This window comes from Lytechinus pictus, chromosome 1, assembly GCF_037042905.1.
Source record: "Lytechinus pictus isolate F3 Inbred chromosome 1, Lp3.0, whole genome shotgun sequence".
NCBI lineage: Eukaryota > Metazoa > Echinodermata > Echinoidea > Temnopleuroida > Toxopneustidae > Lytechinus > Lytechinus pictus.
In genome coordinates, this window is record NC_087245.1 from 22,494,823 (window position 1) to 22,597,221 (window position 102,399).

The 102,399-nt window shown below is 36.2% G+C and overlaps 3 protein-coding genes across 6 annotated transcripts; 1 reads left to right on the forward strand and 2 right to left on the reverse strand.

The window, feature by feature from the left end:
- The first annotated feature begins 32,190 nt into the window (after window positions 1-32,190).
- Window positions 32,191-41,184, forward strand: LOC129259442 (zinc finger protein 711-like). The gene has a single exon (XM_054897735.2). The coding sequence runs from the start codon at window positions 32,199-32,201 to the stop codon at window positions 34,965-34,967; it is 2,769 nt and encodes a 922-aa protein (XP_054753710.1). The 5' UTR covers window positions 32,191-32,198; the 3' UTR covers window positions 34,968-41,184.
- Window positions 41,185-47,206: 6,022 nt separating this feature from the next.
- Window positions 47,207-79,141, reverse strand: LOC129259450 (uncharacterized). 4 transcript variants are annotated; one of them, XM_064098232.1, is made up of 15 exons: window positions 78,965-79,141; window positions 69,992-70,335; window positions 61,572-61,804; window positions 60,102-60,224; window positions 59,332-59,451; window positions 58,403-58,525; window positions 57,021-57,143; window positions 54,269-54,477; window positions 53,669-53,714; window positions 52,082-52,215; window positions 51,507-51,632; window positions 50,931-51,045; window positions 50,232-50,366; window positions 49,448-49,573; window positions 47,207-48,997 (listed from the first exon to the last, which is right to left on the reverse strand). In XM_064098232.1, exons 3-15 carry the CDS (start codon window positions 61,720-61,722, stop codon window positions 48,873-48,875), a joined length of 1,656 nt encoding a protein of 551 aa, XP_063954302.1. In that variant the 5' UTR covers window positions 61,723-61,804; window positions 69,992-70,335; window positions 78,965-79,141; the 3' UTR covers window positions 47,207-48,872. The 4 variants fall into 4 exon arrangements, with proteins under 4 accessions (XP_063954302.1, XP_063954325.1, XP_063954312.1 ...); XM_064098255.1 differs by having other exon boundaries at window positions 69,992-70,110; window positions 78,965-79,095; XM_064098242.1 differs by lacking the exon at window positions 78,965-79,141 and adding an exon at window positions 74,779-75,019.
- Window positions 79,142-80,334: 1,193 nt separating this feature from the next.
- On the reverse strand, window positions 80,335-87,225 carry LOC129259461 (sperm microtubule associated protein 2-like). Its single transcript, XM_064098264.1, has 5 exons — window positions 87,078-87,225; window positions 86,882-86,954; window positions 84,006-84,070; window positions 83,511-83,577; window positions 80,335-83,054 (listed from the first exon to the last, which is right to left on the reverse strand). The coding sequence occupies exons 1-5, from the start codon at window positions 87,094-87,096 to the stop codon at window positions 82,502-82,504; spliced, it is 777 nt and encodes a 258-aa protein (XP_063954334.1). The 5' UTR covers window positions 87,097-87,225; the 3' UTR covers window positions 80,335-82,501.
- Window positions 87,226-102,399: the final 15,174 nt, after the last annotated feature.

A 102,399-nucleotide genomic window follows, 5' to 3' on the forward strand; every position in this document is an offset into this window, starting at 1 on the left:
GAACCTTGTTCATACGATACCTTGACTATTGCACTTTAAAAAAATGTTGACTCAGTGTTGGTTAAATAATGAATATGTATGTTAGGAGAAATGATACCAAACAATGTGTAAATATTCCACAAACATTTAATACACAAAGTTGTGAGGAAACATATCAATGTACATACATGTATATATTTACCTAATAGTTATATGGAACAGTGTTTCACCGGCAAAACATACATGTTGCCTTTTTACCCATTAGGTAAAGTTCTATTCAACAGTTGTTTTTTTTCTTTTAGAATATGTTTAAGAACTTGTGTAGGTGAATGAAAGCCCTTTCATTTGAATTATTTTTTAAAAGTGTATACATTATGCTAAAATATTTAATAGCTGAAAAGATATTGACGAGAGACATCAATGGCCAGAAATTGCTCTTCATCAGTTCCCCCTTTCTTAAAATTCTTATTTAATATTTCTATATATGATCATATTTTTATACAAATTATGTGCTTACTTAAATTCAAAATTTCAAAAGAAGTGAAGTTAGTTCAATTCTTTATTTCATTCCCATTCAAATATAATATACAAAGTGATGTAAATCACATACAAATGAACGGATTTACATTATAAAGAAAAGTAGTAAAATATTTTAAAACAAATTCTATATTTGGAAATGATTTATTTATGCATATTGCTAAAAACTAGGATCCATAGCTCCACGTGTGAACGCGTCGTAGGAATCATTATACGACTTCATCTGAAAAAATGGAAGATTTTATTCAGGAATTCAGGAATGAATCCCTCATGCACTAAATCATGAATCAGCGCAATTTTAACCATTCACGTCTATATTATAACATGACAGATTGGCAGCAGAGTGGTTGAGCATTCATTTGGCAACATTATAAATGAATAATATTTCAATGGGTCCATTGAATAAATAAATTGTCAGTGGAGATATTTTATGTCTATCCGCAAGATAGTTGCTGCGCTGATTACTGTGCAGGGAATGCAATTTCACTTTCAATGCGTTTTCAGGATTCTTCCGGGCTCCCTTTTGTTATCATTTATTTATTTATTTTTCTTTTTATTTATTATTATTTTTTTTTTTTTTGGGGGGGGGGGGTTGTTATCATATTGTTAGGTACGCTAGTGCTTCTGGGCAAGGTGGGTGAGGGAGTTGGTGGAATAGCCCTGAGCCCCCTGACAGCGCACCCTGAAGTAGTTAGGAAACAGTGAAAATGGACTCTCAGAATGGCCTATGCCAACAAATAAATGAATAAAGATACACCTTATTCAATATTCTTTTTTCGTTATGTCCTGGGTTAGATTGGTTGAGTCTGTCTATTAAAAAATCCTAATCATTCATTTTTTTTAAATTTAATAAAAGATCGCTTAACATTGAATGTAACCGTGAGACGTTGATGACTGAATACCCTGTTGCGGTCTATTTACACTGTCATGTTTTCTAAATGAAGAATTATAAAGCTATATAGGAAAAGGATGGGAATTGAATGTGATGGGATATTTTTTGTATTGAAGATCTCTGACTGAGATAGATAAGTGGGCGGAGAAATCGATTTTTCTCGTATTCAAAAGGTTTTCTTTACCCTGACCATAATTGAACTGAGCATGATATAATAACGAAGAAAATTTATGTCTACAAATCAATCACTATTTTTAAAGAGATGGAGACCGTTGATATATTTCCAGTCCGTTTAGCTAGCAACAACATGATTTATATACCAGTGCCTGGCTGAATAAATTCATTGAAATGCTTGTGCGCTGTCGAAAAGGCTTGCCAGACTATCTACATGTCCATGTATATCCGAAGTCCCTATGTGCTATACATGTATTATATACAAGAAATGAAAATTCGTTTGTTTATTATTTTGTTGAGACATTTACATATCTTCTTATTTGTTTGGTAAATCATTTATTCAATTATTAAATTAGTTATTCATTTAGATTATTCTAATACCCCTACTCATCCCCTTTCTCTCTACTTCTTTTACGTATGGTAATAAGTTTAAATGTTATTTCTGAATTTTTGGTTAGGTAATTGATTGATTGAATAAAACATTCATTACTCAATTACTGATTTGTTTCATATACATACTTCATTTATTCATTCTCAAATTTTTCATGATTTGACTTTTGTGATCTGTATGATTTTTAATGCTTGAATGAAGCAAACTAAACTGAGTTGATAAGTTTAAATGTAATTCTATCGAGCATGTTGAAGAATAGATATACGCTACATAAATCGTATTTGGCTTGTGTGTTTTTAATGAACAAAATCACATGTTCTCTTTATAGATATAATTTATATTTTGTTACTTATTTCTTATATGATTTGGGGGTATAGTAGCACCCCCAAGAAAATCCCAGGACAATACACCAGCGTGTGTAAGTTGGCATCCCATATACTGTGTATTCTTTATACATGGTCCATATCAATTTATTCGTTGGTCACGTTTTCTTCTCTCATTAAGAGCCCAATTATCATTTAATTAAGGTCGGTTGTCTACCGGATGTATGGCGAGTAATTTCACCATAATAACCACCGATTCTTTCCTCCTTGATACATCCGCTTTATACACGGCGTCCATGCAACTTTATATGCAAAACAACACGTAGTCTTTTTTTTATAATGATATCTCATGATCTCAATTATTGCTTGAATGGTACTTTCGGTGGAAAGAAATAGTAATGTTGGTAATTCATTTCAAGATCGTTTCGCAGCATGCGATGAATAGAACAGAATGAAAGCATAAGTTATGGAAACAGTAACAAAAATTCATATAACAATATACAAATGAAAAAGATGACTATGTACGCGTATTCTTCTATTTATTTTATTCAGGTATCGATAGTCAAATTCTGTTGTACTTGGGGGCCCTGTATAACATAACATAACATAAAACAAAACAAAATACATGCATATGTACAATACAAATCCTAAACATAAACAGATGGAAATTTGAGGTCTAATAACGGAAAATTGTATATGAAATTGAGAACAATAATTTAACCCAGGGCTACAAGTAAAAAAGCGATAGGGGAAAGAAAGATATGTTGGGATGAGATGAGGTGAAAAAGAAAAATAGGGAGCTAGATCAGAAGAAGGCGGCACATGACCATACTTTTACACTATAATATAACATTATATAACAACATATTAGTATATTGACTTCCGACTCAGCTTGGTTATAAAATACTTATATGAACAGACTAAGATAAAGAGTGTGAACGACTGTCGGCGGAAGGGGAGATATTGCAAATAAAATAAAGATTCGAAAAAAATATTGAAAAACACCGAAAACTTTCAACTATACACAATTCAATCAATGTTAGATTATATCCATTGTCGATTTTTTTTTTAATAAATAGATTGAAATATATAAGTTTGAAGATGATGTAGAGGCAGCAATCGAAATCGGGTACATCAACAAGATTCTTATTTTTTGAGTCGGAGTGAATTGGTGAAGGTAATCAACAAATTCCCTCATATCCTCCACAGACACGCCCACACGATAAGGACAATCTTGTACAGGAAAAATCCTTCTCAAGCATCCCAAGGCATGCATGGTAACAGAAAAAAAACACGTTTTTAATGAATGGCATATCTTCAAGCATAAATACAATTCCCTGTTAAAAATGACGTACACTGTAAAAAAACATTGGGTAAAATTTCAACCAGCACGAGGACGTGGAGCATATTGTCCAGTAAGGTTAAAAAACAAGCAGCAATTACAATAGAATGGGCAAAATTTTCATCACATTGGATAAATGAAAGTGCCCCAAAGAAATGCCCAATGTATAGGTTGGACACATAATTACCCTCATGGACCACTTTTACCCAATATTTCTTCGAGTGTGAATAAAGTTTCACAATACTTCTATCAGACAGTGTTTTTTTTTCATTTGTAGGGCATGATTCAAGTATACATTGGTGTTATACCACACAGGTGGAAGTCAAATTTTAGTGGCCTATTTGGGCAGCACAGGAAATTTCCTTTTGACAGTCGTTTTTGAAACTTTCTTTTTAATTGTGTGTATCTTCCGATATCGGGAATTCTCACTTTCTCTCACCTGTATCCAACAGACTAAGAAAAAAAGGTTAACTTACGAACCCTTGGGTAAGGGGGTTAGGTACATTTTGGCACAATGCTATGCAACTTTGGGCCCCTTTGGCATGTTTGGGCACCATTGATTATGAAGTTAGGTACACTGTGAACCTAATAGTGTGCAGAGTTTTACCCTTTATAAGAAAGGTGAAGGTGCATAGTTGCACCTTTTAGGGTGTTGATGAGCATTTCCGAAATTAAACAAGAACAAAAAGTAGAATTTTTGCACCACTTTTAACTTAGGGGGCAAGGTTTTACCCCATACGTGTGGCTATGATGTTGCATGTAGGATGGAAACTTGAGCCGTTATTTTTTTAACGTGAAGGAAGACCAGACACAGCTCCTATGTAGGCGCTTGCATACTGAGACAACTAACCTTTGAAAGTAAATGAATCTTACAATACTTGAGCGTTCCGACACAAATGCTTCTGATTATGCGTAAAAGAACTTTCAATCGATTTCCAGGCATCAAAACTGAACAAAATATATGAACACAAAATATATATGAGAAAGCTTCAAAGATCCTTTGTATCATCACATACATGAAATACAGGATATAATATTCATGATCAGGAAATACTTCAGTCGTTAAAAATGAAATTCATCAACCCCGCTCCCATTCTTTGCACGCATTCAGCCTACGGTACCCCCAACTAATAATAACATATCTATGTCCATAATAACCTATGTATTTGCTGGCGGTCATGCATAATGTTTTTATTCACGATTGTATTGCAATAGCGTTATAATATTAATCCGATATTACGCTTAGTCGCCCCGTGGTGCGATGGTTTTTGACCACAAGGTTAGGATAAATCTGTATCACGTGTTGATCCACTAGGCCTAATATTTTCCTAAAACAACCGCAACCAGTAATTTCTGAAGTAAGAAAAACAGTTGGTTTATGTTATATTATGTGAAATCGCAAATGGGGAAACTGACTGACTGGTAGGCCCTTTAGCTGTTGGCAAAAGAGGTAAAAAGGCCGGGTGATTTTCCACTTCATTAATGTTAAATTAGAATTACACCTTAAGGTAATGTTTGATCATTGATACGGGTTAATGAAGCTGAATATTCACACACAGAATAGTTTAAATAAACTCGGATCAGTGATCATCTAATATATATCCACTGGTGCAGTAAACTTTATGCACCCTCCCCTTTCCAGGTCCCGGTCGCTCGTATAGCGCAAGTTTGGAAGTGGAACATTGCATTCGACACTTTAAAGGGGACTTTTGGCGCTGTTTCATAAGGTTGTTTCCGAAGTTCGTAAATAATAAGAGTCGCCCAAACAGTAATCATCTATTTCCCATGATATATTTACAAACAGTTACTTTATTTCAAATAATTTCATTCATATTTCAAACAAATATATAATATTTACCTGAAAATAGGGGTGTCGCCAGTGGCGTAAAAACGGGGGGGGGGGGGGCATGGGGGCACGTGCCCCCCCCCCCCCCATCGGCTGGCCAAAACAAAACGGAGAAAAGGAGAAAAAGAGGGGAAAAGAAAGAGAAACGTAGTAGGGAAGAAGAAATTACTGTACATTATTATGTTACATATTATATATGTTATGTTATATGACATAAGAAATATTTTTTTCATAACTTTATGAAACATAATTTGCTCAGGGCCTATTTGTTCATCATTCCTGTACTCGCATTGTCTGTTTAACGAGATATATAATCGTGTTGTACTTAAACGTCCTGTTTTCAAGTCAATATATTTCCTCGCAGTTCCTCGCAGAGTTCTTATTTATGTAATGACATAACATGCTTCTTTTTCATGACTACTTAAAGTGATTGCCCCATTTTAAGGTCTGTATATAAAACATTTCCTGTCCGTGCTTACGTTCGAATTAGTGGATTGGTGAGATATGTCTGCTCTTCATGAATTCCTAAAATCAGTCCTTAAAATGTCTCTTTTTCTAATCTAAATATAAAAAAATTTCAGCTCGCGCTTCGCGCTCGCATCATTTGGTTAGTGAAATACGTATGGTCTTCGTAAATTCCTACAAACAAGCCTTAAAATGCTTCTCTTCAGGTCTGAACTTCCTAAATTTACAGCTCGCGCTCGCATCATTTGATCATAGAGATACATTACATATCCGTTTAATGGTACAGTCCTTAAAATGTCTCTATTTAAGGTCAATAGGCCTATACCTGGCAATTGAGCGCGCTTCGCGCGCTCACTGAGTGACTCAAATTTTTGCTGGTGCCCCCCCCATGCCGTGACCCACGGTACGCCACTGGGCGTCGCTAAGAGGGGTGAGGGTGGGGCAAGACGAGCTAAAGATGACGTCATTTTTCCTCAATTAAACGATAGGGGCATAAACACGTAAACATCCCTAAACGCTTGTTTATCGTCTCCTTTTTTTTGTCTTCCTTCCCTTTTCATGCATTTCCTTTCCTTTTCCCTCCATTTTTCCCTCCTATTTTCACTACTTGGATCATCATAGGATGCCCCTCTGCCCTCGTTTATCTCACCCCTGCCTACTAAAAAAAAGTACCTCCACAGTAAAACAAGTTTATCACTCTCTATTGATTTAAATTTACTACTGTGATTGAAAAGCATTGAGACAAACCACAGTTTACTGGCATATTCCAGTACTAACTTTTCCAACTGCTTTCCGACGATACACTTCTATATAGCTACATGAGTTTTCTTCTTCTTCCTTCTCTTTTGTCTTTTCTAAGGCCTCATTCCATACCTCATTAACAATGTATTTACAATATTTAAATATATCATCAGTGTAAGGCATAGTTGCAAATATGTGACGAATTACAATATTAAACTACCATTGCAAATAAGTGGTGAGAGGATGACAAGATACCAAAAAAGGCATAGGAGTTGCTTGCCTTGAGTATTGGGTGAATTTTTGGTGAAATTAAATCTCACAAAAAAGGAATAGGGGAATGGCGTTGTATCGATAAACCCCTAAATGTCAATTCTGTACAGGATTGAAAGTTTATTGTCTAAGCCAGGGGAGTGTTTCATCAACATTTTCATCCGACAAGTTGACAGATCTGACATCTTTCCCTGATGTTGATTGGCTGAGAGGCACTGTTTCTATGGTAACTGTCGGATAAAGGGAACTTGTCTGATAAAACGTCCTTTCACGAAACGCTTCCCTGGACTAAGTTTTCGCCACCCCCTTTTTGCTCAATATGACCACACGTGTTTCGAATAACCCCCCCCCCATTGGTACCCCCATCCTTTTTTAAATTGACCCTAAAATGGGTTCGGATATGGCGGTTTACACGACACATCCCATTGACACCTAGACTCAGTATAGCACCGTCTCCCTCTGTAGCTATCATGTACTTTCCTAACCCTTCCAAATTTGTGCTACCATCGTCCACCCTTGTCTTGTCCTCTCACAGTCTTAACTCGATCATAACCCCCGCCCCGACTGTCGCGGGACCTATAAGCGTGCTAAGCGTGACCTTAATTTAAGTTTACTGCTAAGTCACGCTCACTCTAATTCGCCTCAAATGGATTTGACGTAGGCACAGTTCCCATTGCTGCGTCGTTCCATATCACGAGACGTGAAATCACAGAAAAAGCACGCATGCTGACATTCAGACCGATACATCTAGGGTAGTACGAGCGGTCCCTTTTAGTATAAATGACTCACGTTTGGACTCTTATCTCTAGAATGAATCGTCAATAATTCTCAATCTTATGATGACGAGCTAATGTGAGATTGCAATAAACCTCAAGTGCTCGAATGTCCGCATTTTGACCAGTTTGTAATGGCTGAAAGAGACTTTTGACATCGATGTTTTTCATTGTTTCATTTCCTTTATTTCCTTTATTTCATCTCATACCTTTCTTTTTTTGAGGGGGGGGGTCGGGGAGTATGTTTTAAAAATAGTGTTTTCTTGATGTCGATTTTGCCTGCAAGAAACTTTCAGGTTGTGATCTTTCATGTAGATGAGAGAAATATCGCTTCCAAGTGCATGGGGAGTGGAGAGTGAATATATTGTGTGCGGGCAAACCACATTATACCCACTACTTAGCCATGGATTTTTAACAGTGGAGGACTGGACGAGGAAGCGAAGCAATTTGCCATGCAGGGGAACATGTAGGAGGGGTAGTCAGCAACCTCCCACGGCAAAGGTGTGATTTGACAGACTGGTATAGGAACAATGCATGAAGTTTGTGATGGTTAACCATAGAATGGGGGGGGGGGTACGGTGTCGCCCTTAGGTCGCCTTGTCCCCCATAAGAATATCCCGTCACTCCCCCTGTACCCCATCTCTCTCTGACACCGCCATTATCCAACAGTCGATCCTCTTGTAGTACTTTAAGCCACGCCTCTTCTAAGGCAGCTCACCTGGTGTCCGTATTTACATCGAAAATGAAACATTGGCTATCCATGTATTCTTCCATTGAGAGAGAATTACAGTTTGCCAGGGAAACCACATATGCATGCAGCATTTATGTGCGATCGATCATTCTTACAGCGTATATCGCTATTAATATGAGTACTCTTTACATTTCCGCGTTGCAAAGTACTCCACAATAAAGAGATTAATGAGAAAAATGTCCCGGGGAAAATGTTAACAAGGACCAATTGGCAAACATTAAGAAATGATGTTTTAATAAAGTGCAATGATTGATTGTATGGCAAATATACCAGCAAATTTAATCATTTTAATATTTAAGGACACAAAACTGTATTCATCTGTAAACTATAAGGAATGCTGGGTAGAAATAGTAACATGCTATTGTTTCCGTATTATACGGTAATAGAGCAGATGCCGCGCATGATGGAGCGCGATTTCGGGAAAGAGCTTAGAGTGTTGCCAATTTAGCAGGTCGTTTTGCGAGGACAATGATTGCATTCTCAAAATATACATGTATATCATCAAAGGGTTGTTTTGTGACCATCAGACCATACTGCGTTCGGAGTGGTGTAGGATTCAATTCGATTCCGCATGATCAATAAATAAGAAACAGGACAAAATTTCCGCAAATCTTTGTTATTAGTTGGTTGTTCAACTGCGACTGAGTCCAAAGTGGGACGAATCCATAATCTGATATTCCAACGTAATCCTCTCATCCTGTCACCCCGCTCTCTCCAACAAATTATTGATTATGATGACGATGAGATACGAGTTCGCTTGTCCTCGGCGCGGAAATGATAGCAGTTCTCCTCGATTGAGTTTTATTTCTGTCTCTCTCCCCTTTCTCTCCCCCTCTCATCTGTTCTCTTCCTCACTCCATCAGCATGTTCAGACGTCTGCGTCGATAATCCTATTTCTCTAAGAAATCGGGAACATTCATTAATTTGCAAGAATTGCTTCTTCTCTTCTGGAATAGGTCTCCTTCGTCAGCCTCACTACATAACATTATCCATTGTTTGTGGATTCCGTATTGAATCATGATAATTCACGTCTTCTTCTATTTCTCCGCACCATATAAAGTATAATAATGGAGATTTCATGCTCGATGACATATTTTCTATTCCAGGAGCGAATAATGTTTTGATTCTGTAAATATAGGCTGTCAATGCTAGGCGTTCGGTTGAATAACAAATCGTCTCGCTCTTGATTACACGAGTGCTGGGAAAACATGAATGCTTGTAATAAATGTAGACCTACCAATAGTTTACGTATGCTACGATCATCGTACGATGGACTCTTCCACGATTTTTCGGGCACATCGTAGATTGATGCGGGCTACGTTTTTCTATGTTTACATTCTGTACTGTCATCGGACGATTTAATTTGTCGGGCATCGTATAGAAGGCAAAAGACAAAATCATCGAGGCCGTAACATGCCACTGTGCTGATTGTACGATGATTGTACTTTGCACGATGCTACTGCGCCGATACTACGATGTCCCTACGATGTATTTGATGGCTAATATCTTACGATTTTAAAAAACTTTGTAAATGTCTCCACGCTATGCAAAATCGTAGACCCTACGATGGTCGTAAATCCATACGAAAAATCATACGATCATCGCACCACACACCAGGACCTATTGGACTGAGGGATCAACACAGTTTAACCTGAAGAAAATTATCACGATAAACAGGGATAATAGTGCATGGGCTTACATATGGCATAATCAATACCAAAGCGCACCAACTGAGTTTTGAACCCCGACTGACGAGTTGTGTTCTTACCGCTTTATCAACTGAGCTGTCCAGCAATTCACAATTCACCATGAGTGTCATTGATCCCAAGGACCACTTTTCATGAGCCGAAATCGGGATCGTAATTCATGGCACCGAAGAAGAGAGACTTATTTTGATATACATCGATGATCGCGAATCATAAGGGGCAATATTCATATTACGTTATTAGGCTTGCTAGTCATGAATGGAGAAAATTGTTTATATTAATAATGTGAGGAAAAAAAATAGTGGCCCCAATGTCTGTTATGAATAGCAACTCTTATGAATATGAACAATGACCCTTTTCCCCCAAAGCCATATGATTAACAAGTCCTTCTCCGTTAACACTGGCGGTGACGAACAGATTGGGGGCCTTGGTGGCGCTTGCCCCCCCCTTCCCCCCAAAATAACGACCACGAAAAAAAGAGTAAAGGAAAGAAAAAGTAGAGAGAAGGGTGAAATATATAATTTTCTTAATATTTTTTAAAAAATCTATCACATAATTTGATTTTTGTAATGAAAATATAAAAATTTTGCTCGCTCAAAAGAATTAAAAAAAAAATCGACCGATACGCCATATCTGGACCCTCATTTTGTTTGCCTTATCATGACACTGTAGACTAGCGTTTGTCTTTTTCATTATGAATAGCAAGCTTTATGTCACAATGACCATAGAAATGACCTTATGTCGGGGGGGGGGGGGAGTTACGCCACAGACCCCCACCCCCTTTTCCGATCGCCAATTTTATCTCCTCATCGTAATATGAATACTCGCTCCCACTGAGAGACAACATCGCAACATATCATTTGTTATCAAATCAAGTCATTCATCTATGACTCTCTTTGAGGATGATTATAATGACTATAATTAAAAACACTGAATTATCAACATTTAAAAGAATAACCTTGATTTTATTCAAATATTGCTCACGAGGTCCATGAACGTGATGACTACTCAAGGCAAAAGTAATGCCCAGTGTGATGAGAACTTATCATAAAATATCATACCTTTGCCTATCTATTTAGACTTAGTGCAACTATCAATGCAACATAGATCATCAGCCAATCAAAATCAAGGTTATGTCATGGTATCAACTAATAGTAGTTAATTGTGCATTATCACAACTGAATCATATTCAGAACCAAATGAAACATATCTCTCCTTTTTAAGAAGAATATTTGTCACTATTATATGATTGTATTCAATTTGACAAGGGGAACACTTTGATGCATATACTCGTAAATACATTTTCTTCTAATTTTGCTTATTTTCGTTTGAACGTAAATTGTTCATATTTCGATGGGGGGGGGGGACGTTTGTTCTTGCCATACTATGAGTCAGATGGGTGCTACAGACATGACAGTGGACAGAGGGTCGACTGCCCCTTTATGGTTTTCAAGTAGTGACAAAAAAGGAAGGAAAATTCGAAAAGGAGGAATGATAGGGCAAGAATTTGAAGATAGAAGAAAAAAGAGGCCTCGGTCGTCGTGTAAGTCTGGTACAATCGTAATACAATTGAGAAAGAATATGACGTCACCCTTTGGCCGACTTGCCCCCCCCCCCCCTGCCCGCGCCAACCTGTCAAATGCTCTAGCATAGCACATGTAAGTAGTAGAACACCATCTGAAATAATGATAAAAATTAATTGATCAAGGTTAGTGAACGATTAATACGGTGAGTTGACCACGAAGTGAATGAGTTGGTCAGCAACTGGCGCTATATTTGCCTCATTGAGTCAACGGCAAAACTTATCTATCCATTGATAAAATGACATGCATATCCTGTTGAAATGGAAAATATAGAATCAAAAATAGAAAAAAAGGAAATTGATATTTTTAATGGTACCTGAGTGGCGCCGCTTTGCAAAAACTCAGACCAACTCCAAACTAACTTATTTTCGCATTTAAAGTTTCAGAGTGCATGGTCAAACTCTTGCCGGACTTATGCCGGCCCTCTGCCGATCTTTCGTCAATGACTGGTGACGGTCTAATACCTTAAGGTACATATGCGATGAGTCAAGTACAACAAAACAAAGATTTGGGGCAGAATGCCTAATCGAGAAGACACCGCATGAAGTCTGCTAGATCATAAAGTTTTTTAACGTTCATTTATCTGCCAACACCATCATCACAATAGAGAGATGGGGGGGGGGGGGGGTGGGCAACTAGACATTTGACTAATCAAGTCTACTGAATCGTCATTGAGCCATTTTCTCTACATGTATTATATAAGTACCTTTTAAAAGAGTACTCGTCTCGGCTGACATAACTTTTATAGTATTGTAAAGATTATAGTTTCTATAATTTAATAAGGATAAGGGTCGCAAAGGTGACGATGTGGCTCGATATTTGTTAGTGTAGTCATTGTCAGAAAAGTTCAACATAATAAAATGTGCAGTGAGATATCCATTGACAAACAAAATTCTGACACGCATTTGACTTATCGCGTTAAAATACTTAGTTATATATTTGTGTGAAAAGAAAAAGCGGAATAAAAATAATGTAGGTCACACTGCGACCTTTATATTCTCGGCGTCCCTATCTGATTGCAGCTTGTCTGAATACAAGTCTTGGTTAGATTTCAATCAAACTTTTTCATAAATTTTATATCGCATTCAAAAGAATATGATTCGATTATACAGTCGAGGTACAACTCAAAATAAAGCAAAGCAAAAAGGAGAAACAACCTCAAAATCGATTCGCCAGTCTGCTAGACGATTTTGAGGTGGATTATGGAAATAAGCTTTATACCAGGGAATTCGGGGAGTATGGGATAAAATGGGTGGTCAAATCAATTTGACGCAATCTTCGGATTGATAAAAATTGGTAACCGTATTGGCTGTATATTATTGTGGTTTGAGAATGACTAATATTCACGTTTATCAGATTGGTCGATAAAGAAATTTTGAGAATTATCATTAGTTTATGGAATCAGCCGTACGCTTACAGCATGCATAGGGTAACGATGCTGTGATTTCAAACGATTTGAAACATTACAACACTTTCGAAGATGCGAAAATGATGGATGGAGAAAACTTCCGAAGTAGACTTAATATGTTTAAGACATGTAAGATGAAAACAATAAATTGTTTCTTTGTTTCTGAAATTTGATGGCCTAATTTGTCTGAAGTTTAGGCCTGTGGGCTGCTACACCGAAATGCCCCAAATAGGCCTATATACGTTGGGACAACATCCATTCTTCGTCAGCCCCACCCTGGAAAAAAACTCGAGAATATCGGCCTTCGTGGGCACACTACAACAATAATCCTCAACAAAGAAAGATGAACAGAAGACGAAATGCGGGCAGAGGAGGTCGAGCAACCGGTCGCCCGTCCCGGCAGCAGCCCGACACCTATCTCTTGAAAGGCCGTTGGCTGACAGCTGTCTTGGTCGTCCGTATTCAAACAACATAAACTCTTTTTGATTTTCTCCTCCAAATAGGTGCGCTGTACAAACAGATTTTCCGTTATTTTGGGCAGCTGCTTGGTAGTCTCATGTCACCCTTCACTTTACAGACCCGTCAAAACTCCATCAATGACTCCGTACTGGAATGATCCCACTCGACGCTTACAATGTTCATGCCTGTACTAAGTTGGCTCTCGAGAAAACAAATGCTGATAAAATGCCTTAAAAAGTTGGTAACGCTCATCGTCAACAGGCGATGTTTTCTGTCAGAAACCAACCAACTTCACAAGAATAACAAACTTTCATTAAAAACTTAAACAAAGATTAAAAATAGAACGACGGCAAATATGGTATAGCATGAACTTCTCATAAACAATAAACATCGTCACCAGAGCAGAGAATGTTCACTTTTTAGCTCTTCAAAAACTCTTTAGATTCTCAATCATAACGTTAATATCTTGACAAGGATTTTACCTTCAGATTTTCGCAATATAATAAAGACAGGTAAAGAAATGCCACATAAATTTGAGTGAGACGAAACAAGTAAATAGAATTAGCGGGAAACTTGCAGGACATAAAATTATTAGGACGCCCGATACTAACGCTACGTGGGCAAATGCAATCATGTCAGAAATGAACAATGGTGGAGCGCGACGCCATGCCATCTGGAAAGCGTTTCATGAATACTTTATCATGTTTATAGTAATGGATTTCGCTGACAACTGTTAAAAGCGACTGTAATCATAGATTCTGATTGGCTGATAGGAAAATACGAACATTTGCAGAAAAAACTCTTTATGAAAAGCTCCCCATAATTTCATGTCGATACGAGTCTTATCGTATTACCGATGAGTGCAAGATGCAAAACGTTGAGGTTGCCGTTCAAACGATTTCATTTCGCTCGATCTAGAATCGCGGTAACGTGGACCTTACTGTTTTCAAGGTGTCATCAATTTGCGAAAAAAAAACCCATAGATTAAATGAAATGACAAGAAACCCGACACTGATTCCAATTATGATATGATTCCTATATATACCATCCCATTCAACTAGTTCGTCAAACAGAGGAAAAATATTTTCCATTTTAAGTTATTGACGGCTATCATAGTAATCTGACGCTACAGGTATTACATCGATGATACTACCTCTTTCAAAAGTTCTGAGGGTCACATGACTCTGTCCCATTTGCCTTTTTCTAGTCATCATATTATATATTAATGTTGACGAATATGATTGCGTTTGAAAAGAATATTGGCAGATGACGTTCCAATAAATCCAATTCAATCACAAAATCATCCGATATCTAAACCGTGTTATTTGCTGAATTAAAAACACACTTTATCATACATGCCATCTCATTCTTGGTCGGTGAAGGTGTGACGAGTAGATACAAATGACACCAATAGCGTGAGCGATCATGTCCAAAATAGTGTGACGTCATCTGTATTTGTCGTTTGTCCATGCGGGTGACCAAGGGCGCTCAAGGGCAAACCCGCGGTCATCGAGGTGTCCGTGCCATTGTGGACGAAGATACACTTCACTCGTCGAATCGACCTCCAGCCATTGTAGTCAAGCGATTATCAAGGGACTTCATTGAAAAGGTAAACAAACTCAAAGTCAAACAAGATGACAGCTGACGAGGTGCCTTCTTTTATTCCCAGTTTTGACGAAATCAAAGAGTGTTCGATGGATAACCCAACGATCTGGGGGTCATTAAGCTAATAATATATCGTCGACAGCCAGTTAATCTACATCCAGGCGATGTCAGTTCGATAAGAGTCACGATTTCTCAGAACGAAGTTTGACAGCTATTCGCTGGCTTCCAACAAAACAAATAACTTGGCTATCAGAAGTTCAGCTGATCTATGCTAGTAATATCCTAAGTGCGATTGAATTGGCACGCTTGGACCAGGGAGTGCCAGATATCACAACATACTGTAATGTCATAATAAGTTATGTAGTTTAGTTTTCGTCGGGGTATTGATGATTTTCATTGAAATTATCGGGTATCGGATCGTTGACGAACTACAGCGATGTTGAAAGACGATCTGAAAAAAAAATCTGATATGATTTTAAAACAATGTACATTTCAATGCTCGTAGTTTATTTAATAAACTTCTTCGTCAAAACCGTCGCAGCGATCTTCAGAAATTTTTTCATTTAAGTTCATAAAGTAACAAAGAAGTGACAAAGAATGAAATTGGAATTATATACATGGTGTGCCTTAATCGACATTATGTTTTTAACTGTCATAACTAAACATCTCTCTGCGACTCTCGTCAACAGCACCCTTCGTAATGCAATTCTCAAATAAAATACACTGTATCTTTGGAAGTAAGTGACCTCATTAGAATAAAACTGAAAATTAGCATATCTTATGATGACATGTGACAAGCTCGCTAACGTCTGATTCGTCAGCCAATCGCCCAGCACCCGTTGGTGGATAAGGGTTGCCATTTGGGACGCGCCGCTGCCTTTTTGTTCTCCAACTTCCCAAGAATAGACGAAATTTTATTAAATTGTCTTTTACCTTGCACGGACTATTGAGGGAAGAGAGGGGAGATTGAGACGGAGTGAGGGAGAGGGGATCAATTGCGAGAGGGGATGTCGGGTAGCGGGGGTACGGTAGACGGAATGGAGAAGTGCGAGGAGGGGGGGGGGGATAGGATGGTAGATTTGGGAGTTGAAAATGATGTATACAAGCATGTAAAGCAAGGGAAGAAATGCGATAAAGTGTTGGCTGCCAGTGGGAAGATAAGAAGAGTGTAGAGATATCGAGCGGAGCGAGAGAGATGGATGGGGGATGGGGGTAGGATGCGAGACAGGATGGGAAAAACGGGAGAGCTCGAGAGTGGTAAGAAGTCTGGTAAAGAAGTCAGATAAACATTAGAAAATGAGTAGACCGAGGGGAAGGGTGGATGATTGGTATGATGAATTGCATTGAAAGACGCGAAATAGTGAAATAGAAACAACCATAAAGACTGAAGAGATAAGAGAGAGAGAGGTGGAATCGTCGCAGTTGCAAATTGATGAAGTGCCTAGCATTTGCCTAGAGATGGGGCCTAGATGTACAGTGGGTGAATGTCGATATCATTTACAACCTAGGTGTTGACTCAAAGAATACCAGACCCATCACAAATGGAAAATACTGACGGTTCACTTTGTTGTTTCACTCCAAATCCAAGTGAAACATCACGAAACGGCGCTGCCGTAGACATATCAAGCCGCCTGGAAATCAGCATCAAGACAATGTGCATAGACGCCACACGCTGCGCTGTCGGTAAGGGCATGAATGTCGCCGTAGTACATCCATAGTGAAAGCCAAGGCGACGCACACGTGCATTTTAAAGGGTTTGGTCGGCATAGAGCTAAGAGCCTCTGATATCAAGGCACATTAAATTATATATTCACTACCTCTACAAGACAGTGTCCCCAAATGAAATAGAGAAAAGTCAATCACCGTCATTATATCGGCAACAAACGGCTACAAATTATCTCCCAATTACACTCTACAATCTCGAATAAGTTCTCTGTACCTATTTAGAAATGATTTTCATTAAAACGTCTTGATGTTATCACCTGAACCAACATTAATCGTAATCCAATCGTCATTAATCTTAATCCACTCGTAATGAATATTTATCAGATCGTCATAAATCTTAATTCCGATCGTCAAAAATATAACAAGAACTTCATTTGTCTTTCTCATATTCATTCGTCTATGTACCTCCCAAAGCTGTTGTGTTTTTCTTAAATTATAAATAAATTCTTTGAAAAGTCTTGGTGTTATTGCCTGTTTCTTTATCAATCTTAACCCGATCGTCATCATAAAAGTAAAACGAAACCTTAAGGCATTTTCACGTCCATGTCGCTAATTATACGAATATCGGTGAGCTACACAACATTTTAAGACCGATGGCATGCACATTAGTCTATAACGTGAAAGGTGAATACCTCAGGAGCGTTACATGAAAGGATTATTTTTTCGTCTCTGTTATCCGACTGCTTCCATCAAGCAGTCAGAAACGTGTGCCTCTCAGCCAATCAAAACCAAGGAAAGATGTCAGATATAATTACTCATCAGACGACAAAACGATGTTGATGAAGCGCTCCTTTGAAAGTGAGTTAACATTTATAGTTTATAGTTTACTCCTTCTTAATTTAGCTATTCCAAAATAAACCTCGATTTCGCCAATATCGAGCTGATTCGGGGGTGTGAGGATGTGATCGATTTTTCTGTTATCCCTGCCCATTTCTATTTTCCGATCCCAGATGGGTGTTTAATAAAGCTGTTCGTAAGTTAAGAGCGACCTTAAGAACGGCTGGTGACTCTTTCTTACGCGCTAAATAATCCCCAATGAACATTTAAGCACCAGTCATTCTTAAAGTCACTCTTAACGTACGAACAGCTTTGTGAAATGGCCCCCACCATGTCACTGTTTCTTACTTTCTACCTCCTTCCTATAATTGGTGTATTATTCTGCCAAAATTCAACATCAAGTGGGGATTCCTTATGAGTTCGCCATACCAGCTGGGGGGGGGGGGTGTAAGGAATGTCAAATCAGATGGGTGTTAGTTCCAATTCATTTTAGGTATACCTTACTTTTATTTAATGTTAGATAATAGGATACTATTAAAAGAAAAATTGATTTTTTTTTCTTCAAAATATGGTTATATATTTGGCAACTGACTTAAATGGTTGTTTTAGTTTAGATTAACTATAACTTTGTGAAAAAAATGATGGTTAATCTAATTCTAAGTGTTTCAAGACATCAGGGTTATCGTCATAAAAAACTAACTAAAATGTAACTTTGATATTATGTTATGCTAAAATCACAATTAAGGTTTCCGGCAAACTTATACCGTAATATTCATAAGACATTTTTTCGAAATGGGTTTAACAAAGCCACGATGGACACCATACCTTCTATTGAAGCACTGGACTGAAAATTATATATATATTCTAAAGAATAATGTATGCCCCATGAAATGATTTTTTGAATTATGCAAACAGAATTCAATTGAGTTTTACTTTTTTCAAGAATTGTGAAAAAGAAACGCGTATTAATCAATACGGTTTCAAAAAGAATTAACTATTCTCTAAATCTTCCATCAAAGAAACTTTGCTGACGGTGCACATGGTTCTAGTTCAGGAAGTACCAGTAGAATCATATTGATTATTCTGTTTCATCATGCAAACTTGGAAGGAGTGGGACTGCTCCAGGAGTCGACCCAGTGCTTATTAAATAATGGTACCGGATGTAAAATGTTATAGGCGATTGACGGCCGCCCGGAATTGAACCTTTTCTTGATAGAAGAACCATCGAAAGATGAAGCACATTTTGACGGCGGAAATGACGTGTATGAGGCAACGGCGCTGAATTTTAAGGAAATTAAAAGGGTTTTACAATAAGCAGTACCCAGGACTGATAACATAATTTAAGAAATATAATTTGGGTTTGATGTGTGGCAAATTGAGTTGATAATGTATTATGGGGCATGGATACTTTTTTGAATTCAGAATGGGAATACAACCAAATGAAATAGGATGAAACATTCAATCTATCAATCATTTAGATGGAAAACTCCTGAAACAACTTTACAAACACGTCGATATCAGTTTGGGATAGGAGGCAACATGGCCTCTTCATTTATGAATAAGGAGTTTTGTTTACCAGGGATCCTTATGTTTAAAACCAATCGGCATGCAAAGATGATGACTGGGTGGATATCCGTCACAATAATAACTTTATATTTATTGGTGCTGTCGCAAGACTCGTAGCTTGTGCATCAGGTTTCTTGTATGATCTTTTGACTTCCCGGTCAAGCAGAGAGCTTTCTTCGACGTTATTTATTTTTACTTGGCGTGATTGAACGAGAATTCATAACGAAATTGAAACCCACCAGGCATAGAATTGCCAACAGTTGAAATAAAATAGCTCGATCTTATCACGGTCCTCAGATATGAAGAAACACTATGTGACTGATAAAACTTTGTTAAAGTTCATGAAACTAAAAGAATTGACATAATGTAATGAAGTAGACAATGGCACAACTTTGGAGGTCAACATCATTAATTTTTGATAACTTCAAAATGATAGTTCTCGGTCCTTAGGGACCAAACATCACCAACCGTTAACATTTAAACATCAATTCATTGAAGTCATCATGCTTAAGGAGAATAATGGTGTTCAAAGGCAAATATTTATTCTTCATGGGTGTAGTTCATTTATTTTTCTCTCTCTCGGTCAAACTTCGTCATCGTACGATAAGCCAACTTTGCGACGCCGGAGCTAATTCGGCACGGCGAACAGTGAGCGCTTTCGTCAACATTCTAAACAAATGCGTCCCAGACAGGACCATACTGTTTCATGAGTACCCCTTTCCTGAAAAAAAGGGGGAGTAAAAAGCCGGGCTCGACCTCCGCTGGACTTAGAGTGAGAATTTTTGAAACTCGACAAGCCGCAGCGCTTTATCCACAATGGCCGAGCCAGTTGAGCGCCGAACTTATACTGGCGGAGTGCGTTGTGGCACGCGCTCACATCCCCGCACCTTGCTAACAAAGCCGTTCGTACAAACGGCAACTCCGTGTGTAGAAGATCAGAAAGAGGCCGAGCGCCATACTTTGCTATACCATCGTCAAACCGGCGTGTCTCGATACCAGATTTTCACTCTGTAAATCAGTTTATTGCCAAAATAACCCCGAGTTTTTCGCATGAGAAGAAGCAGAATTTCCGATAGCCTGTATTGGAGGGATTCTTGTGTTTTGGAGGTGAGTTGAGATTGGATTTTTTTTACGTTTTTCTGTCGTGTTGTCGACTCGTTTCGAGGCGGCTGGCTGTAGACGCACTGCGTCATGGCACGTACAAATTTGTGTGTCGAATGTTGTCAAAACGATGGCCAACATGACAGATGTTGCAGCTAAATTTGCATACGAGCTCGACGATTGTTAATTCATCAACACCGGTATGTTTTCTGAGGGATGTTAGTCTCGACTTAGGTCGGTCTTCTATTACCACTGGTGCTCGCCTCTAGTGATATTAAGGCCATTTTTCTTTCGTCTACCGAGTGCTTCCGCCGACTTTTTCCACACGGGCAAACAATGCGTGCAGAATTAATGAGAGAGCATAGCGTCCATTTTGCGTGTGTGCCTCAAGTCATAAATCGGCTGTGTTGCATGGGCGTGTGTACAAGCTATATCCAGACTCCTGTCTCATTCTCCAACCCTTTCTTAAATTAATACAGGATATGTGATGTCTGATATTTGTGTTCTTATTGTTTATCATATGCTTAGTAGTTGAACTTAAAGGTTGATGTCTTGCAAACTTGGTTAGTTGGTAATTTTGTCCCCTAACCTTATTCTTCAAGAGTTCAGTCTGTGGCTCTGTTGCAACCTTGGCCCTGCTTGTTCTAAATACTGTTCTAAACAGTTTGCTGCTGGTGTTGTCAGCTCATAGTGACAGAGCAGCATCCTGTTATTCCCTCTTTCAAAATAATAAACATTTTATTTTGTAGATTAACTTCTAATTTCTATTTTTTTATAAAACAAAAGAAAGGTGACTGAAATATTAGTTAATTAGTTTCTTTCCTAATCCTGAGTTGAGCTTGAAGAATATCATCCAGAACTTTACAACTTTAATTTTCAAAAGTATTACTTTCCTAAATTTCTGATCCATTATTAAACATTTCAATTTTGTAATTTTGATTTTAACTCATGCTTGTAAATCAGATATTTTTTAGTTAAAAATAAAAAGAAATCAAGAAATATGGCCTAATATTGAGTTTTAATTCTGGGCTGGACCTCACCTGGAGCGGTCTTCCTCCTATAATGAGACCCTACTTCAATGCATTTTGAAAGTATAATAATGTTAGCACAAGACCATTGTGAATTTTCCACACTTCTTTAATACGGTACTATTTTCCTTTGATACCTTATTTTTACAACTTTTCATAATATCTGGTGAGTCTAGGGGAGGGGCCTTTGTGTGATGCAGTATAACATGTGATGCATAGTTGTTAAAGTTTCATTTTCTTACTGGTTTTTGTCATAAAGAAAATGAAAAATGACAGTTCTGACCAGATGTAGTGGTGTGAGCGATTATTCAAATACCCCCCATCATCTCTGCTCATAGCATTACTTTACCATGAAGTTGTGGGGGGGGGGGGGTCTAAATTTTTAGATGTTCAAAGTTAAGTTTACCCCACCAATACATAGAGGAAAATAAAACTAGGATGAATTAATGCTATCATATAAATTTCATCAAAATCAGATGTGAAATAAAGTTATGGAATCATGGTTCACATATTTTCACCTAACAGTCATGTACACAACATGGGTCATTGCAGATGAGAGAGTCCATTAGGTCACACATTAACCATTCTTGTATTTTATGAAATGAAGTATAAAATATTCTTGCCGATTGACAATAAGAAATCTCATGATTGGATAACAAAAGGTAACAATGTCAAAAAAATCAGCATGTTCATGGAGGAATCAAATTACATTTTTCATTATAGAGGAGAAAATGAAGAAATAGTATGACACCATCAGTTACATGTATCTCATCTGCATTTTGCCGGTGTTATACACATATAATTGTTTTATGAAATTATGAATAAAACTTTTAAAACGTCATTATGCCATTTGTTATTTTACATCCGATTTTTATGATAATTTTAGCTTTGTGTTGCTCAATATTTCTTTAAAATATTCAAAGAAATCCACTTGTTGTTTTGGCTTGATGTGGCATTCAAAATGTGCCAATTCTTAGGTATGAAATTTTTTTTCTTCAATTAAAAGAATTTACTTTTAAAAATGGACTAAAATACAGAATCTGCATAAAATGGAGGTTGTGTTTAAGATTTTCAAGAAAATTTGACCCATTTTCTGCATTTAATTTGGGATGGTTATCTGTATTTGGGTGTACAAATAAGACTACTTTCAATTATTTTGTTTTATCGTTAACAGTATGTTTAATTAATAGAATTTAAAATTCATTTGTTCTGACATGTAATCTTTCATAAGCTTTGGGGAAATGCAGGAAGTGGTTTCATACTTCAAAAAAAAAAAAAAGAATCGGTCAATGTGGCAGCCAAATGTGTACTTTTGTTGTCAGATTTGTTATAGTCCGAACTGGATGTACATGTACATTGTACTTGTATGTCTGCAGATTTCGAAGCCACTAACCAACATAGATGACTGCCAGAGGCATTGTTTTTCAGGTTTTTTGTGTCCATCAGGTTTTTGTTCTCATATTAAATAAAGAATCGTGGCCAACATCAAACTTTAGTCCGGGTTATAATTGAGCAAGGTGCCACAAGAAAAAGGAGAAATTTTCATATAGTGCTTCTAGACCAGTTTTTTACGCTGAATATGAATATATGAGGTAACCAGGCTATATCCTGAAAATTAACCAGTGAGGGCGCTTTTTTCAAAATGGCCGCCAAATTTTCAGAACATTTGAATTTTCGTACATAGATTTTGACATAAATATTCCATTGCCACAAAATTAGTGTCATATGAAAGACAAATAAATTTTCTACAATTTGGTACTATTTATAGGGGATAAGTAGGTCATTTGGCTGAGATTTTAAGTAGAAAACTGCATTTTTTGTCATTTTTTCCCAAAAATTGAAAATTTAGCAAATACATGATTTTACATAATTCTGAGAAAAATGAATGAATTACCTTGAAATGTTCCAGAAAACTTTATTGACATACTATTATCATGTGGATGAAATTCCAACTCTGTATCATTCTTCTTAGCAAATTTATAAGGTATCAAACTTGAATACTTCAATTTCAGAAATGTCGCTTTTTGTATGCATTTCCATAGACTAATACGTATAACATGTACATGTATAATATGTATAATGTATAGTTTAATAAAATTTAAAGGCAATTATCTCCGCTTTTTAACCACTTGGAGAGTTAAGAGTAGGCTTTTCTCTATCAGCTACATAAAACAAAATGTTGGCACATCGAGGCCTAACACTCTCATGGGGTGGGGGTGTCGAAGCCCCCCCCCCCACCCCCTTTGGCTATATCATGTTGTTGTATATTGCCTATTGGAAAATCACTATTTTTTGAAGCACCCATTGAGGCAAAAGGCATTTCTGCTATACAGTACAGCCATTTTAATTACTTTGAAACCACTTGGAGAGGAAAAGAGTAAGCTTTGTCATGTTTGTTCTACCAGCTATATCAAAAGAAGTGGCACGTACATCGAAGCCAACCCCTCTCGGGGGGAGGGCGCTGGGGAAGTCACCCCTCCCCCTTTTGCTTATTGCCAATGTATTTGGAAATTCACCATTTTGGACCCAACATTGAGGCAAAAAAGCGTTTGTGCTTTATAGTATTTTATCAATTTGAGAGAGTAGAGTTTGTTCTACCAGCTACACTAAAAGCGCTAGCACATCGAACCCTAGCCCTCTCATGGGCTGTCTAAGTCACCCCCTCCTCTATATCATGTATGTTGCCTATTTATTGGAAATTTCACCATTTTGGATCACCCATTGAGGCATAAGGGCGTTTCTATATCATACAGCCAATTTTATTTTCTTGCAATTACTTTGAGAGAAAAGCGTAGGCTTTGCTCTATCAGCTACAAATTATTAAGAAGCGCTGGCACATCGAAAAATATCCCTCTCAGGCGCTGTCTAAGTCAACCCCTCCCCCTCTATATCATGTATATTGCCTATTTATTGGAAATTACACCATTTTGAATCACCCATTGAGGCAAAAGTGCGTTTCTACTATATAGCCAATTTCATTTTCTTGCAATGACTTGTAGAGGAAAGAGTAGGCTTTGCTCTATCAGCTGCATATAAACAAGTGCTGGCAAAGAAAAGCCTACTCCTTCCGGGATGCTGTTGAAATCACCCCATCCCTTTTGCATTATAGCATATTTATTGAAAAATTCACCATTTTGGAGCCCCCATTTAGGCAAAAAGGCGTTTCTGATATAGTTCTGCCACTTTTACTGCCTTGAAACCACTTAGGGAGGAAAGAATAGGATTTGCTTTATCAGCCACATATAAAGAAGTGCTGGCAAATAAAAGCCTACCCCCTCCGGGAGGCTGTTGAAATCACCCCACCCCTTTTGCATTATTGCCTATTTATTGGAAAATTCACCATTTTGGAGCCCCCATTTAGGCAAAAAGGCATTTCTGATATAGTTCTGCCACTATTACTGCCTTGAAACCACTTAGGGAGTAAAGAATAGGTTTTGCTTTATCAGCTACATAAAAAGATGTGCTGGCAAATAAAAGCCTACTCCCTTTAGGGGACTGTCGAAATTACCCCCCCCCCCCTTGAAATTCACCATTTTGGAGCCTCCATTGAGGAAAAAAGGCGTTTATGATATATAGTTCTGCCACTTTTAAATCATTGAAACCACTTAGGGAGGAAAGAATAAGTTTTGCTTTATCAGCCACATATAAAAAAGTGCAGGCAAACAGCAGGAGGCTGTCGAAATCACCCATCCCTTTTGCATTATTGCCTATTTATTGAAAAAATCACCACTTTGGAGCCCCCATTGGGGCAGAAAGTCATTTCTGATTATGTTTCTGCCTTGTTTCACCCTTGAAAACTCTTGGAGAGAAAAAATAGGCTTTGCTACATATAAAGACATGCTCGCAAATAAAAGCCTAGTATCCCCATCAGAGGGCTGTTGAAATCACCCCACCCTTTTTCATTATTGCTTATTTATTGGAAAATTCACCATTTTGGAGCCCTCATTGAGGCAAAAAGGCGGTTCTGATATATAGTTCTACCACTATTACCGCCTTGAAACTACTTGGAGAGGAAAGAGTAGGCTTTCCTCTAACAGCTACATATAAAGAAGTGGCTCTACTATATACCAGAAACACTTTTTTGCCTCAATGGGGCTCCAAAATGGCGAGTTTTCCAATGAATTGGAAAAAATCGTGAAAAAGGTGGGGTAACATCTATATAGTCCCCTGAAGTGGGTCAGGCTTCGATATGGCAGCAATTCGTTATATATAGCTGAAAGATGGGAACCTAATCTTTCCTCTCCAAGTGGTTTCAGGAAAATGAAATTGGGTGTTTTATACAGCAGGGCTCAAAAATTGTGAATTTTCAAATAATTAGGCAATAATGCAAGAGGGGTGGGGTGATTTGACAGCCGCCAAGATAGGTAAGCTTCAATGTGCCAGCACTTCTTTGTAGAGCAAAGCATATTCTTTCCTCCTTAATTGGTTTCAAGGCAATAAAAGTGGCAGAACTTTATATCAGAGATGTCTTTTTACCTCAATGGGGGCTCAAAAAAGGTGAATTTCCAATAAATAGGTAATAACGCAAAGGGGTGAGGGGGTGATTTCGACAGCCCGCAGAAGGGGGTAGGCTTTTTTTTGCTAGCACAAAATTATGTCGCTGATATAGTAAAGCCTATTCTTTCCTCTCTAAGTGGTTTCAAGGCAATAAAAGTGGCAGAACTATATATCAGAGACGCCTTTTTGCTTCAATGGGGGCTCCAAAATGGTGACTTTTCAACAAATAGCCCAAAACCGAAAATTAGTGGGGTAACTTCTACAGCCGCTTGAAGGAGATACGCTTTGATTTGCCAACACTTCTTTATATGTAGCTGATAGAGCAAAGCCTACTCTTTCCTCTCCAAGTCATTGCTAGAAAAGAAATTTGCTGTACTATATAGTAGAAACGCCCTTTGCCTCAATGGGTGATGCAAATTGTGACTGTCCAATAGATAGTCAATTACCGAAAATTGGTGGGGTAAATTCTACAGCCCCCTGAACATTCTGAAGGGGATAGGCTTTGATTTGCCAACACTTCTTGATATGTAGCTGATAGAGCAAAGCCTATCTTTCCTCTCCAAGTCATTGCAAGAAAATAAAATTGGCTGTACTATATAGTAGGGACGCGCTTTTGCCTGAATGGGTGATCCAAAATGGTGAAATATCCAATAAATCGGCAATATACATGATATAGAGGGGGAGGGGGGTGACTTAGACAGCCCATGAGAGGGCTAGGGTTCAATGTGCCAGTGCTTATTTATATGTAGCTGGTAGAACAAATTCTACTTTTTCCTCTCTAAGTGGTTTCAAATCAATAAAATGGGGTGTACAATAAAGCACAAACGATTTTTGGCCTCAATGTTGGGTCCAAAACTGTGAATTTTCAAATAAATTGGCAATATTAAGCAACCCCTCCCCCCCCCCCCGAGAGGGGTAGGCTTCGATGTGCCACTTTGTATGTAGCTGGTAGAACAAAGCCTATAAACTCTTTCCTCTCCAAGTGGTTTCAAAGCAATCAAAGTGACTGTACTGTATAGCAGAAATGCCTGTTTTTGCTTCAATGGGTGCTCCAAAAAACAGAGATTTTTCCAACAAATAGGCAATATACAACAACATGATATAGCCAAGGCCAAGGGGGGGGGGGTGACTTCGACACCCCCACCCCATGAGAGGGTCAGGCCTTGATGTGCCAACATTTTGTTTTATGTAGCTGATAGAGAAAAGCCTACTCTTAACTCTCCAAGTGGTTAAAAAGCGGAGATAATTGCATTTAAATTTTATTAAACTATACATTATACATATTATACATGTACAGTACATGTTATACGTATTAGTCTATGGAAATGCATACAAAAAGCGACATTTCTGAAATTGAAGTATTCAAGTTTGATACCTTATAAATTTGCTAAGAAGAATGATACAGAGTTGGAATTTCATCCACATGATAATAGTATGTCAATAAAGTTTTCTGGAACATTTCAAGGTAATTCATTCATTTTTCTCAGAATTATGTAAAATCATGTATTTGCTAAATTTTCAATTTTTGGGAAAAAATGACAAAAAATGCAGTTTTCTACTTAAAATCTCAGCCAAATGACCTACTTATCCCCTATAAATAGTACCAAATTGTAGAAAATTTATTTGTCTTTCATATGACACTAATTTTGTGGCAATGGAATATTTATGTCAAAATCTATGTACGAAAATTCAAATGTTCTGAAAATTTGGCGGCCATTTTGAAAAAAGCGCCCTCACTGGTTAATTTTCAGGATACAGCCTGGTTACCTCATATATTCATATTCAGCGTAAAAAACTGGTCTAGAAGCACTATATGAAAATTTCTCCTTTTTCTTGTGGCACCTTGCTCAATTATAACCCGGACTACTTTGTTCAAATATTTTTTAAGGGATTGACAATGATCATATTTGGGTTCATAAGGTCAATCAAGGCCACAGAGGTATACATTCAGATATATTGTTCTTGTGATAACTGAAGAACCTGTTAAGGGATAAACTTCAAACTTGGTCCGTGTATGTGCACATTTGATAGAGAACCAATGGTCTGATTAGAAATGAGAGGTTGCAAGGTCAAAGGTCATAGTGGTCATTAAACCTGAAATATCTCTTTCTTAAGGAGACTAAAGAACTGTTGAAGGTTAAACTTCAAACTTGAATCATGGGAGGGATATTGACCTGATTGGATTTGGGGATAATGAGGTAAAAGGTCAAAGGTCACAGACCTCATTAAAATTTTAAATGTCCTGTTCTCATGATAAAGTAGGGCCTAAATAACATCTTTAGAAATTGTCTTCAATCTAAAGAACTGTTTAAGGGTTCCACTACAGGTATGAATATAATTGAATGAATAATTCCATATCTTTTGACACAAAACTATCAATCATGTAACTTGGGGGGGGGGGGGGTAAAGAGGAGAAAGGAGGACAATAAAGAATAACATATTTATAGGATTTTGTGCCATATCTCCGCTATATGTGAATGCATTAAATAGTAGGTTCCTGATTCCAACATTTTGTGCCCTGTAACAGCTCCGAAAGTACCTTTTTATAGGCATGATTGTAGACCAGAGTGTGCAGCAATTGCAAAGAAGTATAATCTCAGAGGGCAACTATTCGAGGGGAGGCAGAAAATGCAAGAGTTTAATAGGGAGAAAAAAAGAGAAAAATCAGAATCACTATAATAATACATGAGGCAATGTACCTGAAAGAAGCTTTTGAGGGATTGAAATACCTCACTTTTTTGGAGCTTGGTCGCATTTCTCCCTCTCATACATGTGTAATAACTTTGCTTGTCAGGATCTCAAAAGATTTAACAGCATTTGTTAAAATATTTGTTTATACAGTTGGTTGTAAAATTAGGCCTTCAGTGGTATTTTGTCAAGGAATTTGTTAATTTTATCTTTCAAACTATTAAAGAAATTGGAAAACAGTTGAACATCTCTATCGTTCAATTCAGCGTACATTCCCCCTTGCTAATTCCATAATTAGTGTAGTCAGAATGGGAGGGGGGGGGCGTAACTTCAATGATTGCCGCAGACATCATAATGCCTAGAAATGCCAATAGAAAAGATAGTCATGCACCAAATGTGATCTTTCTCAGTGTATTAATATATTTCTTTTTTGTGTGTAAAATGCTAAAACAATTAATGGCGACCTTATATGCCGTACACCCTTACCCATTCATAAAGGAACAATAAAACAATGTATGACTGAGGACAAGGTTCGCTCTAATATAAGAATTCATGCCTCCAATCCTTTCACTGCAGGGTGATTTGCCGTTTTTCCTTTGATCAGTGAGGGCATCACATGAATCCTTAAAAGAATAAGACAGTTGTTTATATGAATGAAACTTTTTTGACAGATATTAAATTGATACAAATTTGCATGCTGTAACATCTGCTCATGTTCAATGAACGGACAAAGGGAGCACCATGAAAATGAAACTATGTATCAACTGAATTGTGACTGTGTACATTCAGATGTTCAGCGGATGTCTATCATGAATTGATTACAATGGATAATTACTGGCCCGCACCAATTTGATATAATATTTTGCATGGGAGATATATCTCCTCTTATCAATGCTAGAATTGTATTTTCTTGGAAATGCCGCTTTCATATTAGAATTCAGTAGGAGTATAAATCTGGGTTTAAGTTTAACCCTCGTCCATCGCATTGTATCCCAGCCTAGCAATTGAGTTTGTAAACTCTTGTTGGGATGCTTCACATGGAGTGGAGAAAGTACATACATTGTGTGCGGCGAGCAAAATCTGATATCTTAGATACAGATCGCTTTAATAGATACATCATTCTATTTTATAAAGCACTATATTTTATAGTAAAAGTTGAATATTATTATCTATTACTGTCATTATCATCAATGCTCAGTTGTACCTAAGGCATTTCTCCTTGTCCAGTTTGATGCTTGGTCAAGACAAAATTGAGTCCAGACCAGAAGCTTAGTTATTCAATCCTGAAAGCAAGTGCTAGTTCCTTTAGTTTCTGTCAAAGGCCTACCTACTTATATGTGTACATCCTTATCCTTTTATAAGCAATGAATATTTCATTCAAACTTTGAAAGTGAATGCAGACTTTTACATTGTTGTAGAGCGGTCTAGATTTGTTCATGTAATGTGACTTTTGCAGCAACCATGATAAAGTAGTATTACTGGCATGGGATTCCTGTTTGTATCCAATTTTCACTTGATGATGAGTTCAGGAGTAGAAATACCTGCCACGGTTGAATGGAGACATCATGCATATACCTACATTTTGCTTTGGAATTCAATATGCCAAGCTGCTCATCCACCACAGAAAATTTGGAGGCACAAGTTTTGCCTGAGTACATATGGAGTTCCCCTTTTTGTCTCGTCTGCATAGCAGAGTGAGGCTATTTAGGCGCTGCTTTTCCGACGGTGGTGGCGCCGTCAACATCAAATCTTAACCGAAGGTTAAGTTTTTGAAATGACAGCATAACTTAAAAAGTATATGGACCTAGCTCATGAAACTTGGACATAAGGTTAATCAAGTATTCTGAACATCCTGCCTGAGTTTCAGGTCACATGACCAAGGTCAAAGGTCATTTATGGTCAATGAACTTAGACCATGCTAGGGGAATCAACATCAAAATCTTAACCTAAGGTTAATTTATTTTAATTTCATCTTAACTTTGAAAGTATATGGACCTAGCTCATGAAACTTGGCCAAGATGTTCTTGATAGTCTCACAGAATGTCAATTCAAGAATTACTCCATGGTTCATTAGTTTTCAATCATTTTGTTGTGTAATTTTATGCCTCATATTAAAATTTTATAATGTTCAAAATGGTTAATGTAAAGATGTATTAAAGACAACATTCTTCATTTATTATTTTCCAAACATATTTCTTACCGTTTGAAATTCATTTTTGTCTCACCTGCATAGCAGAATGAGACTATAGGCACCGCTTTTCTGACGGTGTTGGCGGCGTCAACATCAAATCTTTCAAAAGTTTTTGAAATGACAGCATAACTTATTAAAAGTATATGGACCTAGTTCATGATACTTGGACATTAGATTAATCATGTATTACTGAACATCCTGCCTGAGTTTCAGGTCACATGACCAAGGTCAAAGAGTAATCAAGTATCACTGAACATCCGGTGTGAGTTTCAGGTCACATGACCAAGGTCAATGAACTTTGACCATGTTGGGGGCATTTGTTGAATTACCATCATAACTCTGAAAGTGTATTGTTCTATTTCATAAAACTTGGACATAAGAGTAATCAAGTATCACTGAATATCTCACGCAAGTTTCAGGTCACATGACCAAAGTCAAAGGTAATTTAAGGTCAATGAACTTTGGCCATGTTGGAAGTAATTATTAAATTGCTGTCATAACTTTCAAAGTTTATACATAGAGGTAATCAAGTATCACTGACAAGTCTTAGGTCACATGATCAATACGGTCAATGAATGTAGTATTGTATCATTATATGAATGGTGTTTTTTGTGAATAATTATTTTATAGTAGTTTTCAAAGTCAGCATTGCTGCTGTATTGAATCTCGTAATGCAGGCAAGACTGCCAGAGGTGCTCTACTTGTTCAACATTTCTACCTCTTTAGTATACATGTACATGTACCTTTGTCCACAGCTTTAAAACGTTTGATGAAAATAACATGATTTCGAATGAAGTGCCAAATTATAAATACTCCATGAAAATTATGCAGATTTCAAACTTTTGATTTATGTTTTGGGATTTGTGGACTCTTTGTCTGCATACAGCTAGTAGAAGTGAGATACAGGCACTTCATTTCTGAATGCGACGGCATAAAAAAAGTTGTGACTTTGTACGTAAAGTCTGAGGTCCTATTTGATGAAACATGGACACTGTTTAAGTTTTTTTTATTATTAGACATGTACATGTATGTCAGGTCATAAATCAAGGTCAAAGGTCATTTGATGCCGGTGAATCTTTACCATGTCATGGAATTATCTTTAAAAAAGCTTAAAACATAAAAACATAAAAATAAGCAGGATAATGAAGGTTTAATCAAAGAAAATTTTTGAGATTCTAGACCCTATTCCATGAAACCTTAATGATTATTAAGTGACATTAATTATGTGAAAAGGCCAATTGTGCTGTATATAGGTAAACTTTTCAAATGACATTAACAATTTATTTTTGAGAACTCCCTTGCTCAACTTTTATAATCATTATTTGAAATAGCTTGTATATCTGAAGACCATGCTTTCATTTATATTTTTTCTTCTGCAGGATGGCTAGCAAGATGGCAGAGCCACCACAATCCAAAGGAAATGGCCTGGACAGTAGCCAGCTTCTACCTCCAATGCATACTTCCAGGAGGGGCCTTCAACAAGTCCTGGACCTCTTCCGTAATGCCACACCCAATCTCAAAGAGCTCCTACTTCAGGAGGCAGATATTATCTATGAGTGCAGGGTGTGCAAAGGCCTCTTTCGTGGTCTTGTCAACTTCATTGAGCATAAGAGATCCTACTGCAAGCTGCTCTCTGGAATAGACCAGCACTGTGCTACAAAGACCTTGGGTCTAAACATGAGGGACCTCTTTCCCAATGAAGATGCTGCTGCTCCTCAGGTTGAACCCCAACCACCAACTGGCTCACCTGTAAATGAGAGAGGAGTGGCCAAGAGGAACGTGGTGGCACCAATTATAAATGATCAGTCTTCTGAGGTGGGCAACACCAATGCTTACTTGATACTTCGACCTATCCCAAATACAACTGAAGCCATTGAACAGCAGGTGGTGAGGTCTGATCACATTATCCATCATGATGAACTGGACAAAATGAGTGTATTTGCCCCAAAGCCGGAGGGAGGGGACACATCAAAGATAGTTGGTGAGATAGCCATTCGTCAGGCAACAAAGAATGCCAAAACAACCATTGAGAAACGAGAAACTCTCCATAGCCTTGTGAAGGGTTTCCGCGGCAAAAATTCTGCAAGGAGAGAATTGTTTGAAGGAGTGGAGAGTTCTCAAGAGGCACAGGCTCATGTTGAGAAGGTGATTGATGAAGGAAGGAAGAGTGGAGCTCCAAAGAAAGTTATTTCCCTGCCTGTCAAGCAGAGCAACCCTCTGCAAGTGCCAAAAGAAAAGAATCTGCCAGGTACTGTAGCTTGCCAACCAACTGAGTGTACAATTTGTAAGAAGAAGTGCAAGAATTGGACAGCATTGGCTTGGCATATGAGGATCCATAAAAGACCTATATTCAAGTGTTCTCTTTGTCGTTACAGCTCTGTGTCAGTCTACAACTTGCGTAGGCATATGCAAACAATGCATCATCTGCCTACTGCTAGGGTTGATGAACTCCTCAGTTTGAATGTGGGACAGCAGAAAATTGCACATGAGGGCCGTGAGAAGGAGGCAATGAAGCCAGGCGAGGGTAGCTCTTTGCCAACTTGTGATATTTGCTTCAAGACCTTTGCCAATCGACGAAATGTGCTACGACACAAGGAAATCCACCGTCGTGAGCAGCTCAGCTCTGATCTGAATCGTGGAAGTGTTCCACAGACACACTCAAGAGAAGAGATTGCTCGTAATAAGGTGTTGCAGATTATGGATGAAAAGAAACTGAAGTGCAGACGGTGCCACAAGCAGCTATCAACCATGAGGAGGCTGCAACAGCATTGCTGCAATCACTTTGGATTTAATCGATATAGATGTATGCTCTGTCCATATGAAAATAATGACTATACCCAGATGAGGAGGCACATGATGGGAAAACACGGAAGGCAATTCCGTACTATCCATCAGATCTCTGAAGCAATTCGGAATATGAAGGTTGGAATTTGGGTAAACCTTGTTCAGAATGGAAATGGCTCCAGTAATGATGAAGTCGTAAGCCCCAATCCCAGGAAATCTAAAGACTTGATTGACTCTAAAATGACTGCTGTAAAACTTAAAGGCAAATGTGCTAATGTTATCACACCAAAGAAATTGGAGATAGAGGACACATCAGATCTCAATGGAAATGATGTGGAAATGGAAGATAGTACATTGGAAATAAAAGGTCAACAGGAAACTGGAGCTAATAAAAAGGATGAAGAAAATGAGGAAGATGAAGCAGATGAAGATGAGGAGGAAGATGATGATGAAGAAGAAGATGAGGATGAAGACGAGGGAGAAGAAGAAGAAGAAGAAGTGGAGGAGGGTGAGGAGGAGGAGGAGGAGGAAGAGGAGAAGGAGGTTGATAATGAGAAAAGAAAGGCAGCAAGTAATAAAGAGTCAGCTAAAAATGAAGGACGATCTGGAAAATCTCAGTCAAACAAAGAGAACAAAGTTGTTCCCAAAACACCCTCAAAGCAGTCTGCAGTTAACAGTACCACTGCCAAGGATATCCTGTGGACTCCTCCAAGTAGCAATGGAGCCAGAAAAAGTCCTGAACCTACTCCAAGTAGAGATATGCCCATCAGACAAGCAAGGTTGAACCACCAAAGTGTGTCTCCCCGCAATCAAGCAGAGAAGACCCAAGGAGAGAAGCCGAGTGCTGAAAAGACCCAGCAGGTCAAACGGGACTTGACCAAAACATCCGGGGAAAAGACAAAAGGAAGCAAAAGCGAGATGGATGAGGAGGATAAGAACGCTCTGGAACTGTTGATGGACAAGCGGTTAGTGCGATGCCTCAATTGCAACAAGCGTTATCAGTACCTCAGCTCATTGCAGAGACATGTCCGCATTCATCTCCTTCGCAATGAGACAGGCATACCACAGTCTACTGCAACAAAGAACCCTGCAGACACCTCCAAGAAACACAATGCCATCGAGTCGCTCATCAACACCAATCTCTTAAAGTGCTTGAAGTGTCGTAAGCGCTTTGAAAGCATGAGTTCCTTGAAACGCCATGTTGCAAGGCACTTGGGCTACAGTAGCTTCAAGTGCAAATTCTGTGGATATCTGTCACGTAACTACACCTGGTTCAAGCAGCATCTTAAAATGAAGCATGCTGATCGAATCACTGATATGACTCAGATGGGTAGTCTCATAGGTAGTATGAAGACCAAAAAATGAATGTAATGAATCTGCGCTTTTCTATAAGGAACCTATAACTTTTCAACTACAGTAGGGCTTAGTGGCTCATAAAAATTCAGATTATCAAGGGTCATGTACATGTAGTTCCTATAATGACAAAGTTACTTTAATAGTAATGGCTAACATGGACATTCATGATAGCTGGTATGGTTGGGATATCATTTTGTTGTGAGGGACATTAGCTTAATATCAGAGTACACGTACAGTATGTGTCCATGAAAGGATTGATTTTTGATTTGATATCCAAAAAACGATTGAAAAATTCATTCAATGTTTGTACATGTATGTTCTTTCTCCAAATGTCTATGTGAGAGCTGATAATGTTCATACACAGGAACCAAATTGAGATACTACATGTAGTTATTGTTTTGGTTTTTACTTAACAGTAGGTATACATTTCAGGGCAGAACTAAAGGATTTCAGTTTGTTTGTGCTGTGGTTTAATGGGTTAGTCTTTTACACTAAACCGTGATGAGTACTTACACATGTATACATGCACATATGCAATGCAATTTAGTGAAACATCTGACGTATTGCATAAGATCAGTCATAGGCTCAAGTTTCATATTATTGGTACTGATATATTGTGGTGTGTGTTTTTTTAACACATTGGTTCTGTGTGGTGCTCTACCAAACCTATAAAAGCTTTAATTTCATGAAATGATTTACATTTCCTATCAGAGTAATTAGCCAAAAGAATTATGGCAATGATTTTCTGATGAAGTATAGAAGTTGTTACCCAAGGCAATATGCTTTTAAAAGCTGCTGAGCTAACGTATGATCTAACCTGTTCAAAACTTGGTAGCACATGACAGAAATTTATGTACCTTTATTAAATATGCTTATGCCTGTTGTGATTTTCGTCTAAATTCTAAACAAGTATGAACCAGTTCAGATAAAACATGATGCAGCATAAGCGTGAAATCTTCACAACGAAAAATATTTATTACAAGTTGAACGATGTCTGTTGTCACATCCCAAAACTTTATTTTTTTTGTGACAAAGAAAAAATGAAAGTCCTTAAGATGACAGTTACAGCCGAAGGGATGACAGCCACATGTTTTGCTGTGTATCTGTAGTCTTGTCTTGGTTCATCTGGTTTTATTGTTTGGGAGCCACTGCACAAATAAACACTTGCCTGTACATATGAATCTGTTGCATGCAGATCTTTCTGATAGCTAGTTTTAACAAATTGGCATTGACCTTGTCACTTGTAGGTAATTTGAACTGTTTATGAGAACTCACTTGACGACAGCATGGAGGAGGAGGATTTATATCAAACATATGATAAAACTTCTTGTTTTTGAAATACATACAATTCGAGATGATACAAATATAACTCTTCAAGAGAACAAGACTATAATTGATTTGATACTACATGTACATGTTTGCCCTTAGACACAAGATGTTAATCTCATAGGCCATATTTTGTACATAAATTTGCAATTTTCTGCCTCTTAATATATGTTGTTCTTGCCAAGAATAGATATAACCCATACAAAGTTGCAAGGCAGTCATGAAGACTTGGTTGACCTCTGTAGTCAATATATGCCACAGACAAACCTTGTTGTCTTCCTTTCATAAGGTTGTGTGTTATTGAGCGTGTCGATTCAACGCGAATGCACCAACATGTATTGCAATGCCACGAGGTCAATACTCCAGGTCTGCCAACTGATCCTATTTTCCACATTTCTTTAATGTGTTTTTCATAAAAATATCCTTTTCTCTGCTTTTCCTCTTTTGTTTTCATCCCTCAAAATAAAGCAATTCGCTCTATGAGGTTGGCACCCCTGATATTGGTTCTGTTTTGACCTCATTAGTTATAAAAGAGGGTAAAACCCTGATACAAAGTTATATTTTTTATACAAATTTTTTTTTATATGTCTTGCATAGTTCGCTCATGATTCATGACATTCTGCACATGTTCCTGTTTTGCATAAAGAATATTAGTTGTTATTTTATAAAAAGGCTATTCTGGGTGATAGCAGCTGTGATGGTTCTTTTATTATATCAGTAATCTCCCTTAGTTTGAATACATAACTTGCTTGCTGCTATGCAAGCAAGCTTTGGTTTTTACAGGTTGTCAAAATCACTTTAAAAGCCCAGCTCACACTGAGCTATTACACGTAGCTGTGTATTATTGCTTTAGCATAATACAGTAACACACAGCATAATGCAGCACTTTGCAGCAAAATATTTGTTTGCAACTAGGCTTAAAGATACAAAATTTGAATTTGATTGTATGAATATTATATTTTGACAAACCTATACTTTCCAGTTTGAACATGAGAACCTTGGCTTACAGCCTGATACTTAAGAAGAGGCTGCTAGTTAAAGGGACAAACCAAAAAACCTACCTTAGTCTAGACAGGTTTGATAGAAAAAAATACACAAGACAATCTAATAATAGACAGAAGATATAATACACTGATACACTGGCAGGGGGGGCAATGCCGGCACGTTCCCCCCTTTTGAGAGGCACAATTAAAAAAAATGCTTTTAAATCAGAAGTGTGCCACTTTTTGAAAGTGAAGACGTTTTTTTTTTTTGCTTGTCAAAATTGTTTGTGGACGAAATGTCCTTATTTTTTATTGTTTTTTTTCTTGGAAAAATGTGCCCCCCCTTTGGAAAATCAGTGTAGTGTATTTTGGGGGACTGCTAGACTTTGTTGGCTTTTCATAATTCATACTAATCAGATATAAAGTAGATTGAAAATTACGAGATTCGAATACCAAAAAAACTGTCTGAAAGGAAAGCATCCCATATGATGGTTTCTGTGCATGGCTGCAAACTGTTTGTGACTACATGTATATGGTAGAATGTCTCAATAGAAATATTTTCTGTATGTACATACAAACTGAACTGTGGAGAAGCAAAGCTCAAAAGATATTGAAATCATGCATGTATTATGTTGGATTATATGATTAAATACAGCACATGTGTTTTTGTATATGTTGTATATTTTTCCTTACATATTAAAGTGCAATCTGTTTTTTTTTTTTTTTACACGATCCTTTTCAGTGTGAAAAGACGATTATCAAAGTATACTTGTTTGTACAAGTTCATTATTGTGATGATTATGTTACTTGTTAGGTAAAGAAAAGTTTGAAATATGACATCACTAGGTTTATTTTTGACAACTCTGATCACTTATATAGGTTAAGTTTATGCAGCTTGTGAAAATTGCAATGTATCTGAATCACATTATAATTCTGTAATCATGATTTCTGGAAGCTTTTGTTCATATTGTTGGAAAGTAGTATTTAAAAATATATTGGAGTTGTATTTGAGAGCACTGGATGGTATTACTAAAGATGTTTTAAGATGCATGAAGGATCCCATTTCATAAAGACACCAATTGCACAATTTCTATAACAAGTTCACTTTCAACCATTCATGTTGAATGGTTTCAGTAGCTTGAAACTGTTATTGAAAATGTATGATTGTAACAGGTTATATGAATTTAGCCTCTGTTCCTGGATGCTGAATCAGATTCACAATCATTTTGACTCCTGTTAGAAAAGTTGAAATCGGGAGAGCATTTTCACCCACATTTCTTGTCTGACAAGTTGTCACGTCTGCCATCTTTCCTTGATTTAGATTGGCTGAGAAGACTGTTGCTATGGTAACTGTCAGATTTAAATGGATAAAGCGGGGGAGCATTTCGTGAAAGGACTTGTCAGACGTTTTATCCGTACTAATGGTGGTTCATAGCCAATCAAAATCAAGGAAAGTTGTCAGATCAGACAACTTGTCGAGCAAAAATGTTGATGAAATGCTCCCAACTTGTCGCGCGAAAATGTGGAGCGTTTCATCACCATTTTCGCCTGACAAGTTGTCAGATCTGCCATCTTTCCTTGATTTTGATTGGCTATAGAGGCACTGTTACTATAGTAACTGTCGGATAAAACAGGACTTGTCGGAAAAAATGTCCGACAAGTCCTTTCATGAAACGCTCCCCGATCTGTGCAGATCCCTAACAAATATCTGAATGAACATTGATGATTTGTCAACTTTTGATAAAGATTTAGGAAAAAAGTAAACACCAACCAGGCTGGCTCTTTTTTGCCATATGTTGCCAGATGCTTTTATACATTAGATTAGAAAAATGTTAGTTTACGGCAAATTTCAAAAGTGTAGGGGAAATGGCAAACTGTACAGAAAATCAAATGTGTTGATAAGTTTCAAGATCATTTTTCTCAAAGCAGTCATACTAGTAGTATGGTGTACATAAGTTAAGACAATTGGCTATCTTGTTTTGTTGCTTTTCCTTTTTTAATCTAAATCTGCATATCATGTACAAAACTACTGGTAGGATTGATCTCTAGAACATTTTGATAAACAGTCTGTTTTGTTTAATAAGTTTTTGTAGTTGAGAATAAAGATGATTGTTTAACTGAATATATCATTGATCAATATGAATGGATGTTGATGAATAAAAATTCAGTTACTGAGGTATTTACTTGTGTGTGGAAGATGTTAGTTCTCTTCACATGGCGAACCAAAATTTGAAGTCATAGCAAACCCTCAATGGGCTATCATTATGTTTCATGAAAGTTTAAAGTAAAAATGCTTTATTCACATAATCTGTTGGCTTTAGAATTGAAATTGTGTTGAATGAATGCACACAAGTGTAATTGCTTGTTGTTTGGTTCTTTGTTTTAAAATCATTCAATTTTGGTTCTAATGACAACCATAAGACTAGGTTTGTCAAAAAGTGGTTTTAATTTTTCAGACTACAGGGCTGAATTGGACTGTATACAGCAAGTTTGGAATTGTGTTAGTCTTCTCTAAAGACCCACTTGTTTATTAAAGCTCAGCAATTCTTTCCGTATAGTGTTCAGACATTGTCAGACAAATAGTCTTTACTTATGCTACAAAATGTGCATTACCCGCTTCGGTCCTCAACATTGTCATGAGTTGCGAGGAATATTTGCTTTATTACTCAAGAAAATTATATGTATGACAAGTTCAGTTGTACTTAATTGATTAGAATAAATTATAAGTATTCAGAAATCAGAATTTGTATAATCAAGAAATCTATTCTAAATTCATCCATCAATTGATATATAGAGTTAGTACATGTTATTAGGCCCTTTCACATATATCTAGGTGTACACATACATTTGATAACAAGAATCGTGAATGTGAAGACATTCTAATGATGTTGAATTCTCCTTTTTTCTATAATTTTACAAGAAATTTTAGCAATTGGAATATTGGATACATGTTATTCTTCAGAAAGAAAGAAAAATGGTAAAATCTATTAATTGGATGGCTAACTAATGGTAAAAATGTAGAAAGTGATATTCTTTCCTTAAACTCGTTACTCGATAGAAAATTTATATGAATTTATGTGATAATACAATGTTGGTTACCAAAGTTTTTTTTTTTGCTGGTTTAGGTACCTATTCATTGATTTTTCTTTTGATATCAGGAATATTAGTTGAATCATTGTGAATGCAAATTCCGAGCAAACTGAGTCAATATAATGAATATTCTTTTTAAGTCCTTTGAAGCCAAAGTTTATTAGAAGGGGTGTTGTATTGGTTGCAATGCCAGAGAACTGCATGTAAAATAATGAATTAGTATACGTTAAGAATGTAATTACAGAGGCTCCAAATTCATATGACAGACAGGTCCACATACATGTACAAGGAGCTAGAAACATGGGCTCACTTTACAGATCACATCCCCCAGTATCAGACCCCTTCCCTATTTTCAAACATGCTCATTGAAATGTGGATATGAGTTACACTAGGCAAACTTTGTAATGTGTTGTTGTGCAATGAGGCTCTGAAATTAAGATTGCAAGTTTGTGCAGAAAGAACAGTTTATTCATATTTATTTTGAGCTGGAATGTAGGACTTTAGTCTAGTTGTGTAATAGCTCCCAGAATGTATGCATTCACTTTTTGATTTCATCCCATTTATCCAGGTTCATGCTTATTCCATTTGGTTTATTGATACATGATGCATCATGTTTATATAGAGACTGAAGAAACAGCTGTACAAAAATATTATGTTCATAGTCAAGTCCTGACAGTATTAATGTTATGCATGTTATTCGGAAAGTTTAAAATGTATGGAAGTTATTCCTGGATGTTTGATTTTCATTGATATTATATGTTGAGCAGAGTGTACCACATTCAAATGTTTCAGCTGAGTGTATGACATTAAAATATTTCACTAAAGAATCAACTATTTTCTGACTTTTTTTTTTCCAAAAAGTGTTCTTAATTTTTGTTTTAGATGTTATTCGTTAGCTGCACTCTTAAATAAGATTAGGAAATGTTGTGACTGAATTATCTTCAAGCACTAGTAATTGTATGCATGCAGAAATTTTATCTTTTCTCTAAAAAGTTTGCATATTCTTATCCATACTTCTACCTATTTTAAGGTTTTTCAGAAGACCTTTTATTCTTGTCCTGATGTCAATTTCCTATGCCACCGGGGACCTGTTGCTGAAAGAGTTTTATTCAAATATATTGTTTAGTAGTGGGAGAGTTGGTGCTTTGGAGGCTTAAAAAATGATTCCTATTTATATCATGATATAAGATCCTAAGTTCGTAGATCCGAAATTGCTATAGCTCTTAAAAATCTTCGGTTCACACATGCACCAACAACCCAAAAAAACTTCTGAATGGCAATGCAAAACTTTTTATCAATTTCACTTTTGGCCTTTTATTTGAATGCTACTATTACAGTATGTCCGATTTGTTTGTTTTTAGTAGCATTTTCAGAGATGCCAGCTTTTTAAATTAAGAATCAGGGAGGATTTCTAAATATTGAATTATGTACAAGTAGCGTATCCCAAGCGCGAATATTAAAATGATTTTAATTAAAATATTTTTCTGCAATGGGACCCCTACATTAATCAAAATGATATAAAGATCATTGATTTTAGGAATAGTTAAGACTGTTTTATAACTAAAACCTGCAGATTTTCTCTCTCGAGGAACATTTCTAATAGTTATTCTTTAATAGCAAAACATTACAATTCATGTCCTAATCGTTCATAACAGTCATTCCAATCTTCTTTTTTATTTGGAGGAGGAGTTCGATTTGTGTTCATTCCTGCAAATGTGTAAAGACAGGTGTTGAGTTTCATGAATTGTGAAATATATATATTTTTAGAATGACCTTAAAATGTGATGAAAGATTCTTATCGATAATCGTAACTCATATTATCATTTATTTTTATTTCATTTTATTTTTTAATCATCATCATCATCTTGTATATTTTATTTTATCATTAAATCCTATTTTCCTTTAATATTTCTTTTTCAGTTTTTCAAAAAAAAGAAGAAGATAATACATACACCTTATATCTGCAGACAAAAGACAATGAGGCCCGTATTCTGAACTCGGGTTTAAATTAAACCCTGTTTTAAAGTTGCGGTTTAACTATGGAGAGCCAGTTGGGGCACAAATCCCTAACAGTACACATCCAATTTATTAACTCATATGATACCTAAACTGTTCATAATTGTTTGGGAATTATAAATTAAGTATTTTGAAGTATTTTTCTTCATTATGAAAGCAAACTATTGAACATAAGAAATATACAATAGAAACAGAATTTTTGAATATTTGGCTCCCCATAATTTTAGCACAGAGTTACATGTAGGCCATGGTCTAAGTTAAACCTGACTTCAGAATACGGGCCTAAGTCTTGACACAATGTAACAGAAAAAAAGCTCTTATCCTGGTAACAATGGACTATTTTAATACTGCATCTTGAATATTAGAATCACAGTACAAGAAATACATACAAATGTGCATTTTTCCTATTTTTTTTTCTTTTCACTTTAATTCAAACACTACATTTCAAAAGGTTCATAAGACAATGGCCAACATTTACCATACCTCCAAATAAATAACTGCATCATGATAGGAAATTAACTACACATAAACAATACATATGGAAAACTAGGATGTTTGGTGAAAGACAATACTACAAAGAAATACAATATACCAGTTGGGTCGGAATTCATCAAAAGATGTATTACATGATTTAAGTACCCACACAGGAATAAAGCAGGTATGTTGAATACTCAGAAATTTCTTTAAAGGTATAAATGTATTAATGAATGAATACACATTCTTAATCAATATGTGTACCATTATATAACTCCCACTTCCCTGATAATATTAAATTGGCTATTACAATCTTTTGGAATTTTGAGTCAAATAAAATTGTGTGGAGCATGGTCAGAAGACTGTGAAAACATAAGTTCATTTTCCAAGTGTTAAATGTACATTTATATCAAGTTCATAGGATTCAAGAAATGCAATTTCTTCATGACTACCTTGACTTTTAGTCGCATGGTGTAATAAATGATGTCTATTCAGTAACTCATGGTACGCGTGCATTGTTACTAAAGATGAATAAGAATTAACATTTCATGTTCATGTATAAAATTGCAAAAACCATCCCCATTTATTACAGACTAAATATATATTAATTTCTCTTTGATCATAAATTATCATTATACATGTATATGAATACAAAGATTTAGAATACATATTGTAATACAAAAGAAAAGATTACAAAACAAACATATAGAAAACAATACAAAATAAATGTGAAAAAAGATACAAAAGGAATAGAAAAATCAATGCCTTTAAACATGCAATAGTTAGTGGAAAATAGATTACTTTTACCAGTTGTCTGATACCAAATGGTCATAGGTTTTAGTATAAAATATTCATAGGATTACATGTATGCGTTTCTTGAACTTACTTATGCATTAATTTTTTGCAAAATATATTTATATTGATTGCAAACTATTACTTTTTACTCATGATTACATAATTAACTTACACCAGCACAACCAAATGAGGTACACTTAATGATATTAGAAAAAAAAAATATTTCAGGCAATTTTCAGATTGCTAGCACGTTGAATTGAGCAATGGTTCAGACATTTCTCAAATACCCAGGTATTTATTAGTTATTCTATGAGGTACTCCTAATTGCACCATTTTTTGTATGGAGCCTTTTTAGCTCCAAGATATTTCATAAACTGGGGTAATAAGGACGAAATTGTGCCTTGTCTAAGGGCATTGGTGCCAAAGCAGCCAGTGAACTTGGGGACAGGACAAGAGAGTCGAGAAAGCATCCACTATTATACCAGGACAATACTTTTCATCATGTATTGCTATGTATAATAAAAAATGTACTTAAACGTTCTTTACTATCGAATTAAAGTAACACAGGATGTGAATGCCAAGTTGTGCTTCATAGATGACACAACTTATGCTCTAGAGACAATTGCTCCCGGCTTTATTTCGTCTGAGATATAGGGTTAGTGTTAGGTTGCAATAGGGTTCTATCTTAGGTTTACACCTCAGTCACATTTGCTCTATATTGGCCGTACGGTGAGTCGAAAACCTTCCTTTATATCATTTTTATTTAAACCACCTATATGTAGCTGGTACGAAAATTTTTATAACGGCTGTTTTTGACTCGTCGTACGACAGCCTTAGAGCAAATGTGACTGAGGTATTAGGATAGGGTACAGTATTAAATGAAGGGTTGAAGTTGGTCATTCCATTAGTGTGTGGAATTTACAGCGAAGCAATTGTTGCCGGAGCATATGTCATGGAACCGCTTCATATTCTACAAATCAGCACAATAATATCTGAAGAAAAATAAAAAAGAGTAAGCTACCATCGAGACATCCCATGATGCAATTCAATCACCACCTGGCACGTACATTGTACCTTAAAACAACAAAAGTAACGCAAAAACCAATACACCCTGAATAAACAAATTAAATCACTTTGCTGGACACTTCAACACATCATTGCACACATTACACATGGATGGAAATTAGATGTTGCAGTTAACTAAAGCTATTCCTTGCTTCAAAATACTTTCCATTCTAACACCCCAAAATAAAAATCCTCCCTAGGATCATTTCCAATGGAGTCTTTTCGCTCGCAACAAAATACAACATGTATTTGGTCATATACACTGCATATGCTATGGGTACACCAGTTTGTAGTGGTACATTGTAACAAGTTTTCTGAAATTATAGAGCAATACTTGATGCATGCAAATTGAATGATATAGCTCTTTCTAGGTGCCCATAGCCAAAATGTGTACAAATTAAGATTATTCACCAGAACAATCTACTAATCACTCATGAAGTATTGAATGACATTCAGTTGAGGGTATCAATTTTTCAAGGGATTTAAAGTTTTCAAGGGACACCTTAGTTTTTAGTTACTTCTCAAAGTGCACCAATTCACTTTACGTGTTAATATATGTGGATATTAAGGTTCATTTAAGGGATCAACTAACTACAAACTGGCCTGTTGTTATCAATGAACAAGTTCACATAAGCAATTTATTTCAAAATTGTAAGTAGGAAAGCTTAATAGCAGGGAAAAAACAAAAATTTCAAATTTGTCTTAGCCAACCTTAGACACGTAATACGATACATGAACATGTAGGGCTGACTATGCAAAATTTAAGAGACAGGGACTTGTGTACTATGGAACAAGTCACAGAACTATCATTACATGATGCAATCATTTGTGAAAAAATAATATCCTTATGAAGTTATGGCAGCTAGAGAACACCATTGAACAGTCTGCAAATACATACTAGAATTATGGCATGTGACCTGGGACTTGTGCTATGTTGGGTTAAAAATAACTTCAGGTATTATTATTAAGTACATTCCTGGTTAACATCTCTGCAGAGACTATTTAAGTAGATAATTTACAAGTGCTATTTCAGTTACAAATAACTGTGTAACAATCATGCTAGCTCTACAAACATTCATCTATTTAAACATGGAGTGATTTCTTTTTATCATGGATTAGAAGCAGGGATCTTAAAACTATATTGGCAGTGAAACAAAAGTCAAACAAAACTAAACCAGAGGCTTGGTTCTGAATGACACAATCAGTGCTCAAAATATTAAAATAACTGTTACTTGACAAAAAGTGTGTTTGCCAAATTGCACACCAAAAACATCAAAAGATAGAGTTTCTACCCACTGAATCTTATGACACATATCATCAAATAAGTCTTGACAAGTCAATTGGGAGTCAAAGTGAAAAATAAATCTATAACTGTCAGCAGGTTTGCTCAATAATTAGAGCATACATAACACCATGACAAAGTAAGATTCTTTCAATCAGAGTCCATGGCAAGGAACATTGATATGAAATCCCAAATCCTAACAATATATTAACTGTCTTTTATCCAGAGTATTTACTTGGCCGTATCAACATATATATATATTGCCCCGGTTTATACATTATAAAATACGTGTAGCATATACCTTGTGACATCATTTCATTACCTAATATCTTGCATAAATATACAGATTTCAACTGTATACCTTGCCTGCATACTGTACGTCAAATATGAACACTGTACATTGAAGAGTGATGATCACTAAAAAAATGGCTGCTATTATATACAAACAAGTCAAAACCAAATTATGCATCATGAATTCAAAGTGGAAATGCATTATTGAGGAATGAGTGGACTCAATGGAGAAAAGGGTTTTGTGATGTGACGACGGAGCACTAAATTATAACTGTACAAGATTGGAAACTGTATAAAGACAAAATATCATTACATCACACATACAGAATATATCAAGATCTTTCTGTGTATGTAACACTCTTCACTGAATGTAACAATTTTCTACTGAATAAAAACATATTGCTGCATTAATACATAAACTGAACATTTGTGAATGTATAAGCTTTTACAGTGTATTCCTGAAGAGATCACATTTTTACAATAATTTGAAAGGTAAATATTGGAAAGTTTAATTTGTCTTTTTTCATTTTTTGGCATGAGACAATCTTACACGTACATTTTATTTGAGATTGTAAGTGGGAAAATATTCATGGTATGATCTGAAAGTGCATCAAACTTTTTAACACAAATTTCTTGGTCCCAACTGAATATATGATCTTCTAGAATACCACATATGTCTTGGTTTATAGTAATTTTTGTAGTTTGAAAAATACTCTCTCCTTTCAAGAAAAGGTATGCGTTCAACTCATGCATTGTAAATAGCAGGGATGCAGTCAATGCTGGTAGTTCCGAGTCTAGAGTCTCTAACAGACTCTGTACATGTGACATGGACCAAGGCTGAAGCCGAGGCCAAGGCTGGCAAAATGTGGCCTCAAGGCTGTCCTCAACAACATCCCTAGTACATCTGTAAACAGATCTATTTACCCCAGACTGGCCAATTAAATAATGTGATTATTATTTTTTGTTCTACTTTACTTACTTGACTCCAACGATGTTGTTCTTGACGTTTTTTTTTTTTTTTTGGATACATCATATCTTGGTCTTCTTGGTCTCAAGTGGAAATGAAGTGTGCATATGGAGTGTAAAAGGACTTTGTGAATTCTGGCATTATTTCAAGGAAATAGTTGATTACAAACAAGTGCATTATCTTAGTGAAATTCAGGATTCTTTGGGAAATTAAAGGAAACAAATGCAATTTATGAAAAAAAGAACAAAACATGGAATTTCCACACCATTTATCCTCAACAATGGTGTATTCCAACATAAAAGACACTCTAACACTTAAGAATATAAAGTCAAAAAGGGGCCTAAGCTTTCGATCCTAGCAGAATCTTCGTCGGAGGCAAACTTCGTCGGAGGCAAACTTAAGAATATAAAGTAATTCACCTAGAAATCAAATAATTAATTCATATCATGAACATAGATCAAACACAATCAATGAAACACAGCAAAACAAAACCTTTCTTTCTTTATATTGAGAGTCACAGACCAAGACTTCTCACTACTTATTTCACAAGTTTGCAAAAATTCAATCTGTGAGAACTCCAAAATAAAAAGAAAAATAACAACAGTAGCACTTATAACAAAACAAGTCAAAAAGTGAGCAAAAAGTGAGAATTACATATTTCATGATATGGTAGATCAATATTTGGACCTTTCAAGAAGATCTCTACATAACTTATGATTTTAGTTGGTCCAGAGACAGCTTGAAAACCACAACTCTAATTTTGACGATATGCATCCACATCCAAACATTTTTCAATAAATTAAAAGCTAACGATCATCCAAATAATGCAAGTCATATATCAACATGATTACAAACTCATTATTGGAATGATGATGGTATGCTAAACACAATAAGTGCTTCAAAATTTTGAAGAATAAATTAATAATCCATTAACACCACTGTTCCATTATGAATATTTATTGTGCAGCAATGATTACATCACTGGTAAGTGATAATTATTATCATTCTGCCTCTTTGGATATCAACTGTCGGGCCTTGATTTTCTAGCTCTGTTTTTGTCCATTACAAGTTCCATCTCCGGCAAGTAAATATTTGCAGCATTTCCCTCTATGAATATCAACTGTTGAGCCTTGGTTTCCCAGCATTACTTGTTGAATACATGTAAGAATAACTCACTTCATAAAGCAGCTCAATGAGCTCATAAATATTGCCATCCAGGTGCTAGTTAATTAAAGCTTCCTTATCCCCACAACATCCTCCTCTTGCATTTCCATACAGTGAATTGCACATCAATTTACGGACTGGTATATTATTACCAACCATACTCTTCATAGAGACACTTTACGTCAAGTCAGTTTATCTCAAGCTTTCATGGAAAGTAGATTAGAATTGCTAACTCCCCCTTTTGTGAGAACTTCTGATAGGTAAACACCCTGTAAGTATCATATTTCCACATTGAAAACTGCCCCTCGACAGAGTTGATTAAGACCTGTTCATGCACCAGGCACAAACACGCTCTTCACAAAAAGACCGGTACCTCGCACTCAAAGATGAGTTCATATTGCTCCTCATGGCAACCCATCATGTTGAAGATGGGGTTGGGCATCATACTCAAAGAGAGACTGTTACCCCATGTTGTCCAGGACAGTCTGTGCAAGCTGTTTGAGTTGTTCAGGATGAGATGAGGTCAGAATGGTGTCTACCAGTCTGGGTAATGATGATTCACCAAATGCTGTCCTGAAGGCTTCCGCTGCAATTGATATAGAACCATCGTGAAAGGATGTCAAATTATGATCATTAACATTAAACATAAATGCCAGTAAAGGTAACAATCTAAAAATGAACAGAACAGAATCCAATGAAATGATGAAATGTTTGTATGTATATGTATAAATATAAGTGCCAAATAATTCTAAATGTGTACTTTCTGAGAAATGAGCTAAATGAGCATGAGATAACGAGATGGAACTAGGTGTTGTACATGGCATATCCCTCTAACCTGGCTACATGAGGAAATTATAAACTGATTAATAGATCCCTCATTCTATAGTCATCCTTTAGGCCACCTCTTTCGGCTGATTGCTGGTCAATAAAGGTCGATAGCCAGACGTAAATTATCATATCTGATTGATACTCATCTGCAAAACTCCCCAAGCACAAACATTAAGGGACAAAAGACACATGGCAAGCATATACAAACCTTTTAGGAGATGAACAATGGTCCAGAGAGCAATGTGGATAAAGTTTGAATCTGAACTTCTGAGGAAACGGGTAAGGTATTTATGAGTGTTGGAAATATTGAGAGTAATCAGTTCAGACTGCAGACCTAGAAGGATAATAAAGACAAACTGGCTTTAGGAAGAGTGACATTTACTACCATTGTCATCACCTATATCATAACAAAGTAAAAGTACTTTCCCACCACTTCCATCATTGTAAATCATCATCATCACCACTACAACCATTTTACTATGATCATCACAGCCATACTTTTCCTTATGGTATTCAGCAACATCATCCACTGTGATCATTATCTGCACCACCACCATCACCACCATCATCATCATCATCATCATCACTATCATCCTCACCACCAACACCACCTTCACCATCACCGCTACCACCCTCACCACCATCACCGCTACCACCACCACCACCACCACCCTCACCACCATCACCGCTACCACCATCACCATCACCATCATAATCATCACCCTCACCACCACCACCATCACCACCACCACCACCGCCGCCACCACCACCACCACCACCACCACCACCACCACCACCACCACCACCATCACCATCATCATCACCATCACCATCACCATCATCAACACCATCACCACCACTGCTGCCATCACAAATAATTTCCTCCTCCTCCTTGCATTCAGTATCACCATCCTCACCATATATATTCTACTATATTCTACACCATCAACAATACCAACACTATCATATCTACCGGAGGAAGGTGCGCTTACTGAATAAAGCAAGTTGTCCAATGGTGCCTGCACTGTTATACTGAACCTCCCTGCTCGGTGAGCATGCTGCTAGAGATACCAATCGGCTGAATACACGCCCCTCACCAACATGGAGTAGTATCTGCTTGGCTTCATCTAAAAACGAGAGAAAAACACAGAAAACATTGAATTAGATGACTGGTTCTTATGATCTGTGGGTAAGTTGAATTCTAACATGGATACCAAAATCAAACAAAAATCTTTGAACAATTGAAGATTTATCTATCAGCATCTTTGATACTTCCACTAACATGAACTGGGTAATAGTGGTTGATTCACAAAACAATCTAATACCAATTTATATTGTGTTTCGCTGTGAGTGTTGCAATCATACATATTCATACAGTTAAATTCCAGTGTTGTTTTCACTTTTGAAAACAATTTATTTTCTCTGTGAGCTTTGTACAAGAGAAGTTAACATGAGGCTATAATGCTTATTAGGAACTATGTATAGAATAAGTACCAGTATCAATGGTACAATCAGAAAAACAAGATTCAAAGAGAATACATAAAGAGCAATGGTCATCATTATCTCTTCAGAATTACTTAAATCCACAAAGAGTCAAATATATATTGCTTTCTTTATACTGTCCTTATATCATAATCCAATGAAGGAGGGGGTAAATGTTTGGACACCCATGGTAATGCAACAAGACTTACCATTGCCAGCTATGATGGCCAATGCAGCGGTCACTTCCGTCTGGACGGCAACAGGTGAGGTGGACTCTAAGAACACTGATATCAATCCATCAAGGGCACCAGAACTCAGGATCATCTAAATGGTGATTACATACATGTACGCCAGAATTAAACAAAGTATTTCTTTATTCAATTTCCTCATTAAATATACAACATAAGTAATACATATCTAACTTCAATATTTTACAATGTGGGGAATTCATAAAAAGTCTCAACCTTTTAATAACTCCAAAATAATCATGAGAATTGAAATTGATTGATATTTCTTGAATAAATCTTTAATTAACAAAAGAACATGTTTTTATTTTGGGGGTCCAACCATCATTTTAAAGTTCTGAAATTCAAAGAAAAATGGGATGAAAATATAATTCAATACATCAAAATATTGCCACTTTCAAGAGAGATTGACTCTGTTCTCAATTTTGGGGTGTTTATTATAACTACATGAGTTGGCAGAATCAATCAAATCCATGATATTTCTGACATTTCTAATATTTTTTCCACAGCCGTCTCTAGTCTTGTTCCAAGCAATCTTACCTTAGTCTTACTCCCAGCAGCTAGATTACGTAATGTTCCTGCAGCATGGCATTGTGCATCCCACATCATGGGCTGTCTTAGAACGCTTGTGATCTCTTCTAAGAATCCCTCTTCAACTATCGGGATCTACAAGAAAAATAGTTTGTTCAAACGTTATTTAAATGAGTGACATTGGTTGCATCGAGCAATTAGGAAAAGTGATCATTGGATATCAGTAAGATTTTTTAAAATCTTTAGTTCAGATTTCATTATTTACTGATATTCTCCAGGACAAATATTTAAATTTGAAATGTTGAAGCCTCTGTAAATTACAAACTGTATGTTCAAAACATTTTGGAGTCTTAGAAAATATTGACAAGAAACATAAACGACCATTACAAGAACTGGAAGAAAATCCGGGATGATGATAGTTTTCAAACATTTGCATTGGTGTTCACTTCCTTAGTATATAAATATTTGAGAATTTCAGACTAGCATTTTCTAACAACAAATTTAAAGATATGCCAATATTTTCAAGTATGAAAATTAAAATTCTTTAAATCTATAATGCATTAACCAATAGCTTTGATATCTACCTCATTGAGTCTATGGATTGAGAGGTTACGCAGCGCAGCGATGGCGGCTGACAAGGTCTCCTTTGAACTATCCTTCATAATGGCATGAAGATGAGGAAGCCCTCCTAATGTTACTATGGCAACCTGATTCTCATCTGATCAACAAGATGGAGAGATAAGGGGATGATACAATGTATAAAATTATAGGCATATAATTATAGGCGCAAAGCTCTGTCGGTAGAGCAGGGATTTCGGATTAAGGTGACCCGGGTTCGATTCCCACTTGGTGCGCTAGTACCTTTAGGTAAGGCATTAATCATCATTACCAGGCCCCTGGATAAAGACCTTAAGCATTTGGCCCTCTGGTTGCTTGCTTATAAGCATTCATACTTTCTTAGCAATCAGGTAAAATATAAATCACCACCAAAAAATTCACAAAGATTACTTTTAATAACAGTAATTATTTTGACACCACTGTCGACAGCATTTAAATTCTGGAGTACTAGGACTCCTTGAGAGCAAGATATTGATACTTAAAAAATTTCTGTCTAATTGGTAAAAAATAAATAACATGATAAATTATAGATATAATAATGAATAATGGTTGAAATTTGTGACATCATAATCATTAATTCATCAATGAGTTTCTGAACTATTCTTAATAAAGAGACAAAAGTGAGCTTATTTGTGGAAAACTTAAAAAATTTTCATCTTTTGAATTTCTTCTGTATTTATGTAAAATATTGTAACTGTTTATATGCATTTGTACGTATTCAAAATATATATTTCCACTGTAATGATGTTTGTATTTTTACTCAATTGTGGAAATGATTTAATTTACTGAACCTGTCATTTAAATATCATACCCTTGGTCATTCATTGAAATCTAACATTTAGTCTCCTGATATCACAATACATGTACATATACCATCTATGAAGACTGTGATTAAAAAATTGATACAATTTTAGCTTTTAGGAATCCAGAGCTTAGTGTGATAATGACTACTTTATTGTCAAGGGCAAAGGTATTGCATATTTAATAATGCAGATTTAAAACTGAATAATAAATCAAATATAAATTAATTCCTACTTGATAGGTTGAATGCCAGGACAATCATTTCATAATTACCATTGTATGATGTCCAAGGCTACTTTCTATGATTCATTTGCAATAAAAGATACAATACATATCCTATAATAGCATTCAAATAAATTGCACAAAACTTTTGTGAAATATCTCCCTGGTTGTTGAATAAATTCATGACAAACCTTTTTAAGACATGAACGTTACAATAATTTAAGCTTTGTGTTAGAGGATAGGATAAAGTCAAATTTGTTCATGAGCCTTGGAGATAGCAAATCCCAGATAGGAAATGTTTACGCTCAAAACAATAAATATTTTTCAAATTTTCTTCCTTTCAGCTAATAACCAGGACAGAAATGCTTCTATGATATTTTTTTCCTCACAAGTTGAAACCTAAATAGAATAGCACATAATGGTTTCATTCCAGTAGATTTTTAAAGTGCATGGTGGGTAACAAAGTTATATTCAAACATTTTCATTCTAATTTTCTTCTACCAAATTCATAAATGATCTTTGATACTTACCATCGGAGGCTAGGTTTCTGAGAGCAAAGCAAGCTTGACATTTCACCTGTAAAGGCAAGTTTTAGATAACATAGTGTGAGTTATAGTTATTATTAAAAATAATTTAGTTAACATAGATGGGTCTTATTCAGCCTTTTCCCTAATGATGTACTTACCAATGGAATCTGGAATGATACAAACAGAAACAAAATGATTGGGCTATGCCAAATCTACCAATGTCAGACATACAAAGCAATCCTTAGGCTTGAGACTCCCACCTTTGGATATCTTGCTCATACCCCAATATCTCCTTACGCCTGTATCACAGTCTATTTCCATATACATCATACACAACGCCAGAGGGGGTCACTTACATAACAGCTATTTGGTCATAAACTTAAAGGATAGAAGGTTTGATGTCCGAAGCAGATAAAAACATCTTTTGCTCTTGGTTTCCTCAAAATACATGCATCAATCAGCACAAATAATTGCGAAAGTGTTGCGATAAGATAATCTGTGATTTATTTTAACAAAAATATTAAATATTGATTGCTAAAAGTTCTTGAAATTGCCATCTTCATTGGACAAACAACCCATCAAAATATATTCTTGGTTACCTACCTTATCAGCCGGTGAGTTTAATAGACTGATGAGCATCTTGATGACTTGATGATTACCTTCCTTAACCACGGAAACACGATGCTTCTCATCCACAGCAAGGTTACTGAGTGCCGCTGCACAGTAGTATTGGATGTCAGTGTCTTGTGACTGCAGCAATGTCAGGAAAGTTGTGACTGCACCCAGGTTTACTAACACAGTCCTGTTAGAATCTAAGGGAACAGAGAAGAAATATGGTTAACATGATGTTTCTGATCTACAGCAAGGTTACTGAGTGCCGCTGCACAGTAGTATTGGATGTCAGTGTCTTGTGACTGCAGCAATGTCAGGAAAGTTGTGACTGCACCCAGGTTTACTAGCACAGTCCTGTAAGAATCTAAGGGAACAGAGAAGAAATATGGTTCACACGATGCTTCTCATCCACAGGAAGGTTACCAAGTGCCGCAGCACATTAGTATTGGAAGTCAGTGTCTCGTGACTGCAGCAATGTCAGGAAGGTTGTGACTGCACCCAGATTTGATATTCCTGTTAGAATCTAAACAAAAAGTGTGGTAAACAATGGAAACACTGTGATACCCCAATTACAAGTTGGATCTCATTATGTATTGCAAATTCTTGAATTAAGAACAAATGTAAAATAGCTGGTACTAAAAAAAGTGTGTTAAAGGGATACTCTAGGCTGAAGATATTTATATTTAATAGAGTAAAATTCACAGAGCAAAATGCTTAAAATTTCATCAAAATCGGATGACAAATAATGAAGTTATTGAATTTTAAAGTTCAGCAATATTTTGTGAAAACAGTTATATGCACCTCGTCATGAATATTCATTCCGTGGGCTGATGATGTCACATCTCCACTTTCCTTTTTCTTGTTATTACATGGAATCATAATTGTTTCATTTTTTCATACATGTGTAAATGATGTGTCTCCATTATGATGAAACAAGTTGCAGCAATAAATAACTAATGCACTTATCAGATGTCAATCCAATCGTTTTAGTTCTTGGTAGAAATTTTTTGAATAAACCTAATTTCATATAATAAAATACAAAAGAACAAGTGGGGATATGACATCATCAGTATGCTCATTGAATATTCATGAATACATACCTAAAACTTTTTCACTGGAATAATGCAAATCTTTTTAATTCAATAACTTTGTTGTTTATTTTCCGATTTTGATCAAATTCCTCTGTGAATTTTACTCTAATTTATTTAGATATAAATATCTTCAGCCTGGAGTATCCCTTTAAGCATTGGACAGAAAAAAATCAACATGACTAAATGAAATACGTATGATGAAATCATTATAAAACAGGGATGCCACTAGGTGTCCTCCACAAATACTGAAACTTATCGCGGGCAGGGACAGTGTCCAAGAACAGTGAATTGGGGCATTGGGGGCGGAAGCCAAAAAATTTAGGGGGGTCCACCTTAAATTTTGGGATGGACACAGGTAAAAAATTGGACAAGCAAGCAAAAAAAAAAAAAAGTTAACAAATTTTAGGGGGGGGGGTCCGTCACCCCACCTCAAATTTAGGGGGGGGGGGGGAAGGACCAAGTGGCTTCTTATCTTGTTGTGATCGATGACTTCGAAGTCAAGGTTTGAAAAACTGACGGTACTTAGTTGTTGTGTGTTGCTCCTAGAACGCTAGACCAAAAGCTTCAGTCTCTGTATTTTGGTTGTTCTGCTAAACCGCGTTGGCTCCACTTTCTAATACATAGACTGAAGAGTTGTTGGCCAGTACGTAAAGACAACGTATCAGCTAAACCAGGGAGCTCCGGCCCACTTCGCGGGCCAGAGTGTCCTGAGTTAGCCAATACGTAACCCAGGGAGCTCCGGGACGCTTCGCAGGCCGGAGCTCCCTGGATTACGTATCGGCATGCAGCAGTAACGTTAGATCTAACATTCATCGGAAACCCAATGAAATTATATTGATCTAATAACCATATTTGTGTAAGTTTTATGAAATAGAGACATATAGAGATGATTTTTCTCAATAAATTACGATTTTGAAAAAAAAAAAAAACGTACTAAATATGCCAAAAACATACTGGTTGGCAGGTCTGTATCATCCCTTCATTCTACAATACTTGGAAGTCAGAACCTATGGAACAGGTTATGAGCATTCACTTTAATGAATAAAAAGAAGAGTCTATGATTCTATACCTTCGAGGACACTCCCTATCATTCCATGAGCATGTCTGCACCAGGCAATGCAAGTAACACAAAATATCTGGAAAATTTCCTTTACTATTGCTAAGAAAGCATGAATGCTTGTAAGCAAGCAGCCAGAGGACATACGGCTTAAGGTCCTCTCCAAACCTGGTAATGAGGATTAGAGCCTTACTGAAGGGCTCTAACACACTAAGTGGGAATCAAAACCTGGGTTGTTGGAATACGAAACCCCTGCTCTACCGACTGAGCTATAACACTCCTCTCCTACTATTATCATACAGTCATTGTGACATTTTTTTTTTTTGGGGGGGGGGGCAATTGACTACAGTTATGTGGATCGTAGAGTGACGTACAAGCTAATTTTCGTCGCAAACATGAGTTATCAGACCAATATCATGGAACTCTGGAGCCCCATGCAAAAAGCCCAGAGTAGTAAGGGTTGAGATGATCTGATACCAGACAATGTGGCTATAAAGTGTGTAGAGTAATGGTGAAGTAACCATTCGTGCTATTTTCAAGCAAAGTAGTCTAGACGATTTTATATAGCCTATAGATGAGAGTTGAGAGTAATTACCTATGTGAGTGAGATTAAGTAATGCTCCAGCAGCATTGCGCTGAACTCTGATATCAGGTGATGTAGTCAATGAAATCAGAGGAGGGACACCGTTGCATGAAACTATGGCCATTTTGTTGGTATCTGGAAAGACAAAAAGATGGAGAAAGAGGAAGGAAGAGAGAGAAATGTATTACAGAGACATGATTTAAGTTCAGAATTATATAGCTTTATCACAAATCATTAGTATTATTATCATTATGCTTTCAGAAATAGAAAACAAGACAGCATGTACAATGCAAGAATAAAATACAAAAAATACAAATAATTTTTAGACCCTTGCTCATACAACCAGGTAGCCTGGGTAGGGAATAGGCCAACTAATAATAGCCTTGGCCCACAGGCCTTCCCTCCTAAAGTGATGATAGGGAGTTAGGGACTATGTTAAGAATTATATAGCTTTATCACAAATTATTAGTATTATTATCATTATGCTTTCAGAAATAGAAAACAAGACAGCATGTACAATGCAAGAATAAAATACCAAAAATACAAATAATTTTTTAGACCCTTGCTCATACATGTACAACCAGGTAGCCTGGGTAGGGAATAGGCCAACTAATAATAGCCTTGGCCCACAGGCCTTCCCTCCTAAAGTGATGATAGGGAGTTAGGGACTATGTTGGTGATAAGGATAATGATAAAACTAACAATGATCATCAAAGCCATTTTTGAAACTAGTATAATAATAATATTAAAATATCAATAATAATAACAACATTGACGATAATGATGATGACAATGATAATAATAATGAATTCTAAAAATAATTTCAAACTTACACCAATTTACAAAAGTCATTCATATCACACCCTATAGCACTTTAACAATACAAAACCCATTACAGTGCTACTTTAAAGACACACAATCATGCAAGGGTCATAATCATAGCGGCATGTAATGAAGACCAGACAGGGTTGATTGAGCTTAAGGGAATGGTTGTACATTGACTTCTATCAAAGTGAATAAACAAAATCAGAGCAATGCTGTGACACACACACAGTCTCTCAGTTTGTTTCATATAAATGGATGTATACATTGTGGTCAGAAGAGCTTGAATACCATATGGCAGACAGGATGGGATGTTTAATAAGTTTGATCATTATAAAGGATCAGCCTAAGTTGAAACACAGACGCAGATTTACATAAAAACTCAACCTACAGGCCAGTATGCAATTGAGAAAGGCATATCACTCACTATTCCTTTTTCTATATGACATATCATATTTCACCTTTCATCAATTTATTGATTTTCACTAAATCATAACTAATTGTAATAATGATGCTACATTTTCCACGATGTATCACATGAATCCAACAAATATTGGGTTAAACAAACTTACTTGAGGTAGCGAGCGTAGTGATGCATCCACAAGCATTGCACTGGATCTCTACATTGTTTGAAGACAGTAGCTTGATCAGCACAGGCAGAGCACCACACTTCACAATCACACTCTTGTTGCTCTCTGTTTCAAAATAAAATGCAATCAAAAGAGACAGACATCAAGGTAAATAAACATTGTGGAAAAGACAGAAATAAAGCATTGTTACATTCATTTCATGATATTCAGGAAGAGTATCATAACAACAATGCTCCAATGCACAGAATTGTTCTTCCAGTGCACTCACATTAATACATAACAAATAATAGTTGACACTGAGGGGATGACAACCTAGCTGTAATCCCATAAATGCTTATCTGCATGCAGTGCATGTTACCTTTGGGAAACTAATTTGTTATCATATGTTGATTCTAGTTCAGCAATCGCATTAGGTGCATTATGAACAGCCTTTCACAATCACTTTGATACGGTTACCTTTTCCTTTCAAATTCATAACCAGAATTAAAACTTATCTTTAAGAAGATTTTTAAAGCAATGAACACCTTTACTACAAATTCCAGAAAGTGAGAAATGAAAGATGAAGCGAATTAACCTTGAACATTATTTTGTTAAATTTTTGTACTTCCTTTTCTTTACAAAATACAAACATAAAAAAATATTTATCATGCATATCTTACAACAGATTAATCTCCTGGGATAATTTTACTGACAATGTACTAAAAATGTCAATCATTGACATTTAATATATTTTAAATATTGTGTCATCTTGAATGATGCATTGACAATGTATCATTCAAGATGACATAACATTTTAAAGACACGTGCATTGGGAACAAAAATCAACTCATTCAAATACTTTGTAAAAGAATATATTGATTGTGTTATTTAATGACATGACCCATTAATGAAATGAGCTATGACGACCTTACCGTGCCCACAAAGCGCAAAGTTACTGAGTGCAAGGGATGCTGCTTTCTGAGTCTCCACATCATGGGATTCCATCAACACAAGAATAGGTTCCATTACCTTGGATGATATCGGCTGCATTACTGAAAAAAAGAAAGAAGGATGACAATTATAATGATGATGACGACAGAAGTGACAACAATACTCCAATCCATTCATATGTACAGCATTATCTAGTTGCCCAATCCAAGGCACTACTAATGAGACTGACAACAAAAATGTCTTTTGATAATTCTAATTGAAAAAGATACAAATATCAACCAGTGCTACTTCTGAGGCCAAGGACGTGCAAACTGGCCCCTAGACATACAACAGTGATAATAATAAATTAAATGTGACCTGTAAGAGTATTGAATAGAATAATGTGACCAGCCTACCCAAAATGAATAAGTCACCAGGGAAGGTTTTCTGTAAATAGTCAAAATAATAATTTTATTTTCAAATAGTAAAAATGAGAACATTTGCTCAAAAAAGTCATTCTTATTCTTCGTCGTGTTAAAATTTGAAGTTGTAAAATTGAATAAAAGACATGATACAATAGTTTCTTTGACTTATTGTTGGTTTGGGGGTGGCAGGTCACATAGGAGAAATCACAGGCAGGGATTCATAACATCACTCTATTCCAAGGGGGAGGTCCCAACAGGTCATCCCCCTTGAACAATAGGTTTACTGCTCAAATTGCTGCCAATGGAAGCATTTTGTAGACTTGAAAATAAAGGTTTTTGAATCTTACATCTCTCGCTGATTTCTGCTAGGCATAATGCAGCTGACCTCTGTAAATCTGCATTCTCTGAATAAGTCAATGTACAGAGTGCTTCCAAACGCTCCTCAGAAATAGTTGGCTTCTCTTCATATTCTAGAAAAAAAAGAAGATACATACTGTGAGTACAAGTAATAGATACCAAATCTCAAAAGCATTAATATAAAAGCATTAAAAGCCCATTTGCAATTTTAAGATTTTGCATACAATTTCATTTTATACTTACATGTATGTAAAAACTTCAGGCATAATGGGAAAGGCACAGTATATAATGTAATAATAAATAGTAATGATAATACAAGTAAGAATAATAATTGTTATCTTTATTTTGAATTAGATACAACCTACATGTATATTGGCAAGGCAAAGCTTCCAGAGTGAGTTTATTTGTTGTTGGTTTATAATGGTTGTTTATCTTACATACTATTTGGAAAAAGTACATAAACAGACCATATTCTTGTCAGAATTTACAATTGGAATCATGCCTGGTAATTTGAAAAATCATGCATGCAAAGTACCCTTTTTATGTGGTTATAGTTAAAAGACATATTGCATAGGGACATATACAAATGACAGATTATTCTGCAAACTAACAGAAGTCAGTCACCTGACCTACATATAATCCCGCTATTTGTGATCCAGCAAATCCCAATCAGAACAAATCTCAATTTTATTTGTGATGAAGATGAGCAGGGTATTTTGTTCACTTAATCTCGAGATCGAAATCTCAACTGAACTTAATATTATTTGCAAGCTACATGTACATGTATTTCATGTATTGTCTAGCTAAGTGTAAAGCACATGTAATCTTGGGTAATCTTGGGTAAATGGAGTGGAAGGAAAGGGTCTGTACCAGCAGACTACCTGTAGTTCTGGTTCAACTGAATGGTACAGTATACCGGGTACATGTCCCTCCACTGAGAAAAGAACAACTTGGTTATCAAAAAAGATAGTATTATATAGGTCTATACAGCTTTTCAAAGAGATTTATTAGCTTTTTTTTACTTTGAATTATTCATACAAAGATGACTAGGCACTAAAATGGCCATGCTTGAGGCTGTTTCATGGGACAGGACTTTGTTAACTGTATTTACCAGATCAATTACGTCTAGTCAGCAATTGTTATCTTAATATCAACAAGTCCAGTAACAATTTTCATAAGCAAACAACTAGTCTTGATCATTTACCTGTTATACAATATCTAATATCATGGCCTCATTGCAAAAAATATAATATTACAATAACTTTGCAATCCGATGATAACTACTATGGGAACAATCAAAATAAATTATTAAGTATTTCATGAAAGTTAGCACTAGATGGCAAATTCCTCATAAATGTAACTTTTCTTTATTAGATGGGACCAAAATCACAGCTTATGCCATCAAACTTTTTTTACAACTAATTCGCACTGTCTGAAACAATAGAAGAACCAAAACTTACCTCTATTGAGATAATGTAACAGATCTTTGACTGCCTCCCTCTCAGTATCCAGCAGCAAGGGTTCATAGAGGTCATCGTCATAGTGACGGTATCTACTGTAACATCCACAGCAGCAACAGAGGGAGAAGAGGTAATCCAAGCAAGAATCCATCTCGTTTACAGAGGGATGTTTCTCAGCCCAGATGAGTCAAAGAGAGAGAGAGAAAGAGAGGGGGAAATGATGTTGAGGAACCCTGCAGATAAGATTAATAGAGAAAATTGAATTATAGATTTGATTATTTATCCAAAAAAAAATTCATATGGTAAGAAATATGTTTGGAAAGTAGTTAATAAAGAATGTTGTCTTTAATACATCTTTACTTTAATACCATTGTGATTATTATAAAATTCTAATATGAGGCGTAAAATTGCAACAAATAAAAACGATTGAAAACTAATGAACCATGGGGGTAATTCTTGAATTGACATTCTGTGAGACTATCAAGAACATCTTGACACACAGCCGTGTAGTGCTGTGCGGTATATGCAGCTCTCGGCCTACAGCCTACTAGCAATTTCATCCCACTAATGCATTTTAATTGAATCAATAAACTACTTCCAACCTGATGCTTTTTACAGAAGTAGATCACATCTCCAGCTCACAATCAAGAATAGACTGTGTCACTAGGTGGTTTCAGACCGCCTCGAAGTTCGTCAGTTCCAGGTATTCTCTGATCGGAAAATTTACCCCGATCAGAAAATACCAGGTATTTTGGTAATGTGAAAGCAAACTACGCGTAATTTCCCCGAAAGAAAATTCCTGCTAAATAGTAGGTACTTGGAGAAATTACGAGAACTTTCGCGGGGATTTTTTTTCAAGGTCGCAGGTATTTTGGCCATGTGAAAGCAATTTACGGGAACTTTTAGCCCAGCGTGTCGTTGGGCGCGGGCGCCGTGGGTGGCTGCTGGGCTAGTGGTTTTGAATCTCGCGCCTTGCCTGCTTATTAGACCATACTGCGCATGCTCCTAACTTCAGGAATTTATCCCGAAGGGTATGTTTCAGGGCGGTGTGAATGCAGGAATAATTAATGGGTATTTTTTAGCGTAAAAATGTTCTCGTAATTTAACGGGGATTCTTGTGATCGAGGCGGTTTGAAACCGCCTACTGTGATGCAAGGCAAAAACACACAACAAAGTGAACCACTGGCAAGCTAATTAATAATCATCAGATTTTACATGGCTTGGATTATGCCCAGGGTTCAGTAATGAGCACATGGTTTATGAAGGGAAATTTGGGAGTCTGGTAAAAGAGGAAAAGGAGTGGGAAATGTGGAAGGGTAAAAGAAAAGAAAAGTGTGAAGGACAGGAATGAAGGAGGAGAAAGAGACAGAGAAGAAAGAGGAGAAAATAAGAATAACAATATAAAGAAGCAAAAAGGAGTCAGGGAAAAGATAAAATGAACAGAATAGAGGAAAAAGTGAATATTTAACCTTCAAATTGTCATGTTGATCAATTACATGTTTCTGTCACATGGATGTGGTTACAGGCATTTCCATGCATGTGCTTTTATTAAAATGGCAAAAAAATGCTTCAATTATTCCATACCAGAAGCAGATCAATAAAAGCTTGTTCCCTCATTTACAATGAGTTTCAACAATGATACTGTAATTGGAAGAAATAATGCAACTGTCACAAGCAAGGTTGATGTACTGTTTATCATTTCTCTGTAAAAACACACTGGTCAGAATAATTGAATTCACAAAAGCAGGTTTTGAATAGCATAGTGAGCAGTATTTTTCTTTTTTTATAAAACCTTTTGTCTTGTGCATGGAAAGTCAAAACAAGAAAAAAAAAGAATTTCATTACCCCCCCCCCATACATTACAACAAACAGATAGAGTACATGTACGTGTGTTATTTGCACATGTACATGTACTGTAAAAAGTGCAATGTAGTTCAAGGAGACAAAAATACATAGTTCTCGAACAGAGGAACAGGTCTGTGAAAGCATCATTATAAGTACATGAAGACATATGGCCTGAATATTACAATTAATATAGGCCTACAGGTACATAATTATGCAGAATAGTACCGTACTTTACATCCATCTCATGAAGGGAATAAATTCTGACAAAGAACAATTTTTATCTACAGGTATTAGTTTATTTGTTCAATGAGCAATAACTTGATATCACTACAATTACTCCAAAATTAGTTTTAATCATACAGAAAATGTACCCTCCCCCACCCACTATCTCTCTCTTTCATGTACATGTACTTTACAGTAATATGCATCTGCGATATTTGCAGTAATGAACTGGAATCTACGGAGTGGATAGAAAAGGGAACATACATGTACTGCACTATGATGTTATTGTATGCTTCACTTTGATCAATGCATACATGTATGTTATTCAGACTCAATCTGCATGCAAAACAAGAGACATTATTCCCGGGTGAAATGATCCGATCAATATCAATCAGACTATTACATAGCAACATAATTACTACCTCAAGCTCCATTAGTTTTTGTCATTGGGAGTACATAGATCATTAAAGCCCACATGTTATTACCAATGACGTTCTAAACCAACCCGAACTGATCAAGGCATGTACAGGTATTATTAAAGGACAAGTCCACCCCAACAAAAAGTTGATTTGAATAAAAAGAGAAAAATCCAACAAACATGACACTGAAAATTTCATCAAAATCGGATGTAAAATATTAAGAAAGTTATGATATTTTAAAGTTTCGCTTAATTTCACAAAAGTTATTATGCTCATCCTGGTCAGTATGCAAATGAGGAGACTGATAACTTCATTCACTCACTATTTCTTTATTACCGGTATATGAAATAACCTAATTTTCTCCTCATTGTCAAGTGAAACAACGATTAAATCCTCTCTGAATATGTAGAATTAGTATCATGGTTCAGTCAAGTTGGTCCTTATTGTCAAATCTGTAAAAAATGAAATATCGTATAATTCAAACAATAAAAAACAAAAGAAATACCGTAGTGAGTGATAGACATCGGCTGTCTCAGCATATCACTGAGTCGTGCATATCACTGTTTTGGGAAAAATATAAAGCGAAACTTTAAAATGTCATACCAACTTTCTTATTTTACAAATTACATCCAATTTTGATGAAATTTTCAGCATTATGCAAGTTTGATTTTTCTCTATGTTATGTATTCAAATCAACTTTATCCTGGGGTGGACTTGACCTTTAATATGACAGTTTAAATCCAAATGAATGCAAATCAAGAATACACTTGATGGTAATAATAATAATAATACATTGATAAGGGCCTAATGTAATGAACAGAATATCTGCAGCATTGGTGAAGATACATACTGTACTATCTTGAAGTCTTAGACGATGTACATGTATGTGTACATGAAATGAGAATCTCACTCCAAGCAGCTTTTATATATCTCCCCCTTTCCTTCCTCCTAACTTCCTCCTTTCCTTCGTGAAGAGCCTTTCTTTGTCACACGCAGCTCATCTCAATTCATAATTCAATCAAAAACACTTGCGCAAAGCTTGGTGATGTGCACACAGCAACGTACATTATCATACACAGTATCACAGTACTACATGTATGCTCTGTATTTTTTTTCTTCAGCTGCTGGTGCTGTATAGGGAATGAGTGATCTTATTTTGGTACATTGTACATTGTACGTCAACGTTCAAAATGCCTCTGCATTGATGCGCATGTTAATACATGAACATCCTAGTGGCTCTGGAGTTTGTACAGTAAAGATACAAACTACTATTCGTAGAGTTTCTTATCATTATTTCTCTTAATTGTTGCAATATATCATTTTGGTTGAAAATTGAATAGAATATTTGCAGGTCTGTATTGAAATGGGCAGCTTACATGTACGTACAATGTACGTGTGTATCTGAGAATAATAAGCTTGCAATTGTTGAAATATTGTCAAAACCTGTCAACATTTTGAGTATTGCTTTGTCATCAGTTCAGTTTCTGCCTCATTCAATATCAATGACTGATAATGATAAGGAATGACTTGAACAGGCTTGGAAGTCTGGAATCATATATTTCTGAGAATGTTATTGGCATGAATTTGTCCAAACTTGGCACCTACACAGTACATTACGTGTACATGTATCAAGCTTTATATAAGAGTGCATTCAACCAATTTTCTTAATAGTGATAATTGCTTTAGGGCAGGGCTCAAATACGAATCACATCATGTATCAAAAACAAAAAACAAAGGTAGAGTGGGAGTGGGACAGCAATAAAGCGATTTTCTTTGGTGAGAATTTCCTACACCATTGTGTGAAATATACATGTACATGTAAATATCTAAAAGACTTAAACACAAACCTCTACAGGTGGATAGCATTCAAATTTCAATCAATTTTTCATCATCCCTTATTCTACAATTTTATCTAATTTCAAGCTTAGCCACCACAGGGCCTGGGAGTAAAAATCGATTGATCAAATGGTTTGAATGAATGGCTTGCCGCCAATCCCGCTTAGACATTTGGGATACTTGTAACTTGAATACTCAACTTCAAGTACACGTAGATCTAGTATTAAAATGACAAGATAACAATGATAACAATAAATATTACTGTAAATTATACTATAAAATACTCTGTGCAGTTTGACCCAGGAGGCCTACAGTGTACATTGCATCCAGTACTGTTGACAAACCTAAAAGCAGGTCACTAAGTGACATCATGACTGAGGTCAGACTAATGAGTAATGAGATGTGTTCAACAATGGTTCTCCAGGATCAAAACCCACCCATTCCAGTGACTGAAAGGCACATATTTTTCAGATAGCAATAATGTGCTTGAACCATGGGATGGCTGTATAATAACTTTGAATGAAAACATATATTCTGGGGTTTAAAAAATAGGTCGATTGTACCCAGCCAAAGCGGCTTATTTCCTTTTCACCATTAAATCCGTTGATCTTTTGGTAATACATACAGGTACATGTAGAGTGCATGAGACATATTCCAATATAAAGTACATTAATACCCTTTTTACACACGCTAAAATTTCCTTAACCCCGTACTATAGGTGGGGCTAAATTGCCATTTAGCACCACCTATAGTATGGGGTTAAGCTTAGCCCACTTTCTTTTTACACAGCATTTTTGCAAAGTGGGCTAACCCCACCTTTAGTACGGGATTATTTGGCCCTGCAAAAAAGCATGGTTATCCCAGCAATTGCGGTGCTAAGAGCGATAGTATGGGATTAAGATCGCTAGTTTAAAACGTAAGTGGGCTAAGCGCTCCCATTCATGCCCCGCAACAGAGCAGGCCCTGTTATCCAATCAGAGGTAAGCATAACGAAAATTCATGAACAGCGAACACGGCGATGAGAAATTCCGAGTGAAGTACTTGTACTACGAATGATCGACAAATTTATTTAAAGCATGCGCAATTATGGATATGACCCGAATGACCCCTCAGTGCGCTCGTGAATATTCATGAGCTACCACTAGTCTGGGGTTAGCGAGTTTCGTGTGTGAAAAGCAAGCATTCCTTATCCGGGGTTAGCAATAACAATTTGGCATGTGTGAAAAGGAAAAAAAATAGTACGGGGTTAAGGATAGTACGGGGTTAGCGATAGTCCGGGGTTAAGAAAATCCTCTGTAAAAAGGGTATAACAGTAGGCAAGATAGAAAATCAGCATGATTTCTGGGAAACCTTTCAAATTAACCCGTTTTTCAAAGCCGTTCGTGGCAGTTGATGTGGGAATATTTTTCAAGTTAACAAGTCATTTTCTGGCATGGCAATACTGTTGGCCAAATAATATCTTGGCAGATTATGTGAGATAAACCTATGAAAATTGATATTTTTTTACTTTAAAATGCAAGTCAACACCAACAAATGTTTACTTGAATAGATAGAAATTAAACAAGCCTAATAATACTGAAAATTAGAGAGCTACATGTATGTTATTTTTTCTATTACATGTAATTCATATCTGTTTTTAATCAATTTTTTTAGATGACTTGGTCATTTAAAACTATTTTTTCTTTCCCATAACTCTAGTCATTTAAAACTATTTTTTCTTTCCCATAACTCTAGTCATTTAAAACTATTTTTTTTCTTTCCCATAACTTTAGTTATGGGAATTAGCTTTCTTAATAGCTTTCGTTTGTTTCTTTACAAAAAAAAGAAGCAAGTATTATTTCATACAATCCACTCTTTAATCTACATGTATTGTTATTCTTTCAACATTGGTTAAATATATATTTATGTTAAAGTGTATATTATGTTAAAGGTATATACATTTAGTCTACTCCTAACCTTTACCCATTCCTGCTTTTGACATTACTTCTCCCTCTGTATACTTTTCTTTTTGTATCCCCTTTCCAATATTATACATTAGTATACTTTATTTTTTTTTTACTGTTTTGCTTGTTTGTTTACTGAAATTTTACTCTGTACAAATTTATGTAATTCAGCCTTTGGCTGCTAATTGAATTTTTATCACAATAAATACCATTTATCTATCTACAATGTATCTATCTATCTAGTCATTTAACAAAATAATCTAACAAAAACTATATTATGAAACTCTGACATGTTTTCTTCATTACAACCAATACTTCAAGGTTGAATTTATGGGTAGAATATGTAATTTCAAGTTATGAAATATAAACAAAAGCAACAACAACAAACATGTATAAAGAGCTTACAAAATACATTGGTTACAAAACCTTGATTACAAAACTCAGCACATGTTCAATCAAATCTGTCCATCTGTTATCATTTGAAAACAAAAGCCAAATGTTGAACAAAAGGCAAAGTTGAGTGAAATAGATTTCTCTCTCTTTGAAACCAGATCTGGAAAGATATCGATTTTTGGTGTTAGATAAAGATGGGAAATGTGAGATAAATTGCATCTGCTAATGGAAATGTGAGAACCACATAAAAGGGATTTAACCAAAATGGCATTTTGTGTCTAAAAGAAAATACATTGGTGAAAGTTAAACAAATAGACAAAATGTAAAGAAGTAGAAGTTGCAATCACTGTGCAAGGAAATTTCACGTTGGCTGAATAGTTCAAGCATGTGTAAAGCTTTTAAGGGTCAATAATGAGAATGATATTCAAATATCAATATCAGTCTAATCTTTCAAAAATGTAGCACCAATTTACGATATACTCATGCGTACAGTCACTGATTTCATTTTCAAATATATTCCTAAATTGCAATTTCTTTCAAAATTTCGACATCCAAGGGGCCCCATGCCCCCTAAGATCTGCACGGTCTACATTCTGTGTGGTGAATGGAAGTGACGGAACAGATCTATTTGTGACCAAAGTGATGTGATACATGTTCAGCACTCATTGTAATATGCTTTTCACACTACTTTTTTCCCTTAACCCCGGGAAATTGGTGGGGCTAAGGGGGGCCTTAGCCCCACCAATTTCCCGGGGTTAAGCTTAGCCCACTTCGTTTTAACACTACGTTTTTAAAGTGGGCTAGCATGGTAAATAGTACGGTACTATCTAGCCCTGCAAAAAGGCAGGGTTAGCCGGCTTATTGTGGTGCTAGCACCACAATTGCGGTGCTAAGAGATGCAGTGTGAAACGAAACTGGGCTAAGGAAAAGTGGGGCTAAGCAATAGCCAATCACAGAAGTCAAAATTGCACGTTAATCACGCTCTGTATGGTAAAATAATCAATATTCATGAGCTGTGGGATAGTCCGGGGTTAAGGCGTTAACCCCGGCTAAGCAGATAGTATGGGGTTAAGAAAGACAGTGTGAATCCAAAAAAAGATAGTATGGGACTATGGGGTTAAGGATAGTTTGGGGTTAAGGATAGTATGGGGGTGAGGAAATGCAATGTGAAAAGCATATAAGAGTGTTTTAGATATTAAGCAAATGCTCATATTTCATTATGAATGACATACGACACATACATAGGCCTACATTGTTACTGTGGCCCACATGTGGGAATGCAAACATCTTTGTAAATATTGTCAGTTTTTAGTAATCTCATTGTTACCTACAATGTACCGCATATTGGGTGCAGTAGGGTCAATGATTGAAGGGTTAATAATTACTGTGAAAATACTGCACAGACCATCTTACGTGCATGACAGGTTTTCAAATCATTGTGACAATGTAAAAGAAAGAAGAAAAAAGTCTCTGTGGATCAGTGGGTAGCAATAAAACAAGTCAAATTATATATATTTACAGGTAACTGTATAGTACTAACAGATTATTAAATCTATTTTTGAAAAATAGACTGACACAGCAAAGCACATCACCTTGAAAAAGTTGAGAAGACAGGAATTTCAATTACATGTAAATCTCATCTTTTTCCAGAAAACCTGCTTTGACTTATTTTTTGAAAATATATCATTCTGTTAACTATTAAATGAATGTCCATGTGCAATGTGCATGTAATGCATTTTCAAAGTAATATAAAAGTACTCACTATCTTTCCCTGATCCCCAGCTGGCAGACGGTACAGAGCTGGGAAGATAAGGTCTTTCTGCTTGAAATTCTGAAGTCAGGTTGAACTGTATCCTGAAGCAAACGTGGCAACCCAGTTTTCTGCACAAACCAGAAAGGTGAAAAATCAAGAGACCAACTTCTGATGAAGAGCAAGGTAGGCAGGCTACTATCCAGAGGATAGTTTAGTTCACACCATCCAGACTGATCTGCTAGAGCAAGGAAGTGACCTTTTCATGATATTTAGTCCATTGTCATCAGAGTAGACCATCTTCATGCTTTTTGAAGATTTCACGGGCTTCAGAGCACCATCTTTACTTTAGAGCTCTGTATACATATAAGAATAACAAAGGTGTATTGGGTTGAGGGTTGAGGCTAAACACTTCATTTGGCCCTATTTTTGGCTCTCTCCCTTGCTCGTTCTTATTCACAAAATCTTGCCTGCACTGCTACAGTAAACAAACTTTTGTTTACAATATTTACTGGATGGAGGAGCACAAGTGTACATGTATGTGTCCATGCAGTCCCCCTGCATATGAAACATGCAATAGTAGATCGGACAGATCATACATTGTATCAACCTCCTTTTCCCCCCCAAGGAATGACAAATCAGACAAGTCAATTATCATATTTACACATAATCCAGGTCAATGTCGCTACATGTATAGATATTGTCTGCATGTGGCTACTTTAATAAGAAGAGTAAACGGTTCGCCCTGACAATAAAAGTAAACAACAAATAGTTGTTATTCATTTTGTTTACATGAAATGAGTCACTCCAATGAAATATCAGAAGGTTAAGAAAAATTCAGGCAAGGCCAAGCCCCTGTAAAAGCACATAGTTGAAGGGCAGAGTACTGCAATCAGCCAGGTCTTGGCTGCAGATTGACTATATATATGCAATAAAATGTTAAAGTTGTGATATTATATTTATAATTGAAATTAAAATTTGCATGAAACAGATTTTTTTTCAAAAAGAAGAGAGTTTGAAATTGGATATCGTCAGTGTTTGCTCAAGAGATCCATGCAATATTTTAACCCATTCTGAACCAATTTTGCCCAAATAAATAATCCTTACACTGGGAGCCTAAACAAAAGGATAGACATTCTCAGGCTGAATGTAACATGCAATCAACCCTGAATTCAATCATGCAGGTCGAAAACAAGGCACAAAGCGCTGACTTTATTTTATTAGAAAGTCAAAAAGGGGCCTAAGCTTTCGATCCTAGCGGAATCTTTGTCGGAGGCAAAATGACAAACATATAAAGTGGAACAACCATAATATAGACCACAAACAAGCTACAGCAACACTAGAAACAAGGAGACAAAAGGGGCATTAGTGAGTAGAGAAGACCAATCAGGTTAGTGAAGGGGATGAAAGAAAAGGAGTAGGCAGACACAAAGGGAAGTTAGTGTAAGTAAGGCCAGTAAAAAGCCTCAAGCCAAAGAGCAACTAATTAATTGTTCAAATTGATGAGAACAATCATGTAATGTACATTTTAACACAATAATCATTCATAATGCAATTTATCAGGAAAATTATACCCTGTAAACACTGTACATGTACCTTCTTTTTAACTGAACATATTTATTTTTTAATCATTAAGGGCAGAAAAAAAATACTTGACTGCAACCCAAGAATCATGGAAGCAAACAAAAGTACTTTGGGAGTTCACTGATGGTTTGAGTAATTTCAAACATGATAGCGAATTTGTGATGGCTGATATATCGGGCAAGTGATCAACATCTGTTACAACATTATGCAAGCCTTCTGATCTTGATCACAAGTACTGTAGGCCTACACTGTACGTGCTATTTGTCATGTACACATACATAACTAAGGCCAAAATGAGTCATGCAGGCTGCCGAATGAGTGTTAAACTTTCACTCAAAATCTGACATTCTTTACAGAAACCATGCATATGATTCTATTACAAGCGAGAGTTCCTGAATGATTACTTCGGATTTGTTAAAGGAAATCAAAAGAGTACTGTATAAAAAGCAAACAAAATAATTGTTCAGAATCTTTATTTTTAAGACAATGTTCACACTGAAATCAATATAAAAAAGGGTCTGCGAAAATCCTAGCAAGAATATAAGAGTTGATGAAGAAAAAAATTTGATTTTTAAACAACACATACTGCACATGTATTATAACAAGCCATCTATGCATATACTGTACATGTACAGTGTATTAATAAATTTCATGTAATACAAATTACACAAAACCTTAATACTTTATTATGGTTCATGATGATTGGAAATATTACTCATCGAAGCATGTATCACTGTGTCTGAAAAGAAATTAAATGCACAGGTACATATGTTTTAATATTTATGTACATTTATAATCATTTTCAGATTGAGGAGAAAATTGTATTATTCGATATTAGTTGCTCACATATGAATCTTCATTAACTGTTTATCTATACATGGTGGGTTCCAGTCTAACGTTCAATACTATGATTTTCTCAATTTTCCATTATGAAAAACAACTTCTTAAAATTATTCATTGCATATAATATATTCATGGCCTTGAATAGTTTTGTTGAAACATCTATGGTTTTCAATAAATTCTTTATCAGATTTTGAACATTAAAGTTTGATGAATGAGTCAGAGTTTTAGTTAGCTAAGTAGTCTGCAGTCCCAGACCCAAATTGATTCGAAAAAAAGTATTTTTCTAGACAAGTGTGCAACTTCCATTGGGTCAGATGCATAAAAAGTAGCAATTGCTTTTGCTAGGCTTTTGCTTGATTCCGTATGCATAAAAATGAGCGAGCAATTGCTTTTGCTAGTAAGATCAAGGAATAGCTATTGACTGTTAGCATTTCCTTGACAATTATACAGCTACTGCTAAAAACCGTATGTATAAAGCGAACATTTCGCTCGAACATTAAAGCACTTGCTTGGGTTTTTTCAAGCTCCGTCAGAGCAGCTTGGGCGTTTGCTTGATCAGGGCATTAGCAATTTTTAATCACATTTATGCACCTGAGAGAGAACTCCAAGGTTTACTGTAGCCTACATGTACATTTTTTATTCCTAAGACTGTAGTGAAAATCGAATGCCAAATATTTGTTGAAAAGAAACAACTTAGTTTGACACAACCTCTGAGGAAAAAAATGTATGAAAGCGGTAAATTGCACTGCCACATCAATGCGTTCGAGTCCTGCCTTTTCTGTGAGTCGTGTTCACACCAGTGTAACGTCGCTAATGTTCAAACCACTAGCAACTGCTTTCTGAAGGCAAGAAAAGGGTTCAAGCACAAGCAAAGGGTTATGCATATGAAATACAGCAACTGCTTAAGCATTATCTTTTGCTTGGTTAGCGATTGCTTGTGCATGAAGCAATTGATTGCCAGCAAATGCTACTTTTTATGCATCTGACCCAATGGGTCAGATGCTTTTCTTGCCTTCAGAAAGCAATTGCCAGTGGTTTGAACAATAGCGACGTCACGCTGGTACGAACACGACTAACAGAAAAGGTAGGACTCGACCACAAAGGTGTGGCAGTGCAAATTACTGCTTCTTTCCTAAAACATCTTTTCCTCAGACGTGGTGTCAAACTATACTCGTTTCTTTTTGATAAATTATGTGGCATTTGGTTTGCACTTTAGGAAGAAAACCAGTACTACATGTATTTTACGGTACACCTTGGGATTCTCTCTCAAGTGCATAAAAACGTGAATACCCTGATCAAGCAAATGCTCAAGCTGCTATGACGGAGCTTGAAAAAATTCCAAGCAAGTGCTTAAACACACATGCGAAATGCTCGCTTTATGCATACGCTTCTTAGCAATAGCTGAAATGCTAGCAGTCAGTTAGCGATCACTTGAACTAGTTAGCCAAAGCAATTGCTACTTTTTATGCATCTGAACCATTATATTTACTGTGTGGTGTCATGGTATGTCCATTTCAGCTAAGTAACTCTGCAATTACTGACCACTGTTAACATTTCAATAAACTGGAAGTTGCTCCTGCAAACTATTCTACATGTACAATTTACACATGTAACTACATGTACAACCATAATGATGATCTGTTCATGGAAATTTTTTTTGAAGTCATATTCATCCTCTCCTTAAATCCAAATTTGGCGAAATTCACATTTTCCTTTCATTGCTACATTATCCTCTTTTTAAATAAACTGCAGAATTCATAACTGTATGGAGACTAAAATTAATAAACAATATCAGTACTTTATGAAAATTTGCCAATTTGCACGTACAAGTAAAACAGTAGTTTTGAGTTTCATTTTGTTGAAAATCTTACCGATTTTACAGTAGTTTAGTGCTTATTTGACACTACTTATTTCCAATAGAGTTTTTATTATTTAAAAAGATTACCATGAAACTGAGCACAAATTTTTGTGCTTTTTTATTTCTTAAAATATGTCTTTGCACAAAATGTGGTCACTTTTTAGCAAAGGGGTTATACATGTACCTGAACACAGCGAGTACAGCTCTAGAGAAATGTCTTTCACTATTACACTGTACATGTACATGTATTAAAAAAGCCTCCATTAATTACCTTTATTCCAATTAATCCATTATTAATTCCATTTCTGTAAATGTTACAATAAAAACGCAGGTCCTTGTATCAAAATAAGTTGGCCAACATGGCCTTCAAATACACACCTTGGTCTTAAAGATGTAGTTCCTCATACGTTCACAATACATAATTTTCTTCAGCAAAATACCTATTCTATACACGCATGCAGCGTGATCTCGGTCAGTACTCGCACATGAACGTCAAATGCCAATTTATATTTACCTGCTCACAAATGAAGCTCATTGAATTCCCTTGTATGGTAAAGATACTTACAAGTAATAATTTACATCTTTACCAGCATGTCTGTACAGTTCCAACCTTTGCAAACAATACCACATTATGCTTTGTTGTTCTCCAGCTCTTTTATAGCCACTCTGAACAATGTTATGCATGCATTATTCAATCGCTCACTACAAACACAATAGCAGCAGCTACCATCGTTTGGAAAGGTTAAATTCATTATGCATGCTCAAGTGCAAGCACAAGGGTCCCTGGCTGAATAGTGAATAGTCTATGATGCAGACTCTCACATGTTGCCAGCAATATTTAATTAACTTCAAAATAAAAAGAAAAAAGTTTGCATGAAACCAATTTGCATATAAAAAATACATCTAATAACCTACATTAGGCTACCGGTACTAGTATTCTGGACATACCGGTATGTGACTAGATCTCTTTTGTCTGCACAAGGGTGCTGAGTAAACGCTATCACATACATGTACACGTACAAGTATATCCGGCAATTTTCTCTGGAGCAAATATCATGGAACCGCATGTCGAGATCAAGACCAATGATAACCATACATGAAAGTTTAGAAATTATTAATAAGTTTTGTACAAAATGCTTTGAAAAGATCCACCTACATGTAAATGTATGGCAGGGCTGTACAAATGGGGAGGGGGAATCCCTTGAAATTTTTATTTAAGGAGCAATTATGTTTTGGGGGCAATAGGGACTTTTTTTGCTTGTCAACAAATTATTGACAGAGAAATAATTCAAATTTGCATGGACTTGTGGGCTTGCACATTCAAGTATTAGTGCCACATACAAAATTATTTTACAGAAGCTCTTTGACATGTGATGTCATGTATGCTGTCTGTACATTTGTCAGCACTCTACATGTATTTCAAAGACATCTGGTGATTTTTTTCTGTAAACGATGACTCACAACTAGCTATGCCTTGATCACACTGAAAACCGGGTTTAAACTTGGCACATTCTCAAGCTCAACTTTTGTTATTACAGACAGGGTGCAAATAAATATATTGGGCTCTATTCCATGCACATGCACTTGCATTGTGTATGGGAACACCATATATGTTTGCCATTGCTTGCAAACACTTCACTTTTTTTTAGGTCAAATTATTTTTTCAAATTACAAACTGCTTTATCAGAAGTCCAAAAACAGCACAATATACTGTACAGACCTGTATACATTAATATGGAGAATATATGCAGGATGTTTTCATATAGGGCTGTGCTGGGTAATTTTCTGAACCAGTCGTTTCTATGAAAATTGAATTATAATAACAACAAAATCAAAAAGAGAAAAAGAGGAGAGCATGCATTTTTGTTGATTTTGAATAAATGTTCAAAATAATAAAGTTCATAATTCTAGAACCCCCCATGTACACAATAAACAACTGGTTCAGGAGACTACTCAGCACATCCTTTTGTGAAAAGCCACCCCCATTCTGTTGTCTTGAAAGGGTGCAGCCCCCGGGGGGGGGGGGGGGGGGGTGGCACTCATATATGCTTGTGGTACGGGGACTTGCCGCTTTGATGACCCCCTTTTTCAGACCTAATTTCTAGATCTCTAAATACTCCAAATGACAAAAAGTTCCATTCAAAAGCCACCTCGCCCTGCTCTCAAGACCTCCGCTACAAAACATCTCAGTTCTTCAATTGTTTACAAAATGGTGAATAAATGTGTTTTCAAGCTATTTAGAATGCTGAACAAGAAATTAATACTCTTATGTATCTGTATGTGTCTCAGAAGTATTTTGTTTATGTAAAAAAAAGGGAAATTAAGTTTTCTTCATTTGATTGAAAGTCAATGTAAATTTAGCGTATGGGTGCTTACGTGTCAATGAAAGTAAATCAAACAAATTTATGTTGATGAGTATACAGTAACATACATGTACATGTAGAGGGCGTAGGAAATGTAAACAAACCGCATTTTGGTGAATGGATGTTAGTTTATTACAGATTATGAGAATAAAGTTTTAATAAAGAAATCTTATTAGGAGAAATTGAGCTTAAAGTGAGCGAATGAATATATAAACATTATTAGTTCAAAAACCATAACAGCGGTGATGAAGCTGATATTCTGTTTAATTCGTGCAAAGCATGAAGGGGTGATTTTAGTTGTAGCTCATCAGTTTTTATATTTTATAGGATTTGACAAAGACAAAACTACTAGTAGTATATACATTTATTTTATTAAAAGCAAAGGGTATTTAAGGCGATAATTTACATAAAAATAAGCCCTATTTACCGCTCATCAGACTCATGAATAATCATACAAGTCAGAGGTACTGAATTCTTTTGAAGAATGTTTACATTTAATATTTATACAAAAGGAAGTACTTCCTTCAAGAGTTTCTGTACGCATATAAAGTCAATGAAGATTTTATTTCAATTTAAACATATTTATATCTAAATGACAACATAGCAAAGAGGTCACAGTTAAGAAAATGTGTTACATATAAACATACATGTAATTTAGTTTAAATACATGAAATAGCTATCATAAAGAGCAAGGCATGGATGTTAAACAATGATTAGATTCAGTAAATCAAACTGCAAACAAGTGAGTCAAATCATGTTTTTTGACAAAATATACATTTCAGCATAGTTATGTTTTTTATTTCTTTTTCTGATTATATGGCAAGTTCCCCCAAGTCTGTGCAGTCCCCCTTGTCTACGCACACGCGTATCTGCGCGATTCTAGTAAAAGAAAAGAAGATATGCAACGAACACAAACTTTACACATGCAACACATAGACAGATTTTCATTAAAAAATCTGACTCAAAATGGTAGAAAAATAATGAATTTTGGGCATTTCATGTGACAGCCTCAAAATGCAGCCTTTCTCATCAAAATACCCAAATCGTGTGGAAAGTGAATGGGTGCGCCCCGGGGGGGTCACTCTCCACATGGCCTGCTACGCACCCGCGTCCAGAAAAAGCTTTGAAAAGGGTCCCGTTTCAGGCACTTGGGCGGCGTCGACGTCTTTGGCAAAAAGGGTTGCATTTCAGCACCATTCGCTCGTAAATCGCCGATAAGGGTAGCCTTTTCTTTCTTTCTTCACGCCGTTTAGGGTTGCTAATTTGGTTATGAAAATTACGCCATTTACGCAAATTTGAGGAGACCCGGGAGTAGACCTAAGCTATAAACACCATGAAAGGCGATTTACAAAACAATCCTCCCACACGCCGGTTCGGCCAGCGCAGCACTTATGAGAGCATGGACCTACATGTATTAGGTCCATGATGAGAGTTACCCCCGTACAGTTCTAGCTAGTCTCTTTAACCTGGCTCTATACTAGGCAGCATGCGTTACGCACACGGTCCACAGGTATCACATTAATCGATTTTGATGTTTACGCCACTTAGGGTATCAAATTAAGGGATTTCCCTGTAACCTGTTCACGCCACTTAGGGCGGCTTTTCTCATGGGTTACGCCATTTAGGGTTGCAAATTTACATGTCATTACGCCGTTTAGGGTGCATTTCTGAGGTTGTCGGACACGGGTGGGTAGCAGTCCATGTGGAGAGTGACCCCCCGGGGGGTGCGCAGACATGCATGGGTACCATTTTTTTTTTCAATCTGAAAATGACTGCCAAAGGTTTTTTCCAAGAAAATTCTATATTTCTTTCAATTTTTATGAGATATTTGGTACACCTACTCATAACTATAAGGAACATTACTGTCATTATTAACTGAAAGATTTTGTGAAATAAAAAGAAATTCATATTAAATCTTTAGACTTTACTCAAATCGTTAGGTGCGCAGACTTGGGGACCACCATCATTATAATATATACAGATTGAATAAAATCTATTTATACAACAAGACGCAGACTCAGTCAGAGCTTGAAAGTTTCCTTTCTCCGGAGATCCAATGGTCAAAATTAAGAAGTAAATTTGGGGTTTCACCTCAGTATGTAACTTAGGGTAAACATAACAGTACTGTAGTCTAACTTAGATACACTACAATATGGTCCAATTCACAAAACCCGTGCCCAAAAAATTCCCAAATTCCTCGGCCCAGCGCCCCGGGCGCCAGACCGGGCCGACTCACACCAGTCACTCGCAAGACAAACGCCCGATCTAACTTTAATTTAAACTTTACACTACCGACCGTATCTATTTGATACATGTCATTGAATTTATTTTACATACCGTAATTCTATCTCACCAACGGCTCTATATGGCTGTATTTTGAGCTTTACTGAGTATTAAAAAGGGAAAATAACAGATGATCAAACTTCCTTCCGTGCTCGACATTGACAACATCAAGTAAACGAGATTCTGCGCTGCTCGTCAGATTGAGCCCGAGGGATCGGGAGGGTGGGTGGGGCCGGGGCACTGATCTCAGTGGTGGGGGGGGGGGGGGTGTTGTGTTCAATTACAACGGCACTAGCTGGCGCCCTATAAATATGGGCAATGTGCTTCTGAAACATTGAAATATTTATTTTCGAAGGGAATATTTTTGGATGATATATGAGCTTATAAAACAATTTAAATATTGGATTGATATTCAGAGAATTTGATGATTGAAAATGTGATTAAAAAAAAATCAATTCAACTTTATTACTGCAATGAAAATATACATAGGCCTACAAACACGACAGAATATGTTTTGGAATTAAAATTTTGATATTTAAAGCCTTCTTTTTTTTGGTTAATTTCTGTAATTTTGGAGTTCCCTCGAATCATTTCAAATATGGTGATTTTTTTCTTCAAAAAATGTAGCAAATTAATGTAGAACCCTACAAGTATCAGACCCACCACCTCCCCAAAACATGCACCCTAGCTCTCCCCAACGACCCCCCCCCCATAAGCAGTAAAATGTGGGAGAAATGACTGGATAATCATTACAGACAAGATAGAGATAAATCAATAGAAAAACAAGTAGAAGTAGGAAAAAAGAAAAAAAGAGAAATAACCTGAGAGCAGTGGTTGCTCAGATTTTAGCGACAAAATTGCCCCCACTTTCTAAAGTGATCTTTTGTAAATTGGTTATATATATCCCAATTTTTTCAAAGTCTCCCTATCTCACTGGTATATTAAACTGAAGTCATCATAAATAATAAAATTTATGGTTAAAATCTTTTGCGTTGAGCTTCCTTAAAAAGAAAAGGGGGCGGGGGCAATCAACTATAATGCTGAACAAAATATATGGAACCACAGTGTTCAAGTAGATGTTTTCTTTATAGTTTTAGTTTACAATATCTATATATTTTTTTACAATGACAAGTAAACCCCATTGATACCAAAATGGGGAAATAAGAGTGAGTGAATATCAAAAATATAATTTTCAAGCATTTTTTATTCATCAAATTGCAGCATGTTGTCTCATCTAGAAATGCTACAATTTGTTTTTCTGGTCATACATATTTACAACAAAAATGGCAGAGTGACCAACCCCTCCAATGCCCCCACCCCCTCCCAAGGTTCCAGAGATTGAATAATTTCCTTGGTTGAGAGTGTATATACTGGAACAGCAAATGTATTTGAACTGAAAGTATAAAGACACTATGACAGCAAAATATTTTTAAGGACCAACCATGTGATTTATTAATGTTTAGCTCCTTTGAGACACACAAGCATGCAACAAAATTATACCACCACCAAAAAGTAACAGATAATGACAAAGAATAATATATTTACAGACATACTGTGCATAAGTACGTGTAGGTGGTGTGGACGGTAATATGATTTGCATAGTACAATAAAAAGATTGCTAGATTCATGATAGCAAAATTACTTTAAAAATACTGCAAAGTATTAGCACAATATTAAGAGTATGTGGCTTTTCATAGCAATGTCATAAATGGGGCAATATGCATGCAGAATTACAGATAACCTAAATTTCAAAGTTTAATATCTTTTTAAATAACCAACTTGTTTCTGTATTCTGACCAAGTATACAGCATCATTTAACTATTTATTGCCAATAAAACATTTGCCAAAAGAATTGTGCATAGATTTTCCATTACATACAGATCATAAAAAATTTCAATGATGCTAGTATTAAGAATAAGAATACATTGATTCATTTACTATTCTCAATTCCATGATTTGATCTTCATGTTTTTATAAATATCTGGGGAAACACAGAAAGATCATATAAATTTGCATTTTCTCATAGCAGTAATCATTATAAGCTTTGTCATACAAAGAATGGTAGCAGATCGACAGACACGTCAATCAATAACTAATCTGTTTTTCTATAATGAGATGGTGTAGTATATGAGATACACCATGTACATGAACAAGTTAAAACAAGTTGAAACTCCATAATACATGTACATTGTCCTTTAATGTCAAAACCACAAAGTATTGCAAGTTTTCTTGTTTTTACTATCATTTTACTTCATTTACTGACATCTTGCGCTTGACAAAGTATCAAGTCACTCTTCTGTTTTCACAAAGTGACGGTTCGCAATTCATGGTATTTGTCACTTTAGGAAAATCCCACTGAATATGCATTCAGTTATGGATGCAGAGCACTATTGCAATCAATCTGCTCTTATTGAATTCTATATATTTTACATGAGCATGGTGAAAAATAGTCATTTCCTAAAAAATTTCCTTCCTTTGTTCGCTCATGTCACTTTGTGAAAACTGGGACACGATACATGTACTTTGGTTACAAGTGAAAGAATGGTATTGACACTTGTATAAATCTTAATCATGCTAGTTGCTATACTGATAACCATTATGGTATATGTAGCAGTGCCAGTGGCAGAGTTAACCAGATAAGCAACAATATTATGGAGGGGCCCCCATTGCGTACAATAATGTGACTCATAAAATGGTATTCACCCGGCTAGATGTGCTACTGAATGGTAGTAATAGGTAATATGCATGTTTTCAATTCTATTGTCCAATGATGTTGCATGTACATTTGGAATCCCAGATCACCTTGGAATCATGTAGAAATGTAAAAAAAAAAGAAGTTAATATAAACTTCCCTTTAACTGCTACAAAAAAGTTATATAAAATTCCATACACATAAATCATAATGTAAATAGATGCCATTACCAAACAGTTTAAGTACAGAGTAATAATAAAAAACACCTTCTGAAGTATTGTGTCATCATTAGGCACTGGAAGCAAACTGATGTCTTGAAGAAAATTTTGATAAATTGACAAATACACATATTTTGAGAAAATTAAAGAGTTTTTCTTTAGGGAAGTTCATCAATAAATCAGAGTTTTAATAGCACACCTTTCTAAATTCATAATGACTGTGTGCATTCTTAGAATATAAATATTGCAACATACATATGGCTTCAAAAACAATGTATAATGGTAGCATATCATATATCGTATATCATAAGATATGAGTAAAGTTTTCTTTATTTTTCTTCTGTAGCTTACTTGACCGAGGTACATACAAATTAGATAAATATATTCAACAATACTAAATAGGTTCATTATTGCGAACTGAAATAATCGCTAGAGGGTATTCATTTGTCTCGCAATCTACTATGGTTAACAAGGAAATTCGTGATCACTCTCGCAAAAAGTGTTCACTAGCTTTCTAGGAAATTCGTGATCACTCTCGCAAAAAGTGTTCACTAGCTTACACTTTTTGCGAGAGTGATCACAAATTTCCTTGTTGACCATAGTAGATTGCGAGACAAATGAATACCCTCTAGCGATATTCAACAATATTAAAAAGAATACATATGAATCAGTTTATATTTCCTAAGGCTTCTTTTGACGCATCTTCCGTGGTATAGGCGCACATAGTTCATCTATCCTAGGAGTGGGTCTAGCATGAATGGCAGCTGAAGAGACTTTATATGGGTCATATTGCTCATTCTTCCCTCGACTCTTGGGCCGAGCTAGCTGTTGCAGTCGCAATGTGGCGATTGCTTTCAATGTAGAGTCCTCCGTGTTCCACCTTATTGGCTTGGCGAAACGGAAATGGTTGTGCAGTGCTTTGGGTTCCGCCAGAGCTTCGAGGCGTTCAGAACACCGCGCATTCTTAGCAGCGGATGAAATTTCGTTGTCCCATTCGTTAATGTCATAGTCCCAACTTTCCTTGATCTTGAGAGGTTGGTATGTCTTTGGCTTTGCCAAGAAGTCAATGCGCTCTGATGCGGTGGCTTGCTGTGCACCTTTGGTGACGTGTGTCATCACGGGTCGGTGGAGGGTGAAATGACGAGCCCAGTCCTTGGGCTCAGCAAGAAACGCAACGCGCTCATTCGCTTCAGCATTCTGGGCTGCTTTGCTGACTACTGACTTTGGTGAAGGTCTAGGGAAAGTGAAAGAGACGAAAAAGATTATGATATAACAGATGTTCAAGACTTAGAATAAAATAGTATCAATCAATTCCCCAATACGATTTTATGTAATTTATTCAATCATAATACATCTTTTCCAGTAACTGTGATGATAATATTTGACACATTGAAAGAGCCAATGCCTCTTTTGATTATAAAAAATACACAAAATACACACACTTTATTTCATAAGCTTGGTTATATGAATTCTTGATTATCTTGTGATTTTAAGCAAAAAGACTGTTAACTTTTAATATGCCATCAGAAACATGTAGATAACCTGCACCTTCTGAAATGCAAAATAAGAAAATATATTATATTACCCATGAGCACATAGGATAGGATAGGAGTTACACTTCAAAATGTAATTTAATAGACATAACCAGATAGGATTCAAAATCTTATTTGACCTTTACTGGTGCTCTTACCTGTCACTGACATATCTGCTGTATATAGGCTTGTGGTTGCTTATGGCTGCTACCCAGTCTGTACAAGCTACAAAGATAATCAATGTAACAAAAGAGGTCAGACAGTTTTATACTTGGTGCGTAACTTCATGAACTTGTATTTAAATATATTTATACCTATAACAGTTGATAAGGGCTGATGAATAAGAATTTAAATCAATCCAGTATCATCAATACAAATAGAGCTAAACAGTTATACTGATTTTAAAATGAAATTGCAGAACTTTTGAAGGAAAAAAACAGGAGAATTGAAAAGATCTTAAAACTGAAAAGTCAAGTCCACTTTGACAAATCTTACATCTGAATTTGATTTTTTTCCAGTATAATATTTGTTTCCCCCCTTTTTCATTGAAATATAGGCTACTTTTTGTTGTGGTACAATGTAGCAGACCTGCCCACTATGAATATTAGAAAATGAGGCAAATCAGTAAACATCAACATTTAGCTTTGACTTACCAAATTTTGTTGTACCATCTGATCCAGGCATAAGAGGGGGCTTGTCTAACCAATAAACAGACCTCCTGCAGAATCATGGGAAAACAAAAATGACAAAGTAAACATACCGTACTGGTAACTTCTGACTTAGGAGGTACAATTTCCCTGAATGTTAAAGAGAAATGCCAGTAGTTGCAGTAAACACCGATTTCATGAGAAAGTCTGTAAAACCAGGCTTAATTGTCAGTATATCATCGAGGATCTAGATCTGGTACAGTTACATAAACTGAACTTTGTGAAATCTTGAAATCTACGCTGAAAAATGTTCACACTGAGGATCACCAACACAGATAGGCACACGTGGGACAGTGTATTATTATTACTGGAATAAAGACCCGACGGAAGTGACCGAATCCGCGCTTATTTTGCTTATTTCTCAGCAATTACACAATTTCTTCCAGAATCCTTTGGCACATATTTTTTATTCATACAAACAGACACTTGGGTGGTCATTATATTAGATTCTGTAAAAAGTCATTTTGAGATCGTTACCAAAACTGGAATTTATCTTTAAAGCCTTTAAAGGATGATTCCCTCACAGGTAGCAATGCCATACCAAGTTAAGAAAGAGGCTTCAAAGTACACAACGAATGGAACAAAATAAAAAAAATACATTATGTGGTTGTTTTGGTTTATGCAGAGTATCTAGGTTTTACATTATATAATGTACAAGTGTAAATAATGTCTTAATAATCAGCAGTTGCTGATTGCTCTTAAACCTTTGACAGGTAAAGCATAGGACAATATGCCTTTACTGTGTTTAATACCAACTTGAATGCACACAACAATGGGAGAACTTGGGTCAAGGCAGCAACCAAGAACATAGTGTTTGAAAAAAACATGCTAGACACAATAACTGGCTATTGTAAAGAAAATCGGTTATACATCCCTCAGGCTCATGTATAGGGAAAAAGCATTCAGGCATAGCCATATGTAGCCTTGGACTGTTTGGTCATTTACATGTACATGTACAAACATAACACTGATGTGTAGTCTTAAGGTAATTGTAATTACAGTTACATGTGATGTAAACAAGACTCTTATGGGGGAATTGAGGTTATTAAAAAGCTTTTCTGTTTTTCTTCTAGAAAGTTAAATTAGCTGTGTCTATGTTGATTTGTTTTCATTGGTGTAAATAATGTCTTAATAATCAGCAGTTGCTGATTGCTCTTAAACCTTTGACAGGTAAAGCATAGGACAATATGCCTTTACTGTGTTTAATACCAACTTGAATGCACACAACAATGGGAGAACTTGGGTCAAGGCAGCAACCAAGAACATAGTGTTTGAAAAAAACATGCTAGACACAATAACTGGCTATTGTAAAGAAAATCGGTTATACATCCCTCAGGCTCATGTATAGGGAAAAAGCATTCAGGCATAGCCATATGTAGCCTTGGACTGTTTGGTCATTTACATGTACATGTACAAACATAACACTGATGTGTAGTCTTAAGGTAATTGTAATTACAGTTACATGTGATGTAAACAAGACTCTTATGGGGGAATTGAGGTTATTAAAAAGCTTTTCTGTTTTTCTTCTAGAAAGTTAAATTAGCTGTGTCTATGTTGATTTGTTTTCATTGGAAAACTCAAAACCTCTATAAAATGCAAAGCTATTATATAAATTTCAAATTGTGCCTTCTGCAGGCCTATATATTCATATCAGCATTAATAGTTTGTAACACATTAATTCCTTACAAATACTTTTGTCACTAGATAAAACACAACCAGATCTATAAACAGAGCCACAGAAAAATTCATGAAAATTACATAGCATTTTATCATCCAGTTAAAATCATTATTCATATACATGTAATCTCTTCAAATGAATAACAAATAGACTTTGCACTTATCAATCCATTTCAATTGTTTATTTAACATTCAAATCAGATGAAATTTAAACAGAAATGAGAAACTGTCGCAAACTTGTATCGGTAATTATTAAGCAATTTGTATAGTGCATACCTCTCTGCACTGGGTTCATAAAGTTCAAGTTTATTTACATCATTAATAAAGCAATTTGATGGTGCGCAATGTACTGCCAATCATCTGTGCTCTTCCCAACCAAAGCAGACAGGCATTAAATAAAAAAAAACACTACATTGACCATCTCCATTTTATTTCATAATATACATATGTAAACCAATGATGCAAATAAGAATCGTTATAATACAAGAATTGTGCCTTTCAATTATCGAAACATCGAAATGTGCATTAATACCATATTGCTTAACATGCTAAATTTTCCTCCATTTTACATGCCAAAACTAAAAGTGTTCTGATCATGGAAACAGAGAAGAGATCTACATGTACGGTATACAAAAGTGATCAGTTTTTTGTTGTTTTTTTGTCAATATATTTAATCTTATAATCATGAAACTGCTACCGTGCAATTACACCTCTGCATTATATAGTCTAGACATTTTTTGATAATCTTGTAAAAGAAAGAAAATTGAACAAGAAATCACAATCACAGTTACCTCAGGCGATGTTCGTGCAGGCTCCACTCCACTTCACTACCGCTACATCGCCTGAGGTAAATCACAGTTGGATATTGTCAACTTGGACATTTGTGTTTGTGTGTAATTTTGTTAATCTAAATCTAAATAGCCGTAGATCTATCTTTTTTCCTTGGGTCTTTTTTTAACTTGTTAGTTACAATTTTTTTGCAATTTCACTTTTCAGACTGGGGTTTATTTTATGATACTGGCGTGCCAAGATGCGAATTTCGGAGAATATGAGGCTCTATTGCTGGTTCAACAATTTACAAAAGCTGATGGGATCAGGGAGAAGGCCTGAGTGAGTCTCTGAGAGAAAATAATGAAGTAACTGACCTGTCCTCGCGATATGTTGGAGGCAACTGCTTCGGGCGAGCCAGCACGTCCAAGCGGCGTGTCGACTGAGGCGCTGAAAATTAATGGAGAGAAAAAAACCAATTGATTACTGAAAACCGACATAATTTATATACAGATAACAGTCTCGGTAAAATGATTTCATAAGTTTTCTTTGAAAAATCAGCAATGCACTTACCTTCAACTTCAGTTGCCATATTATTAAAATAACGGCCAAAAGATAACCCAAAAAAGGAGAGATAGTAACTCCCTCTTTTAGTACGTGTACGTGAATGACTGTGTGTGTGATGTGGTGACCACGTTGCCAAGGCTAAGCTGATTTGTGTGTTGTTGAATGGTAACTACGCGATCGAGCTTACTTCCGCATTACTGATGAATATTCATCACATGGCTGTTAAGGTTAGTCTTTTAAATGTAATTTTATTTTTTATTTTTTAAATAAGTGTTTAATTTATAATCTTTTTTTACATTGTAATGCATTAGTATATATTTAAAAAAAGGGAAAAACATTGTGTTGATAAATAATTTGAATTTAGTGATAAATTAAGAAATTGCAAGTGTAATATTTGTTATATATATAAATGAGAGCCTAGAAACAAGTCGAAACGTAACGAAAGTTATTTTTTATTTCCCTATTTGAATATTCATTACGCACGTGTACACTTTGGTGTTTTCTTGTTTACTTTTTTTCCTGAGCTCGCCGGGCCGAGAGCAGATTGATTTTCCCCTCACATTCGTACTTTCCCCATGTAAAGTAATCGAAGTATACATCATAGAGATATATACCAAACTAGTAATATCTCTATGGAGTATAGTATACATGTACACACTTCGTTATGCTTATGCTATAAAATGATAATTTTTCGATTTATCTGAGGCTCTTTTTAGATTTTATCAGAAATAAATAAATAATAAAAAAAACATGGCTGTCGACAAAAGTTTCCACTTGAGTGAGCACTAAAGGTAACTTTTGAAAATTCCGTCCAAAAGTAACTTGCTCAAAAATGGTTGAGGGTTGCCAGAAAAGTGGACGTAGAGCATTAAAAAGAATATGACTTGAATATTTTTTTCTTCTTTTCCTTGTAATCTTTGTCATTATACCCCACACTTCTTCTTCAGCCCTACCAAGGAGATTTTTTTGCCCTCGGGGGGCGGATCCATGCAGGGGAACCCGGATTTTTTTCAGCCACATTCTCCCCGATCGGCCGCTCGAAGTTGATTATGTTTGTTTCTTTAAAGGGGTAGTCCTAATAGTCACTTCTAAGCTTTATTCTTATAAATCATGCATAAATATATAATAATCTCATAAGTCTTATTTAAATAGTGCGAGCGCGAAGCGCGAGCTTTTTTTTAATGTATTTTGTCCTAAAATTTAAACAGCCTGGGCAATGTTAGTGATCCTTAAATGAGATGTGTATCCAACTCTGGATCCAACTAAATAATTACTGCGAGCGCGAAGCGCGAGCAGAAATTTTTAATATACGTTTTGATCTGATAAAAAAGGATCTGTTAACAGCTGCTTGCAGTTAGCTATGAAGATGTTTCAACAGTGTATTTTAACAATCAAATAATGCGAGCGCGAAGCGCGACCTGAAAATGTTGACATTCTACCTGAAGAATGGAAATTCTAAGTATTTTTTTGTAATCGTAAAAAGGATAATTACATAATTAAACAATGATGCGAGCGCGAAGCACGAGCCTAAAATTCGAGATTTACCTCTAAAAATGGGACACACTATATATGTTTTTGTAAATCATGAAAAGGATGAGTAATAGGAAATCTTCCAACATTAATAATGCGAGCGCAAAACGCTAGCAGAAAACTTTTGATATTGTGATCTGAAACTGGATAATAATTTAAATAGCTAGAGACAATGACAATGACAATTAATGACAATGACATTTATTCCCATGTCACCCATAGAGTGGGTATTGGAGAAACAATCATGCAAATGCACAAAATCATCAATGGTATTTCATCAAGTAATTTACAAATCATTTAGAGTACATTTTAGAAAAATTCAATAAAAAACTACAAAATTTAACATTAAAAATAATTTGATAATTACGGTTGAAATAGTACCCTGAAGCTTCAAAAATATAATCAAAATTTACATATGATTAAAAAAAAAACGAAAAATCCATTACGAAACTTTGTGTTTAAAAATGGATCTCCTCTGACACCCCAATTTCAAATTCCAAGCTACTTTCACTCGCCCCCCCCCATCCCAATATCAACAAGGAATGGTTATCCTTAAGTAAACAACCACGCACTCTCCCAGCTAATCCACCTTCCCCTAGGGAGAAGTGACCTTCATAAGGCCTGGAAGAGAGAGAGAGAGAGAGGGAGTTAACTGGGGGTGATTTTTTAAAAACTTATTGTTATTTCGGCAATTGTGGGTCATTTTGCATTGTTCAAAATTTCAGTTCGATCTCCATCTAAATTTTGAATCGTTTTTAGACATGCTAATGTCCTAAAACAAATAGAATACAAATATATTCTTTCAAGATTACTGTCAGCCAGGAAGCTCTGAAGAGTTTGTTTATACTATTACGTAACAAGGACAGCTGTAATCCCACTCCATGCCGTTCATCAGCCTGATGTGGTGGCATGCACAGTGTTTTATCAGCTCTTATCAGCAGCTGCAGTCACTCGACCCCACCCCAGTTTAAACGAGAGAAATGAAACTTTCCCAAAAACTGAAAGTGGGGTGTCAATACCCCACTTGAGCTCCCATTGACTAACACGCAAGACATTATCAGCAGTCAGATGAACCCCACCCCAGTTTAAACGAGAGAAATGAAGCTCTCCCAAAATCTGAAATTGGGGTTTCAAATACCCCACCTGAGCTCCCATTGACACAACACGCAAGGCAATGGAGTTCCTGTGTTATAAGCTGGTGGGGTATTTTTTAAACACAAGATTCGCGTAATGCAAAGTAACGACATCATCACATCGTTGGCTATTAAACCACAGTTTAAAAAGCTCAAAATATTATATTTCGAGCATAGCAAAGTTTGGAAAGTTTGATAATTAGGCCTACAGTTGAGATAATCATAATGGATTCATGCCCTGAAGCTTAAAAAACCCAGCTTTTAAAAATTATAATTAGTATATACATTTGTCTAATAGAAGGCAAGTAATGGCATCAGCATATCATTGGCTGTTATGCCACTATTCAATTAACAGCTCAAAATATTGAATTTCGAGCATAACTTATTTAGAAACGAAGCATAAATTTCTTGCAAAATTTTACAAGGTTGGAACGGATTTCTGGTTTTTCACAATTAAATGGCTGATTCATTTTGAGTGTACTCGGTCTTTCAGTGTAACTTTTTTCTTTAGCAAAAGAAGGACAAACGAATAGATAGTGAAATTCATCACCAATTGATTGAAGGTTGCATAATGTACAAAGCCTCATGTTTCTTCGACGGTTTTCATATTTTCCTGAGGCAATAGGAAGTCGATGATTTCCACAACGAAATCTACAAAAAGGGATTCTATCTTTTGTATTCATATTGATGAGGTAACTTTCTAGACGAAGATTTTCTTTGAATATTAGTAGTTAACACACTGAGAATTTTCGTATATTAAAGGTCAAGTCCATCCCAGAAAAATGTTAAAATAGAGAAAAATCAAACTAGCATAACACTGAAAATTTCATCAAAATCGGATGTAATAAGAAAGTTATGACATTTTAAAGTTTCGCTTATTTTTCACAAAACATTCATGTGCACAACTCAGTGACATGCAAATTACACCGTTGATGATGTCCCTCACTCACTATTTCTTTTGTTTTTTATTGTTTGAATAATACAATATTTCATTTTTTTACAGATTTGACAATAAAAGACTAAATTTACTGAACAATATAGAATTAAACAAAGCTTATTCCACATGTTCAGGGAGGAATGAATTAATCTTTGTTTCACTTGAAAATATGGAGAATATCAGAATATTTCATAAATATAATAAAATACAAAAGAAATAGTGAGTGGATGACGTCATCGGTTCCCTCATTTGCATACCGACCAGGATGTGCATATAACTTTTTTGTGAAATTAAGTGAAACTTTAAAATGTCACAACTTTCTAATTTTACATCCGATTTTGATGAAATTTTCACTGTTATGTTTGTTGGATTTTTCTCCTTTTTTATTCAAATCAACGTTTTGTTGGGGTGGACTTGTCCTTGAACGTAAACCAATTTTGCAACTGTGAATCCTTTATTCGCGGATCTACAGCTTGTTTTACCCAATATCTGCTCGAGAAATCAGAAATGTCAAATGAACTCGTCATACCCATTTATCTTCGTTAACCAACTTGTCTGATATACACCTTGATCAGAAAGTATATGTACAATCTCGTAAATCATACCAGACATTTTTGTTTTACTATTATGAACTAATCCATGCGTATATACACATGTACGCGCGTGTTTCAGATTTCGACCTATATATAATCTGGGCATTCTAAATGCCTTTTTTTATCATGAAAATCAAAGCGAGCGCAAGATATTTGATATTCCGATCTGAAAATTGTGAGGTAGATATGGATCGCATATAGAGCCGATATTTTTCATTATTATTACTTTGAGTTTTGACATATATAGGACCGGGAGATTCTAAGGAAAATATGTCATCATAATTATGAAAATGATGACTATCTCCCTATTTCTCTTCCTAAGCGCGATATGAAACTTGACGATATTCCATTCTGAAAAAGGGACAATTTGATTATCAAATTAATATCTTATTCATTAATCTAATAAGCCTAATGAGAGCGCGAAATCTGTTAATATTATGGCCTGAAAACTGGACGTCTAAAGCAATTTCGTGATATAGGATGCATGAGTTAATATGTTTCAACAATCAATGCGAGCCGAAATTTTGGATAAACTGTCATGAAATTGGGATTTTAAGTAGTTTGTTGAAGAATTGATATTGAGATATACATAACTCACTAATCAAAAGCGAGCGTGCGGCGCTAGCTGATACGTTTTGACAATCTGACCTGAAAAGGAATATTTTGAGAACTTTATGGGATACAGGAAAATAAAGGAACCTGACATATCAAATTTTGCGAGCGCGCAGCGCAGGCAGAAAAAGTCAGACCATAAACCAAAAATTTTTACAGAGCAATATGTAAAAATAAATTTGTAAATCAAACAAAATAATGGAAGTTCGATTTCCGAGCTGAAATATCTTTTGTGTATTAACAAAATTTGATATTTTAAGCTCCATGTTGAGCAAGATATGTAAATCACCTAAAAGGCATTGCGAGCGCGAAGCGCGAGCAAAAATTTCATATAGTGACATGAAAGATTTTTTGTATTATGTCCGAGTCTTTAATTCCCCTCATCTTATTTTATTCACTCGTCTTAATTCCTCCTCTTATATTTCTCCTTCTTTTTTCTCCTCTCTTTTCCCTTCTTTTTCTTTTTTTTATTTCTCCCCCCCCCCTTTTTTTTTGCTCCGCCAATAGGGGGCCCGGCCCCTCGGGCCCCCTGCATCCGCCTATGCTATACTATCCCTCAATCCGACCCCATTTCCCCATAATCCGCGAAAAACTCGCCTTGATTTTTTTCCTGTTGCTCCTTGAAATTAGGAGAGAAATAATATAGAGTATTGCACTGACGTGAAGTTTGGGAGGGAGTGGGCGGAAAAAAACCCGGAGAAAATAAAGAAAAAGGGTAAAATATTATCTCAAAAGATATCACAAAATTAGATTTTATTTCGAGGGTAACAAAAAAAGTCGCTCGCTTCGCTAGCGAGCAACTTTTATGTCCTGAGCTCCAGCTGGCACAAACATTCGCCATCAAAAGCACTTATTTAACTCGGGCTATTAAAAGAGCTGCAATATCTGTTTCATTTTCATCGACACTGAAATCTGAGAAAACTATAAACACGTAATTTATATAGGCAGATCCAGCCTAGGGACCACACAAAGTGCCCCCCCCCCGCATTAGAGATGCAAAAACGGGGAAGAGAAACTAGTGAGGGATGACGAGGAGAAAAAAAAACAAGAAGAGGAAAAGTACATAGAATAAGGAAGATATTGTTTGAAATTAGAAACACCTTTAAGTTACATCAGGCTTGTAAATTGCTCTGTTTTTAGGATGAAATTTCGGGCTTATCATAAAATGAAAAAGTGTCCTCTATATTTTTCACGCTCTCTTACTTACCTCCTCCCTCTTTTCGCATGATACATAGAAGCTTGGAGTGGCGGCCCCAGCAACCCCCCCCCCCCTGCGGCACCGCCCCTGCATTCATTAACATTTTCGTCCGACAAGTTGCCAGGTCTGACAACTTTCCTCGATTATGATTGGCCGAGAGGTACTGTTGCCATAATAACTGTCGGATAAAACGTCTGACAAGTCCTTTCATGAAACGCTCCCCTGAACCGGGCCAAGTAAATTCATGTGAAAACAAATTATTTTCCTCATTCAATCGGGAGGATTTTTTCAAAATACTACCTTGTTTACACTGTATGGGACCCGAACTTGCCTTTTGTGAGTAATATGCTGTATATGTGAAAGTCTTTTTTATTTTTAATAAAACATACATTTGAAATAAAAAAGCCACACGACAATGATCATTATGTAGTCAACTTTCTATAATAATCTACCGAATGTTACTCCATTTTGTTCAATGACCATTACTGTCCCAACCTGATACGGTTTCTTGTGATTTTTTCCGGCAGCCACATAATGATAGCATCGGCAAGGTGATAATAAAAACTCAAAAGAATACTCGATAATCTTGCTTTTCGAATATGTGATTGTCACTTCGTTTGATGAATCTGAATGCTTTGCCGAGCCTCTTGTTTCATAATATATTATGAGCGAGCGCAGAGAGCGAGGAAAATAGGTATTAGTGTAAATTAGTCAGTCGATATCGCCACTTAAGCACAAAGAGACATTGTATGTTGTCGATACAACTAAAATTGATGTATCAACATTTTTCGATTCGGGCAGCTATATCTGTTATTGATATACGAGCTTGCATGGTGCCTGAAACAACATCTTTTTTTTAAGTTTCCTTAATCTACCGTATAATAGACCTAGCAATGTAATGGTTATCATATTTCTTATACCTATGATTTATCAGCATAGGAATAAAAATGGAGACAGACCTTACGTCATCCCATGAAAACACCATTGCTTTGCAGCATAAGAGCAAAAACAGTGCTGTTTATTCGAATAAAATAATGTATATTTATTATTGTTATATTAAAATCGATAATCAGTGTAATTATTGTTGATAGAGTGGAAGAGAAGCTGGCGTTTCCAAGTCGAGTTTTACCTCAATGCTTAATTCATTTCGGAAAATTTGCCACCGACCGGGGGGGGGGGGGGTGAGTGGTAGAATGGGATGGAATATGTAGGCCCGAACAAAATAAGATGAACGAAAGTAAGAGAAAAGAAGTAAAATTAAGTAATTTCCACGGGCCTTCTGTGCATCATTCCTTTTCTTTTTTCTCTCTTCTTATCCTAAATTTCCTATTTTTTTCTTTGCCTCGACTACCGATGTTCCATTTCTTCTGCAATTTCTGCCAACGGCGAATGCGAAGTTGCTGTAAAAAATGAATTGTGGATCACCTCTAACACCCCTGCTGGACTAACCTGCATGCCTGTATTATAATATTTTTCAACGGGCTTTCAATATTATAGAGTCGAAAATTATACTCGACTAGCTGGTAAGGCGACGCCGACCGACCAACTTGATACCAAGATTAAGGGAGTGGAGGCATGGGGAGTGCCCCAAAGTTCACGACCAAGATTACAATTAAAGAGGAGAAAAGGGAATCAAGAAAAGGAATGTGAAAGGGTGACGATATCGATATTAGAATCTGTCAAACATTAGATTTTCATTGAAGGTCCAAATTGTTGCTCGCTCGCTTCGCTCTTTTGCACTTTAAAGAAATTTCGCCACACATAGTACCATGTTGTGTCTCCTCAACATTTTTGGCTCACCATGCACAATTTCTTGTCAGTGCCAATTAAAAAAAAGTCATTTGAATTAAAGGTGTTAATTGAGAATGTTGGCGTTGGGGTTTTCATGCCCATGTGCCCAAAGGCCCCGTGTCAATGCACCGGACTCCTCTCCTGTATAGTGTACAACCGTATACAGTCAAAGTTGTTCAAGTTTTATAAGTTCATTTTAAAAAGTGTTTATTTTCTATATATTAATTATCAATTCACTTGAATGTGCATTCATGATTTGTGTACTGAAGGTCCCCTCAGCAGCCCCACTTGTTGATCAAAGTTTCAATCAGGGTCTGTGCCTGCAGACTAGACAATGTATACGTAGGCATTTACTGTAAATGTGTACAGACAGAATACTCAGCGACGTAACAGGCGGGGGGGGGGGGGAGGCAGGGGGGCAAGGTGCCCCTCTGGCGGAGTTCACCGGGAAAATAAAAAAAACGGGAAAAAGAAAAAAAGGGGGAGAAAGAAAGAAAGGGAAGGGGAAAGGAAAGAAAAAAGAGGAAAGGGGGAAAAGGAAAGGGAAAGGGGAAAAGGAAAGGGAAAAGAAATCTAAGAAAAAACAAGAAAAGGGAAAACGGAAAGAAAACGGGAAAAGGAAGGAAAGAATTAAGAACATGTGAGAAAGAACAATTCTCCCCAAAATACAAATACATTAGCATGATTAGGGAAATAAATTAAAGATGACAAAAAGGCAAACAAAAGCGGGAAATGAAGGTAGAATGGAATGAGTCAAAATCTAAATTGGAAAATAAAGAAAAGGGACAAGATAACACAACCGGGCTGCATGCCGAGTACAACCGCGTAGCCAGGATTTCATTTTGGAGGGGGCGGTAAATGCACGCAAAGCGTGCCAACGCTTACAGAGCGCGCGAAGCGCGCTCCCTAGGGGGTGGGTGCAGGGAGGGGGAGTTTCATAAAGCTTTTCATAAAGCTTTTGGTGTTTCATAAATTAAAATGAAAAGGAGTCGTCTCTCTTGTCTCTAGTATCTATATCAGCTCCAATTCAGTTGACTATATTGTGATTTTGAACCTGGTTTTCATGAACCTTGTTTTCAAAAAAGATTGTGAACGCACAAAAAAGGAATACAATGGAGGAAATTAAAATGATAATAACCCCGCGCGAAGTGCGGAAGCTAAAGCGTTTTATCAATTTTTTGCCATGAAAAGGGTCCCGAGAAAAGGATATTCTCAAACTTATATTGAATACTTCCCTTGGAAAGATCAGATTTGATTACAAACAATTTAGCGACAGTGCATATCTTTAACTCGCAAAACAGAGGAGAAGAAGTGTATATGCCAGGAGGAAGATATTCCTCCCCGCGCAGAGCAACGAAACTCTTAAATTTCAAAGGGCGGATGTTTCATCAAAATAATGCAGATATCTCCAATACCCCATCGGCTCTAATTCAATTAATTTTCTAAGATTATTGAACTTCATTAAAAGGAAAATAGTGCGCAAAAAGTTGAAACTTCTGTGATTTATTGAAATTATATAAAAAGGATGCCTAATTTCTTTGACTTATCCTGAAGCGCTTCATTTTGAATTATAAAGAAACTTAAGAGTCATTCAAAATTTCAAACTGAGGGCGAAAAACAGGACAGGAGATGAATGTACAGGGAAATGACATGAAGTTGAATAGAATTTGATAAAAAATATTGTACTTTTTTATTTAATACCCTTATACGATACGAATTTTATACCTTCCTCTTTTTGGATTAGGAACCTGTTTGGTCCAAAAATTATGGTTGTTTAGTAATGAGCTGAAAAGCGGGAGAAGTTGACTTTAAGGAGGTGACGGCAGAAATTGATATAAAGATTTTACCCGCCCGGAGCCGACCCGACCAGAAGTTGCGCGATCAATTAAAAAAAAAAGATAACTTCATATACTTCGGCCTAACCTTACTCTAATTCCATGCCCTAATGTATACATTTGAACTTTAACTGGCAATAAACACATATAGCTGAGGTAGAAAAACAGGGTTAGAGAAAGGGTGGGGGAAACAATGGAGATCTTCAATATTTTCATTTAACCGCGCGCAGCGCGGAAGCAAAATTCATAATCATAAATTTAGAGCAAGAGTGAAGGATTCTCTCTTTTGAGAAAAAAAAAGAATAAAAAGAAAAAAAAACCACAAAGCTACCTTTCTTCCCTTTCCTCCCTTCCCTTTTCCTTTTCTCCTCTCTTTTTTCCCTTCTTTTTTTGGGGGGGGGGACGTTTGGGGGGGGGGGCGACCGCCCCCACCGCCCCCCCTGGCTACGCGCCTGGCCGAGTATTGAAGATAATGAGCGGGAAGAAAGACGGATGGTATATAGCATAATGTCGTATGAAAGTCTATCATAAACTTGCTAAATCTCCAAAGCTACCGGGGGCTCTGTCCAAGAGTCAAGACCCGTGCAGTGGGGGTTCATCGGTAACCTTTAAAGGGCTCTATAACGGGTCCCTATTTGGACCCTTCCTGCATTAAGCTTTGCGTTGAAGCACTAGCGTACGGGGGGGGGGGGGTGGTTCCATGCACAGCCAAGGGGAAATAAAAGAAAATAAAGGAGGTAGCGAAATGAGATGAACGAAAAAAAATATATGACATGATATTTGCTATAATGATGTAAAAATCTATCACATGATTAGAATTTCATTTCAAAAGGCCATTTTTCTTTCTGGCTCGCTTCGCTAGCTGGCGACTTTTTTTTACAAAATTTCCCACATTTGCTACGATGTGCCCCCTAAAAATATTTGGACGATAACGGTACACAACTGCATTAAATTTCTGTGTTGTGTGAAAGCTATATAAATATACACGCAATTTGATTGAAATTAGTGGCCATCTGTAAGGTTTAAAATGGCTTTAATATCAAGAAGTTCCGGGGCTCCGCCCGGACGCCACCCATAAAGCACTGTTGTATGGATGAGTTTGGACTATGGCCCCCAAAAGTTCTACAACCAAACAAAAAAAAAAGGAAGAAAGAAAGAAAAGCAAAGCAAAAGTGTATTACATTTTTCTGAAGACCACGTCAAAATCTATCTTCATGTATAGATTCTCATGAAAATGATTTTTTTTAACTCGCTCGCTCGGGACTTATATTAAGCTACTTCTTGCCACAAGCGCCATACTGCCCCCCCCCCGAGCATATAGAGCTTCGCCCTGATGCGCACAATCATAACAAAAATCCTGTTCACCGTGGCGTACAAAACAAGAGATAGAGAGAGAAAAGTAACGAGAGAAGGGTGAAATATGATATTTTCCTTTTAAAATTATGTCAAAATCTATCACAAAATTGGATTTTTGCGATAAAAATGTAAAAAATTTGCTCGCTCGCTCCGCTCGCTTGCATTTATATAATTTTTTGCCCGATACACCATATCGCCCCTCAAAACAATAAAAATGTTTGCCTTATATATGACGCCATTGCCTGTTCCATGATATCACCGGGAAATTTTGGGGTCTTACCCCCCCTGGCCACCGGCCCCTGTTACGCCCCTTAGAATACTACGTTGAATGTTTCGATGATGATATTTTTATGGATCTGTTGGGATATTAAGTAATGAATTACAGTAAATATCAGTATGCGAGCGAGCGATCAAATTTTCAATAATTGGAAGACAGAATGATGACCAAAATTGTTTTTCAAGGGGCGTGTAATTATTGGAGAAAGGCAGCGTGTGAGCGTTGTGAGTGAGCCTTGATTTGCTTCAGTCGTTTAAAATGATATGCATAATACCGAAGATGAGAAGGGTAAATTATCAATACCATAGACTTTAAATAAAGTTAAATTAGAAATAATCCGACTTTTCGATTTAAATTGTTCCATTTCATATTTAGTTATCCAAATGAATTATAACATTTTATTCCACATTGTTATATTTGTATGGATAATTGAGACCATCACTAAACAAAATTTAGTCGGATCCGGGGCCTAATCAGTCTCGCTTCCCATAAGTGGTGCAAAAATAGGGGAGAAGGAGAAAGATTACAGAAGAAAAAAAAAGGAAGAAGAGGAGAAAGAGGAAATTTAATGGTACAATGGTGAATAAAAACGGTTGCACTTCGCTCTCACATTATTTTGATTAGGGAGACACATATTCTCGTCATGAGTCCCTACAAACAGCATATGAAATGTCCCATTATTAGGTCATTATATACATGATATAATTATGTTTGAGAAACTCATCATCTTCTTTAGAGAAAAAACGTGATTAAAACGTTCCATTTTCAGGTCAAAATATAATTTTCAGCTCGCATGTCGCGGTTGTATTATCTGATCGGTGAGATAATGCATATGAGTTCCTTTAAAGGACAAGTCCACCCCAACACAATGTTGATTCGAATAAAAAAAGAAAAATCCAACAAGCATAACACTGAAAAATTCTTTTAAATCGGATGTAAAATAAGAAAGGTACGGCATTTTTAAGTTTGGCATAATTTTACAAAATACACACAAAAAACAGAAACTTGCATGTGTTAGTAATCGTACTCAAATGTCAAAATAATTTTGACACTATAGCGACATACTTCGATGAGTACTTTCACTCAATGAAGGTACTTTGAAAACTCATCTTGTCGAGTATATTTCATTTGACACTATAGTGACACATCAAGTGAGTAAATTTGAATAACTCAATCTAATGAGTAACTTAACCCAGTGTAATGAGTATGTTTAAAGTATATTTACTGACTTTTTGAGTATGTGAGCATATTACACACTTGATTAGTTTTAGCGATAATCTGACGATTAACTGCGCTGAGAAAATGAGTAGTATATGACTCTTGTATGTGAGTTTTGGGGTGTTGAGATCATGCATCCAAGTAATTTTACTCGGATCTCGCGTTAATTGCTTGCGCGCACACGTGATACCGGCCAAATGTGCAGAGCATGAAGACTTTTCTGGTAAGTTCTACATGTCTTTTTATTTATTTTCCCCCTTTTCTTCTATAATTACTTTTCTTGACAATAATAGCTTAGACCTACATGTATGGGGCAAACATAAATGCTATTTATGGTGACAACAGGGTGCATTGATCTACATTCTCATCCATCCGAGGCTCACGCCTCTCGGTTTGGGTAACCACACACCAGCCTGTTGTTGCGCCGCTACCCCGGGGCCAGAAGGGAGTGAAGGCCAGTGTGCCGCTACGATTGCTGGAGTCATTTATGAGGAGGGCAAATAAGTGACATCGTCCATATCAACAGGCTGGTGTGTGGTTACCCAAACCGAGAGGCGTGAGCCTCGGATGGATGAGAATGTAGATCAATGCACCCTGTTGTCACCATAAATAGCATTTATGTTTGCCCCATACATGTAGGTCTAAGCTATTATTGTCAAGAAAAGTAATTATAGAAGAAAAGGGGGAAAATAGATAAAAAGACATGTAGAACTTACCAGAAAAGTCTTCATGCTCTGCACATTTGGCCGGTATCACGTGTGCGCGCAAGCAATTAACGCGAGATCCGAGTAAAATTACTTGGATGCATGATCTCAACACCCCAAAACTCACATACAAGAGTCATATACTACTCATTTTCTCAGCGCAGTTAATCGTCAGATTATCGCTTTACCTGGCTGTGAGTTTTTTCACCCGTTCTGCTATCATACCTTACAAACTTGAAGAAAAACTCATTTGTACGGATTGTTTTACATACTTTCACTGACAGGGATACTCAAGAAAAGTAGTTAATAAGTAATGTCCTTGAAAAAAAGATCAGGTGTAACAGAAACCCAGATTCTCGAGTAAAAACACATACGTTACGAATTTTTGCACTTAATTCTTTATGTAAAAAACAATTTTACTCATGGAAAATAGTTCTCGTTTTTTGTGTGTAGTATCCGGTTGGTACGCAAAACGAGGGAACTGATGACATCACTCACTCACTATTTCTTTTGTATTTTATTATATGAAATGTTCTAATTTTCTCATCATTGTCCTTGAAACAAAGTTTTATTTCTCCCGGAACATGTGGCACACTAGCGTACCTACGGGTGCAGAGGGGGCAGACTGCCCCCCCTGACGATTTTTTTTTTTTGCTTGTCAAATTTTTTTCTGGTACAAAATCCTTTTTGTGGTTTGATGACCTTTTTTTTTTTGCTTGTCAAATTTTTGGCCGGACGAGATCCTTTATTTGTGGTTGAAGAATTTTTTTTTTTTTGCTTGTCAAATTTTTTGGCGGACGAATTTGCCCCCCCCCCCCTGTGGAAAATCCTAGGTACGCCACTGATGTGGCATTACTATTGTTTAAATATGTCATGGTTAAGTCAAGTTGGTCCTTATTGTCAAATTTGTAAAAATTGAAATATTGTATAATTCAAACAATAAAAAACAAAAGAAATAGTGAGTGAGGGACATCATCGATTCTCTCATTTGCATGTGGCTAAATTGTGCATATAACTATTTTGTGAAAAATAATTAAAATGTCATAACTTTCTTATTTTACATCCGATTTTGATGAAATTTTCAGCATTATGCTTGTCTGATTTTTTTCTATTGATTCAGGTCAAAAATATTCTGAGGTGGACTTGACCTTTAAACAATCTTTAAAATGTTTCGTTTTTACGCATTAGTGAGGTTATGCCACTTCATGAGAACATGCACACTTATATACACTGTTCCTTTTCATGCAGGTCAGTATACATGTATATATTTGTTTTATCTAAGATCAAGCTCGCGCTTCAAGTCTCGCTCGTATATTATTCTTGTTCATGATTATACAAAAAAAGTCTTATGTGGAGTATTTCATCAACATCTTTGTCCGACAAGTTGTCAGATATAACACCTTTCCTTTATTTTGATTGGATGAGAGAAGCACTGTTACTATGGTAACTTACTAGAGCCAGGGAACACTGGTCCAGTAGGATATGAAATATATCTGACATTTCATATCTGATTAGTAAAGCGCTATAGGGTATATATAAGCAAGCTCATTTCGAAAATAAAGTGACATTAATTTATAAATACAAAATTAACTCGCCAAGAGATCTCATTCGTCGATCGAAACGGTAAAATAGCCCAAATTATTTGGCCAGTCAAACAATTAGAGTTCCAGATCCAGGGGGAGGGCACATCCAGCCTGTGCCCCCCATTTGAGAGCCATAATCAAACATTTAATGTAAATATGCAGTTCTACACAAGTGTGCTCCCCTTCTGAAAGTCACAGCATGTATGTTTTAATTGGAATATGTCGTACATACACAATTAATGAGGACTTTTTTCTTGTCTTGTCAAATTTTCTTCGGGAAATGCCCCCTCCGTTTGGAAAATCCTGCATGGATCGATCCGCCCCTGTTCCCATGGACAAAGGAATTTAATTATATACTTTTGTCAATCAGGTATATCAAATTAAAAGGGTTGGGTTGAATGAATATCCTTTGCCTCTTTTGCCATGCACCTGTAATATGACACCTTACGTTTGATTTTAAATAACAAAATAATAATGTATATGCTTTCAGTCATACTTATGTCATATTATGTAGGACTGTCCACACAGATTCTCTTAAAATGAAATGAGATTACAGGAAAC

Excerpts from the sequence above, each read along its gene's own strand:
- LOC129259442 (XM_054897735.2), top strand. The coding sequence starts at position 32,199 with ATGGCTAGCAAGATGGCAGAGCCACCACAATCCAAAGGAAATGGCCTG.
- LOC129259450 (XM_064098232.1), bottom strand. The coding sequence starts at position 61,722 with ATGGATTCTTGCTTGGATTACCTCTTCTCCCTCTGTTGCTGCTGTGGA. Across the intron at positions 59,452-60,101 it reads AGCAGAAATCAGCGAGAGAT|TAATGCAGCCGATATCATCC; the intron begins GTAAGATTCAAA and ends TCTTTTTTTCAG. Across the intron at positions 51,046-51,506 it reads CTGCTGGGAGTAAGACTAAG|ATGATCCTGAGTTCTGGTGC; the intron begins GTAAGATTGCTT and ends ATCACCATTTAG.
- LOC129259461 (XM_064098264.1), bottom strand. Across the intron at positions 84,071-86,881 it reads CCAACATATCGCGAGGACAG|GAGGTCTGTTTATTGGTTAG; the intron begins GTCAGTTACTTC and ends ATGATTCTGCAG. Across the intron at positions 83,578-84,005 it reads AGATGGTACAACAAAATTTG|CTTGTACAGACTGGGTAGCA; the intron begins GTAAGTCAAAGC and ends TTATCTTTGTAG.